At 37.8% G+C, this 101,502-nt stretch overlaps 1 protein-coding gene across 2 annotated transcripts; it reads right to left on the bottom strand.

Annotated features, from left to right (window-relative positions):
- Window positions 1-9,000: 9,000 nt before the first annotated feature.
- FAM149A (family with sequence similarity 149 member A) lies at window positions 9,001-80,930 on the bottom strand. Of its 2 annotated transcripts, none has more exons than XM_072623109.1 (14): window positions 79,194-80,930; window positions 46,255-46,365; window positions 43,503-43,641; window positions 42,377-42,519; window positions 40,009-40,134; window positions 37,524-37,673; window positions 36,083-36,273; window positions 33,337-33,491; window positions 25,448-25,539; window positions 24,222-24,449; window positions 17,693-17,813; window positions 15,247-15,375; window positions 15,079-15,157; window positions 9,001-9,255 (listed from the first exon to the last, which is right to left on the bottom strand). In XM_072623109.1, exons 1-14 carry the CDS (start codon window positions 80,393-80,395, stop codon window positions 9,182-9,184), a joined length of 2,940 nt encoding a protein of 979 aa, XP_072479210.1. In that variant the 5' UTR covers window positions 80,396-80,930; the 3' UTR covers window positions 9,001-9,181. The 2 variants fall into 2 exon arrangements, with proteins under 2 accessions (XP_072479210.1, XP_072479211.1); XM_072623110.1 differs by lacking the exon at window positions 79,194-80,930 and adding an exon at window positions 52,737-53,711.
- Between the last annotated feature and the right edge of the window lie 20,572 nt (window positions 80,931-101,502).

Here is a 101,502-nt window from a genome sequence, read left to right as displayed (position 1 = left end):
TAGGCAAAAGGGATGCTAGGGAAATAGATTGAAATTAACAGATTTATTTTAGCAGTTTTCAAACTGAAAACCTTGCATCAAAGCCATCTTCAATAGTAAGAATAATAGTGATAATACTTTGGGGAGGGAACCAAATGAATTTTAAAGTCAAATTAGTGAGTCCTCTATTCCATGGCAAAATGTGCAGGATATGTGCACTGGAGCAAAAGGAGGCAATAAGGAGAGGCAAAAATAGGAAGTCCATCAGTTTATACACAGAGCATTGAGATCTTATATAATCAAAAGTTTTTCCATCTCCTTTGGGGACTTCTAACTCAATGAAGCAACTGTTATTTTCTTCTAAGTAAGTCAGAAGGGCTTGCACTCATGTCTTGTGAGTGGTGAGTCAATCAGTCTGTCAGTTGTCCATCCACTCGGAGATTTAAATTAGGTCACTGCCATCTCATCCTCAAAGGGGCCACTTTCCTCTAGATACCCAGAACTCCAGAACTGGCTTTCACAATGTCAGAGAATATTTTTTTGAGAAAGGTTCATAGTGATTCATGTCCCATCTCTCAAAGGATAGGTGAGATATGGAATGTATTGGATTTGTCTATTATTCGTCACATTACACTCCTTGGATTTGACTCCACCATCACGTAACCACTGTCTTCCACCACTCCCAAGAAAAACTCATCACCAGGAAACTCATCGTCATGAAGATTGCATCAACTTTGGAAGCCTTATCTCGGCAGAATCTTCGGTTGCCTCTGCAGGGCAAAGCAAAAAATATCTCCCAAACCTCCCTATAAAGAGGGCTCAGAAGTCCAGTCAACTATTCATTTGCCAACAGGTACTACATCCTTTGGATCTGACTCCTCCACTATTACCATGCTCCGCATGCTTCTGTTGCATTCTGACCCCACCTTTTAGGTTTCCTTTTGTATATTGTTTTCCTCAACTAGACTGTAAACTTTGAGGTCATAGATTGTCTTATTTTTTTCTTATTTGTATCCCCATCATTTAGCACAGTGCCCAGTACATAGGATGTGCTTAATAAATGTATGTTTTAGGGATATTCTGCACATATTTTAACCCCAATTAATGTCACATATCTTTTATATGCCCCCTTCTCTCCTCTGATACTGCTACTGCCCTGATGCAGACCCTCATCACCTCATATCTATACTGCTGCAGTAGCCTTCCAGTTGATCCCCCTGCCTCAAATCTTTCCCCTCTCCAGGTCACTCTCCATTCAGCTTTGAAATTAATTTAAAGAGAAAATCTGAACATGCCACCTTATTCCCCTATTCAATAAACTCCAGTGGCTCTGTGTTACCTCCAGGATCATATATAAAATCCTCAATTTCTCCTTCAAAGCTCTCTATAAATTAGCTCCCTCCTAGCTTTCCAATCTTCTTTCATTTTGTCTCAGACTATTGGAGGGATATTTTTGTGCTAATTGTATCATTTCAGTAAATACTCCTCTCTAAAAGCTAATTAACTCTGGCTGGCTAATTGATTTTGACGAATAATTATTTGTAGATGACATAATGGCATACTGAGAGAATCCTAGAGAATCAAGTTAAAAATTACTTGAAATAAATAACAACTTTAGCAAAGTTTCAGGATATAAAATAAACCCACATAAATCATTGGCATTTCTATATATCACTAAAAAAGTCCAACAGCAAAAGATAGAAAGAGAAACCCCATTTCAAGCCAACTATAGACAATGTAAAATATTTGGGAGCCTGCCTGCCAAGACAAACCCGAGAACCATATGAACACATTTACAAAACGCTTTTCACACAAATAAAGTCAGATCTAAATAACTGGAAAAATGTCAGTTGCTCCTGGGTAGGCTGAGCTAATATAACAAAAATGACAATTCTAGATACATTAATTTACTTATTCAGTGCCATACCAATCAAGCTACCAAAAAAATATTTTCTAAAGCTAGAAAAAACAGTAACAAAATTCATCTGGAAGAACAAAAGGTCTAGAATATTAAGGAAATTAATGAAAAGAAGTACAAGGGAAGGTGGTTTAGCCATACCAGATCTTAAACTGTATTATAAAGCAGCAATCAGCAAAACTACTTGGTACTGGCTAAGAAATAGAGTGGTGGATCACTGGAATGGGTTAGGTACACAAGACACAGTAGTCAGTGACTATAGTAATCTACTGTTCCATAAACCTAAATACTAAGCTTCTGCGATGAGAGCTCACTATTTGACAAAAACTGCTGGAATTTTAAGGAACACATGAGATTGGGGGCCAACAGATAGTACTAGAAACTCTCCGGGCCCCTTAAGATTTTCTCTAGATGCTGAAGTGAAGCAGAAGTCAGTTTACCCTCTGGGGATCCAGCCCCTTAATGTGAGTGAAAGTTGGAAGAGTAACCTCAGAGGGGATGCTAAAGTTTTAAAGGGGAGTTCCAATGTGGAGTGAGTAGTGATCATTAGGAAGAGATAGTAACGTTAAAACAAAAAAAAAAAATAGCATTTTATTGATACACAGATGGAAGACAGACCAGTTCACTTCAGAACTGATTGTAGGAGTCCCTCTGCTAAGAGTATCTAAAAAAATAATGGCTACCCCCTATAATAAGCAAAAAACAATCTTCATTTTATTTTCAATGAAGAAAAAGTTAAACCAGTCATTCTGGATACTTTCACAATGGTGGTATCCAGAGGCTATAGCATTTTTATATACACGTGTCTATATATATATATATATATGCCTTAATTTTTTAATCTTGATCAGTGTATCTGCCATACTTGGGGATTCTTAAATGAAAACAGGTGAAGCATGTGGGACTAACCCAGGGAGCCAGGGAGCCATCCTAACCTCTAAATATCCTAACCTCTAAATCCCATGCAAGTTAGATTAGGTTTTTCTTAAACATGTTGAAGCTATGCTTGAAATTTGATTAGCTCAATGGACCAAAAGGTTCTGATTATTGATGTCACTTCCTGGTTGCTTGTGTATAAACCAAAATGATCTCCAATCTTTCTCCGAAGCTTGACTATTGGGCTATAATGGGCAACTCAGAAACTGGGAGCTTTCTTCAGCTGAATCAGTTCACTGTGCCTTCCATGAGTCATATCTTTACTAAATATCTTTCTCCTTCCATGACAAAGTAAATTTCCTTCTCTTATGTGTTGAACCCTTCATTTTATTTTAATTATTGAACCTAAACTACCATGGGATAAACCTTGACCCACCTAGACTAGAACACCATAAATGCGCGTACCAACTTTACAGGCTATAAAATATCCAGATTGCATAGACATAATGAAAGCAAAAAGGACATTGTTTTAAAATATCACTGGTTTTGACAAGCTCTGTCCTTCCAATTTATTTGTAACTTATTAAGAAATTTAAAAACAAAGACAACTACCAATGATCTCTACTCAGCAGAAAGAAAACACTGAGAATTAAATATATTATACAAATTGTATACAATGTAACACAAACTTAAAACAATGTCATGAAAATTAATTATGTATCTTAATTTGTGTAGTTACCTCATTTAACTTCAAAATACATCAGCATAATTATTTTCCTTAAAAATAAACCCAGTAGTTCATGAGGACATTTCATTATTTTACTTCCCTTTTTTCTTGCCCTGCTCCCACCCTCACTGTTGATTTGACTGATTATGTGCAAAGGCCTGCTTTTCTTCTCTGAGATAAAACAATGGGAATTATACAATATGGTTAGTAATTGAAATATAAAACTATATCCAAGAAGAATTAAAACACATCACTGATTTTCCTAGAATAAAAATTCCTCGTGATGAATTGGTGATTTGTTAGTGGTTGGTTCTGAAGCATCGTTCCAAGTGTTTTCCTTTTTTTATATTTTTTAACACTTTTATTTAAAGTTTTGAGTTTCAAATTCTATCCCTCCTTCCCTCTAACCTGCCTCCTCCCTGAGAGGGTGAGCAATTAGATGTAGGTTACACATGTGCAATTATGTAAAACATTTCCATGTTAGTCATTTTGTACAAGACTTGAATATACTTCAATCTGAATTTAATCAATATCAGTTCTTTCCCTAGAGGTGGATCATATGCTTTGTCATTAGTCCTTTGGGATTGTCTTGGATCATTGTATTCCTTATCACAGTTCTTCATTGAATGGTATCACCGTTACTGTGTACAACGTTGTCTTGGTTGGTGTTTACATGGCACCCTTGTTCCAAAGATTCCAGTTTCATATAAACATTCCTTCACTTATCTTTCAATCTCATGGCACCTTAAGGTTCTGGGTAAAGACATGTCTATTTTATACAAGTAGGAAATGGCTGGAAGGTTGTTACTTCATTTGTTAGAGACTGTCAGGTCTTCAAAGTCTCAACTCTTTATTTCATCTTTGAAAATGCTTCTTTTTATTTTGCAGAATACCTAATACACATAGTTTTTAAATTAACTATTAACAGTGCTTAATATTTTAAAACTGTTACCTAATTGGCATTAGGCATTTTAAAGAGCCTGGGCCATAATTGAAGTTCATGGGCTCTCAAATTGTGATGTACGAATGTAAGATAGTGTTTTTATCATTGCTAAATTATTTTCCAGTTACATCTGACTCTCTGTGATCCCACTTGGGGTTTTCTTGGTAGAGATACTGGAGTGGTTTGCCATTTCCTTCTCCAGTGGATTAGGCAAATAGAGGTTGAGGGACTTGTCTAGGCTCACACAGCTAGTGAATGTCCAAACCAAGAGTTTAAACTCAGGTCTTCCTGACCCCAGGCCAAGCATTCCATCCACTGAGCTGTCTAGCTACACATTATTGTATTATGAGAAATGGCACATATGAAGAATTCAAGAAATCTGAGAAGACTCATATGAATTGATGTAGAGGGGAGTAATCAAAACCAGAACAAATTACATGATCCCCACAATTTATGTAAATATAAACACCACTGATAGGCTTCAAAACTCTGATCAGAGCAGCCTAATTATGACTCCAGAGCACTTGAGGGGGGAAGCATGCTCCCTGCCTATGAATAAAGAGGTGGTGGGCAATAGGTACAAAGGAGGCATATATTTTCTGATGTGTTCAACATATTGAATTGTTTTGCTTGATTGAACACATTTGTTATAGAAAAGAGCTCTACTGGAGAGGTGGTAATCATTGGGAAGATCTAGATATATAAGAAGAAAATAAGAGTATCAATTAAAAATACTTTTTAAAAATCATTGAAATGAATTCTTCCTTACCTGAAAAGTTCTCATGACAGTCAATCATATTTATCTCCCTTTTCTCACTCCAAAATATCCAAGCTCGTTTGGAAAAGAGGGGGCTCCTCACAGAGATACTCCAAGCTTCTCTGAGAGGGAGGGGGCTATAGTAGCACACACAGCACTGTCAAGGGAACTTCTGTGAACTAGACTCTTCATCTCCATGTATATTAATTTGTTTTTTCTGGCCCTCTGATTTCATCAGTGCACAGAGTTCTCAGGGAGGGAATTATCTCTGTCAATGCAGATTGGCATTTGCTCTTCTATTTAAAAGTCTAATTTCTTGACCTGGGATCCAAAGAAGAGGTCTGTGGGTAAATTCCAGGGGACCTGTGATATTGGATGGGTAGAATGGAGGAAAATTTATCATTTTGCTCAGTTATTTAAAAACGTTGTTCTGAGGAGTCCATAGATTTTGCCAGAATGCCAAAGGAGTCAATGACACATACCAAAAAAAGTTAAGAATTTGTGGTAGATTTTCCTGGGCCACTGATAGGTGAAGGAATTTGTCCATGGTCACACAACTGGTATGTGGCAGAGATGGGAACTGAACAAGACCCCTGGGAAAACCCAGGAGTTTTTCATTTTGATAATTAGTCTCTTAATTTAAGAATCATATTTCTTCTAAAAACATCACTGTCAACGTCATCACCAAAATTAAAGTATAAATATTCCCCAAATGCTTTGGTTTGAGTACAACCCCCCCCCCACACACACACAGTTAAGTATGGAAAAGACATCCTGACCTGAGCTTTCCTACTAAAATATGGTTCTTGAACTATTGGTCAAATACATGCCTATACCAGAAGCCCAGTTCTCTATTTTCCGCATGTTCTATTGTCCCTTCTTTTTTTTCTACTTAGTCTGGGTGATCCTAGAGAAACTGGAGTAGTAAAGAGATTATGATTCAAAAGTGTCTTCTATCTGTAATCTAATTTGATTCCTTCAACAGTCCTGGGAGGTAAACACTACTATTATCACTCCATTTTACAGATGGGGAAAGAGAAACTGAGAAAGGGTCAGTGATTTGTCCAGTGTCATAGAGCTAATAAGTAAGTATCTAAGGGAAGATTTCAGTACTCTATCCACTGTGCCACCTAGATCATTACGTTGTTGGAGTCATCATGGATGTTGATTTCTGGTTCTGCTTACTCCACTTTGCATCAGTTCATTCAAGTCTTTCTAGGACTTTGGATTCTTCATATTCATTGTTTGCACCAACACAAAAATATTCTACTGCATTCATTCTGATACTTTTAGTTCAACATTTCAAACATCACTTCGTTAGAAATCTAAACTTCCCTTGAGAACATCACATCATTTACAACTCTCTCCACTGGAAACAAGTCTGTCTACTCAATATATTCCCTGTGGTCTTGGCATGGGATATTTCCATCTTTGTATTTACATGGGGACCTCTTTGTGGTATATGTTTAACAGTGCTTAACATAGGTAGATAGATAGATAGATAGATAGATAGATAGATAGATAGATAGATAGATAGATGAAAGATATAGATATATACACACATACATATATACATTATAAAATATATACACATACAAACACACATATACATAGATAATAATTATTATTAAAGGTGCTCATGATTATACTGGACTAAAGTGAAGACATCCGCCTCACAATAATATTCACACACATGTGTGTTACATGTGTGTTCATCCTTCATTGCCGAAGAAGAATATGCCATCGGAGAAATAATGACATGATTTGCGTTTGACTTTGTTTTGAGTGAGGGAGAGCTGTGCAGGTCACCAGCCTCACTTCTCCTCCAGAGCCATCTGAATCCAGTGATCAGATATTCATCAGGATAACTGGAGATGATCCAGGATGAGGCAATTGGGGTTAAGTGACTTTCCCAAGGTCACATCAAGTAAGCATCAAGTGGCTAAGGTGAAATCTGAACTCAGATCCTCCTGACTCCTGCACTGGTGCTCTATCCACTGCACCACCTAGCTTCCTCGTGTGTTACATAAACACATATATAGTACTATTATTACATAGTAACATATAATAACAAAAAATTGGAAACATTGGATGACAATCAAGGGTGATATCACAAAACAAATTATAGTACATGAACATTATGGAATATTTTTATGTTACAAGTGATAGTGATAACAAAAGATACAGTGAATATCCCAGTTGTGGTTTGCGTCTGATGCAATAGATCACTGATAGCTTAAGAGTTCAAACAAACACACCTTTTCCTAAAAAATATTCTAATACTTCAGGTAAAAGCAATTTCTAAAGTCATTCAAGAGCAGTTTCAGAGGAAAAAAACCACCAACAAAGAGATCAACCACAGCCAGTAAGAAGGTTCCCTGGGGTATTTGGCAGGGAGTTTCCTGCCAAAATCTAAACCTACTCTTGTACACAGTACGCTTCTCCTGCAAGGTGATGAAATGTGGGTCCTATCTCAATCTGCCTGCTGCCAAAGTGAACTCAAACTGCCTCAAGTCTTCACTATAGCTTTTCTTGTTTACAACAGTATTGGTTGGTATTTGTGAAAATGTAGGGAATTAACTTTTACCTCCCCTCTTCCACTAATACCCTGACCCACAACATAGAAATATAAAGACCAAGAACATTATGGAGTAAGTAGAACCAGGAAAACAACAGACACAATGACTTCATCAATGACAAAAGAAAGAATGATGATGGAAACAAGCATCGAAACTGAATGCCATAGTCATGACTAAGTCTGGCCCCAAAGAAGAGATAGAAGAGTAAAACTTCCTTCACTCTTTGCCGAAGTGGGGAGTTACAGATGTGAAAAACTGAATGTACAATGACAAACTTGGTTGATGTGTTGATAAATTTAGCTGGGTGGAGTTTTTTCCCCCTCTTTTTTTCTTCTTAGTTATTAGGGATAGCTCTTGGGAAATGGGAGGAGGAAGAATGGAAATGCAAGGAAATGAGGTGATACAAAAAAAGAAAAGAAAATGGTAAAAAAAATTAGTATTTGAAACTAGTCACTGTCATCTTTCTTAAATGGATACATGTTTTCAACCTGTTTTTAAAAAATTAAGAAACTTAGGACGTTGAATTTGAAAAAGAGGAACTTATTCAAACCAGGTCACATGTCACATGAGGTCACTACTGTCCTCCTCTGAGGTTTCACAGTTATAAGCTAGGGACCTATAACTCTTGAATGCATCAGACAATAAACTCTGGAAGATTTTTCTAATCTGGAAAGGTTTTGAGAATAGATCTATTGGTATCTGTCATCTAAAGATCTATTTGACTAATTTCAAAGGGGCTCTTCACTAGGAGGTTGGCCACCAGGAGATGATGATCTGTGGTCAGAATGACTCACAAAGACTATCTACTAGAATAAGTAATGATTCTGGTTTATACTGTGGGAAAAGCATTCATACTGACGATGTCATGTATCTGAGGTTCATCAAAGGTAGATGACTCCTTTTAAAGAGAAATGCTATAAAATTTTAGCGGAATTGTGTTGCAATGAAAAAAAATAAGTATATTCAGATAAAAAATTACAAAACTGGTTTGTTGTCTTTTTAAAAATCACAACTCTTGTACATGAATCAGAACAGAGGTCAATCAAGAGCTTTAAAATGATAGATCACAGTCAGAGAGATTAAATGATTTGCCCAATTCCACAGAGATCATATCTTTGAGCATAAGAAACAGAACCATACAAATGCATCCTATACCCCAAACCTCAAAAGTCTGTGTGTGTGTTGGATTGTGTCTTACTGATGATGCAGAGTTACAGCACATTCCAATTAAAAATGGACACATTTATTATGATTGATTTCGTGCAAAGTCTGGCCTCCAGGACCAGGTGACAAAAGTACACATCAAGATAGCATAATACTTGCTGTTATTTCTCAAGTAATAAAGGCTAAGTTGACACTTAGGAGATTTCACTGAGTACAGTGACCGACCAGCCAAGTTATATCAGGAAGCCACTGGAAATCTCCTTCTTGAAGATGAGGTATTTCTTTGATAAGATTTAGGTAGATGCTGTGAACCTGAAATCACAAATAGAAGGAAAAGTCTAAGAAAAGACAATGATATCAAAAAAGGGGTAAACTGAAGTCTACATAAGTACTTTGGTTTTTCTCACTAACATCCATGATTTAATATAATTAACATTTTTACTGAAGAATTGTGATGACATAATGAATTCTTTTTTGTTGTTGTTGTCCTGTCCTCTGATTTTATCAGTATGAGTACACATAATATTGCAGACCTGGTATGTTATAGGCACTTAATAAATGCTTGTTGAGTGTTTGATAGTGGGAAATTTACAATATGGAAACTCCCTCCACCACTGAATATTAGTATTCTGGGTGTGGAGAGCTCAGCACTGGGTTAACTTCAGTAGGACAACATTTAAGGCTATAGCAAGCTTTATAGACAATCTCTCAAGTTCTTTATGGGGTATTGAGATTTTCATCAGTGGAAGGACTACCCACACTAATGAAAATATAAATTCTTGGAGTATTAAGGAAACAAGCATTTATGTAGCACTTACTATATGCCAGGCACTGTGTTAAGCACTTTTTACAAATAGATTTTCCTTCCACATTGCAACTTTCCCCACCACAGTTTCAATATATTGCGAGTCACATAAGAAATTAAAATGAAATTTGGGAGGAGTTTTATGGAAACCATAGGCAATAAACAAAGGCCAGCAAATGACACAGAAAAAGTTTAGAAACTCAGAAATGCATAAAATATATGTATGGTATTATAATATTGTACATACATACATATATTATATTGTACACATATCATATAATATGTATAATATTGTATAACATTGTATAATAGCCATCCAAATTTTATAATAAGTTACTGTTAAAAAAAAAAGAAAGAAGAAAAAATTCAGACTTCTTCTGTGATACAAAGAGAGGGTCAAAATTTTTATGCAGATTTTCCAGGTCATGGAGGTGTCACACCCCTAAGCCCTTCCCCATGGAAGGAATAACTGTACTATCTCATTTGATCTTCACAAAAATACTGTGAGGTAGGTGCTATTATTATATTCCTTTTACAGTTGAGATAACTGAGGCAAACAGAGATAAGTGACTTGCCCAGGGTCAAACAGTTAGTAAGTGTATAAACTCACGGCTTCCTGATTCTAGGCCTGGCACCCCAATCACTGTGCTATCAACTGCTCCCCCCACATTATTAAGTTACATATTGAAGTTTCTGTTCATTATTATCTATTTATTAAGGAAAAAATTATTTAATCCATCTTTAGAAAGACTTCCATCCCAAACAGCTTAAATATAAATAGCATTAATACTTAAAGATGTTTATCCACCAGAAAAATAGGTATAACCACACTCTGTGTGGAATAGTAAGATTTCATAAACCATGTGGCATGCTATGGTGAGAAAAATTAATTAGTTAGCAATATATACATACACATAGGGTTAGGAATTAGTCCTGGAATCTCACTGGCAGAGAGAACTTACAGACAGGAAATTCCTTCTACAAACTCAGATCAAAATCTTATTTGGCTACTTATGATCTTTCAGAGTTGCCAGAGGTCCCAAGAAGTTGGGTAATTTACCCAGGTTCACACAACCTGTAGGTTTCAGAGACAGGGCTTAAACTCAGGTCTTCCTGGCTCCAAAGTCAGCCCTTTATCCACTATGCCATGTCCTTTCTTCAACATACAAAAATATATATATATTTAATGTCTTAATAACTGGCTCATGTTTTTCTTAGTTAATAGGATCATAGAATTGGGATATGAAAGATACCTCAAATCATCTAGTCTAACTCCCTCATTTTACAGCTGAAGAAACTGAGATCCAGAGAAGCTATTTGATTTGTCCAAGATCAACCCCTTACACAGGTAGTAACAGAGCTGGGACCTGAACCCTTGGCCTCTGACTCCAACTCTAGCCAGATGCCATGCTACCAGATCATAGAGTTCAGTTCAGTAGATGGTGATGGAAAGCAATAAAATCAGACTGTCACAAAGAAAAATTACAGTGATTGTTATTTCCCTGATAGAAGCAATTGTTTACTGTTTATGAAAATGGTTAACCAGAATATCTAGTCGGGACAATTCTGCTCCTAAAATAAAATGACCCTTTGTTCTAATTGACCCTGGTTGTTCCTGCCCTACTGAAAAATGACTCTCATAAAAACAGAAAAAGAACCTATCCATACAAAAAATTTATAGCAGCTCTTTTTATGGTGGCAAAAAATTGGAAATTAAGGAGGTGCCCATCCACTGGGAATGACAAAACAAGTTGTGGTATATGAAGGTAATATAGAGTGCTATTGTGCCATAAGAAATGATTAGTAGGTGGATTTCAGAAAAAACCTGGAAAAGCTTACATGAACTGATGCTGAGAAAAGGGAGCAGAACCAAGAGAACATTGTATGTAGTAAGAACAACATTGGGGAGGAGCCAAGATGGGGAATAGAAAGACACACATATGCTAGCTCCAAACCCACAGCCCATAAAATATCTGTAAAGAATAACTCCCAACAAATTCTGGAGCAGTAGAAGCCACAGAACAATGGAGCAGACGAGATTTCTGTTCCAGAGAGACCTGAAAATCTGACTCGAAAGGTCCGTAGTGCACCAGAACCGGAGCAGAGCCCAGCCCTGCCTTGGCCGTGTGGCATTGAGAGGAGCAGATCCCAGCAGGCTTCAGGGACAGAATTTCCAGCAGCCATGCAGGTCCCTCCACCCACAGGTGACAAGGGTCAGTGAGAGACTCTTTTTGGGTGGCCTACAGGGGAGTAGGGTGTCCCTGTGGCTCAGGTCCCCTCAGGAGGCAGTGGCGGGGGCAGCAGCAGACAGGGGCTCCCAAAGCAGGCAGGAGCTCAGATCCATTGTTGAAGGTCTCTGCATAAATCCCCTGAGGGAGCTGAGTCCCATGTGGCTGCCCTGCCTCAACCTGAGCACCTGAACTTAATCTCACACTAAATAGTAGCCCCACCCCCACCAAAAACCCGGAGGCTGGGAAGCAGCATTTGGATCTCAGACCCCAAGCACTGGCTGGGAGGATCTGGAGGCGAGGTGGGGGTGGAAAGAAAACTCAGAAGTCAAGTCACTGGCTGGGAAAATGCCCAGAAAAGGGAAAAAAAATAAGACTATAGAAGGTTATTTTCTTGGTGAACAGATATTTCCTCCCTTCCTTTCTGATGAGGAAGAACAATGCTTTCCATCAGGGAAAGACACAGAAGTCAAGGCTTCTGTATCCCACACATCCAAAATAAATATACCATGGGCTCAGGCCATGGAAGAGCTCAAAAAGGATTTTGAAAATCAAGTTAGAGAGGTGGAGAAAAAACTGGGAAGAGAAATGACAGAGATGAAAGAAAAGCTTGAAAAGCAGGTCAACACCTTGCTAAACGAGACCTAAAAAAATGCTGAAGAAAATAGCACCTTGAAAAATGGGCTAACTCAATTGGGAAAAGAGGTTCAAAAAGCCAGTGAGGAGAAGAATGCTTTCAAAAGCAGAATTAACCAAATGGAAAAGGAGATTCAAAAGCTCACTGAAGAAAATAGTTCTTTCAAAATTAGAATGGAAGAGATGGAGGCTAATGACTTTATGAGAAACCAAGAAATCACAAAACAAAACCAAAAGAATGAAAAAATGGAAGATAATGTGAAATATCTCATTGGAAAAACAACTGACCTGGAAAATAGATCCAGGAGAGACAATTTAAAAATTATAGGACTACCTGAAAGCCATGATCAAAAAAAGAGCCTAGACATAATCTTTCATGAAATTATCAAGAAAAACTGCCCTGAGATTCTAGAACCAGAGGGCAAAATAAGTATTCAAGGAATCCACCAATCACCTCCTGAAAGAGATCCAAAAAGAGAAACTCCTAGGAACATTGTGGCCAAATTCCAGAGTTCCCTGGTCAAGGAGAAAATATTGCAAGCAGCTAGAAAGAAACAATTCAAGTATTGTGGAAATACAATCAGGATAACACAAGATCTAGCAGCTTCTACATTAAGGGATTGAAGGGCATGGAATAGGATATTCCAGAAGTCAAAGGAACTAGGACTAAAACCAAGAATCACCTACCCAGCAAAACCGAGTATAATACTTCAGGGGAAAAAATGGTCTTTCAATGAAATTGGGGACTTTCAAGCATTCTTGATGAAAAGAGCAGAGCTGAAAAGAAAATTTGACTTTCAAACACAAGAATGAAGAGAAGCATGAAAAGGTAAACAGCAAAGAGAAGTCATAAGGGACTTTACTAAAGTTGAACTGTTTATATTCCTGCATGGAAAGAAAATATTTGTAACTCTTGAAACTTTTCAGTATCTGGGTAGTGGGTGGGATTACACACACACACACACACACACACACACACACACACACACACACACACACACACACACGGAGACAGAGAGCACAGAGTGAATTGAATAGGGTGGGATCATATCTTAAAAAAATGAAATTAAGTGGTGAGAGAGAAATATATAGGGAGGAGAAAGGGAGAAATGGAATGGGGCAAATTATCTCTCATAAAAGAGGCAAGCAAAAGACTTTTTAGTGGAGGGAAAAAGAAGGGAGGTGAGAGAAAACATGAAGTTTACTCTCATCACATTCCACTAAAGGAAGGAATAAAATGCACACTCATTTGGGTATGAAAACCTATCTTACAATACAGGAAAGGAGGGGAAAAGGGGATAAGCAGGGTGGGGGGGATGATGAAAGGGAGGGCAATGGGAGGAGGGAGCAATTTGAAGCCAACACTCTGGGGGAGGGACAGGATCAAAAGAGAGAACAGAAGCAATGGGGGCAGGATAGGATGGAGGGAAATATAGTTAGTCTTACACAACATAACTATTATGGAAGTCATTTGCAAAACTACACAGATATGGCCTATATTGAATTGTTTGCCTTCCAAAGGGAATGGGTGGGGAGGGAGGGATGAAGAGAAGTTGGAACTCAAAGTATTAGGAACAACTGTTGAGTACTGTTCTTGCTACTAGGAAATAAGAAATACAGGTAAAGGGGTATAGAAAGTTATCTGACCCTACAGGACAAATGAGAAGATGGGGACACAAGGGAAGGGAGAGATGATAGAGGAGAGGGCCGATTGGTGATAGGGGCAATTAGAATGTTCGGTGTGTTGGGGTGGGGGGAGGGGACCAATTGGAAGAAAATTTGGAACCCAAAATTTTGTAAAAATAAATGTTGAAAGTTAAATAAATTAATAAATAAAATAAATAAGTAAAAAGAACAACATTGTGCCATGATGAACTATGACTGATTTAGCTCCTGTTAGCTATGCAATGTTCCATTTCCAAAAAACACATGATGGAAAATGCTATCGACATCCAGAGAAAGAACAATGGAGTCTGAATACAGATTGAAACATATTATTTTCACTTTGTTTTTGTTTTTGGGCGTTTTCTTATGGATTTTCCTTTCTTGCTCTTTTTCTTATTTCACAACATGACTAATGTGGAAATATGTTTACCTGACTGCCAATGAATAACCTATATCAAATTGCTTGCCATCTTAAGGAGGGAGAAAAAAACTGAAACTCAAAATCTTATAAAAAATGAATGCTGAAAAGAATAAGTAAATAAATAAATAACCAGAAATTTCACATAAGTCAACCAACTAGTGTTATTTTTACATTTTCTTTGGAGGAGCAGACAGGAAGGGGAAGTGTTGTGTTATGTTTTAATATTTTTGACATGATTAAAAAGAAGAACTAAAAAAGAAAAGAAAATAGAAAAAATGTGACTTTCAGGTAGCAATAGGCTAAGACAAAAAAAATGTTTTAAACCAATCAGAACTACTCTGAGTATTTTGAAATGTGTTAAATTATGAAACTTTACTGACCTGTTAAGAAACTCTGACCTGTCCATGTATGGTTTACAAATTCCATTGGTGTCAATGACCTTTTGTGAGGAGTGTCAGACTGATGGGAGAAAAGGAGGGAAAGAAATGTTTATGATGTTTCCAAAAAGGAATTCCAAAAAGGAACCTCTTATCAGAACCAGAACCTACCCTGAAAGTCTGAGTGGTATTAGGCCTCGAAAATTGCTCGGATATAACAGTCCTTTCCCGAAGAGGTGGTCTTTCAATATGGCCAGGCACAGCACTTAACACTCGGTTTTGAGGATATCTTCCCCTGTGCTTAAATTAAAAACAAACAAGCAGTAAATCCAATTTTAAAAGAAATTTCATCAGCATAGTTAACTGAACAATCGAGCTCCTCAACTTATTCATTTTATTCACTTCACATATATTTATTGAAACATCAATTCATGAGTCATTGCGGGATAGCTGAAATAGAATTGTCGGAAAACCTGGGCTTGATTCTTAGCCAGGATACTCACTATTTATATAATTTTCACCTCCATGGAACTCAGTTTCCTTATTTGTAAAATGAGGGGGCTGAACCATATGTTCTCTGAGATCCCTCAAAACCCAAAATCCTCTGAACTGATGGCACTATGTATCGATTATTAATCACATAGGACATGTAAGCTACAATGCTAGGCTTACTTAGTCTTTTAAATAATTTTTTATTCCTATCTTTTGTTTTAATATCACCAATAGTTCCCCCATATCCTTTCTTCTCCTCTCTTCCCAGAGAACCATGTTCTATAACAAAGAATTAAAAACAAAAGAAAAGAGAGAAAAGAAGAAAAAAAAACTCAGCAAAGTTAATCAATAATAAAACCCATTGATGTTATATGCTCTATTAGGACAAGAGTTAAGACTTGGTGGCCATTAAAGAGCACAACACTAAAGAATCCAGGCTTCCTGCCAAATGAAACACTTATTTAGTTTTCTTTATGTCCTCAATATTGCTGAACTCTGTAAAGAAACAGGAAGGACCTATAACAGCCCTTAGGATCAAAGAAATGCCTAATATTTTGGAAATAATAATAATAGCCAACATTTATATAGCACTTAGTACATGTCAGGCACTGTGCTAAGACCTTCAGAATTATCACCTCATTTTCTCTTCAACAACTCTACCACTATTGGTTGGTGCTTTTATTATACCCATTTTACAGATAAGGAAACCAAGTCACACAGAGGTTAAGTGACTTGCCCAGGGTCACACAGCTTAGTAAGTGTCTGAGGCTAGATTTGAACTCAGGTCTTCTACTGAGTTCTACCTCCATCTCTGTAGTCTTTCCTCACCTCCTTCCATCACCTCATTTCATGCCACACATTTATAATGGTGCACCTAAACAAGCCTTGCAACTCTTGTCTATGTTTCGTAAATCACATATTCCACCGAGGATGACCCTCCATCTTCAGCCTCCTTTCCTCTGGTTACTGGTCAAACAGCTGTCTTTTTCAACACTACAAGTGACATTGACTGATTGTACCTGAGAAATATAATACTAGCCTAAGAATATGATTTGAAAAAAAATGAAGTTTAATAAGTTAATAGCCTCAGATTGTGCAATACAGTGTAAAGATCCCTAGCTCCTGATCAAATGATCTGAGTTTAAATCTCATGTGTGATGCTTGCTACCTACGTATCCTTGAGCAAATCATTTAACCTCTCTGGGCCTCAGTCTCCTAAGATGAAAAATTGAGGAGGCTGGATTAGATGGCTTGAGGTTCCTTCCAGTTCTAAATCTGTAATCCTAGCCTTTTCAGAACAGGCTGCTATACAGTGAAGATAATGTTTCTCCACTGAGGAACTAGCCCATAGGATTAATGCTATCTAGATCCTTAATTGGAATTGGAAGTTTATCTACCCCAATCCTGTCATTTAACAGATGTGGAAAGTGAGGCACAGGGAGGTTAAGTGATTTGCCCAAGGTCACACAGGTAGTAAGTGACAGAGCTGGAATTTGAACCCAGGTCCTCAAACCTAGGTCCTCTTTCTCCCAAACCAGCTTTCTCTCTGCTGGATCACCTCACTTCCAGTTAAATGAAAACTACATCTGTAGCTTTATAAAATGTCAATTCAATTCCATGATTCCACTGGGCTAAACCAGTGTTTCCTTCCATTTAAAAAAGATACTAAATTAATTGATAATTAATTAAATTAATTAGTTTAAATGAATTAATTTCAGGTGCTCCCTTGAAAAGTTCACGGAAATAATTTTAAGTAGAGCTCATTATAGTATTCTGTTCTCTTACTGATTTCTGTTATAAGTATTAAATTCTTCCCAATGCTTAGTAAATAGCTACGTGTATTTACTTATTTTTTTTTGGAGGTCTGGACTTGTGACTTCAAGAATTTCCAGCATAAAAATACCTTCCACTGATGCAGACAGGCAGCTCACCTGCATCTTAGAGTGTCTTAGCAGAAATGCCAGAGAGCACTGCAGAGTTAGGTGACTTGCCCAAGGTAATACAGCCAGTTTGTTTCAGAGGTGGGACTTAAGTTTAGGTCTTCTCACTCTGAGTATGGCCTTTTTCTTCTATGCCCTACTGCCTCTTATTAGCTTCATTAGCACACAATAAAGTTAAGTCTTACAAAGGCTTGGCGGGATCCAGGAGAAGCAATATTCTGTTCACCAGCTTCTGAGCTTATGGGTGGTAGCCTGTTTCGAGGCACTTGAATGGATGGAGAAGACAAGCAGTCTGAGCCAATTTGCCTGTAAAAACCAGTCACATAACAAAGATTTATTAAGTACCTACTGTATACAAGGCATTATAATGTGTTGTGTCTCCCACTAGATTGTGAGTTTCTCAAGGGCAGGGCCTGTCTTACCTTTCTATTTGTATCCCCAGTGCTTAACACAGGGCTTTGCACATAGTAATATGGGTTTAATAAAAGCTTTACTCATTCATTCATTGTAGGAAGTGATGAGGAAACAGAGACATAAGATACACAGCCCTAAAAGAGGTTACCTACTTTATCAAGAACCAGCTTTTGTAACCAAAATATTATTTAAATAATAAATTAAATATTATTGAAAAAATACAAATATCACCTGATATGTTTTATAACTATTTGAAATTATTGACCTCTATTAGGACAAGAATTAAGGCTTTTGCTAGCCTTTAAAGAGCACAACACCAAAGAATCCAGGCTTCTTGCCAAATGAAACACTTATTTAGTTTTCTTTATGTCCTCAATATTGCTGAACTCTGTAAGGAAATAGGAAGGACCTATAACAGCCCTTAGGATCAAAGAAATGGCAGTTTATTTGTGAAACAAGACTAACCACACAGGAAAGATTTAGAGAATGGAAAACATCATGTAATTTAGTACTAAATTGTTTGGTTACGGTCATGTTAATTTCAAATACTTATAAAACATATCAACCAGTATTTGTATTTTTTAAATAATATTTTGGTTACAAAAGCTGGTTCTTGATAAAGTAAGTCATGTCTTTTAGGGCTGTGTATCTTATGTCTCTGTTTCCTCATCACTTCATACAATGAATGAATGAATAAAGCATTTATTAATCACATATTACTATTCAAAGCTTTTTTTACATAATCAATTCCTTTGATAATCTGGTAAAGTCAATGGAATAAAGGTTTAAAAATGTATAAAATAAAATATATGGGATTCCAAAGAAAAACAATTACACTAATACATACATGCCTATATATCATATATTATATATTATACACATATTGTTGTGTGTGTATGTGTTCATCCTTCATTGCTGGAGAAGACTATGCCATCAGAGAAATGATGACATAACTTGCAATTGACTTTGTTTTGAGTGAAGGAGGGCTGTGCAGGTCACCAGCCTCACTTGTCCTCCAGAGCCATCTGAATCCAGTGACCAGATATTCAATAAACACAGTTATGTATGTAGTCTCACATATATCATATTTACATTACATATATGCATTTATATATATTAAACATTACATACACATATGAGTATGTATGTGTGTGCATATGTGTGTGCATATATGTGTATATATTACATATACATATATATGGAGAGAGTGCGTATCTGTGTGTATATATGTAAATAAAATTTCTGGACTACAAGTTAAGAACCATTGCTAAAGAGGAAAGGAAGGCTCAAGCCAGGGCAACATCATAATGGAGGTGCTAAGCCTTGAATTGTAGGATAAAGCATGTATAGAATGTGGAGGAAAGCATGATACTGGGAGTCAAGGTCCTGAGTTCAAATCTCAGCTCTTCCACTTACTACCTGTGTCACCACAGACAAGTCATTTAATCTCAATCAGCTTTAGTTGTCATCATCTCTAGAATAATCCTTTAGCTCTGAAATCAGAATAAAGCTTCCACTGTGCTCAAGGAATAACTATAATAACAAGTTATTATTCACTTGTCACATAACCTAATTAGTCAGGCATAAAAGAAACATTCTCAAGAATAAGGAAAAACCTTGTAGAAAAACTGCCCTCTAAGTACTGGCAATTAGATAAATTTGAATCTTTAAAAGATCCCTTAGAAATAAGCATTAGGAAAGTGATAGAAAGAAATTTGGGGAAAGTGGTGGAAAGGCTCTTTGTATACAATTCATATTAAATAATGTATATTAAAAAGTACAATCATATTAAACCAAGAGAAAAGTCATTTTAGATGATGAACATTCCATTTCCTTATCACCTCTTAAGTTTCCCAAGCCCTTTGTTAATTAACTTACTTCTCAAATGGCTCTGTGATCTCATTGATTTGAGTTTTTCCCAGGTATACAAAACACAACTTGCCCATGACTGCCTATCCTGGGTGACTCTTGTCTGTGTACTCCCAGAATGCACGCATCCAATCAAAGTCTTCTTCAATTTCTCCTGATATCATAAAAACACCACTGGAGCACTATGAATATCCATCTGCTGTCCCTTACCACATGACAAATCTTCATTTTTCCTATCATACATTTCTCTGATGAAATGAAAATGAATATCATACAGACAGCAAGGTAGAGATGGTATTTGTGAACATGCTACATTATAGGTAATGGGAAACTTGGAAGAAAAAAAGGTATAACAGAGGTCATCAGGGAAACATATTACCTACTTTATCCATTTTTTTCCATGTATTTTCCCCAGATGCCTATGCCTTAAAAACTTTCCCATTTCAAATTAAGCTCTCTGAGTTCCAAACTTGCCTCCATCATTTAACAGCTGTATTATCCTTGACAAGTCATTTTACCCTCTTCATGCCTCAGTTTCCTCATGAAGGGATTAGACTCAATGGCCTCTAAGATCGTTTCCAGTTCTAAATCTGTGATCCTATGATCTATGATCCTGGTAGAATTCAAGTTTGCTTCCATGTTCTTTTCTATGATAAATGTCAAATATTTAAAATGCTCAATACTCATTTAAAGGAAGAGTTATAACTCTAGAAACTATAAACTTCAGGGGATATATGATTAGATTTCAGTGGGTCCATGAATTGGGATGAGAAAAAAATGCATTATTTTGACTAAACTTTGATTTCCTTGATATTCCTATTTTTTTCCCCATTTTATGCATTTAAAAACATGAGTCTATAGGTTTCACCAGACTTCCAGAGGGATCTATAACTCTCTCTCTCTCTCTCTCTCTCTCTCTCTCTCTCTCTCTCTCTCTCTCTCTCTCTCTCTCTCTCATACACACACACACACACACACACACACACACACACACACACACACACACCTAATTCATAGACATTTAATCAATGAGTCTTCCTGGATCACTTCCTTGTCATGTTGGAGGATCTTGCATACTATGTAATGCAGAGTTACACAACATGGACAGACCACAGTGGAGAGTTTTGACAAAAAGTTATCCACTTGAGAAGGAAATGGTAAACCACTCTAGCATCTCTGCCAAGAAAACCCAATGGACAGTATTAAAATGTTAAAAGATATTACAGTAGAAGATGAGCCCGTCCAGTCAGAAAGTGTGCAATGCATTATGGGGGAAGAGCAGAACATAACTACAACTACTGCCAGAAAGAGTGAAACAGCTGGACTAAAATGGAAAGAAAGCTCAGGTGCAGATATGTCTGGTGATGAAAGAAAATGCCAATGCTGTAAAGATCAATATTGCATATCAACCTAGAATACAAGACCCATGAACAAAGTCAAGCTGGATGTGGTCAAAAAGGAAATGAGAAGGTTAAACATCAAAATCTTGGGTTCTAGTAAACTTAATGTCCAGGAATAGATAAATGTAATTAAAGTGATCATTACATATACTACTGTGGAGCAGAATCCCTTAGAATAAAAGAAGTAGCCCTCATAGTCAGTAAAAGGATGGAAAAACAGTATGGAGGTACCATCTCAAAAATGACAGAATGATATCTGTTTGAATCCAAGGCAAACTGTTCAGCATCACATTAATGCAAGTCTACATTCCAACCACTGATTTTGAAGAGGCCAAAGTTACTCAGTTCTATGAAGACCTACAACTTATAGAAATAACATCCCCAAAAAGATGTCAAATTTATCATAGAGAATTGGAATGCTAAAGAAGGAAATCAAAAGATAATTGCATAGCATGCAAATTTGTCCTTGGAGTATAAAATGAAGCAGGACAGACTCTAAGAGAGTTTTGTCAAGATAACTCATTGGTCATAGTGAAGACTTTTTTCAACAACCCAAAACATGACTCTTCTCATGGACATTACCAGATAGACAGGGTTAATGACTGATTGATTATATACTTTTCAGTCAATGGTAGAAGAACTCTACATAGTTAGAACAAGACTTGGGGCTATCATTCAGATCATGAGCTTCTTACTGCAAAATTTAGACTTAGATTGAGGAAAGTAGGGAAAAACATCAGATCTCATGGGTATGGCCTTAAAAACATCCTTTAGGAACATAGAGTAGAAGTGATGAAAAGATTTAAGGGATCTGAGTTGGTAGATCAATTGACAGAGGGTCACAATACTGTACTGGCAGCAACAAAGAAACATCCCAAAGAAAAAAGAAGAGCAAGAAAGCAAAATTTTTGTCTGATGAGGCTTTATAAGTAGCTAAAGAAGAAAAGTCAAAGGCAAAGGAGAAAGGGAAAGATACACTCAACTGAATGCAGAATTCTACAGAATTGCAAAGAGAAACAAAGGTTTTCTTAAATTAGCAACTCAAAGAAATTGAAGAAAACAACAGAATGGAAAAAATAAGAGATCTCATCAGAAAAATTGGACCTATCAAAGGAAGATTTCATGCAAAAATGGGCATGATAAAAGACAAAAATGGTAAGGACTTAACAGAAGTAGGAGATGGCAAGAATATACAAAAGAACTATACAAGAAAGATCTTACCCAACACTGATAACCATAATGGTGTGATTACTGACCTGGAGCCAAACACACTGGAGGGCAAAGTCAAGCAAGCATTGTTAACAATAAAGCTGGTGGAAATAACAGAATTCTCGCTGAACTATTTAAAATTTTAAAAGATAACATTATTAAAGTGTTGTGCTCAATATGCCATCAAATGGAAAACTCAATTGTGGTCACTGGATTGGAAAAGGTCAGTTTATGTCCCAATCCTAAAGAAAGGCAATGACAAAAGATGTTTGAACTATCAAACAATTATACTCATTTCACACAGCAGCAAAGATTCTGCAAGCTAGTCTTTAGCAATATATGACAAGGAAATTAACAGAAGTATAAGCTGGTTTTCAAAGAGGCGGACAAACTAGAGACCAAATTGCCAACATTCATTGAATTGTAGAGAAAGCAAAAAGAGTTCCAGAAAAAACATCTACTTCTGCTTCATTGATTACACTAAAGCCTTTGACTGTGTGGCTCACAACAAATTGTGGTAAGAGATGGAAGTACCATATCATCTTACCTGTCTCCTGAAGAATCTTTATGTGGGTCAAGAAGCAACAGTTAGAACCAAAAATGTAACAATTGATTGGTTCAAGATTGGTAAAGGAGTATTGCAAGACTGTATATTGTCATTTTATTTATTTATCTCATAAGCAGAGTACATCATGAGAAATGCCAAGCTGGATTAATCAAAAGTCAGAAATAAGATTTCTGGGAGAAATATTAATAATTTCAGATTTGCTGATGATACCCTTCTGATAGCAGAAAGTAAAGAATTAAGAAGTCTCTAGATAAGAGTGAAAGAGGAGAGTGTAAAAGCTTGCTTGAAGCTTAAATTTTTTTCTAAAAAACTAAAATAATGACATCTGATCCCATCACTTCCTGGACACAGAAAAGAAATAGAAGTAGTGTGAGATTTTATACTCTTTGACTCAAAGATTACTACAGATGGAAATTTCATCCACATAATTAAAAGATTCTTGCTCCTTTGAAGGAAAGCTATGCCAAATCTGGACAGCATACTAAAAATCAGAGATATCACCTTGTCGATGAAGGTCCATATAGTCAAAGCTATAGGGTTTTTTTTCCCGTAGTAAAATATGGCTGTAAGAGTTGGACTGTAAGGAAAGCTGAGAACCACAAAATTGATGCCTTCAAATTGTGGTGCTGGAGAAGACTTTTGAGAGTCCCTTGGACAAGATCAAATCAATAAGTTCTTAAAAGAAATCAATTCTGATTATTCATTGGTAGAACAAATACTGAAGCTGAAGCCTAAATACTTTGGTCACATAATGAGAATACAGGATTCATTGGAAAACACTCTGATGCTTGCAAAGTTTGAAGGTAAAAGGAAAAGAGATGGTGAAGGATGAGATGGATAGATAGTGTCATAGAAGCAATGAATATAAGCTTGGACAGACTTTGGGAGATAGTGGAGGAAAGAAGGGTCACCGTGCTATGGTCTCTAATGTCATAAAGAGTTGCATGGGACTAAACAATTGAAAAAAACAATCAATGAGCATTTATTAAGGATCTCCCATGTGCCAGTAGCTGAGTTAAGCATCAGGGATGCAAAGAAAGAAAAAAAACAATTCCTGCTCTCAAGGAGTTCACAGTCTAATGGAGGAGATGACATGCAAACAACAATATACAAACAAAACACATACAGGAAAAATTGGAATTCATATCAGAAGGAAGTCACTTAAGATTTTAACTCTCCCCTCAGCCCTGATGAAAAAAAAAATGCCTTTGCTCAAGTTAATATTCAGTTTAATAAGAAGGAAACAAGACTTACAGCTTAGTGCCCCTGAGAACTTTATCACTGTGCCCATTGGAGATCTTTGATTGATGCAGATCTGAAGAGATTGATGGCAGCCTCCTGTGGGCAGGTGTCTTCCTTGCAGACATAGGTAGCGCCCGAGATGAGGAGAGAACACTGTGATCTGAGACTTGCCCCAACCGATTCCGGGTTGAGGAGAGAACACTGGACCCTACAACCAGCAATCTATCATCTTGATCATGCCTAAGAAGAAAGTTCAAGTTATATGCTGCTCTCGTCTAGGTCAAAGAACCCTTGGAGAAATGCACTAAGGTTTATCATTTCTACAAACAAAAAAACAACAAAAACCAGCACCCAAAGGGTTAAGTAACCAGTATGTCCTCCATATTACCATCTTCATTTTCTCCACTTCTCCCACCTCCTTCTTATGCTATGGATTTCATGCGACACTAAATCTCAAAGCTAAGTGTCTGCTATCAATTACTTCCACTACTACTGGTCCACTCTTCTCTGACATAGGTCTATTACTTGATGTTATAAAACTGGAGTTCATAAGAATAGACATGAATCAAGAGAAGAGGTGAGAATGGAGGTTGGGAGATAACAAAGTATAGGTGAAAGGAAGAGAACTGAATTATGGGGTTAGACTAGATGAGGTTATTAAGCTTTTTTCATGTTATAGACTCCTTTTTCATTTTAGTCTGTGGGCTTATTTTCTAAACATTTTTAGAAGCATAAAATACAAAGGATTACAAAGAAACTCATTATATTGAAATAAAGATGTGATTTTTTTTCAATCCAAGTTCCCAGACCCCCTAAAATCTATCCATCGACCCTGAGTTAAGAACCCCTGGAGTATGTAATTTCTGCAAGGTTCTTTCCCACAAAATCCCATGAGGTTCTGAGTTGGGTTCTGGCACAATCATTAAATAGCTGAGTAATACTGGGCAAGGTTCCTAACTTCCCTAATTTCATTTTTCCTTATCTGTATAGTTAGAGGTTTGACCTAATTGGTCTCTCAAGGTCCCTCTAGTTCTGACATTCTATGCCTCTTTGGCCTTTGTAACAAAGAAACACACACATACGTAAGCTTACTGTACTTTACAATCTTCAGCCTATGTTGCTTTCAGCCAGGAAGTTAGGTATATTTGTTTACAACTAAAAGGTGTCTCTCTCAGCCTTGCTATCCCCAAAAGCCTTAGGCACAGAAGAGTTGAGACTGGGTTATTTCCCATACATACTGTGTTCTGTCTGTAAAATGCGTATGTCTCTGTTGAAGGGGTTTTGCTTGAATTGTCATCACACCATTTAAATCACTGTAGAAGCAATGGCTCTAGAGAAAGAAATTAAAAATAAAAGTTATTATAGTCATTATTTTTCAGTTTCATAAATTGATATGACCAAAAATAAGACTCATTTGTGCCCCAGGGGTGATGAGTCATTCTACTTTTAGGCAGGCTAGTTTGTCCTTGGATGACAAGTACAGTCTGTTGCTGGATTTTCCTTGTAGCCTTTCCAGTTTTGGGGGACATGCTAGAGTTCTTACTCTGAAGACTCAGTCTTCTAGAACCCAGGGTCCCTTATACCATGATCCAGGATCAGAGTAGATTTTTAGAGGGTGTAGACTGCCCCAAAATCTAAAACTTCAAGAAAAGGGACTCTAGTGTTTATGGTATGGGGTGTTTGGAAGTAGGAGGTGGGAAAGGGGAGGTAGAATTAGACAGGAATCCAACATGGTGAGAAGTCATGGAGGAGTTCCAATCAGTCTCAAGACTGATAAAATCATTGATATGCCCAAGTATGAAAAGACAGCAATTTCACAATAACGTAGGGATGAACAAATTACACCTTTTGTTGTTCAATTGTTTTTCAACTCTTCAGGTCCTACTCTTCATGTCCTACTTTCCGTGACCCCATTATGTTTTGGGATTTGTTGGGTTTTTTTTTTTTTTTGGCAAAAATACTGAAGTGGTTTTTGCCATTTCCTTTTCCAAATGAGGAAACTGAAGCAAACAGGTTTAAGTGACTTGGACAGGGTCACACAGCTAGTAAATGTCAGATTTGAACTCAGTAAAATGAGGCTTCCTGACTTCAGACAAGGTGCTCTAATTATCACAGCACCTAGCTGTCCCAAAAGTTACACCTGTCCTTTGCTAAAATCTGCCTTTTCCATAATATCATCGGAAGAACAATATTTCTTAGCATTCTATTTTAGGTCAAGGATCAATGCAACTCTTTGGTTGCTGAATGTCTGTGGGAGGGGAAAGAGTGTTGGCTGGTAATAATAGACTCAAAAAAATTTAATTTAATTCTTTAAAGTCAATTAGTTTCATGGCAAATGGTTACAGTTGAGGTGATTCTACTGATATCCAACATTCACTTTTTAACAGATCACTTACAGTTAAGATAGATAAATATAAATAAAAATAAATATAATCACTCCATAATAATAATGATAGTTCACACTTATGTAGCTCTTGAAAGTTTACAAAGCATTTTCTAAATATCTCATTTGATTTTCACAATAGTCCCTTGGGGCAGGTCATTTTAATATCTCCATTCTATTACATCTAACCTTTGCTTCATAGACAAAAAGATTAATTGATAGAAACCAAAATCAGATCTGCTCTGAATTTAATCAGTCCCTTGAGCATCCATCCGCCAAGCTGGATTCAGAAAGATGAGTTCAAATCTGACCTGAGACACTTACTAGCCATGTGCAAATCACTTAACCTTGCTTGTCTCAGTTTCCTCATCTGAAAAATGAGCTGGAAAAGGACTGGACAAAAAAACACTCCAGTATCTTTGCCAAGAAAATTTCAAATGGGGTCATGAAGAGCCAGATATGACTGAAAATGACTGGAGTGACAACTTTATATATACGTATATGTGTATAGATATACATGCATGTATATGTATAGATACATATGCATATGTATATACATGTATATGTGTGTGTATATATACACACATATATACATGTATATACCATTTTGCATATTTTAAGATCAAATTTTTTCTGGGGTGAAGCAGCATGGAGTGGTCCAATGATGTCAAACTCAAACAGAAATGGAGGCCACTAATCCATACATAAGAATCCCTGCAGGTTGCAGATTAAAACTGGCTACATTTTCGTCTGGTTTGGGCCACACTTGGAACTAATGTGAGTCCCATGTTTGAAACTTTTGGTGTAGCTGATAAAGAGTTGACAGGGTAACGAGGAAAATCTGAATCTGTCACTAACACATTGGCTTGTGACCTAGGCAAGTCATTGAATGTCTTAGTGTTCTGGGCAACTTTTAAAGACTGTAAGTTGCATTAGTAGAATGAGTTTCCTACATCAAGGAGATCACAGGTCCAGATCCACTGCCACAGTCTTCATTTCCTGCAATATAGATAGCAATGTGGCATAGAGCACTGGCCTCAAAGTCAGGCAGACATTCTAGTGCTCAGCACGGTACCTGGTGGACGGTAGGCATTTAATAAGCATTTATTGACTGAAAGGGGTTCAAATCCCACTTCTGATACCTACTGGTTATGTGACGTTAAACCAATTTCTTAACCTTACCATATCCCAGGCAATTGTATAAAAGAATTGTTCTTAACTAGAGGTGCATGAACTTTAAAACTGTTTAGTATTTTTGGTATTTTTTATTTTTATATTTACTTGATATTTGCTACTTTTAACATTTCAATAAAATTGGCTTTCATTGTAATCCTACATATTTTATTTTACGCACTGAAAAATATTCTTGTGAAAAGGGGTCCCTAGGCTTCACCAAAATGCCATTACAGTCCAGGGTGTACCAAGGAAGTTAAGAATTCCTGAGCTAAGAATAAATTGCAGAATAGGTGCCAATCTACACAGTTAAGCCTAACTGGGAAGTCATTAACAGAGAAAAAATCACAAGCCCAGGCAAAAGAGAACAAAAATATAAGCAGTTTATAGAAACTTTCAGAGTCGGCAGGATAGTGAGACACCTGTATGACTGCCATTTGCTTTGCATTTTTAAGGCTCCATCATCCGCAAGTCTACCTACTGTACCAGATGTTTTCAGGATCTTTGCCTATTCTGATTTTAAAACCTCAGTTGTAAGATGCTCATATTAAATATGCAACAAAGCAGATAACAATGCCCTACAAACAATCAGGACAACTCCAAACCCCTGCTTCCTTGTGACAATGCCTTTCACGCTTGGCCAGTTCTCAACCCTGGACCACCCTCATCATCCACCCTCCTATGCTGCTGAGGAAGGCACAGAACTGTGCTGATGAGGATACAAATACATTCAGGTTATCTACATCCACCTTCACCCTCACTGCTGTATGGCAATCCCTTTAAAAATCCCTCCGATTCACTTTTATGTACTCCACAGAAATAATTACAATATTTTCCTCTCTTTTCCAACTCTTTGTTCTTCCCTCAACCAGCCTTCTCAGCAAATGACTGCCTTCTACTTAAATGACAAAATGAGTTTCCTCATCTTCCTTATTCCAGATCTCAAAATCACTCAATACTTTACCTACTCTTCCTTGTTCCAGTCTCCAAGGAAGTTGCTTCCAATCCTTTATGTAATAACTAGTATTAACAGAACATTTTAAGATTTGGAAAGCACTGTACAAATATCTCATTTTATTCTTACAACAACCCTGCAAGATAGGCGCTAGTGTTCCCATCCCAATTTTACAAATAAGGAAACTGAGGCAGATAAAGATTAAGTAAAGTTAGTGTGTAAAGCTGGATTTAAATTCAGTCTTCCTGACTGCAGATCTAGAGTTCTATCTGTTGTGCTACCCAGCCACCCCAATCCTACTCATTCTTTCTCACCTCTTCCAGGAGCCTGACTTTCTATCATCATCTCCTTTCTAAATGGCTTTTTTCCTGCTTCCTAGTCTTCCTCATCTTTAAAACATTTTCGATTGACCAATTCCTTTGATATCTTTTCAAGCCATTGCTGTGTAACTCTTCTCCTTTTCAATGTCCAGTGCCCAGAGAGAGTTATCTATTCCCACCCTCTTCCCTGCCTTACCACCCACTCAGTTCTCAATCCCTTGCATTCAGGATTCTGACCCTACTAAGTAACAGAAACTGCTCTCTTGAAGGATACAAATGAGCTCTTATCTGCCAAAACCAAGGGTTTTTCTTCAATCCTTTCTGCAGATTATTATAACACTGTTGACTATGCCTTCTACTGCCCCCTTGGTTTCCATGACAATACTCTCTACCAGTTCTTCTTCCTGTACATCTATTCCTTTACAAATTCTTTTGTTGGATCCTCTCTCTCTTGCCCTTTAAGCACAGCTTGACCTTAAGGCTCTGTTCTGGGTCCTCATTTCTCTTTATATTCTCAATTAGTGATTTCATTTACTCCCATGGGATCAATTATCATCTTTGTGCATATGACTCCCTCATTTATATATCCAGCCTCTCAACACAAGTCCCATATGGCCAATTGCCTGCTAATTATCTCTATCCAGATGTGACACTGACATATCAAACTCAATTGTCTAAAATAAAATATCAACTTTCTAAAAATGTCCTTCTTCCAAATATTTCTGCTAATAGCACTGACATTTTCCAGGACCTAGGTTCTTAACCTCAACCATACTTGACATTTCCTTCTCTCTGACCCCACATATCTTGTCAGTCCATTCTATCTCCATAATCTAGTTCTTTTAATTTCCTTTCTGTCCACTATTATGTCTAGCAGGCTAGTGTAGACTCTCATCTTTCACCTTGATTATTATGACAGCCACCTGATTAGTCTCTCTGTTTCAAGTAGTTTCCTTCTTCAATCCATTATCCCTACAGGTAACAAAATAAAAAAAAAAATTCTTGCTGAGGCACAACAATGAGCATGTCAGTTCTTTTTCTCCATAGTCTTCAGTAGTTCCCTATTGCTTTTAGGATCAAATACAAACTATTCAGCCAGGGATATAAGACCATCCACAATCAGAATATTGAAGGACTCTAACTGTTCCAAGACATGGTGGTAGGAAGGGAAGAGTATTCTAAACATGGAGGGTAGCTTGTGACAACGCATGGATGTAAGAGATGGAAAGAGAGAATTAACAGGTTATATTGAAAGCATTTGTGGAATTTAAGTATAATCCACTCAGAAAGCTAGCCCAGAGCCAGAGAAATCTTGATTTGATACTATAGGCAAAGAAATATCACTAAAGTATTTTAAACATAGAAGTGACAGAAGGCTTTAGGAATATCAATTCAGCAGCCATGTGGAGATTGGATTGGAGAGGACACTGAAAGCAAGGAGATCAAGTAAGACCCTATTACAACAGTGCAGCAACAGATAATTGGTGTGATTAAAGGGAAGGAAATGGATGTAAGAGATGTTGAGGAGCTGAAATGGGTAAGACTTGGGAAATTGTTGGGTATATGAAGTTAAATGAGAGAGAAGAATCAGAAATGCTTCGTAGGTGGTGAACCTGGGTAAAGAGAAGAATGATGTCACTCCTTACAGAATTAGGGGAATGCAAAAGAGGGGGGAAAGACTATGAGTTCTGTCTCAGATATATTGAATTTGCAATGCCTACAGGACATAGTGATGGGAATGCCCAATACTCATTAGAAATATGTCACTAGAGCTCAAGAGAAAGATAACTCTACTGAATAATGTGAGAGTCACATTCTTAGTAGCTGAAACCATAGGAGCTGATAAGATCACTGAGAGACAGAGTGTGTAGTGTAGGAATTGTCAGTCTTTTTTGTGTCATGGGCCCTCATTTTAGTCCGATAAAATCTATGGATCCTTTCCCAGAATAATGTTTTTAATGTATAAAATAAAATACATAGAATTGCAAGGGAAACCAATTGTATTGAAATACAGCTATCAAAAAGGAATTTAAACAAGGTCACAGACTGTAAGTTAAGAACACTCAGTATAAAGTGAGAACAAAGAAAAGGTTCCAGGACAGATCTGAATTTGAAGGATGAAGAAAGGATGGAGGAGGAAGATTGTGAGGTAGATACCAAAGTCATGAAGAAAAGTGGAAGATATTGGGCATAAGTGTAATGTTAGCATTGTCAAATAAGTCAGATCATAGGTTGAGGCTAAAGTACAGGAAGAAAAAGATGGAAAAGGATATAGAGGAGTTTTGAAATGTAGAAAAATGGAAGATGCAGCTCACAATAGATGGTTTTAATTTTCTTATTAAAGTAGAGAGCAAGGTCACCTGATAAAAGATGAAAGGTAAAAAGATAGAGTGGAGATGGAAGTGGAGACTTGAGTTTTGTAATAGGTGCTAGAAAACAAACAAGAGCAATACAATGGATTCTGGGCACCTGTGATGTTCCAGTTGAAGTTACAAAGCATAAATTTGTAATGGGCTATTATTATATCATGACTTCTCTAATAATATTTGGTATCTTGATAGGAAAAACAGAGGAGACATATTATTTCTTAGGGGTCAGAAATAGCATGGAAGGAATATCAGAAGGACAAGGAAATAAAGGACCAAAGAGGGAAGAATGGTGCTTTGCTGAATTGAACAACTTTCAGGGTCCAAGGTGTGCAGGGAGGGACATGAAATCAGTGGACTGTGAAAAACGGATGAAATGACCAACCAAAGGTCATGAAGAAAAAGAAGAGAAAGTTTAGGAGGGGGGAATAGTGAGGAAAATGAGAACATAAGAGGTTTTGATCATAGAAAAAATTGCAGAGCTCAGTATTTTGGAGTTGGAGCAGTTTAGGGTGAGATAAGGTCAAGGGTGTGACCACCATTGTGCATGGTTGACAAAGGACAGAGAAAATCTCCTTCTCCTATGACATCCTCTGAACTATGGAATTTGGCACTTAAAAGTTACAGTCTTTGATCTTATTTCATATGTTTGACTCATTTCCCCAAATGAATCGAAATTTTCTTGAAGGAAAGAGACCTGGTCTTATATTTTTTCAGAATTCCCGAGTGCCTAGCTGGTACTCAATAAACACCTGTGGATAATGCTTTCTTCTTTTTCTGTTCAGTTTTTAAGGCTATGGATTCTTCTCCTTTTCCCTTAGCTGCAGCAGAAAGAGCCCTAGACCTAGAATCAGGAAAAATTCCTGAGTTCAAATCTAACCTTGGACATTAGCTGGATTCTGGGCAAGTTCCTTAGCCTCTGTCTTCCTCAGTTTCTTCAATTAAAAAAATGAGAATCATAATAGCACCTACCTCCCAGGGTTGCTGTGGCATATAAATGAGATAATATTTGTAAAGAATTTAGCACAGTAGTGGGCACATAGTAAGTACTCATAAATGCTTATTCCATCTCCACCTCTTTATCACTCCAAAATGATAAAAAAAAATTTAAATCAAATATTCTCCACCTCTACTCCCTAACCAAAGCAAAGAAGAAGCAGAGAGGTATCATGGCTTAGTAACTAACGTGATGGTCCTGGAATAAGGAAGACCTAGGTTCTACTACCAACATTTAACAGTTCTGTGATCATGGGCAAGTCATCACCAGTCATCTTGACCTATGCCTTGCCACTGGATTCAGATGACCCTGGAGGAGGGAATGAGGCTGATGACTCTGCACAGTCCTGCCTCACTTAATTCCAATTCACTTACAAGTCAAGACATCACCCTCCTAATGTCATTGGTCCTCTTCGAGAATGAAGGATGAACAACTTTCAACGTTCTGAGCCTCAATTTTCTTTATCTATGAAATGGGGATAGTAAATCATACCTGTAGTACCTACTTCACAAGGCAAGGAGTGAGATTTGATATGATTCTACAAAAGTTCTACATAAGCATTACTTATTGCTATTAGTGAAAACCTGGGAATCAGGTGATATTATTTTTCCTCGCAGCCCTATCCCAAACTAGCTATGTGACTTTGGACAAGTCACAACAATTCTCTGGACCTCTCCTCTCTCATATGCAAATTGGATTAGATGATCTCTATGGTCTCTTCCATCTCCCAAATATAGGGCTCTATGGTCTTTGTATCATTCACTCAAAAAGAAAATTTCTTCCATTGTTTTTCAAATATAAATGGATAGATTTCAGTAAGATCTTATATTCAGGTTTGATCCTTTTGGTAGATGATTCTAAAGGAACTATCTAAAGGAAACTAAAAAAAGCTTCCAGGATAGAAGAATTGAATTGAACAGAAAAACATCTGACCTGAGACGGACCCAAATGAGAACCCAGTGATATGCTGTGAGTCTCAGAACCTCGGGAAGGGGGAACACTTGATGGATTGGGTGGAATACGGGAACTTGGTAGTTTTGCCAATTTATGTCCAGCTGTCTTCAAGTTTTCTCTCTGTTTACTTCCTCCTGCAACAACATTAAGTGTAAAATAACAACACAACCGTTTATCCAATGTATGCAATGCAATTATGCAGTTTTTCAAGTTCTACCAGTTAAGAGAATTGTCAGCTTCCTTAGTAAAAAAGTTAACAATAAAGAATCAAACTAAAATTCTTCATTTTATGATATCACAATGTATCATGAATCTCCTCCTCATTTAAAAGAGAAAATATGGCCAATAATCAAGGAACATTCAATTCAATGAACACTTATTAAGCACCTGCTCTCTGCGAGGTCTTGTGTGAAGGACTGCACACATAACAAAGAGCAAAGGAGGCACTGGTGCTTTTTGCCATCTGTACCCATTTGAAAGGCAGCTAGGTGGCAGAGTGGATTGACCACTGGGCATAGAATCAGGAAGATTCTTCCCCAATTGATAAATAGTCAACAGATATGTACAGGCAGTTTTCAGGTGAAAAAAATCAAAGCTATCTATAGGCATATGAAGAAGCACTCTAAATTACTTTTGATTAGAGGAATGCAAATTAAAACAACTCTGAGGTACCACTTCATACCTATCAGATTGGTTAATACAACAAAAAAGGAAAATGATAAATGTTGGATAGGGTGTGGGGAAACTGGAATACTGATGCACTGCTGATGGAACTGTAAACTGATCCATCCATTCTGGAGAGCAATTTGGAACTATACCCAAAGGGTAACCAAACTGTGCATAACCTTTGATTCAGCAATACCACTACTAGGTCTATATCTCAGAAAGATCACAAAAGGAGAGAAAAGACCTGCAGGTGCAAAAATATTTATAGAAGACTTTTTCATTTTGGCAAAATATTGGAACCTGAGGAAATGCCCTTCATTTGGGGAATGGCTGAATCAGCTGAGGTATATGAACATAAAGGAATACTACTGTGCAATAAGAAAGGATAAACAGGCAAATTTCAGAAAATCCTGGGAAGACTTGTACAAACTGATGCAAAGTGAAATGAGCAGAACCAGGAAAACACTGTACAGAGTACTGGCAACATTGTGTGATAGTCATGTATAAATGACTCAGTTCCTCTCAACAACACAATAATCCAAGGCAAGGAAAAAAGACTTATGAGGGAAAATGATATCCACATCTAGATAAAGAATTGCTGGACTCTGAATGTAAAAGCATAGTTTTTCACTTACTTCATTCTTTTTCATGTTTTTTTTTTCCCCTTTTGGTCTGTTTCTTCTTTCACAATTGTGACTAATATGGAAATGTTTTACATGGTAGTACATGTATAACTTATATCAAATTGCTTACCATTTATAGAAGAGAGCAGGAGAGAGAGGGAGAAAAATTTGGAACTCAAAATCTTGTAAAGATGAATGCTAAAAATTGTCAACATGTAATTGGGAAAAATACAATGCTATTTTAAAAAAGAATCAGTAAGACTTATCTTTGTGAGTTGAAATTTAGCCTTAGACACTTACTAGTTCTGTGACCCTGAGCAAGTCACTTAACCCTTTTTGCCTCAGTTTCCTCATCTGTAAAATGAGCTAGAGAAGCAAATGGCAAATCCCTTCAGGATCTCTATCAAGAAAACCTCAAGTGGGATCGCACACGGTTGCACACAATTGAAAATGACTAAAGGAGAGCAATAGGAACAAACATCCATTTTTAAAGAATTGGGTTGATCTATGGTGAGGTCATGACTTATGCCTAGTCCTCCATGTCTTTGTGGGGGGGATTCTATTTTTCTCCCTCTGATGGGAAAAAAATTAGAAAAATTAGCTTTTTGGTACTAATTATATACAATTAGTCATCAATATAGGTCACTATGATTTGTATTTCTGCATCATGTCAATCTTTGCCAGTCTACCAAACATTTATTTGTTTAAAATTATCACTAGAAGCTGAATAAACGATAAAGTGAGTTATAACTTTTAAATTTATTTATTTATTTAACTTTTAACATTCATTTTCACAAAATTGTGGGTTCCAAATTTTCTCCCCTTTTGTCCCCTCCCCCCACCCCAAAACACTGAGCATTCTAATTGCCCCTATCACCAATCTGCTCTCTCTTCTATCACCCCTCTCTGTCCTTGTCTCCATCTTCTCTTTTGTCCTGTAGGGCCAGATAACTTTCTATACCTCTTTACCTGTATTTCTTATTTCCTAGTGGCAAGAACAGTACTTGACAGTTGTTCCTAAAACTTTGAGTTCCAACTTCTTTTCCTCCCTCCCTCCCCACCCCTTCCCTTTGGAAGGCAAGCAATTCAATATAGGCCAGTTATGACTTTTTTGATCAAATAAATTTCTTGAATTATGCTTCATCATACTTCCTCCAGTGTCAGTAAAGATATTATACAAAATAATCAATAAAATCTTCTCCCATTGAGAAATTATTAGAGCGATTACTTTAAGGAACAAGAATGTCTCCCATCATTATTCTATAATAATAAGATAATTATAATAATAATGCTTTCTGCCTAAAACAGAAACTGGACAGAGCTGAAAAATATTCCTTTAAAGAGGTTATTTTTAGATTCTGTTCTTATTTTTAGTGTTTTTGGTAGGTTGTTTGTCTTTCAATTAAAGTGTCACATAAAGGACATTTCTCAAGTACCTAGAGGGGCTTCGTCCCACGTTTTTCTAACCAGCTCTTCCAACATTTCAACTACATTTCTCCAAGCATGATCAAACACTTCAGCAGCTGCCGCATCTTTGATGCAGTCCTCAGGGGAAATGGGAGGAATGCCATGTTTGTTTCTTTGTTGACCAACTGCAGCCTTCTTGGGTTCCAGAATTTCATCATCACTTAAAAGAAAAAGAAGAAAATTCTTGTTGCTCCAATCAGTCAATTTTTGTTAATGAAAAAAATTAACTTATGAAAGTTATTGAAAGGGTCAAAGAAACACTAATTTCACAATGGATTTGATTGTGAATCACAAACTGATACTAAAATAGATACCTAAGCATTAAGGATTAGGTCAGTGGGATATCAACCTGGTGAATAAAGGGACCATAAAGCAATAAAGCTTCACCATCTCACTGCTAAGCATAAGAAATTAGAACTATCCTAATTGTCATGCTAGTGCCTTCTTCTGGGACTCCCTCCAATTTACCCTGCGTATACCCTATATATACATAGCTGTTTACATGTTGTCTTCCTCCATTAGAGTATAAGTTCTTCCAGGGACTGTTTTTGCTAGTGTCTGATGCTTGGTAAGTGCTTAATAAATTAACTGATTGATCATTGTGAGAGTCAGAGGGTCATTGTGGATAATGGAAATCAGGGAGATTGGGGTTTAAATACTGTCCCAGACAGATCTTGGGTGTGGCAAGTCACTTAATCTCTTAGCATTTTAGAAAACTTTGTAAGATTATAAAGTTGCATTGGTACAGAAATTTTCCACATTCAGGAGCTGCCTATAACAATGAAATTTAATGGGAAAATTTCTCCATGTCATAGCTAAGCATAACAGAACTATTCATCTTTGTAATGGTAGTGCCTTTCTTGTGAGACTCCCTCTGATTTACCCTGTATATGCACAGCTGCATGTTGTCTCTCTGTTAGACTATTAGACTATAAGCTCCTTCTGCGTAAGGACTGGGGTCTTTTTTTGTTTTTGTTTTTTTGTTTTTAGTGTCTGGCCCATGGCAGGTGCTTAATAAATTCATTTATTGATCATCATGAAATAATTGAGCTGGGAGGGACCTTAGGGGAATCTTCTAGCTCCCCTTATTTTACACAAGAAGAAATCAAAGTCCACAAGCTAATTAACATTTTTCAAGTGACACAGTTAGTTGACTAGAGAGGCAGTATTACACCTCATGGAAAGACTCCCCAGCCCATGCTCTTCTTAGTACACCTGTGTTAAACTACTTTGCAAGAAAGAGGTTTGTACAAATACTATGATTTAAAGTCAATGAGTGTTTCAAGAGGGCACTTTAGGATTTGGGAATTACAGCATTATTCTAGCAAGCAAAGGAATTTGAAGACTTAGCTCAAGCTAAATAATGTCACCCTTGAGACTCTGCTGATCTCAGTGAAATGTTCTACTTACAATTCTTTTTTGTCAAAAGCCAAATACTCTTCAATTTCTCCATCCACGTCATAGATCTCTTCTTCTAGGAATGAAGTAGTTATGTCAGAAACAACAGAAGAAATCCTTGTGCAATCTTCTGGGACAAGCTTGGAGCCTGAGATGCACAACCTATAGCAGCCAAAGACAATAACCATTGGTAACACTTGGCAAGATGTTCCAACAGTACCAGACCAGCACCTGCATGATTATGGCTGTTGCTTTTACTTCTGTTCAATAACATGATTCCATAGGAAAACATCAGTCTGATCAAAATTTATTTTTAGAAGAAATATATTTTAAAGAAATATAATAAATGTATATTTTGAAGAAATATTTTAAGTATGCTGATAAATGTATGTTTTGAAGAAATAAGTATCTTAAACATATTAATTTTATATTAAGAAATTAATATTTAACATATTAATAAATTCTATTTTTAAAATATTTATGTCAATAACTGCATGTTTTAAAGAAATAAATCTATTTTGAAGAAATATATTAATAAATATATTTTGAAGAAATAAATGCTTTAAAGAAATATACATTAATAAATGCATATATTTTGAAGACATAAAATTTTAATATATTAATAAATTTCTATTTAAAAAATAAAAATTTAAATATGTTAATAAAAGTATATTTTGAAGAAATAAAGCTATTTTCAAGAACTATATTAATAAATATATTTTAAAGAAATAACTATAATTTTAAAAGTAATATAAAATTCAAAAAGAGGCTTTCTATAAACCCAAATCACTCTATGAGGTCCAGTTCTTTCCTGAGCAGGAGAACCCTATTTGAATGTTACCCACCTATGCCCTCCCCTCATTTCAAAGGAATATGAGGTAGGAATAGACTGTCATGGAGGTTTTATCCTTTAATCCTGTTGCTACTTTCACCTTGTGATAGATTGGAGCAACATTACCTTGCTCTTTGTGCTACTATGAGACGAGACTAATACTGGAACTGCCTCACCAGGTAACCAAGCTATATAACTAGGGTGGGAAAACTGGAGCTTTGCTCCACAAGACCGACATAGGGGAGGATATTTCTCTTTTACCACAATCCTCAGGATCCCTCTACAGTCTCCACACTTGCTCCTTCATCTGGACCTAGGCCACCACATTATGAGAGCCCCAACATTACAATGGACTCACTTTTCCCTCCTCTTCCCAGTAATTAAAGGAATCAAGGGACAGGGATCAACAGATTAGGGATCATGTAGAGTTGGAAGAGGTCATCTAACTAAACTCCTTATTTTATAGTTGAGGAAACAGAAGTCCAGAGAATTGTGTCTTACCCAAGGTCACATAGATAATAAATGTCACAGGCAGAATTTGAAGCCAGCTCTTCTAACTTCAAAGTCAATGAATTTTTGTCTTTAGCACAATATTTCTCCCATCAGAACTCCAAGGGATGGAGATAAGTCTCTCTGAGAGACAGTCCCCTCTCCTGACACAAATGCTCCTAACTCAAGTGGGTCAGTCTCTTCCCCATACTCCTCAAATGAATAAGAACCAAAATTTCCAGTTATAGCATAACCAGGAATACTCTCCTCCAGTCCTTATAAGTCAGAGGCTTTAGCCAAAGCCATTTAATTGGACCCCCTAATACTCAAAATGGGTTTTTGAGAAGCTGCTCTCTCCCCATCCAAATCCAAATTTCCCTCAGTGGGGCGGCTTTCTGGTGTTTTGATCTTCCAGTAGTTACTGAACATCGATCAAGCCTTGATTGGACAAAGACATGATCACAAAATTAAAAAAAAAAAACCTTTCTAGAATAATTCTTAGAAACAATGATAGAGTGAAGAAAAATACACCAAGCGAGGTGAAAGCAAAATTAAAACCCCTGAACCTCATACACACTAAGCTTTCTTTAAAAGGTAATGAAACCATCATCAAGACTTGACTGGCTCAGGCTGTTGCTGCTCACCTAAGCAGAAAGGGCCACAAGGACCTCTGACGCTTGGCTGACAAACCACAATGGACCACTCAGAAGCAGGGGAATATCACTCAGCTGAATCAATTCAGGGTGTTCTCAGTGATGAATGTTTCCCTTCCCTCCTTGACTAAATAAATCTCCTTTTGTTAATTGTTGATTGATCCACGAATGCCTCATTCCATTCCAACACAAAACCCAAACTACTAGGAAGCTGACCTGAGCCAGGATCGGTACAGAATACTAGGAGAATATCATATGTAGAGACTACAATAATAAAAAAACAGAACTCAGATAAATCACAATGACCAATCTTGGTCATGGAAAATAGATGATGAAATGTATTTGTCAAGATGGACAACTACAGAGATGGAATGATGTGCGTATTCTGCCAGGTGGTCGGTGCTTAGATGCTTTGCTTGGTATAAAGGATGGCTCTATGACAGGGGCAGAGAGACCAGATCAGAAAATGATAAGTGTCACTTAGAAGGCATCAATAAAACTTAAAGAAAAAAAGAAAACATACTCTTTGAGACTATTATTACTTTCATAGAGATCAAGTGTGGACTTGATGTGGACAGAACTAGCAGCATTGCTCGGAAAATGTTGAAAACCTTCATCTGCTGGAAACATGAGCTGTTTTCCTAGAACCCTGTGGATACAAAAAATAATAATAATAATGGCTATTAAAATAATCACAGCAAGAATATCATTCTGAATTTTTAAAAACTAAAATACGTGGTAATAGTTGAAAAGACATTGAGAGGAAAGGACTTTTTTTCCCATAAGATTATAGATTTAGAGCTAAACCAGACCTTAAAGTTCACATAGGAATCTGAGACTCACGCAGCTAGTAAGGAGCCGAGATAAGAGTTGAACTCAGGTCTTCTCATTTTAAACCCAGAATTTCCCCTGCAACACGCACTGGTACAATCATAGGATTTAAAAAATAAGAAGATATAAGAATATACACAAAGCTCACATATTTTTTTAAAAATTATTATTATATTTGTTATTTGTATTATTATTTTTAAAATATAATTACACATATAGTACTTTCAAATTTGCAGAACACTTTATATCTCATTTGAAACTCACAACAACCCTGGAAGGGGGTGTTGTTATTATCTCTTTTTTTACAGATGGGAAAACTAAGGCAGGCACAGCATAAGTGACTTGCCCAGTGTCACACTGTTAGAATGTATCTGAGGGAGGATTTGAATCCAGTTCTTCTGACCTTAGGTCCAGTGCTCCAACCACTGTACCACTCACCCAGCTACCTCTAGGCATCCATTCATGGACATTTTGTATGTCAATATTTGGAATGACAACTGCTTATTTTACGTTGCACACTTGAATGGGGGCAATGATAAACATATTCAATTAATATCTACTGATTTCTCTTACATATTTGTATCATTACATATTCCTAGGTCCTGTGACAGAGTGGTAGTCAAGGGGTTTATAATATCATGAAGACATGGGCCTTAATACTTCAGGAAGATAAGCCATTAGAACATCCATCTATCCAGGTAAAGAAGAAAAATAGTATAATGGGCAATGAAAATTAATGTGCAAATTCATTTCTTTCCATTTTGGCCCAGTTTTTATTCCCATAATTACCTTGCATTTGTTACGTATCATCATCAAGTATTTATTTAGCACCCACCTTATATCAGGCACCATGCTAGGCACTGGGGATTCAAATACAATTAATAAAAGAGATCCACATATGGGAATGCTTTCTCCCCTGATATACTAAAAGCCCAAGGATGGCAAGAACTGTTTCCTTCTGGTTTCTGAATCTCAGTATCCTGCACTGTACATAGTACAGAATAGGTACTTAATAAAGGTTTTCTGATTGATTTCCACATAACGTAATATAGAATGAAAACATTTCGTTTAATAAGAATGTATGTGTAGAACCCATATAAGATTGCATGCCATCTCGGGGAGGGAAGAGAAAGGGAGAATATTTAAAACTTATGGACGTGTTTGTTGAAAACTGAAAACAAAATAATTAAATTTTTAAAAAAGAGTGAAGACATTTCCAGATGATTGAGTTTTATTTTTCCCTTTAAGGCTGGAAGAATATTAAATATATAGCCACCTGAGAATGGAGAGCAGAAAACCCTCTCTTTTATCACTTTCTATGTTCTTTAACTTAAAATTTGTTCAGACTGACCTCTCCCTAATTAAGAGGATCATCACTATTGTAAATGAATTTTTTATTATAGATGCTATGCCTTCCAAAAGAGGCATTAGATAGGCTGTCTACATCAGTGGAGTCAAACTCAAATAGAAAAGGAGATCACTAAATCATAAATAAGAATCACTATGGGGACATATTGACTTAGAAAACCACAGAATAACTTGATCTATGTTCTGTGTTGTAGACAAGTGGGTGGTGAAGTGGATTCAGAAAGATGTTAGTTCAAATCTAGCTTCAAATATTTCTTAGTTGTGTGACCCTGGGCAAGTTACTTAACCCAATTTGCCTCAGTTTCCTCATATGTAAAATGAGCTGGAGAAGGAAATCACTCTGGTATTTTTGCCAAGAAAACCCCAAATGGGGTTATGAAGAGTCAGACATGATTGAAAGGACTGAACAACAAAATGTTCTATTGGGATTTTTCTTTTATTTTGTTAAATATTTCCCAATAGCATTTTAGTCAGGTTGCACTTGGTAACATGACTAGAAGCAGTTAGACTTCTGCTCTACATTACTTCAGTACAACATACACATTTATTTACATGTTTTAATATTTCCCAAGGTTTTACAACAGAGGGAACAATTTGTGGAGCCTGGATGCACTTACTTACTGATAGACTTCTTCCACTAATGTTTCTAAAAAGCACCCGCTCCAGAAAATAACACTTAACATTTCTCTTACCTGAGATGAAGAGACCTTCTGGTCCACTCTTCACATTCTGCCTGCAGATTCTGGCAGTGAGGACTGATTTTCCCTTCAAAGAGCATTTCATCCACCTCTTGGAATAACTGCTGAACTTTTTCTGTTGTGGCTTTATCAAACTCCTAAAGCAGCAACATAAGTAGACCTTGTTTATTTGTTGTAATTTCCTTAGGAAGTATTGTGAGCTGAGAATATATTTGAATTTAGTGAATTTAAAAGATACCACAGTCACCATCAAGCATGTGCCCAATTCCTATCATGAATCACATTGATACATGTTTGTCCTGAAATGTATGAGCACATTGGGACGATTTAGGTCTTGGATCTAAATCTAGAAGCAATTTAGGAGGTCATCTATTCACAGGATCCTAGGTCAGAGCCAGAAGAGATATCAGAAGCCATCTAGAGCATTCCCCTCTTTTCCAGGCATCTAGATGGGACTAGGGGTAGAACACTCAACCTGCAGTCAGGAAAAACTGAATTCAAATCTGACCTCAGATACTTAGGCAAGTCACTTAACCACTGTCTGCCTTGTTTTCCTCCTTTGTAGAGGAGGAATAACAGTAGCACCTACCTCCCATGGCTGACTGATCTAAGGATAAATTAGATGATATTTTGTAAAGGGTTCTGTAAACCTTGAAGAGTTATATAAATGCCAGCTATTGTTACAGAGGAGGAAACTGAGGTCTGATGAGGTTTCATGACTTGGGCAAGATAATAGAGGCAGTAAGTGTTAAAGATTTGAACTCGGTTTCTCTAATTTCAGAGCTGATGTTCTTCCCATTGCATCATGACACCTCAAATTCTGTATTCAGATCATAGGATATGAAAAATAAAAGGAAAAAACCATTTATCAAGCACAGGTACCAAGAAGCGTATATAGAACTATATATCCTCATAATAATCCTTTGAGGTAGGTGCTATTATCATCACCATCTTACAGATGAGGAAACTGAGGCAGGCAGAATTTAAATGACCTACTCAGGGTGACATAGCTAGTAAGTATCTGAAGCTGGATCTGAACTCTGGAACATTTCCTAATTCCAGGGCCAGTACACTATGCTACCTCACTTCTAGATAAGCTACAAAATACTCATTGACATACATCATCTGTCCAAGAGGAGACTGAGCTTCGTTCAGTAGATGTACTTCTTTCAGTAGTAACACTCTGTATTCCAGACAAAGAATTATTCAAGTCTGTAGGGGTGGTGTTCCCACTCGACAAGGGAGATGAAACAGATTCACTGTAAAAATTAAAGCAAATGTGCAAAAATAACATTTAGAGGAAAGGAATGCATATACAGCTTTAATCCTTTTGTAGCTCTTTTCTTTTTGGCTTTACTTGGGCTCATTTAGCCTGCCAAATCAGCTATACTTGTCTCTATCTGTAAACTGGAACTGTCCCTCTCTATCTAGATCTTTCACCTAAAGCCCAATTCTTCATCATAATATGGAGGTGAACTTATAAGGCTACACCAACAGAGGGCAATCTTTGTAAGGGTTTTAGGAAGCAGGAAAGGTAATGAGTATGGGAATGACAAGGTTACTGTGTTTCTGTTACCTGAGGGGGTACCAACTTTGGTTAATGTCAGGATAGGTCATCACCAGAAGGCTGGCCAACAGTAGATAAGGCTTTTCAGGCACAAGCAACCCATGAAGAAGAAATATCCATGGAGAACAAACCACACTCCTCAGTAAGTGGGTATTTATATGCATGTATGTATAAAAATCATACATCACATACACTTTCATAATTCAGTTAATTCCAAAAAAGTTGAGCATTTAAAAAAATGTATTACTTGATAACTAGGTGATATATATGTATGTGAGTATGTATGTATATATATGTGTATATGTGTATATCTACATGTCTGTGTGCGTGTATATATATATATATATATATACATATGTATATATATATAAATGTGCAGGAGTATGTATACCAAGTTGTAGAGATGCCCTTATATTTCTCAATAATCAGTCAATTAGTATTTATTAAGGACTACTAAGTGTCAAGGATACAAAAAAAGGCAAAAAAGTCTCTTTACCCAAGAAGCTCACTGTTTAAAGGGGAGATGATGTACCAAAAAAACCCCATATATCAATAAGCTAGACAGGATAAATTCAAGATAATCAACAGAAGGAAAGTCCTAAACTTCAGAAGGATTGGGAAAGGTTTCCTGTAGAAGGCGAGACTTTAGCTGAGACTTGAAGGAAGCCAGGAAATCTAGAAAACAGAAATGAGACAAAAAGCATTCCAGTCCTAGGGATGAGCTAGTGAAAACTCTTGGAGTCAAGATGTGTGTGCCATGTTCCAGGAGCAGCAAGGAAGCCAGGGTCACTGGACAGAAGAGTACAAGCAGAGGAGTAAGGTGTAAAAAGACTGGAGAGGCAGAAAGGGGTCAGCTTTTGAAAGACTTTCAGCAACAAAAAAGATTTTATGTTTGATACTGGAGGATTACATGTTCATATATAACCTAGTGACTGATAAATACACTCTTGAAAGTGTCCAATCATTTTTAATATACCTGTACCTATATCTACATCCACTTGCATATCTTGACTATATCTAAATCTATACCTATATCCACATCTTTATCTATGTCTATCTGTACATAGCCATATTATCTATATCTATCTATACACATAACTTCAAATCTAGAACTATCATGAGATACAAATTAATAATTTAGAGAAGGGGTTCTTAATCTTTTTGTGTCATTGACCCCTTCCATAGTCTGGTAAAACATATGAACCCCCTCCCTTTCAGAATAATGTTTTTAAATGTACAAAGTAAAGTCCACAGGATGACAAAGGAAGCCAGATATATTGAAATATAATTAGCAAAATATTTTTTTTAAAGTTCATTGACCCCCAATTAAGGATCCTTTATTTATAGCTAGTTCTACACTTAGTATAGATTTGAAAGGGCATGTGGCTTACTGGATAGAGAGGTGGCCTCAAAGCCAAGAATATCTGTTTCTGATAAATATTGGCTGTGTGATCCTGGCTGAACCACCATAGCTCTCACTGATCCAAGTAACCCTCTAAGACTACAAATTGCAAAGAAGATGCCAAGCTACACTGGCCAAATTGTTTCCTCCCCTTGGGAGTGCCTTGCATCAATGAAATCACAGGTCCAGGCCCTATAGATAGGTCATTGAGAGTATAACCTCTATGGGGCCCTGTTTCCTCACTTTTTAAAATGGGAAGATTGGACTTGATGGTTTCTGAAGTTCATTCCAGAAATCTATCTATGATTTTCAGAGAGACAGTATGATATAATAGATAAAAAGCTCACTTATGAGTCAGGAAGGACTAGGTTGTCTTGCCCTGACATATACTAGAATCACAAGTCTGACAAAATATATGTCTGTCTGTCTGTCTGTATATGTGCATGTATACATATATGCATGTACATATATGTATAAGCCCCCCCATATGTGTATATACACACGTGTGTGCATGTGTGTATATTATGTTTGCATATTTTATTTATATGCATGTACCATTTTACAAATTGTTTATATACACATTATATCCAATATAATATATATCATTTCTGTATAATATGTATATATTTACCCAGATATATACAGTTTACTGTACTACACTCCAAATTCAACTACTCTAGTAGTACAACACTGTAGTGTATTATTATGTTATATTTCTAGGGTTTCCCAAAAGTCTTAGCAGTTTTCAGCTTTAATAGCTCAATAACATTTTCCAGAGACTAAGAAAATGCCCTATGATGCTTCACTTTTACAAATTTAAAACCTCCACCCAATATTCCTCCCCATAGCCAGCATGCATTTCTCCCTTCTGAGATCCATAAGAGATTGCTGGGTTATTCTTACCAGTTATAATTATGAATGGCTTCCTGCACATTTTTGGTAAAATGCTTAGGAAGAGGATCGCTGCTCTTCACATTAAGACGTTGCTTTCCAGGCCCTTCAGCCAGTCCTTTTCTGGGAAAAACAAAGACAAAAGAAAGACAAGGAGGAAATGGACATTAATACATTTACCATGCTTAAGCACCTTCATTCTAGGAAATCGAATTACTGTGTATTATCTGTTCAATTTACAAACTCCAGTAGAGAAACATTCCTTTACAAAGGTGCTTCTCTTTCTTTTTAAAATTTTTTATTCATTTAAAACTTAAATACAAAAGAAGAAAAAGAAGAAAAAGACTTCAAAGTTCACAGCAGAGCATAAAGAGAAGATTCAGTATAAAACAATAAAATTTCCATTTCAAACTGCTTATTCTTTTAAAAGATCTATGTAAGAAATACTACACATTGTTGACAAAGCTGTCTAGCTTTTCTATGCTTCCTTTTAAGTTTTCTTTTGTTCTCTGCTGTGAACTTTTTATTTTATTTTTTTCCTCCCTCTCTCCCCCCATAGAAGGTTATAATTAAACACAAATCTCTCAATCTCTCTCTTTCTCTGTATATATCTATATCTATATAGATATATATATGCACACACACACACATATACATACATACATACACACACATAAATATACATACACATATGCATTATATGTATGGCCATATTGTACAGATTTCTATTTATCAGTTCTTTCTCTGGCGGTGGAGAGCATCTTCCTTCATAGGTCCAAGTCTTAAAACTTAAATCTTTACATTTGTCAAACACAAGGTTACCATAGTTCTTTACTAGTGTGAATTCTACGTCTGCTCTGTTCCACTGATCTACCTTTCTATTTCTTAGCCAGTATCAGATAATTTTGATATTTACAGTCTTATAATATAGTTTAAGTTCTAGTACTGCTGAATCTCCTTCCTTTTCTTTGTTTTCATTTGTTTCTTGGAAATTCTTGACCTTTTGTTCTTCCAAATGAATTCTGTTATTATTGTTTCTAACTCAGCAAAAAAAATTCTTAGCAATTTAATTGGGATGAGGTGCCTCTCTTGCTGAGATCATTCCACAGCAGCGTTTATCATGCATGGTTTAAAAAAAAAAAGCAAAGTCTGTATTCAGCAAGACATTGACAGGAGGGCAAAGCCTTAAGACCTAATAGAGTAAGAGTTCTATGGCTCAGACAAGTGGGTCTCCACTAGGCATCACAGGGAAAACTGAAGTAATATAAAACAGTGTAGATTCCCAGGATGGGTCTGATCCACTGCACCATCCCATCCTATTGTTAGTGACTAATACTTGACGTGTCCTTCATTAGGAAAGGTATGAAGATGATTTCATGTTTACTTATAAAATTTCAGGACTTGCAGCATCAATAATCAATGATAATCAATCAAGTGATTAATCCATAAATGTTCTTTAATGCTTGACTATATACCTGTCACTGTAAGCATCAGACCACTCAAGTGAAGAAGAAAGTATGTAAGTAATCAGGAATGCACAGACTAGATCCGACATAATCTCAGAAAGGCAAGTAGGTGGCTCAGTGAATAGAGCTCTGAACTCAGATTCAGGAAGACTTGAGTTCAAATTTGGCCTTAGATACTTACTAGCTGTGTGACTCACTTAACCTCTGTATACCTTAATCCACTGAGCAGAAAATGGCAAACCTACTCCAGTATCTTTGCCAAGAAAACCCCTTATGGGCTAAGACTGAACAACGATTCAGGGAAGGCATGAGCAATTGTGGAGACCATAAAAGGCTGGTTCATAAGTGAATCTTGAAGGAGGTCCGGGTATTTAGGAGATAGGGATGATGAGAGAGGGTATTCCCAGCATGGGGAAATATGCAAAGGTGCTGAAGATGAAGCAACAGTAATTAGACCAGGGATGGGGAACTTATAGCCTCAAGGACACATGGAGTCTTCAAATTTCACAGAACAAATCCCCTTAATAAAAGGATTTGTTCTGTAAAACTTGGACTCAGTCAAAGGGCTGCACCCAAGCACCTAGAAGGCTACATGTGGCTTCAAAGCTGCAGCTTCCCCATCCCTGAATTAGGCCAATGAGCATATCTGGATTGTATAGTGTGCGTCAGGGAATAAAATTTAAAAAGACTGGAAACATACGAAGGGGCCAGGTTGGGAAAGGCTTTAAATGCCAAATAGAACTCTTCAATTTGGTCTTGAAAGTAACAAGGAACCTCTGGAGCTTTCTGCAAGGTAGGAATAAGGGAAATCTGGTCAGCCCTAAGCTTAGGTTTAGAGTTAGGAGCTACCTAGTTTACACATGACTTTGAACAGTCATTTAACCTTTCTGAGAATCTCAGTTATCTTGTCTATAAAGTGAAAGGCTTAGATTAAATCTCTAAATCCCACTGGGTATGCAGGCTGAGTATGACTATGTTATTGTTATATAGTTATAAGATTATTTAGACCATTCCAAATGAGAGAAATACATCATAATCTTTGAATAGGTCAGGATTCCTTCCCATTTGGTCTTGAGGAATTGGGTCATTGGATTCAAACTGAGGACACAGCTCACTGCATGACTTTGAGTTTGGGTCCTTTCCAGGCTCAGATTTATGATTTAGAAGAAAAATCCCTCTGCCAATGAAGGTCAGCATGTCCAAGAGTTGCTTGAGGCACTGAAAATAAAGAATCTTCTCAAGGTCACACAGTTAGTATGCGTTAGGACTAGAAGCCAGATCTTTCTGACAATTTTCTATCCACTACATCACCTCTTTACTGCCTCTTTATTAACAAAGATTTAAGAGAAAATGGTAGCTAAAAAAAAACAACAACAACATCCCTTAAGTCATAGAATAAAATGCTTGTCCACTGGAATGCATTCATTGTTAATCATTAAATGTCCTTTTAATGAACCTTTTGAAAACTTCATTCCCATCTAGTTAAATACTTGGTCAGTATATATACTAATAAAAGTAGTTTCCAATGCTATGAGAGGTCTATGATTTTTCATAGAAATAAAATACATACAACATATAGGTAACTTCCAAGTGCATACTCTGCCCATGCATCATTTATGAGAATTATTAAAAATTAATGATAGTATATTATTGTTAATATTATTCATGACAATCTGAACCTGGAATTTCGGCATGGAATGGGGGAACCTCCAGGTAGGAATCTTCCTTTACTTGATGAAGACCAGCATCTCCTCCACTGCTTAATCTCAGAGAGCTGCCTGGGGACAATCAGAATTTAAGTGTCTTGCTGCTGTTCACAAAGCAAATTCTGAGTCACAGGCAAGACTTGAAGTCAAGTTTTCCTAAATCCAAGACTGGTTCTCTCTCCATTATATGTCCCGTGGCCTGTTATCATTATTTATGCCTTCATAAGTATCAAGGAGACCATTTGAACATGTATAATATTTGTCTAATGCTTTGCAAACCTAAAAACACCATACAAAGTCTAGCTATTATGATCATATGATAACTGTAAAATTTTTTCCTAAAGTTGTGTCCATCAAGAAGCAGAGGGTCACACAAATTTTGGAAGGCTATGTCTGAAAAAAGTAAGTGCTGGTAGGTCTTACCAAGCTGAAAAGGCTTCCAAGATGAGGTAAATGGTCCAGCGTACCTCTCATCCCAAAGGATGAGCCTGTCTCAGGTGGCAGGGGCTCATCACTGGAATGGTCACTAGGTAATAACTCAAGTGATCAGCCCAAGGTGAACAGTGTGGGGCTGAGCCTGGAGAATGTCCAAGGCTCACTCAGGGTTGCAAAGAAGCTGTGATTTCACCAGCACTGGACATGGCCTCAACACACCTTCATGGACAGTCTTTAAGTGGTAGGAAGTTACTTCATGGCCAACCTTGGAATAAACTTCTCCAAACTGAGCTAGAACCACCCACTGACCTTTTTAGCTTGATAATACCAACCAAATCATCATCACCACCACCATCACCATCATCATCACCACCATCATCATCATCACCACTATCATCATCATCACCATCATCATCATCATCGCCACCACCATCATCATCATCACCAACACCATCATCATCATCACCACCACCATCATCACCACCACCACCATCACCACCACCATCATCACCATCACCACCACCATCACCACCACCATCATCATCATCACCATCATCATCATCATCATCATCATCACCATTAGCATTTACTAGAATAAAATGCTTTAGAAATATTTTTTTATCCTCACAATGACTCTGAGTGATAGGTGCTGTTATAATCCCTGTTTTAAAGATGAGAAAGCTTTGAGATTTAGTGACTTGCCTAGGGTCACATAGCTAATAAATATCTTGAGTTTGGACCTGAATTCAGGTCCTCCTGACTCCAGGTTCAGTAGTCTATCCACTTAGCTACCTTTACATTTACTTTTTGCTGACATAGCCAGAATCTTTTTTTGGTAATATGTTTAGATTGAGGGTCTGTGGCATTTAAAAAAGTTCAAAAGACAATTTCTGGGTAATTTAAGCATTTTATTAATAAGCCAGCATTTTAATAACAGGATGATCAAAGACCATCACAGGGAACTGGTTTTAGACTTATCTGTTCTTTTGGAAAAGGAGTGTTCAGAAGGATGGCAATCCACTCTGATTGGTTAACCATTAATGAGAGAATGAATATTGCAATCAAGGGCTGGACCTGTATTTTGATTGTCATTTATTTCTTAAGTTAACCTCAGCTTTGGGCAACCTATTCAAAGTAACAATGTCCCATCCAAACCGGAGCATCCTACCTGGGTGAGGTTTGAACAAGAAAGTTAGTCCAATCTCTTTATCAGCAATGTCCTCCCAGAGACTGAACTTTGAAAATCTGAGCTTACTTTAGAAAAAGCAGGGAAACTCTGAATCTCTCCAAATCATTGATTATTAATCATCATTTCTCTCAGGTCCCTGGAGGCAAGGACTGTCTTTTTTCTCTTTTTGTATCCTCAGTGCTTAGTACAGTCCCTGGCACACAGGAGATACTTAATAAATGTTTATTGATTTATTGAACCACAAATAGGCATCTGCCTGAAACCTCCCCCATTCATCATTGTAGAAATACAATTATTATGACATGACGGCATGACATAGCAGTGATAAATTTGGAGTCAGGGGATCTGGGTTTGAAATCTGACTCTTGCCCTTAGTCACTATTTAACCTTGGATAAACCACTCAGGAGACCTCAGTTTTCTCATCGGTAAAATAAGAGGTTTGAAATGTATGACCACTAAGGTCCCCTTCAGTTCTAAATCTGTGATCCATTGATTCTATGAACTTTAACGATCAAATGCTTTCGTTATTACTCCTTTTTCAGGACTACTACTCTACATATATCACCAGACTAATAATAGCTAGCATTCATATACACCCCCCCCCGCTACTGTACTTTACAAATATTTCACATTATCTTCACAATAAGTGGCCTATAAGTGGTCTGAGGACAGATTTGAACTCAAGTCTTCTAGACTTCAAACCCAGTGTTCTAACCACTACACCCTACTTCGGGAGCACGTTCTAGTGCCACTCTGTTGTATAACCTTGGACTTTAACTACTTTGTCTGTAAGACTAGAGGTTTGTTTGTTCCCTCTGTTTCCTTCCTCTGTAAAATAAAGCATGCATTCTATAATGGAAAGAAAGAATGCTGGATGTGGAGTCCAAGGACCTGAATTCAAATTCTGTTTCTAACATTTACTTACTACCTCCCAAGCTGGAGGAAATCACTTCCCTTAACTCTTTGGGGTCTTTTATTCTCATCTGTAAAATGAACCACTTAGATGACGTGGAAGGTCTAATCTGTGATTCTGATCCATCTGGACTCATTCTCTGCCCCCATTCATAGGAGATTATCTGAAAGCTGACGCTATAACAAAAAAAGAATACTCTCTAATCCATAGCATTTTTAATTTAACTGAAATATACAAATAAAAAGCAGTTGATGCAGTGGATAAAAAGTTGTCTTCAGAGAGAAGACCTGGGTTCAAGTTCTACTTTGAATTCATCCTGACTTTCCGTGCTCTTGAGAAGGTCATGTAACCCCTTAGTTCCTCTGGGCAACGCTTCCAATAAGGACTATAAAAATGGAGGGAAAGTACAGATCTTCATTACTACAGGGAGTTCCTAATGGGGAGTTGCCTATACCTATGAAATCACAGTCCAGTCCTCCTCCACAATACAAATGCATCGTAAGGAGAGAATGCTATGCCCTGGGCAGATGGAGAGATCCCAAACCGAAGGAGCACCGTAAGGGCAGGGGTGACCCAAAGATGCTAGTCTGCATGGTTTCCTATATTAAATACCTACGGGACGTAGGGACGAGTTTCGTAAACCTAGGGAAATGCAAACAACTCTTCCCCACCCCTCCCAAGATCCTAAGATTATATCTGGAGAGGAAGAAAATCCGAGAGGCCTCTAATCTCGAGCCCGCCCCAGCCCAAGAATAAACAGCCAAGGCTTGCCCTTTGGACTTACCCAATGACAAGCAGTCGCTTTCGGCTGCTTTTGCTGCAGTTCCAGCTGCTGCTGTTGCTGCTCAAGGGGTCCCGGACCTGCCGGCCGCTGCTAGGGTGCAAGGCCCGGGAGCGGTGCCAGCCCCCACGGCCCCCATGCATGAAGCAGGCAGCTGGTGCCCCCAGGCCCGCCGCAGCTCAGGGTTGGCAGTCTCCTTGTCTCCTATCCCGACCCCGCCGCCGCCCCTTCTTCCAGGGCCTACGCCCCCCCGGGACGTGCGGCCGTCCCTTGGGTGGCCAGTCCTGGCTAGCCTTGGGCATGGACCTCCACAGCCGGGTCCAAGGAAATGAGGCTGGGGTAGAGTCCACCGCCCCTTAGCACGGGCTGCCCGGAGTCCTGGAGCTGGTCAGCCCCGGCCATGGGCTCCTGAGGAACTCCCCGGAGCACCCTTCGCTCTTCGAAGTCGCCGCCCTTAATCCCGGGACAGCTCAGGTCTCTTGTCCCTGCCAGGTGGGCGTGGGAAGGGGCCTGCACCCAGCCAGCCTCCCGCCTGCCGGCCAATGACCTGAATGCTCTTCCTGGATTTCTTGGGCAGCCCCGCAGCGTTCCCCAAGCTCTTCTGCCCCCGATCTTAGCTGGACTGGGAAAAGCTGACGTCTCCCTCACCGCCCCGCTCCCTCCGCCCCACCTCTGGCTCCCACGGTCCCCCCGGAACCTCCACAACTAGCTGCAGTCGCCTTCCAGGGACACTCCAGTGGATGCAAACATCCGTCTGTCTTCCCCCCTGGGGCAAGAGCGAGGAGCCTCCCCTAAGCCAGATTTCATTGTCAAATGACAGGCAGCGTTCCGCGGTCCAGCCCCAGGAGGCACAATCAGACTGCCTGGCCCATCCCTGCTCTCCCAGCAGACTGACGCCGGAACTGCTTTACCTCCCAGGACCAAGGTCTCGGTGGTACCAGCCCACTGACCCGGGGTAATGAGAAAGCACTCAATACCGGGTGGGAAAATGGAAAGAACACTGAAGCAAATCCAGTCCAGCTGTCTCCCGCATCCCGGGAGGAAGCATCCCCACTCTCCAGTTTCCCCAGAAGGATGTTAATTTCCTTCTCAGAATAAATCTACCCGCTTCTGCCTCACACCCAGCAGAAAAGTCAGATTAACTCGATCCAGAAGTGTTAGAACTAAGATTTTATTAAGTACCGATCGTGTGCCAGGATGAAATAGTCCTTTCTCTGGAGGGGACTTACATTGTAAGGGAAGAAAGCCCATACACATGTAAGTTACACACCAATACACAAAAGTAATTAATGGGAGGGTGTGGGAGTGGAGGGTTCAGAGGGGAGAAGCTCTAAGGAAAGGTGTTCTTGAGCTGAGTTCCAAAGGAAACTGGAAGGCACTTAGAGATCTAGAGGTTCTCATAGTGTTCTAGTCAGACCCCTCTGAGTCCTCCAGACCCTCAAATTCAAAACTATTTTCAAAATTATACTCCTCCCTTTCCCCAACTATATATCTGTGTGAAGCCAGATTGTTCTCATAAATTTCAACCAAAATCATCACAACCGAATGACTGCAGAGGCAGACAGGAGCCAGACATTTGGGAGATTTGTCACCCTTCTCACCATTTTTTTTTTTGCTTTGGAGAATATAGTTATATTTCATTAAAAATATTAATGTTAACATGTAATGGGCTTATTATTGCTATTTTAAATGAATTCATGAATATTTTTAGACTTTATCAGGTTTAATTCTGAGATACTAAATTTCTATAGGTGCAAACAAGTTTTTAAGAGTATAAAGATGTTCTCAATTCTGGAAACTGCTGATCTAACCTATTTTTTTTTAATGAGGAAATTGAGGCCACCAGAAGAGGTTATGTATTCTTAAGATGGTAGATTTCATAGTAGAAGAGACCTTACAGTTTTGTTCAATCCCCTCATTGTATGGTTATCGAAATTGGAACTCAAAGACTGACTTTCTAAAGTCAGTCAGTGATGGAGCAGGAACTGCAAGCTGAGTCCCCCCTTTTACTGGACAAAAGGTTTCTCAGTCTCCAGCAGCTCATTTGATACTAGATTGCCTGGAATCATCATGTATCTTCCTGCCCACCTCCACCTCTGATACCTTGTGTTTTAATGCCAAGTAGCTATGTCTGTTCAAGTGTCTTAATCAAAATGAGCATTTTTGGAATGATTCAATTACATCTGAACACAACCAAGTTGGATTGATCTGATTTTTTTTTAAAGGAAAAAGTCAAGATTGAGACCATATTATTGGGTAAAATATATTAGAATACCATGAACAACAGTACAACAACAACACCATTTATTATCTGGGCTACAGCCTGGTTCCAATGCAAGAGAAAATTGCCAGACTGTCGGGCCTCCCTCTACTTTACATGCTCAGTCACAGGATGGCTCTGGAAGCCTTCTCAGTAGTGTACTTCCATTCCAGAATGAACCCCAGATCACGCTTCAGTCACAAGGCAAAGATACGACTATTTTCCTATCCTATAGGACTATATTCCCATCAACGAATGCCTTCTCTGTCCACATCTGTATCAGTAACACCAGTTATCCACATTCATAAGAAGGAGAAAAATAATGAAGAGAGCATTCAAATCTAGGTTCAAATCCTACCTCCAATATTTATAAGCTGTATGACCTTGTGAAGATCATTTATCCTCCTGGGGCCTCAGTTTCCTCATCTATCAAATGATGGGGAAGTACTAGATAGTCTTCCCAGTTTGAGATCTATAATCCTATTATCCTACTCTCTCCCTTAACTTCTTAATCAACCACTTAGCATTTATTAAGCACCTACTGTTTTCCAGGCACTTTATGCTAGATGCTAGGAATACAAGTAGAAAAATGTCATCTTCCTAACTATAACACTTTAATAATAATAAATTTAATAAATATAAATAATAAAATATAAATAAAAATTAATAAATAAAAATAAATTATAAATAATAAATATAGAATTTAAGGTTCCAAAGCACTTTACACACATTATCTCATTTGATTCTTAAAACAGCCCTGGCAGGCAGGTTCTGTTATCATCCTCATTTTACAAATGGGGAAACTGAGGATGAGAACAGTCAAGTGACTTGTCCAGCGTCACACAGCTCAGGAAATTCTAGGTGGAATTGGAACTCAGGTCTTCCTGAATCCCAAGTCCAGAGCGCCATCCTCTTACACAACCTAGCTACCTAATATATGTCCTAGTATCTTTCTCCTGCTCAGATTCCTAAAGTTTTCAATAGTTCCCTAATTACAAAAGTTCATACTCCTTATTTTGTCATTCAAGACCCTTGACAATCTGGCACTGACCTTCCTTTTCCCATTGTCTGTTACTGTATCCAGTCATCCTGATGAATATCTGGTCACTGGATTCAGACGGCTCTGGAGAAGTGAGGTTGGTGACCTGAACAACCCTCCCTCACTCAAAACAAAGTCAAGTGCAAGTCATGTCATCATTTCTCTGGTGGCATAGTCTTCCTCCGCAAGGAAGGACAACAGCAAATCACACGTGCATGCTGTACTGAAAGACTACCACTAGGTGTCCATCTTTGCTTTCTGGAGGAGGCGCTTTTGATTATGGGTCTTAGGTTTAAAAAAAATAAATGGTACTGAGTGAATGGGTTCCCAGCCTGGTGCTCTCCACTATTCTACACATATGGAGCTAGATAGTATTAGAGCATTCATTAAATTTATGTATTTCTGCCTTGTCATCTATTCATTGTGTTTAAAATTTTAAAACATTTTCGCCATTATTAACTTTTATGAATTTCTACCTATATTTCTTGTTCAGTCAACAATAATTTATGAAGCATTTGTTACAAATTGCATCTGAAGATACAAAAAAAGGACAAGGGAAAGGGAGATCAGGGGAGGGAAGGGAAGAGAAGGGAAGGGAAAGGAAGGGATTGTATATGTTATATTTTGTATATATTAGACAATATAACATACACTACTAATATAATCTGTATAATGCATCATGATGTATCTTGAAATAATAATGTAATATAAAATATAATTATATAAATATTTACCTTATATAAATTTTATAAGTATATTATATCAATAAGATAATCACTCCTGAAAGACAGAAGACCAGAAATGAATCATTAAGAGAAGCTTCCAGGAATAAGGAAATAATCATTTCTCTGTATTCTGCCCTGGTCAGATCATATCTGGAGTATCGTGCCCAGTTAGGTACCACAGTTAGGTAAGCACTGATAAACTGGAACATTCTGACTTCATCACCTTCTCTCTCCCATCATCTCCAAACAAATTCCCAGTTTATTTCATTCTGGCTTGCTCTGATCACATCTCTTTTGCTAAAGGATATCCTTGGCTAACTTATGTGATGGGGCCATCCCAAATGTCTTGTAGACTAGCAGGCATAAGAGGGTGTGGAAAGGATGTGGAAGCACATATAATGTGCATGCCCCAGAATTGCTATTTCCTTACACCAGTCTACTAAGTCATGCCTTTGATGTCTAAGTTATGTTTTTAATAATCCATCAGGTTCAGCAGATTCTACCCACAATAATGCCAACATATCAGTGCCAGTTGGGTTCATAGGAACACAAACAACCCTAATAAAAGGCAAAATTTTGGAGAATTTAATTGTCAGGTAGCTAAATCCTAGTATTCCATTCATTTTTTTATTTCTAATTCTGGTACAAACTTTCCAGGCTCTGATTATCTGTCCAGTGACAGCTCTCAACCCATTAATTTGTAGATATCTTGGTACTATGATAGCCTAATTTTTTACTCATATGTTCACTCTCCTTCCAACTCAAGCTCTATCTCCTTAGCCCCTCTGCCCAAGGATTTATCCAAATACTGACATTCATTGTCCCTATCTCGGGTAGGATGTAACAGTGGCTGGGTCACCTCCAGTTGTCCTGATCTATACCTGGCCTCTGGACCCAGATGGCTCTGGAGGAGAAAGTGAGGCTGGTGACTTTGCTCAGCCCTCCCTCACTTAAATCCAATTCACTTGCAAGTCATGGCAACACCTTCCTGATGTCATGGTGCTCTTTGAGACCAAAGAACAAACGACATTTACATGATCGATCACCATCTTTGCCATCACCATCAACACCATCATTGTTAACATGTATATAATGCTTTAAGATCTGCACAGTGCTTTAAACCTATGTTCTCACTTGACAACTACCCTGGGAGATAAGTGCTATTCTTGTCTTTAATTTATAGATGAAGGAACTGAGTCTGAGAAAAGGGACTTGCCCAGGGTCACATAGGTAGCAAGTGTCTGAGGCAGGATTTGAATTTGAGTGTTACTTACTCCAAGTCCAATGCTCTATCCACCGTGCAACCTAGCTGCCTATCAGTAGCTGAGCAAAAATTGATAGTCTCTAATTCCTCTGGTCCTATCATCAACAAAGTCATAATCCCATCCAGCCCATCCCCATGGCAAACCTTCATTTTATGCTTTTTTTTCATTCTATTCGAAAAAAAAAAAAAAGCTCTAGCCTACAAGTTTCTACTGCAATGTGGGCCAGCCCCACAGCGAACTATAGCCAAGCTCCTTCTTCCTTTTGTTGTTCAGTCATTTCAATTATGCCTAACTCTTCATGACCCCTTTTGGGGTCTTCTTGGCAAAGATACTGGAGTGGTTTGCCATTTCCTTCTCTAGCTCATTTTACAGATAAGGAAACTGAGGCAGGGTTAAGTGACTTTCCCAGGGTCACATGGCTAGTAAGTGTCTGAGGAGACATTTGAACTCAGGTCTTCTTTACTTCAAGTCTGGCATTCTATCCACTGTACCAGCTAACTGATCCATCCTTCTTACTACAGATGCTTAATAGATAAGCATCTGAATATGGATAAGAAATTCTCTCTTGATAAGAAATTCCTCTTGTTTTTTTTTATTAGTAGCTGTAAGTCTTTGTCACCCTTTTGCAAGGCTTATCCTGAGCAGGATCAAGGCAACTTTGGGAAGAAATCCTCTTTTTAGAACCACAGTGAAAGCTCCAAGCCAGTCACAATGCAGGTTACGTATAGGATTGAGTGACCCGGGAGGAGAACACAATAGACCACTCTTCCTACCATGCCTCAGAGTACACAGAACAGAGCAGAGAATCAAGTCCAGACTATGTTGGCTTGGGTTTCGGGTTTTTTGTCTTACAAAGAAACTCCTTCAAATTGGGGGTGGTATTGTTTTTCCTTTTCTTTAATCTCACTGCCTCTTTCTTATTTCAAGCACAAGATGTTACTGGAGGGGGGGGAGGGAAGGGAAGCAACTTGAATGAGAAAACAAAAGTTAATCTTTTCAGAAGAAAAATGTAATTGGAGGGGTAGGAACTATAGGAACCCTGAAGTTCATCAAAATTACTGGATCTTTGTCAAATCTTATCTTATAGGTAGACATACTCAGAGACCAAGACCTTTAATGTAGTAAGTACCTAATAAACATTTGTTAAATAGTCTAAAAGTGAACAATCACTGTGTATTCATTAATCAGTTAATTTAGAGCTTGAATTCACTGAAAATTGTGAATAGATAAGAAATCATCTTTCTTTGTAGCAGATAAATTCTCTACAAAACTACAGAAAATACCTTGATTGGTATTTTATATTTCTTTTCAGAAGGATCACAAGGCCACAGATAAAAAAGGGCACATCCTCTAGTACAACTTGATCATTTTACAAATTAGGAAACTGAGACCCAAGCTCACAAAGGTAAGAAGTAGCAGAACTGAAATTTGAACTGTTTTCTCTTGGCTAAACTTTGTTCCCATTTAGTGGCTCATGACCTCTTTTGGGGTTTGCAATGGACAGCCCAAGGCAGGGGTGGGGAGCCTGTGGTCTTCTACATCCTTGGGTGCATTCTTTTGAGCAAATCCAAGACGAATCCTTATATTAAGGGGATTTGTTCTGTGAAATTTGGCTTTAGCCAAAGGGCCACACTTGAGAACCTAGAGAGGTTCCCCACTCCTGGTCTAAGGGGTTCACAATAAAAATTATTTAACAGTGCTGTAAGCAATAAATTATAAAGAATATTATGGAGGCGGAGCCAAGATGGCGGAGTAGAAAGACGCACATACACATAGCTCCGAACCCACAACCCACAGAACAGCTAGAGGGGACCAACTCACAGTGAATTCTGCACCCAGAGGCCATGGAATATTGGAGCGAGGGAGATTTCTGTTCCGGAGAGACCTGCAAACCTCTCGCGGGGGGTCCTTCACGCTGTGGAGTGGGCGCCGGGACTGGGAGCTGAGTGCAGCCCTGCAGCGGCCGGGACACCATGAGGAAAAGATCCGAGCGGGCTATGGAGACGGGATATCCTGCGGCCACACGGGTCCCTCCACCCACAGAGGGACCTGCAAACCTCTCGCAAAAGGTCCGTCACACTGCAGACGCGGAGCCCAGCCCAGACCTGCTGCGGCCGCGGCTCTGAGAGGTACAGATCCGAGCAGGCTTCAGGGACGGGATCTCCAGCGGCGGCACAAGCCCCCCACCCACAGGTGACGAGGGTCGGTGAGAGAGTCTCTTTGGCGGGTCGAGAGGGGAGTGGGGTGCCCCCATGGCTCGGGCCCCCCCGGGAGGTAGAAGCTGAGAGGCGGCTGCAGACAGGGGCTCCCCAAGTGGGCGGGAGCCTGGATCCATTGTGGAAGGTCTATGCATAAACCCCCTGAGAGGCGGCCCTGCCCCGACCTGACCATCTGAACTTAATTCTCACACTGAATAGCAGCCCTGCCCCCGCCAAAAGCCCTAAGGTGGGAAGCAGCATTTGAATCTCAGTCCCCAAACGCTGGCTGGGAGGATCAGGAGGTGAGGTGGGTGTGAGGAGAATATTCAGAGGTCAAGTCACTGGCTGGGGAGAACGCCCAGAAAAGGGAAAAGAAATAAAACTATTGAAAGGTACTTTCTCGGAGAAAAGACACTTCCTCCCTTCCTTTCCGAGGAGGAAGAACAATGCTTACCATCAGGCAAAGACACAGAAATCAAGGATTCTGTGTCCCAGCCCACCCAATGGGCTCAGGCCATGGAAGAGCTCAAAAAGAATTTTGAAAATCAAGTTAGAGAGGCGGAGGAAAAACTAGGAAGAGAAATGAGAGGGATGAAAGAGAAGCATGAAAAGCAGATCAGCTCCCTGCTAAAGGAGAACCAAAAAAATGTTGAAGAAATTAACACCTTGAAAACTAGCTTAACTCAATTGGCAAAAGAGGTTCAAAAGGTCAATGAGGAGAAGAATGCTTTCAAAAGCAGAATTAGCCAAATGGAAAAAGAGATTCAAAAGCTCACTGAAGAAAATAGATCCTTCAAAACTGGAATGGCACAGATGGACGCTAAGGACTTTATGAGAAAGACAGATATCACAGAACATAGCGAGAAGATTCGAAAAATGGAAGATAATGTGAACTATCTTATTGGAAAAACAACTGACCTGGAAAATAGAACCAGGAGAGACAATGTAAAAATTCTGGGACTACCTGAAAACCATGATCAAAAAAAGAGCCTAGACATCATCTTCCATGAAATTATCAAGGAAAACTGCCCTGAGATTCTAGAACCAGAGGGCAAAATAAATATTCAAGGAATCCGCAGAACTCCGCATGAAAGAGATCCAAAAAAAGAAACTCCTAAGAACATTGTGGCCAAATTCCAGAATTCCCAGGTGAAAGAGAAAATATTGCAAACAGCTAGAAAGAAACAATTCAAGTATTGTGGAAATACAATCAGGATAACACAAGATCTAGCACCCTCTACATTAAGGGATCGAAGGGAATGGAATAGGATATTCCAGAAGTCAAAGGAACTAGGACTAAAACCAAGAATCACCTACCCAGCAAAACTGAGTATAATACTTCAGGAGAAAAAATGGTCTTTCAATGAAATAGAGGATGTTCAAATTTTCTTGATGAAAAGACCAGAACTGAAAAGAAAATTTGACTTTCTAACACAAGAATGAAGAGAACCATGAAAAGGTGAACAGCAAAGAGAAGTCATAAGGGACTTACTAAAGTTGAACTGTTTACATTCCTACATGGAAAGACAATATTTGTAACTCTTGAAACATTTCAGTATCTGGGTACTGGGTGGGAGTACATACACACACATGCACACACGCACACATACATAGAGACAGAGTGCACAGAGTGAATTGAAGAGGATGGGATCATATCTTAAAAAAAAAAATGAAATCAAGCAGTGAGAGAGAAATATTGGGAGGAGAAAGGGAGAAGTTGAATGGGGCAAATTATCTCTCATAAAAGAGGCAAGCAAAAGACTTATTAGTGGAGGGATAAAGAGGGGAGGCAAGAGAAAAACATGAGGTCTACTCTCATCACATTCCACGAAAGGAAAGAATAAAATGCACACTCGTTTTGATAGGAAAACCTATCTCATAATACAGGAGAGTGGGGGACAGGGGCACAAGCAGGGTGGGGGGAGGATGGAGGGGAGGGCATGGGGAGGAGAATGCAATCCGAGGTCGACACTCATGGGGAGGGAAAGGATCATAAGAGAATAGAAGTAATGGGGGACAGGATAGGATGGAGGGAAATATAGTTAGTCCTATACAACACAACTAGTATGGAAATCATTTGCAAAACTACACAGATTTGGCCTATATTGAATTGCTTGTCTTCCAAGGGGAAGGGGTGGAGAGGGAGGGAGCTAAAGAAGTTGGAACTCAAAGTGTTAGGAGCAAATGTAATGTTCTTACCACTGGGAAATAAGAAATACAGGTTAAGGGGTTAAGAAAGCTATCTGGCCCTACAGGACAAAAGAGAAGACGGAGACAAGGGCAGGGAGGGAGGATAGAGGAGAGAGCAGATTGGTCACAGGGGCAACTAGAATGTTTGGGTTTGGGGGGGGGAGGGGATAAAAGGGGAGAAAATTTGTAACCCAAAATTTTGTGAAAATAAATGTTAAAAGTTAAATTTAAAAAAAAAAAGAATATTATGAGCAGTATATTAAATTGCCCTGTGGATTTTTACACATTTTGTTGTTGTTGGAAGGTATTTGTGGAGCAAAAAATATTTGGAACCTCATGCTGCCTTGGGAAGCTGCAGGAGCCTTCAATTATATAAGCAAACGAATGTTAACCTCTACTCCATCCCCTTTTCTGTTAAATGAATTCCACTGGGTTGAAATAATAGATGTTTAACATTTTATATTTCTATTATTTACTACAGAAGGTTCAGAGGTTATTGTAATCTGTTTTGACAGAGGGAGGACGCCTGAAAGATAAAGTTCAAATTGACCATTGGCAAAGCTAATGAATGAGAGACTTAGCTACTGTTGCCAAGAAAAACAGAGATAAGGTGGAACAAAACTTGTAGTCAAGAGACTACTAATGAGGATGTTTATTAAAAGGCTTTAAGTAGAGGTGCTATTGTCTAGAATCAGATTTTAAATTCTTATAAGCAAACTTTCTTTATCCCTTCCCAAAGTTGATTGGTTGCTGTCTTTCATCCACAGGTCGGGTACAAATAATCCATATGAACATTTGGGAAGGATGTGTCTCTTATTTTGGACATCTCCCATTTATTTTGAGCTACTGCAACTCTACTTCACTCATGGAATACAGCACCTGCCTTGATGCAGGTACTCCATGCTGGGTGGTCCTTTGCCAGTGTCTCCCTTGTCTCACAATCAATTCCAAAATTCTTCAAGAGAGGCCTTGACAATGTCTTTGTAATGCTTCTTCTGATCACCACATGAACTCTTGCCCTGTGTGAGTTCTCCATAACATAGTCTTTTAGGTGAGCGCACAATTGGCATTCAGACAATGTGGAAGCCCATCAGAGTTGTGTTCTCTTCAGCAGAGTTTGGATACTTGATAGTTTAATTCCAGGAAGGACCTCAGTGTTTGGTACCTTGTCCTGTCAAGTGATTTTCAGAATCTTCCTAAGATGATTCAAATGAAAGCGATTCAGTTTCCTGGCATAGTGTTGGTTTGCTGTCCAGATTTCACAGGCATACAACAATGAAGTCAGCCCAATGACTCTGTGGATCTTCAACCTAGTAAACAGTCCAATGCCTGTCTTTTCTCTCTACACTTTCCTTTGAAGCCTCCCACACACTGAGATAGCTCTGGCTATGTGTGCATCGACCTCATCATCTATGTGTGTATCCCTGGAAAGTATACTACCAAAGTAAGGTGTAACTTGTCCACAGCATCCAAAACTTCTCCATTTGCTGTAACTAATGGTTCCATGTATGGATGGTGTGGTACTGGTTGATAGAGAGCCTCTATTTTCTTGGTGCTCCGTGGTACCAAAATTAGCATAAGCAGCAGAGAAATGAGCCATACTTCCTTGCATCTCAGCCTCAGAGGCTGCATTGAGTGCACAATCATCTGTGAACAAAAAGCCATGCACTAATTCTCCTTCCACTTTAGTCTTGGCTTGCTGCATTTGGAGAAATCACAGGGGTCAATCCTGTGGATGAGCCTCACCCTAGGGAAACCACCTTCATGATCATGGAATCACCCCTGCCTGGTAAGTCCCAAACAAGAGAACTATGAAACGAGGTGTCAAAGATGTGGGTTAGAAATCTTGGCTATGCAACTTGCTGCCTATGGGATCATAGGTAATTCATTTAATCTTGTGGGCTGCAATTTTCTCATCTGTAAGTAAAGAATGATAGATTATATGACCTCTTGGGTCCCTTCCAGCACAAAAATATTATCCTATCCAGAAAGAAGTCTAGAAAATTCATCTGATCTTGGTTACTGATAACAATAATAACTAATATTTGCATAAAACTTTGAAGCTTACAAAGCATTTATACTCACTATGTCATCTAAACCTTTCAACAAACTTATCAGGTTTAAATTCCATGTTACAAATAGTATTACTTCCATTTTACAGATGAAGCTAGCTAGTTAAATGGTTGGGTAAAAGCCAGTGAAGTTAAATGAATTGCTTATGATCACATAGATAGTAAATTTTGGTAGTGGGGCACAGTCAGGTCTTTTTCCTTTAAAATTCAATGTGTTGTTCACTACCCTATTGATTCTCAACTTATAATTGGTGTATGTGTACATACATCTATATCTGTCAATATGTAACATATATGCATATGTAGACAGACATGATATATATCACAAACATACTATGTATATCATACTGTCGTATATAAGATACATTATTATATATGTGGATATACATGTATATATAATAATAACTAGGATTTGAAGTTTTAGGACTATTGGGGAAGCTACATGGCACAGTGAACAGAATGGAACCTGGAGTCAGGAAGCCCTGAGTTCAGATCCAGCTTCAGACACTTATTAGCTGTGTGACCCTGGATAAGTCACTTAACTTCTGTTTGCCTTAATTGCCTTATTTGTAAAATGAGGATAATAATAGCACCCATTTTCCAGGACTATTATGAAGATCAAATAAGATAATAATGGTAAATCATTTAGCACAGTGTCTGGCACATAGTAGGTACCACATAAATGTCAGCTATTATTATCACAAGAATGTAAACTTGCCCTTTATTTTTCTTTCATTTGTCCCTTTCTCCTCCCATACTTCTCTGTTTCCCTCTCTCCCATGCCACTTCTGCACCTCTCTCAAGTGTCAGCTGCCTACTCAATGAACTTCAGTGCCTTCTTATCTCTAGGACTGAATATATACTTTTCTGCTTATCTTTTAACATCCTTCCCAACCTGGCACCCAACTATTTTTCCAGGCTTATTATATATAATAATATATTATATATAATTCCCTTCTATGCTCTGTAATCCAGCGAAAGCGTCCTTCTCTCTGTTTCTCAGATCATCTACTACTTTTTCAGTTTCTGTAACTTTGCATGGGCAGTCCTCCTTGCCCACTATGTATTTTCTCCTCATCATAGAATTCCTCTCCTCTTTTAAGATTCAGCTTAAATACCACTTTTTTTTTAACTTTTATTTAGCATTTTATTTTTCCTCAGTTACATGCAAAAACAAATTCTCTCCCTTATTTCCTTACCACCACTACCACCCCCTCATTGAGAAGGTAAGTAACCCAATTTAGATTATACATGTGTAGTCATGCATAATATTTCTACAGAAGGCCTTTCTTGATTCTCTCCCTCCCCAAATACTAGAGCCCTCCCAACCTAACTAGCTAGTACTTTACTCCCTTGAAAAATGAGCTGCCCTCTAGAGATTTTGCAAAACTGAAGTTTAGACAAGGAAAAAGCAGGCATGGAAATATAAGGAAAAGTCCTTTCAAGAGTAGGAAAAAAATAACAGTCCAAAGCAAGAAAAGGCCTGAGGCTTGAATAGCTCAACTGCATATATAGAAGCTAACTAGACCATGAACTGGCCTTTAGGAAACAGACTATATTTATTATTTTGCTCTGAATAGGATTCTGGGAAGTATGACTGCCTCAATTTGTTCATGTTGTAGTTTCGTTCAGTCATATCAGTCCTGCCAACTCTCTGTGATCCCATTTGGGGCTTTCTTGGCAAAATCTAGACTGATACCAAAAGCAACAGTACAGCCTCTTGCTAAAGGAACTTGCTTTGTACCAGGAAGGATGACTGAACAGGAGGAGCTGTATCTCTCACCATTCCTGACTTGAGCATTTCAGAACCTGGTTTTGAGGAAAGACAAACAGGAGAGACTTGGGTTAATCCCTGACAAAGGGCCATGGCCCAGGTCAAAGGAGCTAGTGCCAAACTAGTGGCTAGAGGAAGTAAGAGGTTATGAATGCTCATCAAAGAGCAAACCCAGGGAATCTGAAAGATCATCTGGTTTATCAGAAGAGCTCAGCAGGTCAACAATCTGGCCAGTCCAGCCTGAGGAAACATGGCTTAGCAGCAGGGCAATCTGCCCAGTCCTATCTACCAGCTTCCCAGTGGTCAAGCAACCCTTCTCGGTTCAGCCCAGAAGCAAGTTAGTCTGGTAAACTCAGCAGCGGCAAGGTCAGTGCTTCACCCAGCCATTTGTTAACAAGGAGCACACTGATGGGGGCTCCTGAGCTATAGGTTAGGAGGATAACCCCCCCATAGCATTATCCCTGGAATGCTGAGAACAGTAGCAGTGCATCTTATGGGGGACCCAGTATTCTAGTTCTAGTGCAAGCTTGAGGGAAGTGAACCCAAAGCAGGTATTAACTATATATTCTTTGTAGTATATGCTTCATATATATATATATATATATATATATATATATATATATATATATATATGCGCTTCTTGTTGTCCCTGTTTTTAAGGGTGGAGATTGTTTCAGTCTTTATTTTTGTACCCCTCAGTTCCTAAGACAGGCACTTAATAGTCAATTGATTGTTACACAAGCAAAATTTTCTTCTTGCAATACAACTCCCAAGCCACTGTCAAAATGTACATTGTTCTATCTCCACAACTCCAGAGATTTCCTCATCAAAAAAATTCCACGGTATGTATTAATAGGATATCTTGTTAAGAAAACTTTAAAATTTTAAAATGACTGACTGGCCCACTAAATTCAGGCAGTGACAAGAATACTAAACCAAAAAGGTGGGAAGAATTCCTTTATGAACTTGTAGTCGATTCTAAATTCAATTTAAGGCCTCAGGCTCAGTAATTAATTACGTAAAAGGATTAGTGAGAGTGACTCACCCATTTGACATTGTTTATAGGGTTGATGATGAGAAAACAGACAGATTCTTTAATTTATCGGTGGATTTTTTTTAACTTTTTAAAACTCATTTCTTCCTCCTAAACTATGTAATTTTCAACTAAGGGCCAACCTTCTGTAGATGAACCTCTTGGGTCCCAACTGAGGGGCTATTGGTGACTCAATCCATCACTGGTTGGGTGCTCACAAGCCTTTTTAGCTAGCTGAGACTTGCAAGAGCTTATGTTTAGCTCCCAGTGCCTTCAAGAATTCAGAGTTCCCTAAACCATGATGGAGCATCAGAGGGAAACTGGAACCTTAACAACGTTTTCAGACCTGCAGGTATCTTCAATGTCCAGTAGCTAAAACCCTGAAAAGGGCTTAATGTCTACTGGTAATCAGGATGAAATGTTGAAAATTTCATTAGCCAAGTGAGGTAAACATCATATTCTGCAAACTTGATAAACTTTCAATATGAACTCACAGGAAGGAGCATACTTGTCAATATTTAATTATGGGGTTTCTCCTAAACACTTAAGTGGAGTCTTCTAATTAAAAAATGCTTACGTATAGGGATAGCATTTCCATCAGTAAGTGCCATATCTAATTGCTTCTTCTTTGTCTGTTTTTGTTTTCTAGAAAGATAATACATTCTCCTTACACGCCTTCCTGATATGAATAAAATATTTGATTTGCTATTAAATGGAATCACAGATTATGAGAGTTGGAAGGGAACTCAATGGTTGTTAAGTATACACAAAAAGCATAGTAATAATTACAAAATAAGGTTAGAAGACAGCAATAAAAAGAAGTAGTTTGCAAAATGAAAAATTTTATTTGAATGTCAAAATAAATGAAAACTTTTAAAAGTTGTTTTCCCATGCATGTTAGAATATATTTATATATATATAGAATATATATATTAGAATATATTTATATATATATAGAATATATATATTAGAATATATTTAATAAAGCATTTAAAACATAATTTTAGATTTCCTTTATATTATTTTTATGCTTATTATATTTGTATTATTAATTTTATTTCTTCATTGTTTTTTTACTTTTTGAGGGAAGATTGCCATTCTTAAAGACTAGGTCTATTTTAAGTATGACTAGGTTAACGAAATATGCTAGAGCCAGTTTCAACCTGCTCAGGAAATGTGATGACTTCAATTTTCAGTGTGAGCCTTTATGTCTCAGAAATTAGCACAGTACAAATCAGGGTTTGATTCAGTATTTCTATTCATTAGACTTAAGAAAATGGTAGTGAAAATCTTAATAATGCATATTAAACTTAAAAATGTGTCAAACATATTCATAGAGTTGTTTGGTAAGCATTTACAGTGCACCTCTGACATTTCATTAGTTTGGAAATAGGCTTAAACTTCACAATAACGTAGATTGATACTACATTCTTTAGTTGCAGAATTTTACAAAAATGCTTCCTCAAGTACTTATTAGTCACTGTTTTGTATTAGGTTAATAGCATCTTTTTTCTTGGAAAACAAATCAAAATTATATTCATATAAACACCAATATTTTATATTACTCATTTTAACCTAGTAGAATCCTTGGGCAACCTTTGAATTTATCAGCTTAAAACTCCTTTTGAAGATCAACTCTGACCTCAAAATGAATTATTTGCTTAACAAAGGGCTGTCTTTAGAGCACTAATAATTCCAAAAAGTTAAAATGGAATTTCATTAAGAGGTCAAGGAAGAGATTTATATTGAGTATATATAGGCTTCTACATATAAGGATTAAGGAATCTTAAAGGAAAACCAGAGTAGAAGATGTTATCAGAGAAATGTATGATGGAAAAAAATAATCCAATCATATGCCAAGGTGGAAGGATAGCCAATTTCTAGCCTGGATGCTCCCCTAAAATCCTTAAGATGTCAAGGGAAGCTAAGCATTCCCCCATCCCACCTCACCTTGCCCTGGTTCTTTGGATGTACCTCCCTGTGGTGAATTTAGAAGAGGTCCAGTCATTTAACTCAAAGTCTATAATCCTATGGTATACAATGCCCAGAACTCAGTCCTGGTGTAGACACATGCCAGATGAATATTTCTTTTAACATATATTCAGAGATAAACATATTCAAACCTCCTAAAGATGAAAAATAAGAAAAAGCTGTATGGTATTTTGCTCTAAGTATCACAACACAAATTCAATTTAAATTTGATTTTGAAAGACCGTTAGTAAATATCGATAGTTTATATTGTCTTTCTAAATAAAAAACATTACTAAGTATTTATTTGTTCACTAGACCCCTATTTTATCCTCATTATTATTTTAATAGAATCAGTGTGGTATAGATATATAGGAAGAAAGTTTACCATGGAAGTTTACCTATGGAAAGCCTAGGTCCAAATCTTACCCCTGATGCGCTGCACAAATCATCAACCTATTAGTTCCCCCAGGCAACCCAGTAAGACTCTAAGTTATAAACCAGTTGTTAAGCTGAATCAGAAAGTCCCTGAAAAAAAAAAACCTAACATTTTTTGGGTTTAGAAATTCTCTTTGAACACAACTACCTGCCATAAAAATTTAATACATTCACCTCATTAATCAATTACCAAATCTTGTCATTTCTATCTTTATAACAACTGGCCTCTGTATTCCCTTTTCTCCACTCACACAACCAACAATCCTTGATCAGGCTTTTATTACCTCTCACCAGGACAATTACAATGACTTCCTAACTGGTCACCCTGTCTGGTTTCTCTCCACCTCCCTTCCGCCATCCATCCTCCCCTCAGCTGCCTAAAATATATGACCCTGTTCAACAGCCTGCCTTGGCTCTCTAATATTTCCAGCATCAAATATGAAGTGTTCTCTATGACATGTAAAAGCTCATCAAAACCTGGCACTTTCCTACCTTCCCATTCTTCTGGCACTTTTCTCCCCTCCATACACTCTACAACAAAGCACTCCAGGACTATGTTCACATGGACCACTTGTGCCCAATCTGTGGTAGATCATTCTGAACTTGTATTGGTCTGATCAGCCATAGTCAAATGCACTGTAACTTGACTCTAACATAGTGATGTCATCTTGGTCCTCTCCAAGAGTAAAGGACAACAACCAACCAACCAGATACCTAGTTTTTTGCATTTTGTTTTCTCCATTAGAATGTAAACTTCCTGAGAGCAGAGATGGTTTTAATCTTTCTTTTACTTTTTTTTTTTTTTGAGACAATCTGGGTTAAGTGACTTGCCCAGGGTCACATGGCTAATAAGTGTAGGAAGTCAGATTATGGATTTAAGTTCTCCTGACTCCAGTGCTAGTACTTTATCCACTGTACCACCAGCTACCCCTGGCTTTTATCTTTCTTTGTATCACAGGACTTGGCACATAGGAAGAGCTTAATAGTTGTTTTCAGTCATGTCCAACTCTTTGTGACTCAATTTGGGTTTTTCTTGGAAAAGTTACTGGAGTGGTTTGCCATTTCCTTCTCCATTTTACATATGAGGAAACTGAGAGAAACATGTTTAAATAACTTGCCCAGGGTCACACATCTAGGAAGTATCTGAAGCCGGATTTGAACTCTACCCATTGCAGTACCTAGATGCCCAAATAATTGTTTACTAACTGATTAATGTATGAAGTTATCACATAAAGAAAATGTTAATCTACTTTCCCCTCACTTTTTGTATTGTAAGCAGATTTGGAAGTATATTGTAATAGCAGTAATAACCATAAGTTTGTGAAAATACCAAGGCTATGAGAAAAGAATGCAATAGTGGATGCTTCATTGAATTATTTTAGCTCTATTTTTCATTGAGTTCATTTGAGTCTAAATAAAATTAAGGAGAGTCAGTTTATCTTCCTCTTAGGCCACGACAGGTGTGGGAGGTGTGGGAGAACCCTGATAAGCGCTTAAACTCCACCTGTCTGCATTAAATCATTTGCAAGTCCTTTCACATTGCATCATTGTTACTAAGAAGTATGAGGTCATACATTCTGTTATTTTTACTCCTCTGCGTATTTCTGTCTTCCACGGAGAATGAGACATCATTTGTTTCCATTTGGAGCTAGTGGTTAATTGAATCAAGTTCCATATTGCGTATGTTTCCATAGCACCTGCTGTTCTTTTAGAAGAGCATACACTATTTGTAGGTGGGCTTTGTAAATGCTTCCCATGGGGTTGGGAGTTTAAAGAAAAATATACCTTTATTGCGTTCTTAGCAGGAATATGGGTCACAAAATTATAGATTTAATAATAATAGCTAGCAAAGATTTATATAGCACTTAAGGATTTACAAAGTGTTTTACAAATATTATCTCATTTGATCCTTATGACAACCCTGGGAAGTAGGTGCTATTATTATCCCCATTTTACAGATGAGGAAACTGAGTCACATAATGGTTAAATGATTTGGCCAGGGTCACTCAGTTAATAAGTGTCTGAAACTAGGTTTGAACTCAGGGATTCCTGATTCCAAGTTCAGTACTCTTTCCACCATATCACATTGCTTGTCAATATGTGAGAATCATATACCATGGTCATGTATCATAGGAAAGTGTCATAGGAAGAACTTTTATGGAGGATGTTAAATATTTATCCAGTGACATTACCATCAACCATCAGTCTGACATATATGCTTGCTTAGCACTGAGAAGCAAAAATATCATTTTGATATACGTGGATTTCCTTTTAGAAAACACTGAAATTTGGCCAGCTGTGAAACGGAACTTGAGGTTTCAATTTTACCTTTGAATGTCTGCTTCAAGATGTGCATTGTGAGACTAATAAGCAAATACAAACTAGGGAGATTTAACAGTAAGAAATCCTTGTATAAGACAAAGGAAAGAAAACCACCTCATTTTCTCCTGTTGAAAGCACAATATCCTTGTTCAACAGCCAGCCTAACCAAAGTGATTACTATCCTTAAGAACAAATGGAAAGTCATTTGATGATCCGTAGGCTGAGCTCACTCTCCAACAGGTCCCTATGGAAATGTAGGATCCCAGCAGAAAACACAGTGAACCTCAGAAAAATCTCCCAGGTAACCAAATAAACAAAACAAAAAATGTCCAAGATATCAATTGCTATAAATGAAAGAGATTTAAAACACCCTTGGGTTTTCATGACGTAAGCAGAAAGGGAGGAAGGAGGATTCTGGGGGAAATTTTCCTACTTAGTACTTTGTGTTGTTTCCATAAAGCACTTTGAATCCCAGGGCTAGGATCAAAATTATCATCTTCCTCCTTTCTTCTCTATGCAGGTCTGGTTGACTCATCAATTCATACTACAACAACAGAGAGCCTCCTGAGTATTTCAGACCAGACTTATGATTTCACTGGGATAGGGAACTCCCTATAAGGAAGAGCCCTATGCTAATGAAGATTAGCACCTACTCTGAGCCTTGTAGTCTAAGAGCCTGGGTCTGTGGGAAGTTAAGCAACTTGTTGAGTTTTGTTCACATAATAAATAAATAACAGGGGCAAGATTTGAACTCATATCTTGGAGCCGCCGAGCTTGGCTTTCTGTACACTCGCTATGTTACCTCTCAAGGCTTCGTGAAATATTTCTCCTCAACACTCAAAATTTTATACAAAAAATAAAGGTTAAAAAATTATGATAAAAAGGAAAAAGGGAAACCAGGTATAGATCAAAGGAAAAGAAATTATGAACTCAAGGATCCTAGAAAAACATGGAAAGGCTTGCAGAAAATAATGAAGGTGAAACGAGCAGAACACTAACAGCAATATTCTTTTAAGAACAACTTTGAGTGAATAAATCATGTTGACTATTACTAATACCCAAATTAGCTATGAAGGACGTGTGAAGGAAGATGCTATCTGCCTCCAGAGAAAGAACTGATAAAATATGTATAGAATATATATATATATATATATAGAGAGAGAGAAAGAGAGAGAGAGAGAGAGAAGTATGTGTAGAATGATTTTCCATATATATGAACATATATATATATGTATATATACACATATTTGTGTGTTAATGGTAGTTATCTCTAGGGCAGGGGGAAGAATAAAAAGAAAAAATAAATTTACATCATAACTTTGTTATGTATTTAAAAAGAATAGCAAGCTGCACATATTAGATTTGCAGTTTTGTGTGCAATCTTTTTTTATTATTATCATAATACCTCATGAAATCCTCATTTTTTCCCACAAATTAAAAATAAAATAAATAAAAATTTAAAAAAAAAATTTCCCCTCTACCCCCAAAAAAATAGTGAACCAAGTTTTCTGTGTATGAAACATTGTAAAGTTTATACTTCAAATACTTGGAGCATCATGGCTCTTTAACTGACTTTCTAGGCACCTTTAATGAAATTTTTCTCATATCTCTGTACCGATTTTCTACCTATATAGTATAAAATACCTACCTATAGTATAAAATCAAGGATATAGAGCTGAAAGGGACTTTACAGGCCATCAAGTTTAACCCTCCTTTATTTCATAGATAAGAACCAAAACCTAGAAAACCTACACATCAGTGTTCCCTCATTGACTAGATTGGAATCTCTCCCCTGTTCTCTTCCAAGCTGGAAGCTTAAGCAGTCACTAGATATGACAGGTTTGGATTTTTCTTTATTTGTTTTTAAAATTTTAAATGATGAAAATTAGCAATAGTCCAAAACTGAATGCCAACTGGGTTCTTTTAATAATTCAGTGTATTCATGATCTCATTCAAGTAAGCACTCTGTCCAACAACCAGTGCAGCTCATACCTGTTTTTGTCCAAATATTTCCCCCCAAATTCTCTATAAATGAATAGATGTAAAAATAATTTAATAATGGACATAGATATATAAAAGTAAGAAAGTTCCTGCTTTTATGAAATGCCCCATATTAGAATATGGGGAAGGAACAACACACATAGGAGACCATTGACTGGGGCTCCAGAAGACAGAATCAGGACAAATGGCAAGACTTTGAGCTGATTCTTTTTCTATGTGGGAGAGCACATAGCTTAACCCCTCACTGTGAAAGAAACTGAAGTGTTCCTTTACTATGGCTCCAGTAAAAGAGTTCTTGGAAGTGAGATTCATGGTGAAGCTAGAAAGTATACTTTAAAAGGCTCCTGAGAAAGAGGACTTCAATTCTAATGCCCACATTTACTACCTGGGCTTCAGTTTCCTTATCAGTAAAATAAGGACTTTGGACTAGATTGTCCTATCCAGCTCTAGAACCCTAGTGTTCCAGTCCAATGGTTTAGGACACTATACTTTATTCTCTTTATATGAACTTGGTTCCAAAGTCAATACACAAGATACATGTTATCAGTGGAAGGTTTGTGTGTTCACACCTAACATTGTTTATGGTATCTCTTTGCAAGAATGTACATGTAGGATATAGTGCTTTATTTCTAAGAGCACTTGTTGCCTTTTAGCTGCCTGGGGGAGAAGCCATAAGAACCTGCAAAATTGATTTTCAAGTCTGTTTCTATAATGATTATAAGTAGGCAGGTAAATGAAGCAATGGATAGAGCATTGGATTTGTAGTCAAGAAGAACTAAGTTCAAATATGACCTCAGATACTTACTAGCTGTGTGACCCTGGGTGAGTCACTCAACCTTAGCCTGCCTCAGTTTCCTCAATTGTAAAATGAGGGTAATAATAGTACTTCTTCCCAGAGTTTTTGTGAGGTTCAAATGAGACGATATTCATAAAAGCACTTCACTTACTATTATTAGTCAAAAAAGCTATAGAGCCAGAGGAAAAAATCAGGGAGACTCTTAAGGTATTCATTTATAGGTTTTATTTTTCTATCATTCAAAAATCAGGGTGGTATAAAAGTGAACAGATTTTCGGACCACTTCAGTATCTTTACTAACGCAGAACATCCTTTTCTGTAAAGAGAACTGATTGCAGTGTTAAGCACTAAAATCTGACCCCAGTGCTTCATTATTATGACCAATGCTAACATTTATTTATACAGCACTTATAAGTTTGCAAAATCCCTTCCAAACATGGAGGTTGCCATGAGTTTTCAAACACTGTACAATCAGAATTTAAGACATGGCAAGTCCTGCCTAGATAGAATGGATAGAGGGCTGATGGTGGATTGCAGAAGACTAATCTCTTTAAAGGAGGAAGACCTCATCATGAGAAGGTTGTCTCTCAGATGATACATTTTTTAAAATAATAACTCATGAAAACCAACCCACGATATCAAATTTATTTTGTTATGGTTTAGTTTGGGGATTTTGGGGGGAGGATCAATTTATTTTATCAGTAAATGGAAAATCTACACTAACAAAATCATAGATTTTTAAAAATATTTGAGGTTAAAAACTCATTTTCCTGACTTTTCTATTTCAGTTAACACTGCTACTCTCCCCTGTCTTTCAGCCTTGAAATGTTAAGAGTTTTCATTGACTCCTCTTTCTCTATAGTTTTCTTCCCCCATCCTTGACATACAATCAGTTGTTTTGTTGTATTAATTTTACCTCTGAGACAGCTCTCCTTTTTATTCCCTTCATTACATCTCATCTGGATTATCGTAAGACTTTCTTAACTGGTCTTCTGGATTCCAGTATCTCCATTGTTGTTCAGTCATTTCAGTCCTGTCTGACTCTTCATTGACCCCATCTGGGGCTTTCTTGGCAAAGCCATAGGAATGGTTGGCCATTTCCTTCTTCAGTTCATTTTACTGATGAGGAAACTAAGGCAAATAGGGTGAAGTGATTTGACCAAGGTCACATAACTCATAAGTGTCAGAGGCCATATTTGAATTCAGAAAGATGAATCTTCCTGATTTCAGGCTGGACACTCTATTCCCTTCCACCACCTGATGGATCCATACTATATCTATTTGGCAGTTACAGATTTACAGTTGTAAGAGACTTTAGGGAACACCAAGTCTTTAGTTTTACAGATAAGAGAAATGAAACACAAAGATTAAGTGAGTCTCCCAAAGTCACACAGCTAGTAGGTGTCATAAGTATAATATGATCCAATCCTGACTTCAAGTCCAGTGCTCTGTCCTCTGCTCTAGAGTGACCTTTTTCATGAAATTCATCCAAATACTTAAACTCAATTCACTCTCCTACAGCACAGCTCTGATTTTGTCAGAACCTTCAGAAAAACCTTCAATGACTCCTCATTACCTACAAAAATGAGATAAATATAAATAAATGTAAAATGGGGCAATATAAAGTGCTTTGCAAACCTTAAAGCACTGTATGTTGTCCACCTACTGTTAGTAATGCTCAACCTCCCCTTTCCTTGAACTCAAAGTCTTTCATGATTGGACCCCACTTACTTTTTTAGTTTATCTCCCATTACTCCTCTTTACCCAGTTCATATTCCAGTTAAACTGGATCATATACTATTCTCTGAGCTTGTCCTAGTTTTTCTGCCATGCTCTATATAGATCACTTATGCTAGGCTCACCTTCTTTCTTTCACCTAGTATTCAGATCAGTTCAAAAGCATGACCCTCTGTATGGGAGGTACACCACCAAAGTGCTATGCCATTTCATAAATGAAGTTCAAGTATACGTAAGGCCCTAGGCACATGAAGATGAAGTAGAAAACAGTTCCTGACATCAAGGAGCTTACCTTCAAATGAAAACCTAAATAACATCCCCTCAAAAGAGGAAAAGACCTATTTGTATAAAAATATTTAAAGCAGCTCTTTTTGTAGTGGCTAAGAATTGGAAATCAAAGGGATGCCCATCAACTGGGGAATGGCTAAAAAAGCTGTAGTGTATGATTACGATGGAATATTATTGTGCTATAAGAAATGACAAGTAGAATGATTTCAGAAAATCCTAGATAGAATTACATGAACTAAATAAAGTGAGCAGAACCAGGACAGCACTGGACATCAGTAATAGCAATGTTGTACAATGAAGAACTGTGAATGACAGCTATTCTCAGCAATACAACGATCCAAGACAATCCCAAAGGACTAATGATGAAGCATACCATCCACTTGCAGAGAAAGAACTAATATTGCATGAATACAGACTGAAGCATCCTATTGTTCACTTTCATTGTTTTTTTTAAATTGTGCAAAATTACTAATATGGAAATGTTTTACATGATTGCACATGTATAACCGATATCTGATTGATTACCATCTTTGGGAAGGTGAAGGTATGGGAGAGAGGGACAGAATTTGGAAATCAAAATTTAAAAAAAAAGTTAAAAATTGTTTTAATGTGTAATTGGGGGAAATAAAATATTATATATAATTTCAAAAAATAAGCCTGTCCTGATTCATGCTGATCTGTGATCCTGATCTATGCTTAGCATAAGGTACATGACATATGGTAGGTATTTAATAAATGCCAATTGACTGATCTACTGACTGATCCTGTCAGATGTCCTCCCCTTGGATCCCATAGTACTTTGTATCTCTTAACATATTGTACTTTCACCTTCTAACTTGTATGTGTTTATTTATGCACATCATATCCTCCACAGAAAAGCTTACAAACTCCAGGAGGACAAAGAGCATGCCTTTTATTTAACTTTCCTCACCTCCAAGGAAGGAGACAGAAAGTAAGGGATGATGATAGTTGACAATGATGAAAACATAATTTCCATTCACAAAATTATAAAACCCTAAACACATGCTCTATAAATCCTTTTCAAGTCCCATGTTGAATATTCGGCATCTCTCATGAAGAGCACTCAGATCAGAGTTTAAAGCAGGTGTATAGCTCTGTTTACTCATGAAACATTAATAGTATAAATGCTAAGGACCAGTAGACGAAAACAAAGATATTGTTCCTAAGACTCATTCAGCTACTTACTCAAGTGGTTCTGGCTCTTTTAGTGAGATCCTTCCTTTAGTGAGATCCACTATTACTTAGGCATACATAGCATTAACATTTTTAAAGACATATTTCAAAGTCAAACAAGGCATTTAGTTGCAAGAAAACACTTTTTTCCCAATTGTGAATTTAATTTCTGTTAGAAATTAGTGTTCAATGTCTTTCTAGATTCCATGGAAGAAGGCTATTCTATCTAGTCTTCTCTCTGATTTTCAGATTGTATGTGGGGTTTTAGAAGAGTGAAAGTTTCTGTACCAACTAAACAGTTTACTTGCTTTGCCTGCAAAAAAGAAATTCGACTCTAGGCCTTCAAAATGTCTTTATAAAAATGTCTATTTCTTAGCTATGAGAACATTCTTAATGCTCTAAGTAACATCAGGTAAAAAGTAATGATGGAGGAGAAAGCTGGGGAGGAAGAGGGAGCTGTAGGGACACATTAAGCTGTACTATAAAGTTTGAACTACTGTAATTCTCAAAGTCTGGATGAGAAAACTGTCTTGGCCTATTTGGGGTAAAAACTTAAGTTGTTTTTTTGTTTTTTGTTTTTTTTTAATCTGGAGATATTTTGTTTGTTTTGCAGAAAATTCAACATTGTCAATGTTTGTGTTTGGTTACTCAGGGTAAACGTCACTCTTGCCAATTTCCAAGGAAGAGAAATGTTTTCTCAAAGCTTTGGAGCATCAGATAAAGGCCCAAAACAAACAAGACAGTATAAATTAAAATAGCAAGTGAAAGTACTTGTACAAGTACTTGTACTTGTAAAGTAGCAAGTACAAGTGCAAGAGTCAGAGCTTCAAAAACTAACTTAAGAAAGCTCTCCCTCCTCTCCTTAGTCGCCTTCCTTCTCTCCATTGCCTCCCCTTAAAATACAGGAGACCGAGGTGGTGGTAAGCCTGATGAGAAGAGATTTGGGTAAAATATGACTGACCCCTAAGACTGAGGAAAGGAAAGGGAGAGAAGGACTTAGAGCTCAGGTTGGGAAGCAAGACCAAATATCGTGGTTACTGGGAGACGGGGAAGGGAGGATGTTGAGGTAGGTCCTGAAAGAGTTGAGGGCGGGAGGGACCACGCTGCGGGGGGACCACGCTGTGGGGGAGGAGGGTTCTGAAAAAGGTTGAGTAACTCACGTTTCACTGCTACCATCGTCCTCCGACTCAATATCAGTCCCCCACTCCTCGCCGATGTCTGGGAGGGTGATGAAGAGAGTCTTGGTGCCCTGACCCGGCACTATCCAAGCACCAGGCTCTCGTTCTCCTGGGCCTGCCTGGCGCGGAGAGGGGCTCGCCTCTAAGCTGCTGCTGCTACCTCCCGTGCCAGTAATAGGTTGCAGGACCACTCCAACCCCTCCAGGGCCTGGAGGCGGCCGCCACAGGGCCACAGGAAGAGGAAGAGAAGGGGAGCTGGTCCCACTACTGTTGCTGCAGCTGTAACCACCACCACTGCCTCGCCGGACCAGGGGCTGGACAGGGGAGTGGAGAAGAGGAAGAGGCAGGATCTGGGGTTGGAGCTGGGAAAGAAACTGCGGTTGGGGCTGGGGCAGAGGTTGGAGCTGAGTCTGGGGATGGGATAGGACCTGGAGTTGAGCCTCAGAGTGGGGTTGGGAAAGAGGCTGGGGCTGAGACTGAGGAAAGGACAGGAGTTGGGGATGAGGTTGGGGAAGGGGAAGGGACTGGGATAGAAGGTGAGGGTGAGGTTGGGAGGGGAGCTCAAAATGGGGCTGCGGTTGGGGCTGAGGCAGAGCCTGAAGATGAATCTGAGAAGGGAGCTGGGGAAGGGGCTGAGGCTGGAGCTGGGCATGGGACAAGAGCTGAAGATGAGGTTGAGATGGGGACTGTGAGAGAGGTTGAAGTTGAGGTTGGGAGTGGGACTGGGAGGAAAGCTGGGATTGGGATGATAGCAGGGGCTGAGATTGGATCAAGGGATGAGGCAGGGGCTGGGGAAGGGGTTGAAGTCTGGCTGCCCTGGGGCTACTGGGCAAGGAGAATGGGGCTCCCGCGATTTCTGCTACTTTTCTCACGGAGGAAACCCTGGGATAGGAGGCGGTAAGGAGAGGATGGAGGGTCGCCGGGGAAGGGAGGGGGACGGAGGGTACCCTAGGGACGGCTGGGGATTTGGGAGCCACGGTGGGGAAAAGAGTGACGGTCTGAGCAGCACTGAGGCCGGTGCTGGCGGTGTTGCCCACGCTAGAGCCCGCTGGACCAGTCCCAGCCACAGCGGAAGCGCTGCCGGAGGATGCAGGAGTTACAGGGGAGGCGACCACCGGTGGCTGTACAGATGCTTTGAATATTTTGGCAAAGAAGGATCCCAGGTCCAGCACTGCGACCTTCATATCTCAGCACTGGTTGGCCGTGTCCTGAGGGAGCGCAGAGTTAAATCACAGGGCACAGAGCCTACCCTTGGCAGCGAAGCTCCATCCCCACCCTCGAAGGTAGAGGATTCTGGGGGCCCAGGTAACAGCTCTAGGGAAGTGAGCTGAGTGAACTATTGGCTCTCCCAGGCTCAGTGCGAGTTGCTTCTCCAGCCCCGAACAGTGGTGCGCCTTTCTGTGACCGTCAATTCCTCAGATCTTTGCAAAACAGTGCCAACTTCACGTCACTGATCCCCCTTCCCCCCCACCCAGTTCCCCTTTTCCTAAGAAAGGTGAGAAGGCAGCGGCACACTCCGTCCTCTTTGTTTCTTCTTTGTTACTTGGCTGAACGCAGGAGCTAAGGAGCTGCCTCTGTTCCTCTACACAGCCCAGAGTCTCTGGCTTCGCAAAAGGTGAAAGCCCACAGCAAGAGCTGCAGGAAGTCCTGACTGCGCTGAGAAGGTGCCCAGGGTGACTGGCACTCCCAGCCACCGTCGTCACCGCCACTGTTGCCCAGCTCCCCTTGTGGGCTTCTACAGGCAACACTCAGAAGAGGGAAAGGGAAGGCGGTTGCTAAGCTAAACAAGAACTGAACTCTCTGCTAATTGGGCTCCAGACTTGAAGTCCCACTGTGGATACAGAGGCTTCCCAGTTGAATTGGTGTAGCTTAAAGAAATAGTAATCAACGTCCCCAGTGTCCTAATCCTACTCTAGATATGGGTCCAATTGGGTGGGTGGGGTGTGGAGAGATGTCAAAGGGTCCCGTGTGAAAGGAGAGCAGAGCTTGGACACTCCTACTGCATAGTATGGGTTACTCTGGAAGCATAGTGACAGAGGTTATCTATCATAGTACTTTGTCTTCCTTGATTCCCAGTGTGGAAAAGCCAAGAATTAGATAGGTGGTGGAGAAAGAAGGAAACTAGCCCTTGAGAGGCAGTGGACCCCAGACAGCATACACATTGTTCCCCCGTGGATGTCCTTTGCAATTAAGCGTTATTCCTTCTCTTACTCAAGAGCTCCATGCAACCTTCCCTATTCATTCCTGTAGTTGTCCCACCCCACTCCCCACATTCTCTTCATCTCAATATACCATTCTTAGAACCCTCACCTCACTTCAAGGCTCATTTCAAATGCCACCTCCCACAAATAAATCTTTCCTGATATATGCAGTTACTAGTGTTCTCCAAATTATTTGTATAGTACCCCATTGTACATTACTCTCCCAACATAAACTGAAAAATTGGATCCTTTGGAGATGGCTGATACTTTGGGTGCTCAGAGTAACACTTTGGGTGAATATCCTTCTAACATGATAGCTCAAAAACCTTCATCCATATGCTTCTCTTTAACAATCACCCAGTAGATTCAATTAGATTTTTAGAATAGGTATTAATTTAAATGGAACACCCAAAACAGCAATTATAAAGCATTTCCCCTGAACATGGGGCACACACTCCCAAAGATACATGGAGAATCCATTCAGGGTAGAGGGAAAAGTAAGTATGAATTGAAAAATGCAAGGATACTGAGGCAAATATGTATGGAGCATATGGAGCAACTCTAGAAAAAAAGGGGCCTGAATGCCCTTTCTTTCTCTGTAGAGACCATATGCAGTTGACTGTTAGGATAGAAGAATCATTCTGCTAAGTTGGGTTTATTTCTCACAGGGTGCAGTATTGCTTCTGGACTGGTCAATCTACTACAGATCATTCCTTACCTTGTCTGGCTCTTGCTGGACTAGACTAGGCAAGTCATTTGGTTGCTGGGCATGAGTTCTGGTGAGCTACTCTAGTCAGATTACTTAGACAACATTCTGCTGCCAATCCAGGCTGAACAAGTTTTTCCAATGAGGTCTTCATTGGGTGCCATCTCTGCTCGTTGGGTTGACCCACTGAGCTCTCTGAGGTCCTTCTTCTATGTTCAATCTCAGTCTTCTACAGTTTCCAGCCTCTGACTCTGGTGGGCATTAACTGTGCTCTTTTCAACCTTAGTGTTACAGTACTCTTTCCTCAAGGGCAATAACCCTTGACCTAGTATTGTCAGAAGCCTCTTCTCTCCAACTCCCTTGGGTCTTTAACTCTGAGGTTCATTATCTCCAGGTAGGAGGTACAAAACAAAATGTTATTTCAGATCCAAAGAAGAGGGGGCCTGGGAGGGAAGGGAATGATCATGTGCCAATGCTTGACTGATTAATTATTTGGAATTCAATACTCATGGTGGGATAGGATTTTCAAGGTATAGGGAATAACTGTGAGCAAAGGCCCAAAGAATAGAAATTATTGGAAGGATTTACAGGACAAAGTTGTTTCTTGGCTCCTAGAAGGGATTAAATGGAGAAGAATTGAAGAGAAGACATCACACTCAAGTATGGAGAGCATTGATAAAGAAAAGGAATTTCTATGTGACTTTCCCCTCTCCCCTGAGGACATTACGATATATTCAGCCATAGTCTCTCTTTCTTGAGCTCTATTACTGCATGACCAACTGCAAAATGGAAATTCTTAAAAAAAGAAAAACATTTTTATTGATGTGTTTTGTTTCTATGTTACAAACATTGATAGATTATTCCCACTTCATGAGGTCTTTTGTAAAAAAATAAGCAAGTAAAAGTAATAATGCAGTGACTTCCTTGAGAGTGCATATAACATTTTACACATGTAGCACTCCCCTAACTTCTCTATTAAAAAAAAATACAGAAATCTACTTTATCTTCCTTCCAATTCCCATACCAAGAACAAATTTGCATAATCAAGCAAAACAAATTTCACTCATCAACATCTGTTAGCAAAAGTATGTATCTCATTCTGCAATCTAAATCCATCAACTCTCATAATGGAGAGAATGTTCTATTGTCAGTCCTCCAAAATCCTCAATGGTCATGGTATAGACACCGTAGTTCTTGTTTCTATGGCAGAGTTACTATTGTATAAAATATTCTCCTGGTTCTGCTCATTTCATTTTTCATTAGCTTCATTAGTTCTAAAAATATTTTTTCTTAACATTGATGTTGCAGTATTAATTATTCTTCTAATAGTGCTTTCTTTATTCTGTGTTAGTTCATATGAGTCTTTCCATGACTTTTTAAAGTCATTCATTTCCTCATTTCTTACAACATATTCACATGCCACAACTTATATTCCTCAATTGATAGTCATTCCTATAATGCCCAGGTTTGTTTGTTCATTTGTTTTTTCACTACAAAAAGAGTAGCTATAAATATTTTTGTATATAAAGGACCTTTTCTCTTTCTTTGATCCCCTTTGGGTAAGGGCCTAGTAGTGGCATATCCGGATCACGGGGTGTGTGTTGTTTGCCGATGTTTTGTATTGTAACAGCAAGGATCCCAGCATACACATGAGGGCCTGCAGTACAGGCTCTTTGATTTACTTTTCTAAAAGAAAAGCAACTTTTGAGGGGCCCACAATCTACTTTAATCAAGCACATATATCATTCACTTAGTTGAGGGGAACAAGTCAGCACCCTGAACTTCAGAGAAAATACGAACAGAAATTACAAGCAGAAATTGCAAACTGAAAGACCAACAGACAGAGCTTCCAACTGTTTGATCATAGATGGTATATACATCATTACCAGAGAGAGAAGCACCAACATTTGGGTTTTCAAAGCCAGGGGACTTCTTAAAATGGCTGCCTACAGTCTCATCTGGCACAGTGAACCTTCTTCCAAAAAATAAGCCCCAAAGCAAAACCTCACCTCAGAGTATATATACTCTTTCCAGGGTTGGAGGGCACAATCCTCAAGTGACCCTGTGCCTCATTAGAAATTAACAAAAGGTGTCTGAGGACTATTAATGAGCAGAGAAAGTCTTTACCTCTTCCTCCCACCCAACATTAACCTTACATTAACCTTACATGTATATAATTGTAAATTATTTTCTAGAATGGTTATACTTGTTTACAGGCCTTCTAACTGGGTATTAGTTGCCCGTTTTCCCAAGCATCTCCAACATTTATCATTTTTGTCATCTTTCCCTTTCTGATGGGTGTGAAATAAAAATCTCAAAATCACTTTAATTTGCATTTTTCTAATTGACAGTGATTTGGAGAATTTTTCATATTGTTGTAGATATTCCGGGCTCCTTCCTTTGAAGTTCCCTTGAGAACTATCTCTTATGTCTTTAGGCCCCTAATAGATTAGAAAGTGGCTTTGTTTCTTGTAAATCCGCATCAATTTTTTATGCATCTTAGAAATGAGAACCTTATCACAGAAGCTTACTGCAAAGACTTCCCTTCCACCCAGTTATCATTTTCCTTTAAATCTTAGCTTTTTGGTATATATGTGTATGAAACCTTTTAAATTTTATGTAATAAAAATTATCTATTGAATCTTCTATGATCCTCTTGATTCCTTGTTGGTCATGAAATGCTCTCCTACCCATAGATCTAGTGCTATTTTCTCAATCTTTCTATAATTAGTTTATGATCTGATCTTTTATATCTAGGCTATGTGCCCATTTGGAGCTTAGTTGAAGGTGAGAAATGCTAGTCTAAACAGCTTCCATATAGCTATCCAATTTCCCTGTCAGATTTCGTTATCTCATTGTTGTTATTATTTTTAATGAAGGTATGTATTGTTTCTATGATCTACGTTTTTGACCAAACCATTCCTAAGAATTAAGTTACTTAATCTCTAGTTGGTTTTTATCACTGTTTCAGTGGCTCTTTATTTAATATAATTTTATTTCATTGTTTTCAGTTTTAAAAAATTTGTTTAATATTTCTGGCTTTTCTGCATTTGTTTGTGAGGTTTTTAATGTCATGAAGAATGATCAGTTTTTATAGAGGTGTTATGCATAGCTAGGATATATGTATAGTCCTTATTTCCATTCAATAATTTATAAAACTCTATCATACCTGATTTTTCTAAAATTCTGTTCAGGTCCCTAGGTTTTTTTATTTATTTTTTATTAAACTTATCTAGAACTGATTGGAACAAATCCAGGTACTTCATTATTATAATATTATTGTCTGTTTCTTTTTACAATTCATTTAGTTTTTTCTTTAATTATTTGAGGCTATGCTATTGGCTACATATATATTATATATTAAAATCAATTTGTTGTCTTTATTATCTTTCAGCAAAATGTACTTTCCTTCTTTGTCTCTTTTAATTAAGTTTATGCTTTTCTGTTGCCTTGTGTGAAAACATAACTACTACCCCTGCTTTTATGTGTGTGTTTAGATCAGGCATAATAGATTTTGCTCCAACTCTTCCTCTTAACTAAATTTGCATCTTTATGTTTCAAGTGTGTTTCTTGCAAACATATTGTTTGACTTTGCTTTCTGTTTTATGGGTGAGTTCATTCCATTTACATTCAAAGTTATGTTAGTCCTCCTTTGATATACATGCTATTTACATCAACCACCAAATCAAAGTCCTAGTACCCACTGTCTACATGACTCTTTCTTCTTCAGTGAATTTGGTAATTGGCTCACAATTTTTCTCCCATTCCCAAGTCCTACCCTAATACTAAGTTGCTTCCACTTGCATATTGACTCTCCCTCAAACACCCAAATACTTAGTTCCTCAATCTACTTACATGTATATTTATATGTATGTTTATGTGTATTATATATGTATGTTTATGTTATAATTATGTTATTCATAAACATAAATTATTATTTATAAATTACATATTATTTATAATATATTATAATTATTATCTATAATATATAATATAATAATTTATGTTTATGTGTGTAAATATATATATATTCATATATATATATAATATTGCTTTTCTGTCTTAAAAAATCTGAACAAGACTAGACTGGGAGCCCAGACAACCACAGGAAGTTTCAGGAAACAGATGTTCCGTTAATGTTTAAGGAAATAGGTTTAGTTTCACATGTTTCCATTGCTGAATTTCTATAAAAATTCTGCAAACTATAAAAGAAATGAATAGACTCAGCTCCACTGCCTCCCCTACCTCCATGCTAAAGGACTTGTTATTAATCTATTTCCCTGTGCCTCCCAACAGTTGGTTAACTCAAGTTATTTGAGGTAAAGTTATTTTACCACTGTCCAAACAATAGGAATCTGCAACATAACCTGCCAAAAACAGAATTCATTACCTCTCCCCCCAAACCTACTTCTCTTAACCAGCTTCACTATTTCTATTGAATTACCTCCAACCTCCTAGTCACCCGGGTTTGAAAACTTTACAGTCATTCTTCGCTTTTCTCTCTTTCACCCCTATATCGAATCATTGTCTGCATCCCATGGACCCTATGTCCTCAATATCACATACTCATTTTCTTCTCTCCACTCATAGTGTCACATCTTTGGACTCTTATCTCTCTCATGGACTACTGAAGTAAACTTGCAATAGGTGTTCCCCTTCTCCATTCCATCTTGTACATAGTTATCAAGCTGATAACCCTAAAGCACAGACCTGAATAAGTAACTCTCCTGCTAAAACCAAACCAAACTAAAAAACTCTAGCACCTCCTTATTGTTTCTAGAATAAAATGCAAACTCCTCTTTTTGGTATTTAAAGCTTTCCATGATCTTACCCCAGGCTAAAAATTTATTACACGTTGTTCACCTTCCCATTCTCTATCATTACCCAAACTGACCACATTATTCAGCTTTGTCCCCCATGCCTAAAATGTATTCCCTCCTCAATTCAGACTTTTAAAATCCCTAGCTCCATTCAAAGCCCAGTTCAATTATCTTATACTTGATACCTTTCCTGATCCCTAGCTTCTAGTTCCTTGTCCAAAATTACTATACATGCATATATATGTGTATGCGTATATATGAAATGTACGTATGTATAGGTATGCATACATGTAGATGTACATATGTATATCACACACACATATAAACACACACACATTTTTATTCTTTTTCTCCTTATAGAATATATTATTTTTTTAAGGTAAGCACTCTTTCATTTGTATCCTCAGCAAGCAGAATATAGTATCTGCTTAAAATATATGTTGGTAGATTGATTGTATTGCTTTAAATCCCCTTTTCTTCAGAATCTACTTTTCTCACTCCCCCCATTTACAAGTCATAATATTTTCTCTAAACTATTGCTTCCAGGCCATTGCTTTATCATTCCATCACTGACCTTTCCTTTTCTGAAGTCCAAACAATCCTTTTATGACTCATTTTTCCCCTATCTTCTTATTGCAGACATCTTTCACACTCCAGTTCACTCTCACTGCATTTAAAACATTATTGTTCAGTCATGTCAAACTCTTTGTGACCCCATTTGGGGTTTTCTTGGCAAAGATACTGGAGTGGTTTGCCATTTCCTTCTCTAGCTCATTCTACAGGTGAGGAAATTGAGTCAAACAGGGTTAAGTGACTTACCCAGGGTCACACAACTTACAGCTAGGACATATATGGGGCCAGATTTGAATTCAGAAAAGTGGGCCTTCCTGATTCCAAGCCCAGTGTGCTATCCACTGAGCCATCTAGCTGCCCTGCTCCCCCCCAAATATGATATTAGGTTCTACCTAAATGCAGAATTGCTCCAGAATTGCAGAAATTCCAAAACAACATGTAATATACTTCAACACAGCCTTGCACCATGCTATATGGCATGTAATAAATCTATCAAAAAAGAAAGATTAACAAACTTAATAATTCTTATCTTGGTAGCAGGATCGAGTTTGCTCGTGGAGCCTAGTTGGAGCATCAAAAGCACCCTGGTAGAGAGATAAGGTAGTATGTGCCATGCAGATGAGGCAGCCACCATCACCTTGACCACCATTTCCCCTCAGACTTCAATGGAATCAACTGAGGACTCTGAACCTGAGACCATGGGGAATGTCAATGGTCCTAGTCCAGTGCCCTCAACTACAATTCTGGAAAGCAACCTCAGGGGAGATGTAGCTTGGCCAACTGCTCCTGTAAGTGCTATAGCCCTCCCTTGACTCATGTGGCCTCACAAATTATCCAGTATCATTACACCTGTTTTCTCCCAAGATATCCAACAATGATCATTTTCCTTTTTGCTTGTCATTTTTACCAGTCTTAGGGTTATGAAGTGGAATATCAGTGTTGTTTTGATTAGTATTCCTCTAATTATTAGTGATTTGGACATTTTTCATACATTTGTTGATAGTTTAGATGGTGTTTTTTTTTCTTTGAAAAGCTCTTATATCCTTTGACCATTTATCTATTACGAAATGGTTCTTATTTTTGTATCCTGTTCTTTTTCCTCCTCAGAACTTCCCAGTACAGTTTCTTCTTCCACATGCCCATAGTGGGAGCATTCTACAGCTATACCACTATCAGTGAGGTTCTTGATTTTTGCCTTAATGCAAACTCATTTCACTACTTTAGGCTTCACAGATATGAAATATCAGATCATTTCGTGGTCATGGTGCTGGCTGGGACTACTCCTGTCATCTGAGGAGGAGCTTAGCTAAGTTTTCGGGTTTTTCATCAGTAAGGCAGCCACTGATGTTTTTTCCTTTTGTGGGCAGGGCCATGGTAAACCATGGAATGTGTAAAGTTTGCAAGACATTTTTGTAGAGGATCGGAGGAACACATGCTGAAAAAAAGCACTGAATTTTAAAACTGTCTATCTCTCTATCATGTTCTCTGTCTCTTTCTCTCTTTCACACACACACACACACACACACACACACACACACATACACACACACACACCCTTTCCTCAGCAAGCTGGCACAGTGGATTGGGAGAACCTGAGTTCAAATCCATGTTCAAACATTAACTAGCTCTGTGACCCTGGGCAAGTTACTTCACCTTTGTTTGCCTTGGTTTCCTCAACTATTAAACAAGGTTATTAATAGCACCTACCTCCCAAGACCATTTTGAGCATCAAACAAGATATAGTTGTAAAGATCTTAGCACCTGGCACATAATAGATAACTAATAAATCCTAGTTTCCATATTTGTAGAAACAGACTTGGCCAAGGGAATGGTCAAGGTACTCAGTACATTACCAGGGTGATGGGGAAGAGTTAAGGTCTGTAGAATGTGATGGCAAGAGCATTTGATATAGACACAAAGACACATTTGAATTCTCCTTATTTTCTCAAAAAGAAAAGATTCAGATAAATTATCAGGGATTAACCAATACCCCTTCACATGTCTTTTGTCTTGTAGTGAAAAGCTCTGCCCACAGTGCTCTGAGATCTCCCCTTACTGATATTAATCTACCTACTCTAATACACACTGTGTAGAAGGTCCTGGAAAACAAAACAAAAGATCTGAAAATCATGCACACATTTGGATGATTGTATCAGGGGAAGAGGATCAAGGTAAAGGTTTTAGCTAGACCACCACAATTTCCTTTCACTCCTTCAGGGCTCTCGTGACAAAATTCACCACTTATCCCAACTATTGACTTCCTGTGACTCTACGGTAACCCATAGCCAAGGTGACTTCCTCTATGTTTTTACCACTAGAACCATCACTCTGACTACTTCCTGATCTCCCTCAATGCCCTCTCCAACACAGAATTATAATCAATAGCTTCCCATCCCAGCTACCCCACACATCAGCATTGAAGGAAGGCAAAAATTTTATTTATTTTTAAAGGAAAGAATGGCATCTACAAACTTAGGCTTTAAGTCCTAGCAAAATTCCAGAAAACATGGTTAATAGAGTGGTTAGTGAATACGTAGAAAAATGGAAGTGGTTATCTCAAAGAATCAGTATGACTGCATTAAGAACTCTATTAGCCTCATTTCTTCCTCTTCTTCTTTTTCCTCCTCTTCCTTCTTTTTCTCCTTCTTCTCCTTCTCCTCCTCCTTATACTTTTTCTCCTCCTCCTCCTCCTCCTTCTTCTTCTTTTACAGTTACTAGACTTTTAAATTAGAAGATTCACCTGGATTTTAGCAAAGCATCTGATAATTCGTTATTTTATTTTTGTGGATCAGATAGAAAGATGAAAATTAAATATCAGCATGGTTAGATGGATTTGGAACCATATATGTGTATGGTTCCACCCACACACATACATAAAAGAATGACTGTATCCAAAGTTGTTGTTCAATTGTTTCAGTTATGTCCTACTCTTCATTTTTTTGTGTGTGACCCCATTTGGGGTTTTCTTGGTGAAGATACTGGAATGGTTTGCCATTTACTTCTCCAGCTCATTTTACAGAAGAGGAAATGAAGGAAAACAGGGTTAAATGACTTGCCCAAGATTCCACAACTAATAAGTGTCTTAGGGCACATTTGAACCAGACCCAATGCTCTTTCCACTGTACCACCTACTTAGTGATTTGGTACAGTTAGATCTAAATGGCTTTAGCATTGCTTTCTATCTTTGAAGGCCTATTTACCACATCCAGGCATCTGCTCTGGGCAAAGTAAGAGCAAAGAAGTGAACTGTCCCATGTGAATAGCAGTGTCTCATTCTCCCTGACACCCTGACCTTTAACCATACAGTTTATATACTATATTCATATGTGGGGGGAGAGAAAAAGAGAGAGAGAGACATATATACATACATACATATAGATAGATAGATAGATAGATAGATAGATAGATAGATAGATAGATGATAGATAGATAGATTGGTAGATAATCAATCAGAAGAGCCTGAATCTAACAGTCTCTTTCTTCTCTGAAATAAACTCAGAGAATACCTCTTCTTATGTCAACAAGGTCACATGGGGCTGACTTTGCATTTCTTATGAGATACTTCACCCAAGATACTATCTTGAATGTTAGGACTTTTTCCATATCTTAATATTTTTTGGACATATACTATGTTATGACATATTAATGACAGAGAAAACACAGATGTCCTGAGTTGTAATTTCAATCAACATTGTCAACTCTTATCTTATTGTATTTACAACCTATCCAATTAAGAAATTCTTTTCTCATGCTATAATTAATCACCCATGGAGACCATAAATCTGAAGAACACAGATAACCTTGGATAGTCCTAAAACGTATTTAAGCCTGGTCATTCTTGTATTAGTTAGTCAGAAGTTTTTCTGGCTCCATGATAATGTTACTGCTGACTTTAAGGGAATAAACACTATGCATTCAGCCTGTTTTAACTAAACTTTCAGGTAGACAATATATTCATTCATTTGTTTGTTCATTTATTTATTTATCTGTTTATTTATGTTGTCACACTGTTTATATACTGCATATATTTTCATACATACATATACACACATATGCATTCATACTTTTTCTTTGGACCACTTGGACTAAATCTGTGGTTGCACTGGTGTAGGGAAGAACTTTCTCTACCTATCTGCTGTCCTTAATATTCAAGAACTGACTTCATCTGGTAGCATTGCTACATATGCGAGAGCTTTCTAGCCTTTCTCATACAGTACTGATAGCACATCGTGGGACATTATCTTACATTGCTCTGGATGAGACTACCAGAAAAAACTGGTCTGTTGACATGATTACCTCTGATTTTATCAGAAAAATAAGATGTAGGCAAAGTAGTTGGAGAATTTCCTTCAGAAGACACTAATGTCACATTCAGTATGTAGAGATCTATTTTTCAAGTGTTCTTCAGGAAATCCTTAAGTCACTCATCTCTTAGCTGTGGGAACTTTGACTTCAACATCCAGAGCGAATGGGAAAACACAGTTCAGAGACAATAAGTCACTGCCTGACTGTAAAATCTGCCACCATGGCCCTCCCCCCACCCCCCAGCTCTACTCCAAGTAGCTTTGGTGTTTATGTTTTCTAATGACTGTTCCATCTTTAAGCTGCTGTTTGTGTTCATTTTGAAAATCAAGGGGTTAAAAGAGATTTAGATGTAGTGGTGGTTCAGCGTGGTGCTGATATTTACCACCTGCACTCTAAGACACTGCGCTTGAAATTTCAGGGTCCTGTTTGGGCAGTTTAATTGCAAATCAGGCTGCTTTCAGCTCCAAGGAAGGGCTACAGTTTACTTTCTCTTCTCTGCCTCCAAGGTCAGTTAGGCCCTTGAATCAATGAGGGCTTCACTTTTCTCACTAACCTTTTAAATGGCAATACTTCTACTCCCTGATTAGTACAGGCAATGGAAGAAAACACGAATTTTTAATAAAATCCTGTTACATTATACATCCAGTGGGAATTTATTTAGGTGTGATGTGGCTTGGCCAGTTCTCAATCTGGGGTAAATTTTCAGTTTGTACAAGTATGGCTCTACAGTTCCATAGCTTTACATTTCATTGCTTGCAAGAGTTTGTCATTGGATTAAAAAGAAAACCAGAAACGTGAGATGAAAACTTCACAATAAGGATGATGCAACTGCTGCAGGTGTGGAAATAGCAAATCCCAGTTCACCTGTAAATAAAACTATGTACTATTCAGTTAGCTCTTCTGTAATTGGTTGACTATTCTTCTAAATGCAGGCTTTTATTAGTAAAACTTACTGGTAAAATATTTTCCTAAATAAGTAACTATCACACTGCCTAAAAAGCAAATATACTTTAATTTTGTTCAGGTTGTTTCACCATTGTCTGGGGAATGGTTGAAAAAAACTGTTGCATATGAATTCAATGAAGTATTTTGTGCTATAAAAAAATGAGGAAATAGATCATTTCAAATAGATCGGAAAACTTGTATGGACTGATGCAGATTAAATGAGCAGAAGCAGAAGAACAATTTATATTATAACATCAATATCATAAAAATGAACAATTTTGAAAGACTGAAGATCAGGTCAGTGATCAACTATGATTTCAGAGGACTGATAAAGTCGAACACTATTCACCTAATGACAGTGGGGTGATAAACTAATATGCAGAACAAAGAATGAGCTTTTGGATGTGAACAGTGTGGGGATTTGTTTTGTTTGGCTGTGCTTGTATGATACATAAGAATCCCTGTGATCCTCCACCCCTTTCTGTTTTTTACTTTTCTTTCTTTCTTCCCTTTCTTTCTTTCTCTGTTCCCACCCTCTCCCTTTCTTTCTTTTCTTTTCTTTCTTTCTTTCTCTGTTCCCACCCTCTCCCTTTCTTTCTTTTTCTTTCTTTCTTTCTTTCTCTCTCTTTTTCTTCCTTCCTTCCTTCCTCCTTCCCTCCCTTGCTTCCTTCCTTTCTTTTTTTCTTTCTCTCCTCCTTCCTTCCTCTCTTTCATGGGTGGGAAAGGGGGAGGGAGAAAAAAATGAATGTTGATAACTGAAAAAATAAAATTATAAATTTCTTTTAAAATTGCACATTGTTTTCTTTGTCTGAATTGTCTTCCCTTATCCTCTTCACTTATTGTATTCCTCTAAATCATTTAAAACAATGTTCTCTAATTTTTTTTATTTTTCACCCCATCAGTAAAAAATATTTGTGCATTCACCAACAATTTATGTGTATTTGCTTATTCATAAATTATATTTTATACTGTTGTGCTAATATATAAATGAAATAAAATAAAAGTGTACATTCAGAAAGGATGAGATAGAGAAAATAGACATTACAAATTTTATTTCATTTTTAATTTTTTATCTGTAAAATGAAAGATTGTTTTTCTTTCATTAAAATACCTTTAAAATTTCTTAAATAAAATTATGGCTAGAGATATTTAATTGAATGTGTTCTATATTTAAAAAAATCTGTTGTATATCCTGGGAGTAAGGAGGACTTGTAAGTAATAATTGCGTATTAGTAATTAATAGTTCAGTTGATCTGATCAATAGTTATCCAGTGCAGGTGAATTTCTTTATTTTTAAAGATACTTTTAAAATAGAATGTGATATAATCAATAATCAAATAATAGATAACTGTCAGTGAACTTTTTTGGGAAGAGTATCCCCACACATAAGGCAAAAATAACAAGTAAAAGTGAGTTGTCTCTTGTCTCTGATTTCAATTTAAAAAAAAATCAAATCCATTCCTCTTTCTGATTCTGTTTGGTGGCTGGTAGTGTTGTTCAGTCATTTCAGTCATATCCAACTCTTTGTGACCTCATTTGGGGTTTACTTGGCAAAGATACTGAGGATTTACCATTGCCATTACAGCTCATTTTACAGATGAGGAATTTAGACAAATAGATTAAATGTCTGAGATCATATTTGAACATGAAAGAGTAAGTCTTCCTGATTCCAAGCCCAGTGCTCTATCTACTGCACCATCTACCTACCCTGGAGGACTTACCGTGCCCGACTCCAAACTAAATTAGAGTTGGTACTTTTAATTCAGTGGTTAGTGCCCAGGACTGTAGAGCATTGCTCTCCAATTGTATCTGTCACATCCACTAGGTGATCTGGAAGGCACGCTGAGGGGAGAGGGAATGTTCCCAAAGGCACCTGTGGCAGGTGATGGTAAGGTTATAATTTCCTTACTGCCCTGAAGAGTCAATATCACCTTCAAAAGCAGGGTACTAGAGAGTGAGGAATTTAGGATATCTCCAGAATTACAAACCTGGATGACTGGAGGAATGGTGGTATTCCAGACAGAAAAAGAGGAGTTCAGGAGAGAAAATAATGTTTTCTCTTTTAGATATATTAAGTTTGAGATCTTGATGGGATATTCAGTTCAAATTGCCCAATAATCAATTGATGATGCAAGATTGGTGTTCAGGATTTATATGTACATCTGGGAGTCATCTGTGGGTTCAGTAAGACACCGAAGTTATAGAGAGAGGTAAGATGAGGACTTAGTACCAAGCTTTAGGGAATCTACAGTCAGGTTGTGTGAATGATGATTGAGAAGGAGAGAATGAGGAATAGTCAGACTGATAGGCTGAGAACCAAGAAAGAGCAGTGTTTTGAAAACTCAGAAAGAAGAGAGTATCCAAGGTAAAAGAGTGATAAATAGTGTCATGTGGTGCAAAGGTCTAGAAGGCAGGTATCTGAGAAAAAGACCATCAGATTTATCAATTGAGAAAATAATGATGACTTTGAAAAGGAAAATTTCAAATGAAGGATGAGGTTGGAAGCCAAAATACAAAAGGCTAAAAAAAATGAGTGGAAGTGCCAGAAGTCAAGTCACTGAGTGTAGACAATTTTTCTAGGAGTTTGCCTAATAAAATGAGAAAAGTAGAAGTGATTCTTGAGGAACTGATGGAGAATTATTATTTTTCTATTAGTAACCAATTATTAAATAGGATTGAGGTGTTTTTTTTTTCTTTCTATTTCTTCATTCAGTGACTAGTCCTTGTAGGTCACTAGGTCTCTGAAGGACAAGACTGATGATGAGATTGACCTAATCCTTTGGAAATTCAATCTTGGGTGGGACCCTACCCAACTATGAGAGTTTATTTCTCATTAAAGTGTAAATAGAATCTAATATACATGAATTCTAGCCCTAAAAACAGTAGGCACACACACCCATGAATCACCACCCCCACCCCACACCCATTGTTCAACTCGAGTGGTCTGAGTCAAGATGGAATCTTTTGTCCAGATAGGTGGAGGCAGTTGAATTTCATGATCAAGTCATATTCTCAGTTGGAGAAACTGAAGGTTTTCAGTCCACCTCCTCATCCACTTCTTTATTAGTTGTTCACCAATCAGGGTTGATCTCTGCCTGTCAAGGGCATTCACTTTTCCAAAGATACTTAAGCATTTGATAATCTCCATGTTTCTGTCTTTGGTTAGAGAAAGACTACTGATCATCAATTTATTGCTTTTTTGCTATCCTGATTTAATAAATTGATTATTAATTACCCATAAACTCTGTCTCTTGGGTTTTTCATTCATCTCAGTTAGGTCAACTGAAAGTTTTTAAGGATGAACACTTAAGAGTGTTCATAAGTAGGAGTGAAAGAAGCAATAGATTGGGAAAAAAGTGAAAATTAGACAGTTAGAAGGATGGTTGTGGGGCTAATCTGCATCTGCAGGATGTGATAGGATAGGATAGATACTGTTACTGTTGTAACAATAATGTAATACATTACTGTTGCATTTTCTAATTTTCACATGTTCATCTTTTTTCCCCAATAAAAATCTCAAGTTCTTTGTGTCCAAAGATCACATTCCATGTACGTAAAACACTTTCAACTGATATCAGTTCTTGTTATTTCTATTATTATATCAGTCTCACTTTATTCAATAATTATTAGTATCTCATTCTTATTTTTTTCAATGAGATTCAACTGGAAACAGCCCTAGGATAAATCACTACCTTGCTATTACTGATTTATATTAAATACCCTACAGTCTATTTCATAGGCAGAAATTAACTGAGATAATATATGTAAAGGACTTTGCAAACCAAAAGCGTTAAATAAATGTATTATCATTATTATTATTGAGTTAAAACATTAGGATACAAGCTGTAGACAAACTGAAAACATCCTTGGTACCACTCCAATAACAGACAGATCAACAGGAATGATGTGCACCTCACCCTGTGCCCACATGACTCTAACCTCCTCTGCTATCGTCCCTGGCTCTATTCGCCCCACGTGTCCAATCTGATGTTAAGTCTTACTGTTTCTCCTTTTCTCATCATCACCTCCCATTTGGATTATTGCAATAGCCTTCTGGTGGGTTTCCCTACTCCTTGTCTCTCTGCAATCCAATTGTAGGAAACAAAGGACAAATTTCCATTTCCACAAAGGTCAAAACTTTCAGAGGGGAAAGTTAATCATAATTGTGACCTAACAGATGTCAGGTAAAAATGGTGAGAAACTTGTGCGCAGGTTTGACAAGCCAGCTGAGCTTATTAATGACATACAGTGGGCATGTCAAAAGATTGTCACACTAAAGAGAATGGATCCATTCATCCCCTGATGGGAGGATCTGTCCTGCATGAACTTTACAAAAATGCCCTCACTTCCAGATCTCTCTCTCTCTCTCTCTCTCTCTCTCTCTCTCTCTCTCTCTCTCTCTCTCTGTCTCTGTCTCTTTGTCTCTCTCTGTCTTTCTCTCTTTGTCTATCTGTCTCTGTCTCTCTCTCTCTCTCTCTGTCTCACTCTCTCTCTGTCTCCGTCTCTCTCTGTCTCTCCCTTTCTGAAGAAGGGTGGAGTTCACCTTGGCCAAGGCATTCAATTCCTCTGAACTCTAATAAATTTCCTTGATATCTTTCTGTGTGTCAAGCACATCTCCAACATAATTCATTCTCCACTCAGATGCTAAAATGATTTTCCCGTGTCTGAACATGTAACTATTTTTCCTCCCTGATCTCACTTAAATTTCGGTGGCTTCTTATTACCCCAAGTATCAGATAGAAAATCTTGCACTTGCTTTTTAAAGACATTGGTAACCTGGCCCCTTCCTACCTTCCCTGTTTTCTTATATATTATTTTCTTTTAATTGCTGTTTCTCACACCAAGTCCTCCATCTGCTGACTCCATGCCTTTTCTAACTGGTCCACAGGTCTCTCCCTCCTTATTTGTCTGACTTCCTTTAAGACTGAGCTCACATCTCACCTTATATAGGGACCTATTCTAGTTCTCCCCAGTTAGTTCCTTCTGATATTACCTCCTATTAACACTCTATAATCTTGTATGTGCATAATGATTTTCATGTTATCTCCCTGATTAAATTGGAACTCTGAGGGGAGGGATCATGTTTTTGCTTTTCTTTGTGTCTAGGGTTAGCATAGTGCCTACCAACTTAGTAAGAGTTTACTGAATGCTTACAGACTGGCTGTATTTTGTTATTATTATTATTACCACATATACAAAATTATTACAGCATAAGTTATTAATGTTATTGTCGTTATGGTACCTACAGTGCCCAAGTAAAGTGGGAGGAATGAAAAGATGGAAAGTAATTATGTGTTCATTGGTCAGGGACCTCATGAAATATTTGGTATGGTCAATTTAGCTCATTAAAGTTATTCTGATCCTTTGTAAAAATTCTTCCAAACATTTTAAGGCAGATCTCATAGAAAAGGACAAAGAATGCCTTTTTCCTTGCCATGCAGACAGATTACTTCTACCTCAAATATATCCTGAACTACATCTGTGAAGCAAAATTTGAAAATACCAATTGTTTTAAATTCTGGTTTTGATTTCATTTTGGTTATATTGTGGGGATTTTTTTTTTAGCTATAAAAAAGGAAAAAAAAAGAACTAGTTGATACCAAAAGAAAGTAAAACTAGTCAATTCACCTATGGAAATTATGTATGAGTTCAAGAAAACTTTTTTCATGTTTCCTTTGTATTGCCCCCCAAAGAGGGGTGGGTCTTTGTCTCTGGAGGACAATTATTTTTTTTTAACTGTCTGAATGTTTAGGATGTTGCTTCCTGTGTGAATTGCAAACTCTGGTTTCAGTAGCTATATTTATTTGAGTTAGACATAATTCTGAACAATCTGAACTTTCTAATGGCATTCTTTTACAAGATTTATTCTAACTTGTTCCTTCTTGGGGAAATCTTCAAAGAAAAACTTTTATAATTAAAGAAGTATGGTTAAGTAAAAACAAACAAGGTGACTCAGTGGTTAGATTACTGGACCTATATTCAGGAAATAACTGTGCCTCATGCTAACTAGCTTAGTGACTTAACCAAGGCAAGTGACTTAAGCTCTGTCTCAGTTTTCTCATCTGTACAGTGGTATAGATAATAAAAGTACCTCCCTCCCAGGTTGTGAGGATGAAATATGATGCTTGCAAAGTGCTTTGTAAAACTTAAAGCACTAAATTAATGTTAGCTATTATGATGATAATAAGAAAATTATGATAGTATGAACCATGTCCTGCTGCCAGGTCAGTGTGGACAAGCTTGACTTTGGGTTTGATAGACCAGTACCAAGTGTTTTCCTATGATGATATAGGCAACCTGGATTACTTAACTCTCCAGGTAAAAGAGTATGGACATTTTCTTCACTCTGATAGAATAATTTTGAATTACTTTTCAAACTGGTTAGACCACCCCACCATTTCACTGACAATATAGCAGGATGCTTGCCTTTCCAAAGTCTTTCCCAGCATTAATAGTTCCCATATTTTCTCATATTTATGTTATCTTTATCTCCTTGGGGTTTTTTTTCCTATTTTTTTCTTCAGAGTAGTAACGATGGTAAAACTGGGAAGAAGCTCTTTTTGATATTATCAAATTCAAAATCCTCATTTTATATAAAAAGAATTAAGGCCAAGACAGGCTAAACTACAGCAAGAATTGGAATACCATTCCTCTATTGACAGAGTTAGTCTTCTTTCCATTCCATTGCAAAGAATCAGATAATATAGATAACAATTTTTTTATAATTTATAATTTGTTCTCAAGTCAAAGAGGGCAAGCCTATCTTTATCACATTTCCTTTCAATGTTCCATTGACATCCTTTATCCTGTTCTTTCCTTGCTGTTTTTTTCAATGAGTTCTTATACATAGTAATTATCACTTACATGCTTAGTGAAGCATTTGTAAAATAGCTGCAACTTCGACTTTGGAAAAAAATTAGGTTTTTATAACATGACAAGTCTTTATAACCATTTTGTTTGTATTTCAATCTATTATGCAAAGACAAGCATCACTAAATTTGGAAAGGTTCATAATCAGGCTGATTTTCTGAGGGGGCCTCAACAACTCTAAAAGCATCTCTACCAAGTTACCAGGAAGTCAAGACCTGCATTGGTAAGGAGAACTCCCATACTCACAAAAATGACAATTATTAGAAATAATCAATAACACAAACTTTCAAATTAAAAAACAAAAAAGTAAAACAATTCAAAAATCAAATCAAACCTCAAACTTCAAATTGTTTGGCATTCCTTTTTAAAAGTATCTAGTAAATTTCAAAAGCTACTTTAATTATCCAATGAGCCTGGAACCTCATTGTTGTGGGTATTTCTTCCATCATGAATAGCACAACTTACTCAGAATAATTAGTTTTAAAGTTGTATTTTCTATTGGTGAAAGGTATAATAACTAGATCTTAAGATCAGTTGCTTCTAAACCACTGTAAAAGTACATACATTAAATCCTTGCAACCTCCAAATTTTGACGTCCTAGGGCAACGTTATAACTACCCCACCCTAGTTATGTCTCTAGCTATTCTATATCAATGTAAATGAAATATAAAATTATAAGACCAAAGTAGCATTTGTGGAAGTCTCTTTTTTCTCCTACCACTCCTCTCTTCCCAAAATGATGATTTTTTTTTTACTAGAAGACAAAATTTTGTTATTACAAATTGATATCTATTAGAATTCAGAAGTCAAAAGTATATTTATGATGATGGATGGGCATGAAACAAATCTACCAGTAAAATATATATTGTAATTTTGATTCAGTTTCAAATAAATTCAAGTAGCAACTCATATTCAGAACTATGGCCAAAGGGGGAGGAAAAATCTTATAAACACTATTCTGTATTTTAAAATCCATAATTAGTTGTGATTTCCAAGAGAGGAGAAGACTTTTGAAAATTAAATTCTAAAATAACACCATGATGAAAAAGCATTAAAGTAGGAATCAGGAAATCTTGATTCTGGCCCACTAATTAATTAATCACTGAACAACTATGTGACCTTTGACTAATGACTTTCCCTCTCTGCGTCTTAATTTATACTTCTTTAAAATTAGGGACCCAATGACTACTAAGTTCTCTTTCAGCTCCAAAATTATATGTTTTGAGTTTGTGTAGGAAATCGATTATTTATCCTGCCATTATTATTATTTATTATACAGGGTCTTTAAAAAATTAGTCATTTTCTCTGTTTTCAAGGGCAAGAATAAAAAGGTCTCAGTGAGGTGAAGGACATTCATCCAGTATCATCTGAAAGTCTGGAGCAGAGTGAGATCTGTCATCAGACTTTAAAGCCTCTATCCATGTGACCATGGACAAGTCTCTTAAATCTCTGAGCATCAGATACTTCATTTTAAAATAAGAGGGTTGAACCAGATGGCTCCGGAGGTCCCTACCAGCTCTACCTGTATGATTCTATGAACCTAGGATAAAATCATTACCTTTCCTAATAATCTCTACAGCTAAAACTCAAATATGAAGAGAATGTATTTATTATGTTACTGGTAGTAGAGAAGCAAAGTGAATTCGAGATGTTCATGTGGGTTTTGGTCAAAGACATTTACCTTAAGAAGTTATTAAAGATTTACCAGTATCACCATTGTGATAATCACTGACCAGTATAAGGCACTCTTCTACTGAAGGCTGCAAGCAATTTCAAGTTAGGAATATTAAAGCAGGTCTCTATTTCATCCTTTAACATTTGGGGTCAGATTACGTCTACTAAAGCAATGGTCATCTCCTATATTAAATACA

The sequence above is a fragment of the Notamacropus eugenii genome, chromosome 7 (assembly GCF_028372415.1).
Source record: "Notamacropus eugenii isolate mMacEug1 chromosome 7, mMacEug1.pri_v2, whole genome shotgun sequence".
In the NCBI taxonomy this organism is placed as follows: domain Eukaryota; kingdom Metazoa; phylum Chordata; class Mammalia; order Diprotodontia; family Macropodidae; genus Notamacropus; species Notamacropus eugenii.
The sequence above is the reverse complement of the archived record's forward strand: the minus strand, read 5'-3'. Positions and strand labels throughout refer to the sequence as shown.

Bases quoted from the DNA above. Each gene is read 5' to 3' on its own strand.
- FAM149A (XM_072623109.1), bottom strand. From the start codon at position 80,395: ATGAAGGTCGCAGTGCTGGACCTGGGATCCTTCTTTGCCAAAATATTC. The intron at 46,366-79,193 runs GTGAGTTACTCA...TGTTTTTCCCAG, and splicing joins GACGATGGTAGCAGTGAAAC to AAAAGGACTGGCTGAAGGGC. The intron at 40,135-42,376 runs GTAAGAGAAATG...TTGTATCCACAG, and splicing joins AGAAGGTCTCTTCATCTCAG to GGTTCTAGGAAAACAGCTCA.